Genomic DNA, 144,179 nt, shown 5'->3' with positions numbered 1-144,179 from the left:
TTATCAATGGTGGCTTGCCAATTCAAACTGAAGAAATAAAATTGGAAGAAAAAAATTACCACCCCAGCACTCCGCACAGAAGATTAACAGCGAAGCTGAAGCGTGCAGCTCCGGTGTGTATCCCTGGGTTAATCCCGACGGTTCATTAAAGTATTTATCAATTATTGGTTATGTCCTTGTGTTTCTTAATCAGGTTACACACACGTTCGGCTGCGACGGAGAGAATGACGTCTGCGAGGGTATGCCCGCAGCCCACCGTTGTCGCTTGCGTTCGATGTTCCGAGTTTGCTCGGCGGCGTGGTTAGCAGAATTAGCCCGCCATTGCCGCTTGCGATTCTTTGAAATTAAATTGCTTAAAAATTTAATCTGGCCGTTACGTAAGACAATGAATGGCTCATATCCCCTTAAGCGATGGCTCATACCCCCGTAACCGCAGCCACCCCATTACGACTACAGAGGAGAAGTGAAATTCTACGTTGGAATGATGAGTGGCAACGCAGCCAGCTGTGGAAGAAGACGACGACGAATGCGGGAGCACTGGCACGAGCGCGTGCCGAGCGCGAGCGCTTACAAGGGAAGGCTGGGCAGGCTGCACCTAACACAAAAATTTAGGAGCTCCTGGAACATCAATGAGCTCAGCCCTTCCTCTGCTTTCATCGAGATCACTGCATCTAAAAACAGAAGCAAACAATAACGGTTTAAACTAGTTTTACAGTTAAATACAGACTAAACTAATTTTACAGGTAAATACTAAGTACGGTCGCTCTACACTGCAGTTTACAAGAACGTCAGTTTGGAACAGGCTTGATAGTAACCTAACCACTCTAAGGGCATTGCACACATTTCTTTACAAAAATAAGCCACTCACTTATTGACAATGCGTAGCACTGAGCAGGCTAGCACACATCCTCCCTTTTTCGTTTCCTCTGCTGACAATTTTTGATGATGTGAGAAAGAAAATTGTTAGAAAGTTTTATAACTTATTTGCGAAATATTTCTGTACTACTGTATTTTCTTTGTTTCTTTTCTTTTTTTTAGTTATTTCAGCTGCTTTTGTTTTATGTGATTTCTGAGTATAATATAGCAGCTGCTATAGAAGAGTTTTTTTTTCATTTATAAACAATCGGTAGGGACCCTTTAACAAATTAGTTAGGTCCCAAAAGTATGTACTTTGCAAGTGTATAGCCTATATATGTTAAATAAAACTTTCAGACTTCCAAACTAAAAAAAAAAAAAAAAAGGCGGACTCCAACTTCATAGCATAGCTGCATAAACCATCAATAATGTCGTGCTTTAAAGTTTGGCCGCGTTGAACAGAACGTTGAGCGAAAAGTGGAAATAAGGAGTACAATAAAAAAAAAATTCCCAGCCGTGCTGATGCAGGAAAAAAAAAAACATTTATACAAACAACCGAGCAAACGAACAAAGAAACAACCAGGCTCTTTATTTCAGCAGACTCTTTTTTTTTTCTTTTGTATTGGTAGACACGACATGAAAGAATGTACCCACGAACACTAAACGTGACAAGAAAGAACAGGCGCGTAAAACAACGTCCCGAGAGAGTGCTAGCAACGCAGCGTTCAGCGATGTGTGACGTTCAAGGGCAATGAGAGGCACTGGCACGATGGGAGGAGAGTGCGTTGGTGCACGCGCGAGTCGACAGGCACGGCCGACGGATCAATCAATGTCAGCGTTACTGGTTGGAAAAGAAGAGCTAGAGAAATGCGCGAAGAGAGAAGCCAGAAAAAAAAAAAAAAAGCGAGAGGGCATCTCCTCTGTGTTCGCTTTGTTCCTGTTAGGGACCCGCCCCTCCTTAATTAGGAGTGTGTCTGGCTTCTGTGCAGTGCGTCAACGCTGCTGCCCGTGCCGGCCGATTGAGGGCGCCGCGCTTCGCCACCGGGCTTACGACGTCGCGTTCAGAAAAGCTGTAGGCTTAGAAAACAATGGATTCAGGTGGTCAGGGATGGCCCGTGGGTTAAATAACATGTTGCAGAAGCTTCCATTGCAAACATTTCTGGGGAGAAAGAAAGAAAATAACAAAGAAGCTTTTACTCAGTTATAATTTTTGAATGAGAATAGCGTTCTTAATTTTGCCTACTTTTGATCTATCTATCTATCTATCTATCTATCTATCTATCTATCTATCTATCTATCTATCTATCTATCTATCTATCTATCTATCTATCTATCTATCTATCTATCTATCTATCTATCTATCTATCTATCTATCTATCTATCTATCTATCTATCTATCTATCTATCTATCTATCTACGCCGACCCAGTGACCGTTCGTGGTCGTTCGATCGTCGTCATTCCTGAGATGCCGCTCTCGTCATGCCATCTACCCCGCACCCATTGGCCTAAGTTATCTAATAGCTTGGCCCGCTAGGTATGGGCTCGCGGTGGTGATGCTGCAGTGGCAACGTCGTCATTCCAGCTTTGTCATGCGACGCTAGTCATGCCGTGATTGTCACGCCATCGTCGTCATACAGTCGTCATGCATTCCTTCTCACACAGCCACCGTAATGGTCGTTCAGTCGTCGTCATTCCCACTTCGTGATTAGACAGCTGTTGCTGTCATGCCTTCTACACCGACCCAGTGGTCCAAGTTGTCCAACTGCTTTGGATACTAGGTATTTGTTTGTGGTCGTGATGCCGTCCTGGTCGTTGCATAGTAGTCCCTTTAGCTTTGTCAACTAGCTCTCGTCATGCCGTCCTCATTACGTCATCGTCGTCATGCCGTTGTCGTCATTCTGCCTTCGTCGTTATTTCGACGTCAATCTATCGTTATCATACTGTCGTCATACAATCGTGTTTATACCGCCCTTGTCATGCAATCATCGTTGGACAGTCGCTATCATGCATTCATTGTCAGACCGTCGTCGTGCCGTCGTCATGCCATCGGAGTCATGTCATCGTCGTCACACCAGCTTCGTCATCTGACTTTTGTCATGCCATCGTGATGTCGCCAACATCGTCACACAGGTTTCATAGCACATTCATGGTTACGCCTTTGTCATCATATACTCGTCATCATCACATTCTCCGCATGCAGGAGTTGCGCCATCGCCGTCATTGCGTCATCGTCTCACAGTCGTTGTCATGCACCAGTTGTCACGTCGCAATGCAGTCGTGGTCATTACATCGTCGTCATTGTAACTTCGACACCAGACGCATGTCATGCTGTCGTCATGAGCCGTCTTGGTCACACAATCCTCGTCATGCCGCCATGCTCATGGGTGACCTTGGCGTAAGCTAGGGCCATAGCGAAATGGGACGAAATCAGAGTACGTTTCATATGGCCCAAGCAACGAAAGTCTCAAAATTACTACTACTTGTGTTAAATTAATGTCACTCAAAGAATACGATCAGTCGCTACATTTCTCGAATGCCATTCGCATTACCGTCGACATTCACCGTGAGATGAGTTCTGCCGTAGTTTTTTTTTTCACGTCTGAAAGGCTATATTTCTAAGGCAAATTACCACGGGCTAGGTTTGGAGAATTGTACGAGGCTTATCGTGCGAAAAAAAAAAAAATAACACGGAGATGCTCTGCAAAGTACCAGAAAAAAAAAATGAAAGCACAGGGGTCGCAGCCTGGGTTTCAAAAGAAACAGGCAAGAAACATCGTCTTCAGAAAAGTAAAAAGAAAGAAGAAAGAAAAGAAAGTTAAAAATTACATTGTTGAGAAATAAAAAAAAATATTTCTGGAGGGCAGACAGGAGCACCACACGAGCGAAACGAGAAAGACTGAATTGGGATTCATACTTCCTGACAATGTCCCCACTGCCACCATTCTCCTTGAAAATATAACACCTTGACATACATAAACCCACCCATACATCATTTATTCACGAGCTTTTCTTATGTCTCACGATCTCGAGGAGGGAACTTTCCCAGCCCTGCTAAGCGAAGAGGCATAGCATTGGTCCCTCGGTGGAAGGCGCATATATATCACCTGAAGCTGAAAAATGAAGTAAAAATTGCCCACTTCAAGGAGAGCTCACACACGTGCTTACATGGGCTGGGGACTCCATGGGTGCTACAATCTGCTCTCAAAATATCCTTGTTATTGACGGCATGGCGGTATACAGCAAGCTCTTGAAAATATACGTACTCGCCTTAGTATATCTTCATACGGTATGAAATTGCAATAGTCAATGAACAGGCCTGCGGCTGTGCACACCTCAACGGTGGGCTAGGTAAAAAAAAATCGCTTCGCATATTTATATCCAAAATCTCATGAATCATGTGAACTACTCAGAAATAATTTTGCTTATCAATAGTTGTTCCCTATGGACGCTGCTAACCAGGCAATATGTTGCTGTCAGAGCACAACGTATGTACGGTTTGTTTACGAAAGTTACTGTTATACAAAGGATAAAAGTTTCCTCATAATTTTCATCAGAACTCTGATATACAGAGTGTCCCAAATCATGCACCAAAACTTAAAAATATGCAAATGCCACTTAGCTGGACAGAACCAAGGTAATGTTGTCTGGCGTAGCTTGGAGATGCTCAGATTATTTTCAGCATGAAATGATTTTAGCTCCCGTTGTCGGTGACCTTCAAATGACCTTGAGCCAAAAGCCAGAGCCGTTATCCGGGAACTCATAAGAGAATATCCGGGCATCGTTGCGAGAACAAAACGAGATCATCCGGGCAACCAGTCAAAAGTTAAGAAAATGCGGTCTCTGGCCCCCAACCCTTTGTACAGGACCGCATTACATACGCTAGTTATTCCCAAAACAAGTTAGAAAAATATTGCTTCTGATTTCTTCCTAATGTTTGCTCACAATATCACTCAAGCTGTAACTTCTAGAACACTGAAGTTTTATTTGTCATTCCCAATAGCGACGTTCAAAAGGTAGATAGAGGGCACCATACACTTGATTGTCATCTTTTGGCCCTGAGACAGGGTGGCCTGTGCCCTTTTGAACGACAGTCGTCCTTGAGTCGTGAGCGGTCCGCGACATGAAGAAAAAAATGTGGTTGATCCCTCTTATATAGGAATCGGTATAGAACACGAAAGTGAAACGTGTCTTCACAGAAGTAGTGTAATGTTTATTGCACATTGATATATAATGTCTATTGGTGTTTTGTGGCTAAAGCGCCCTTAGGCGTTGATGCACCCACGCTGACGCCTGGTGGCACGTCTCCTCCATCACGACTACCAACGTCGATGACCATGAGCAACCGTCGTGCATATGGAAGCTGCACTACGCTGCACACGCTAGCACAACGCGAAAGACGAAGCATGTAACTGACACACTAATACAACGCGCAAGACAAAGCACGTAACTGAATCGTCACCGAGTCAAATCAGCGCGTACAGCGCGTCGTAATTGCAGCCTCCACGATCAACTTCAGAAACATTTTCAGAGCTAATTGCGGAGGCCACGCTCCGCTGTGCTGAGTACGGTGAACGCCACCTCGGTGGCGTTGGTAGTGCTTCTTGATGCCAGCGTCCCTTCGAATGCTGGTATCGAGGCGTCGTAGTGCTGAGACAACCGAAGCGTTCACTGTCGGTGCGCGTTAGTGTCATAATGCAGTACTTCTCTTTTCTGCTCGTAGGCGGCGGCACCGCCCCGAGCAAGAGCGCGGGTACACGGAGGAGTGTTAGATATATAAGGCGCGTCTGTGTAGCTCTCTGCAAATGCGTTTGTGGCGCAATGGGTTAAACGCTCGGCGATCTATCGTCGCGGACCGAGAGGTCGTGGGTTCGATTTCCAAATTTTGCATGTTTGTGGAACTTTTTCTTCTGGTTTCTTTCTTTGTATTATGTTCGTGTACATTGTAAGCTGACGTATTTCCGTGACGGAAATACGTCAGTGAAGTCTTGGTGGACCCCGGCATAAAACACTTTCGTGTTAAAAAAGACGGCAGATCCCACGCCCTGTGGGAATCGATGTTATGCGAAGCAGTGTGCGAGCATGACTCAGCAAAAATGACAATGACTCAGCGAAAAACGAATAACACTCAAAAATTACTGGAATGGGTTCGGACGTGGGCACTAAATGAAGGAAACACTGAAACATGACGGTAGAAGTCATAGTCATGAGCATGACTAAGCAAAAACGACAATGACTCAGAGAAGAAACATTATAACACCCCAAAACCACTGAAATGGGTTCTGACGGGGGTACTAAGCGAAGGAAACAATTAAGGATGATGGTAGAAGTCATAGTCATGAAATGATCGACTCAGCAAAAATGACAGTGACTCAGCGAAAAAAGATTAACACTAAAAAACCAATGCAAGGGGTTCGGAGGTGGTACTAAGTGAAGGAAAAGGCTTAAGTTTGATGGTCGAAGTCATAGTCATGAGCATGACTAAGGCTTTCGCCTTAAGGTATCTTAAGCGTAGCTAAAGGGACTCCTGAGGACTCATGACATGAATGTCATGACATGCGTGTAATGTAGGTCATGAAACAGCCACCTAGGTCTTGGCGCGCTCATGGCCGTTTCGTTAACTTGGTAAGCTCCTCGCACACTGCTTCGCATAACATCGATTCCCACAGGGCGTGGGATCTGCCGTCTTTTTTCTACTGCACTACGTTCAGGACCAACACATATTTTTAGACGCTACTATCTTTGGCATCGGCGTATATTTTTGCCAGTATAGCTAGATAGCTAGAGTACTAGATAGCCGGAAAGAAAACTGGTCTGAGTATGCGAATAATGCTATTCGCATTAAAAACAAGCACTTTTAAAGAAATGCTGTTAGTCTACAACGTAGTCCCTTTATTTCCTGACATACGTAGAGTGACATCAACGTCCACGAATAGCACAATATAATTTCGTCGGCGTAGGTCCCTCGAAAAAAGGAATATCTCAGGCAGACAGTGACAGTCCAGCACGCTGAACCTCAGGTTTGCAGAACAGGCCGGTGATAGAGGAGCGATCGAGAGGGCCTTCAGCAGACAAATGAATACCGAACACCAGCCGACATAAGCACCAGCCGACACCTGCACGGTACAACACATTCAAAAACAAAATCGATAGGATGAAGAAGATAGGGAAGCCGAGAGAAACAAAACCGTGCGTCCGGGCTGCACCGGCAGGTTAATCAAGATTCTTGATCCCTCCGCTTCGATGTGCCCCTCTCCCTTGTGTCTTTCAGAGACAGGAGGGGCGTGGTGGACAAACCGGCTGCGTCATCGGGTGGGCATCGCTGCGTTTTGTCTTTTGCTAGAGGAACCTTCTAGGGAGATTGGGTCATCCGCCCTCATGGGACATCACATGCTTGTGCCCTTGTTGCAGTTTTTTTTTCGTCAGCAGGGTTCCGTGTTATAGGCACATACAAAATATAATGCGACAAGGCGCGTGCCGGCTAGGCAAGCAAAAACAACGATCCCTGCTGTCATCACCGGAGAGATTGCAACCGTCTGTTGAAACTGCGATTGGACCGGGGAAAGACAAAAGGAGTGCATTGAAGGTGAGATGAGAACGGGCAGATGAAGAGCAAGAAGAAAGCTCCCTCCACTATCCTAACTACAAAGAAAAGAAAAAAGGGCGTCCATGATAAGAAAACAATGAACACCTTGCTATTGCTAATTTGAGCCCTCCGTCGAGTAGCGAAGGAGCGAGGGGCCATAAAATATAATGTACCACACGAACAAAGAAAGCGAAGCACTTGAGTAAACGAAATAATAATATTCATGAAAAAAATTGCCTGGTGTTATTGCAAGAGTTCATTGCTGTTTTCTTACATAATTACCACCTTGGAAGAGGAGTCTAATAATCACTGCGGAGAAAATTAAACCTGGAAGCGTGTCATGACATTAGAGTCACGCGGCTGTAAGAGGTAAAAAAAAATGGTGCAACGTGTTCAAACTTCTTACACAGAGAATATAGACTGCATTCCTTTGTTAATTCTGTTTTTTTTTCGTTTCTGAAGAATATTTCAGCGAACTTTTTATGCGCTGGTACTCATCAAATCTTCATGCAGGTTCTGCAGTGGTTCGATGTTACCATAACGTTATAACCGAGAGCGACTAAAAATGGCTCCATGGATGTGAAAGTTTCCTCGTATCTTGCGCTAGCACAACACGACGCACGCCTGAATGACGTGGATAGCGATATCAGCGAGTGGCTTTCTGTTTTTAGTTGGTCGTTCCTGAAAAAGAGATAAGAGATAAACGTGAACGCCTTCAGTTGCACTTTTGACAAGCAGTTTTCAGCTTGGCACCCGCTATTTGCAGCCGCAGTGTATGCAACTATGAATTCGACAAAATTAATCTCAATAATGCTAACGAGGAAAGGTGGTAATGCCGATCAACTACGAAATCAGAGGAAAAAAAAAAAGAGCAAATAACTTTCAGTTCAGAACTCCTTGGGTGCCCTGCACGCAATGATCCTGTCACGGTTCTTATATGTGAATACTTCACCCTTATACCCTGCTCCCTTATTCTTGGTAAGCGACTGCAGTTACCTATTTTCAATCGCTGCACTGACAAAACTACGATATGATTTTGAGGCACGGCGGAGTGAAGGACTCGGGATTAATTTTGACCAACTGGGGTTGCTTAACGTGCACCCAATGCACAGTACACGGGCGTTTAAAAGCGAAGCTTCCTATGTCTCACTGATTCGTTCGTGAGCGCCGAAAACGCACTGCAGGAAAGCCAACTTACACATTGGAACTACCTGCGCATCTGCGGACACAACAGAACAATGACTGCGCATCTGCGCTCACAATAAAACAACGGAGCGCGACATACGTATCATAGAACAATAGTTTACATTCGCAGTTGTACCGATAAGAACAACGGGAACTACCCAGACGAACTATATATCGACCGTTGCCGATACACGGGATCGGCCTTACGGGTACGATCGCGCTCGCGCTTCCGTTCGCATACGACAGCCTCTTCTGCCGTGCGCTGCACCCGCGGCCTACCCATGGTGACGGCCGGGAATGCATTGCGTGACCCGCGTTATGCAATGCAGATAGATATATTTAGTTCGTCTGGGTAGCGTGGCGTTGCAGTTCCCATTGTTCTTATCGATACAACTGCGAATGTAAACTGTAGTGCGTGTATCGGCAACGGCAGAGCCTCTGACCGTACCACAGTGATCATAAGGCAATACTGTGCAAGTGTAGAGTCGTCCGTGAAAATGTGAGTGTGTGCGTGTAATAAACGGCTACATGATCTAAAATAAAGACTATGCAACTTAACGAAATGTGTCTTCATTCAACTTCAACGTTCAAAAATACAATTCTAACAAGCAATCAAATCATGCATCGGGTCGCGAGCTTCCCTCTCGCTATACACTTGCCCCTCTCCTGAATTGACTATGCCGCGAACATCGCTGCGCACGGACCAAGCTCGACTTTAGCAGCTCCACTGTAAAGGATACAGATTACATCATTTTAGCTACCACTTCCTTTACCTGCACACTCACTTCTACGTGAGAGCTAATCAAAATCAGCTAAGAAGGACTTTAAAGTTGGACTCACTCGGTGCGTGGTCAATAACCTTCGCATCGCTCTGATGCGCACTGAGCCATAGAGAAACGTGAACAATAAATTGAACCTTCACTGGCGTTCCGCGCACGAAAGACGCTCAGCCATCCTTCGCAACTACATCTAGTTCTTCGCCGTGCGCAATCACGTCGAAGAGAACAGGCGTTGCAGGTATCGCCACGTATAAAATTTTACGGCGCGTTTCCGTGGCACGCGATGCTTCTCGCGAAGGCATCGTGCCCGAAGGAGCAGCAGCAATGCGGCGCGGGAGGGCTCATTTGCATCGGGCAGCGTGCCGTGCTGCGGACAAAGGCAGCAAAACTGTACCATCTGCATTCTCTCGGCGAACAAGGGGAATGCCAATAGAGGGTTGCACGCCACGTGTTACTGATGTCGTCTTAGCTGCCGAGGCGTGCGCTTAATGCTTCACCACAAAGTCGACCCAAGGGCTAATTTCGAATTATTCAAATGAGGACGTTGGACGAGTGCTCCGCCGCTTTCGCTATAGCGTTGTCGTGGCCTCCCCTCGTTTGCACGAGCTGCTCGGGAAGGCTTCTTTTTACGACTGAGCATAAACTCTTCCGAGGGAGCGGCGCCTGTGGCCAAGAACTATGCAATGTCTCATCGTAAGTTTTCATACCTCTATCTTTGTTCTCATTGCACCATGAAGCCCATCGCGCACCAATAGAAAGCTGGTGGGGTACACACAGGTATAGGTTCTTTCCGAAAGCGACATTGAAACTCGAAATTTTCTGCATGCCCGCGAATTCAAGCCCTTGGTAACCATACAATTAATTCCTGAGAAATGACGAGCCCCTCATGAAATATGACTTATTCTAAGAATGCAAAGTGAGGAGTTAAATAGATGTTAGAGAGCTGTCGACTTCAAACAGCCCCCGATGTATTATAGCGGGCGGGAATTGAATCTCAGAATAACAACCGTACCAAAATAAGATTTAGAAGAACTCCAACCAATTTTTCAGGTAAAATCATTTTTATAAGGTAGGAATGGCGAAACCTTCCTAAAAAGCTTGTTTTTGTTTTCGTTTCTTTTCTCTGCTTTGTTTTCTTCTTTCGTTTCTTCTTGAAGACTTCTTAACAACATTATATTACGGTGACCATGAATCAAAATGACTCATCCACGGTCAGCGTAGCATGTTCTAATTCTACCTGTTGATGCAGCACAGTACTAAAACCAAACAACACGAAGTGATTGACGGCAGTGGTATAATGAGCGCTTCGTTTCGCGTGTAAACATACTCAGACTAATAAAATCCTGAGCGTGTAAGGCACGAACATGAGGGCGTCGCACCACACCTTGAGTATTTTAGTAACTTTTGGCCTGTTCCTGTTAAAGGAAGACCCCGAAATTATTATCTTTAGTGCGTAAACGAACGTCTAACACGGCTGGTACAGGAAATGCAAGTGCAATAGCTCGGATGGACAACTGTGCACACGTATTCGAATTGCTATAATATTGGGGATAGCTATTACATACGGACTTTCGACGTGCGTTCACGCGGTCGGTGCCGCCGCCGTTGTGTTGTCCCAGTATCGACGCGCATGGAGCGTTATGAGGCAACACCACCTATAGATAGCACAAGGCCTGTTCACTCTGATCGATGACGTCATGCTACCTGGCCCGAAATTTCCATTGTCAAGCCTGGCATGACGAAAGCGGTAACATCGAAATCCCTGCTGCTTACTCGGGGGCATCCCCATTAGATTCTATGGCTGTTGGGCCAGGTATACATGACGTCATATGTCGGATCCAACAGGCCTTGTACTATCTAGGTGGCGTTGTATGAGATCTCCAGTGACGCTCAGTACGTTTCACTGCAAAAGCGATGAAGCCAACTGGACGCATGTTACGCTCCCGGCTCTGCCCGAATCAGCGCAGCGTTCTTGCATTCGCTGCTGGCATTAGCATTGTGCGCACATACATTACCGTTCCTACTTAGCAGCTGTGTGCATAGTACAGCATGGTGCATACGCTGGTCTGAGTAGAACGGGCAGTAAACGTCAAGCTAAATCTACCCAATCCTTTCTTTGGGTACTGAAAAAACACCGACGGTTTTCCGTTGGCCTCATCTCGTGCTCTGAAGTGCCTCGATACCACGCTTAACAGCGGGAGGCGGCGCTGATATCGAGGCACCTTATCGAGCACAGTCGAGGTGCTACGCCTGTGTTGTGACGGCGGCTATGTAACATACACGGTACCAGCCAGGGCGCTGCATCGTACATACCGCGTGATAGATATTATTGCGATAGCAATTATATGGACACTCCAAAGCGGATTTCTGCCGTTGGCGTCGCCGTCGTCATCGCCGTCGCCGTGAGGTTCCGTATGACGTCAACGGCGATGAAATCGTCGCCGCGCTCTGGACGCTGTATGTGCGAGTGAAAGGGCGCGAGAGACGCGCGCTTTCACAGGGAGCGAACGCACGTCGGAGAGCAAACGCGCGTTCTGCGCCGTGCTACCTGAAGGGCTGCCGAATTAAGCGTCTCTCTCCTCCTTACATAGAGAGCAAACACGACTTCTTCCGTCGCGCGCAAGGCTGTGGGGGGACGGGAGGGAGGGGAGGCGACGTTTAGCTGCGGCACCAAATGCGTATTTATATGAAAACGCCGAGCGCGTTCGGTGCGAACGCGGGCAAAACGCCGACGGCGTCGACAACAGTCCTGCGCGTTGCTGGTGCTGCTGCATGTCCAAGTTTATACAATTGATAAAACTACTATCCTTACTCCGTATAGCTCTCTACTAATTTGCTGTCGCAATTGATGCTTCGCCTTTCGGGTGAAACTGCGACAAGTTCTTATAGTATGTATATTATAATCATATATATATATATATAATGAAGAAAAGAGAGTATCCAGGTGGCCGAAATTAAATCGGAGCCCTCCACTACGGCGTGCCGCAAAATCAAAACTGGTTTCGGCACATAAAACCCCAAAAAAGAAGAAGATGATTACGTACGTTGGATTTGCACAGTATATTTTGCTAACGTTTCGGCTAGTGGACCAGCCTGTCTGGTTCACCAGCCGAAACGTTAGCAAAATATACTGTGCAAATCCAACGCACGTCATACTCTCGTTTGTTCATTGCGGTTTCGTTCACCGGGGCCGGCGTAATTTCCTTAGCTACAAGTATATATATATATATATATATATATATATATATATATATATATATATATATATATATATATATATATATAGATGAACGAGAAGCAAGAAACCGAGGGGCCCAATTTGTATTAATCATAAGAAGCCAACAACCAAACACACCAAAACAGCATAGGGGAAATTTGTAAGTTGCCCTATGTTGGTTTTTCGTGTCTTTGGTGGTGGTGGTCGGCTTCTTATATATATTGCGCAACTGGCGGTAGTTTGCATTGGACCACCACCAGTTGAACTTCGCTCCTCGAAGAGGCAGGACGTGTGTCGAGTGACCTTCTGAACAACACTTTGAAATGAAATGTTTGAAATCATAGATCCGGGACCTCAAAGTGGTGCGCCGTAATGCTAACGCCTTTACGTGTATTTCGCCGCTGAAAATCTTTTTTTTGTTTGTGAAACAAACCCATTAATTCACTATTTATCAATCGATCAATTAGTATGTTGAACATACTAAGGCTTCAGCATAGGAGCACTCCCTGCATTTTCCTTCAGCCGTTTTTACACGCACGAGACTTCGAGGCATCGCAAAGAAAGGTAGTTACATGAAAAAAATTTAAATAAATGCTGCTTAACGCGGTTTCCTAAACAATGTTTCTTTTGTGGCCTAGCCGTAAAAAACAAAGTGTTCTTTTCAAGCACAAGCCAAGACAAGCCCAAGCCAACAAGAAATATGGTACAAAGATTATAGCGCTACCCAAGTTTACTACAGCGCCCAAAGGACGTATTTATACTACGTAGCACAACGAGGAGAAGAGGGGCGAAGTATGACGGCCTCACATCGCCGTCGAAATTCCGCCACGCTTGCGGCGCTGCACAGCAGATGTCTTGTACTCTTGTTGGCCGCGCCTTCCAGCGTATGCAAATGCAGTCTCCCCGAATTAGGCAGAGCGAGACATTTATGAATGCCTCCTTCCGAGAGAAGCAGCTCGTTTGCATGAGCTTGCTCGCGGCGCCGTGTCCATGCATGAGAGCCCGAGGAGTACGGACTCGGTGCCATACTCCGCTCGCTGTTTATCTCTCTCTCTCTTTCTGTCTCTCCACTAGCTTGACCAAACGCGTCAGGACGTGGGACGATGCCCATCGAAGGTGTGGGCTGTCCGCGAAAAAATACGTTTTCCGCCACGTTACGACATCGTGGTTCCTTGTCCCATCTCCGAATGGGCAGAAACGGCTAGGAAGGTGACTGGCTATCCGTTCGACGAAAGGTCATCTTTGACGCTGGTAGCTAGTGACCCGATTCGCTGACTCCTAATGAACACCCCGCGACGCCTATGTGGCATTTTTTCGTCTATATGTAGGTAGGTTCGGGTTAAATTCCAGTTGCCGGATATGATTTGTGCATTGCGTCTACTGGTTTTCGCCTTTGATGATGATAGGTCGTCATACGTCACACACTTCCTCGCTTGCTAAACTCCTTTAATGTAAAAGACGTGCTTTTTAATTAATGTACTCTCACTGCTCTACGTGTCATTCACATGATCAAGTGAGTAATTGGACAGCTTCCTAATTTTATTGTCTTTTTCCTCAGGTGAACCCCACTCTCGTCATATTTATTCATTGTTCCTAAACAAGATTTGGTATATAATCATTGCCCACATAGTCACGACAATATTCTTGAATTTTTGTTTGTAATCGCCTGGCTCACACGTTTTTGTTCCTGGAGATTTTTCACTTTCGTCATATTTTACTCTTAGCACCTGCTGTCATTTAGATTTCTCTAGGCCATTAGGATTAGTCAAGTCGCTGTTTCTCACAAAATTGAACCTAATGCCAAGAATTCTGTATATTTCTTTTCGAAAGAAAGTTGTGACGGATTCATTTAATGATTCATTTATTGATGCGGTTGTAATGTGAGTTCCATGGATTGTGTATATTCATATGCATTGTACATGTAGCGTTCACTGTCCATGCAGTTTGCCGACAAATTTCTTCTACAGTGCACTTTAGTCATCGCGCTAATTGCGTATACCAAGGCGTACATAGGGCATACGAACATTTCAAGGCTGAACAGGTGTTCGCTTGACGGGCTGAGACAGCGGACTGAAACAGTGGAACTCCACTGAGTGGTATCGCTTCGTTTATATCACTTTATCTTAGTCAACTTTCGCGAACGCTGCAGGTTTTAATCACCAACAATTGTCCAGCTTTCAATGCCATCGCTTTGACAGCGTTTCTGTTAGCGAAAACGTCCCAAAGTAATATTACAGTTGTGTGCAGCTTGGGACTATCATTGCTTCCCCTCCGATAAGAAACAACATTGTTACTTACGAAAAGTGCACAAAAAAATGGAGTCGTTGAAGTGCTCCGATATTGTAACTTTGCACTGCGCTTAGTCAACTGCCAAGAAGTAAGCTGAATTGATAGTGGTGCAATTTAGCATTGTACACATTGCTAAAACAATGTTTCTAATTATTTTTTAGCGCAAATGCACAAATTACAACCACGTATCCTGGCAGTGACCATTACGATACGCCGAGGATTACGGTCTGCTGCTCTGTTACGCAATCTGTTACGTCATCTGATGACGTAACAGACGTAACGCAAGCTTTTGCCTCGCGGCTTTGTTTCTTGACCGCGTAAAGCTCTACCCCGGCAATGGCAGTCATTATCGCTAAAGCCAGATAAGCAAGACACCATCTTATCGGAAAATTTTTAAATCGAAATTTCCCGCAGCTGATGCTACGAAACATTCCGGGAGACACCAACGTAACAAAAATAAACTTTATATATATATATATATATATATATATATATATATATATATATATATATATATATATATATATATATAAATGGCTTTACAGTGGTTGTGCCACTTGCATTGACTTTACTACAGCCTGTAAGAATGCGATGGCAAACATCTATCACAGTCTTTTTTTCTCTGTGTGTGATAACGAATATACTGGGATAATAAGTTGCTGTCATTGTTGTCTTATATTCAGTGGGTGTAATCCTCTGGAACATTAGACCTGAGTTTGGCCTCTCTGAGCATCTTGTGGCGTTTGCGCCTAATATCGTGAGAAACGCGGCACAACCAACCACGAAAGGTAATGAGTATCCGCCTTACAAGGAAGTGCCTGGCACTGAGGACACGTTTCTGGTTTTCACACTTATTGTTTTCTATTTATTGATACTGCGATCTTTTAGAAGACGTTAGCAGGGTGGCCATATAATATACAAGTAAAGAGTCATTGGAAACAGCAAACATAATTCCAAAAGAAATCATAAATCAATTCATAAATAAATCATAAGTCAAGATTAAGGAACAGAAAGGCAAAAAAACATTAGAAACAAATGCAACACAAGAATATAATGTAGTACAAACGGGGTTAATGAATTAAATATAGCTATCAAACATTTGTAGTGATATTTGTGATACTGCATCATTAGTGAGATTATTCTAATCTGTAATCATTCTGGGGAAATAGGAATATTTATGGGAGTTAATTCTAACGTTTAATGGCGTTACTGTAATATCGTGCCATTGTCTTGGGTTATGTCCAGAGGAGTACGATATAATGTTGGATGTGTTAAAATTGTATTGACCTTTAAGTAATTAAAAAAAGAATTTTAAACGACACGTGCTGTTTCTCTGAGAGACTGGAAGCAAACCACATTGATTAAGTAAATGAGTGGTTGATGAACGGTCATATGAGTTATAAGTAAACCTTACTGCTTTCTTTTGAACTCTCTCTAATTTAGCAGTGTTTGTTTTAGTGAATGGATCCAGATTATGACGGGATGTTCTAAAATGGGACGAATAATGGTGTTATACGTGAGAAAACGTACACAGGAGGGGGGGGGGGGGGCGTGACCTTCAAAGGACGTCGAAGGAAACAGAGTTTGCGGAGGACGTTCGCTGCGACGTTATGCACATGTTCTGTCCCGGAGAGGTTTTTCACAGATACGAAGCCCTAGGTACTTGCAGCAGTTCACTTCAGAAAGGTACGCCGACCACGTACATATTTATACTGACGGATCGGCAACTCTCGTGTGTTCCTCTGGAGCCGTGGCATTCCCAGCGAAAGCCACCACCATCAGTTTCAAGACGTGTCACCCAACGACATCTACGGCTGCGGAACTTGCAGCTCTTCGCACTGCACTTCGTCTCGTCAGCCAAGAACAACCTCGAAGATGGTCAATACTAGGGACTCGAAGGCAGCACTGCAGTCTTTGCTATCAGCCCTGCGACGTGGACCACACGAACAACTGGTATTCGAGATTAGAGAACTAATCCATACCTTGACTGAGAAAGGACACCACGTGACATTTCAGTGGCTTCCAAGTCACTGCGGCGTCATAGGAAACGAACACGCCGATAACGCTGCTCGGTCGGCTCTTCAAGGCGACGAAGAGGAACCAATACCGTTATCAAGCACAGGTGCTGCTAGAAAACTTCGAATGCTCACCCGGGATATCACGTTCTCCCTATGGAACGCAGGAAGTTTTCAAAGCAACCGACTGCACAACTTAGACTCCTCTCTACGTCTTTGCATCCCAGTTGGACTCTGCCGTCGAGAAGCTACTTTACTTTTTCGAATACGGCTAGGAGTGGCTTTTACTAAGTCTTTTGCCTTCCGAATCGGATGGGCCGACGACGCCGCGTGCGATGATTGTGGTAGCGAGGAGACTCTTCATCACCTTCTCCGTGACTGTCCGCGCTACGCTTTACAGAAACGATCGCTGGTACACGCGATAGCGCGTTTTGACCAGACACCTCTAACAGAGGGACTTAATTAAAAATGCCGACTACACAAGCCATCGCAGCGGAGGGCGACGAGGGCACTGCTGCAGTTTTTAAGGGCAATAGACTTGGACAAGTGGCTATAGCCCGGACAGATGTGTTTATAGTGATGCAAGTGCAACTGTGCTGTGCCACCTGTGACCGATTGTGATTGTGTATCTGTGCTCTTTTCTTTCTCTATCTCTACTTTCCTGTCACTTTACCTCCCCCTTCTCTCTCTCCCCAGCGTAGGGTAGCAAACCGGATCTTCCCATCTGGTTAACCTCCCTGCCTTTCCCCTTTCTTCTGTTTCTCTCACTCCAGAAAGATCATTATGATTAGCAGTATAGTTAAATAGGAGAGGCTTCAGTTTCTGTGTTATGCGAATGAACACTGTTTTACCGTAATTAAGACACATTTGCCATTTGTCACACCAAGATATTATTTCTGCAAAATTGTTATTTCACCAGGCTTGATCGTCAGTAGTATTAACCTTTTCATACAACACACAATCGTGTCCGTACAATTTGATAGAAACCGAGATATCGGAGACAATGTAATCGATAAAAATTGAGAAAAGAAGCGGTTCAAGAACGGATCCCTGAGGAACGCCAGAATTAACAGAAATTGTAGAGGAAGAAGAATTATTTAATACCACCAACTGGCGACGGTTTTTGAGGTAAGTTCAAATCCATGCGAGTAGTTTGTCATTATAAAGAGAAAGCCGTATATGGCTAGGCGAAACGGAAAACCGTTCGCCACATGTTTCGTTAAAGGTCTCCATTGGCTGCGCCGTCAGTTACGTCGTTCTCTACGTCGCACCCAAGCGCCCACGTCATTGGCAGCGCCGTTAGTGACGTCGTTAGCGGACGCGTTCCCGCCATTGCCACGTTGACGCTGCTCTGCCGCTTCCTCGCCTCGCCGTTGAAGCATGCGTTCGATATCTCGAGTTAGCTCGGCGTCGTGGTTAGCAGCCTCCGCCCGCCATTGGTGCTTGCGCTCCACTAGAAACGCAAACATGAAACCAATAATTGAGAAATGCTTCAATACAGCGTCAGGATTAACCCACTGCTAAACACCGGGGCCGCACGTTTCAGCTTCGCTGGTACTGAGTGCTTGGGCGGTGATTTTTTATTACGTTACCTAGTTTATAAAGAAGTTTATTATGCAAATATTTGTCGAATGCTTTCGAAAAATTTTAAAATATAGCGTCAGGCTGTTTTCCTTCGTTTATTGCCGCTGTAAAATCATGTATGATATGGACTAGCTGAGTATTTGGGCTAGCTGAGCTGAGTTTGGACTAGCTGGGAATATCCTTGTCTAAAACAATGGTGTGCATTGATAGGAAAGTTATTTTGCTCAATAAAGTCGGCTATATGTTTATGAATAATATGTTCCAAGATTTAGCACGCTGTTGAGGTTAATGATATCGGATGGTCATCTTGAATAGATGTTCTGTCTCCAGTTTTATGAATTGGCTTGATTCTGGCCTTTGTCCAGTCATCCGGCAATGAGCCTTCACTTAATGACCTGCTGAACCGGATGCATAACTATTTGGAACGCCACTCTGAAAACGTTTCAGGAAAGCATTGGGAATATCATCTGGCATAGGAGATTTTTTAACGTCAATTTTCAACAGTAAATTAAGAACACCTGCCTTGGGAATCATAAAATCAGGAATTGAAGGCAAATTCGTGGTATAGTTAGGAAGGAAGCCATCGTCCTGCGCAAATACCGATTTGAAATAGTCATTAAAAGCAGTGCACACCAAAGCATCATCACGCTCACACTGCCGTCTACTGTAAATGTATCGTTTGATCATTGTCTGGGCGTTATTTGCTTCCAGAATTTCTCGGGGGATGTCTTAATGAAGGAGGGAAACTCCGCAGAATAGTGCCTTTCTTTGTCCCGGGCAATCAGCTGCTTTATATTTTTCTGATTGATCATCAATTCTTGTCCGAGAACAACTTTCTGCTCTTTATATTTTTTTCATTCTTTTTAGTTTTTGTTGTGAGAGTAACGTCTCTCGTGTGATCCACGGGTTACATCTTGCAGTCTTTTTAGAAAATTTCGGCACAAAGCGTTCAATGCACTCAAAAACAATGTTTTTGAAGTAGAGACAGAAGTCAGTCACATCGCCATATGAAGTTTTCGTATTGAAGGTCTAGCATATCAATAATTGATTGATCGTGAGCGCGAGATAAGATAAAGTTTGCAATAATTAAGGTTAGTATGCCAGTTTGGTGATCTGAAATCCCAGTCGTTACATTGCAATCTACTCTTTCTTTGATAGTACCATTTAGAAAAAAAAATAAATAAATCAAGAATTGAACCTGAGCTATTATGAACTCTAGTAAAGTCTTTAACTACGTGTAACAGGTCAAATGCAAGGAAAATACCAAGCATAGTTTGTGCAATAGCGTTAGTGGAATACGAGAAAGTAGTCCAATCTATGTTGGGTAGATTGAAATCGCCAGTCAAAATAAGCCTATCATTATGTATATATATATATATATATATATATATATATATATATATATATATATATATATATATTCACCAACTAGCCCGTCTTTCAGCATTAACGACCAATGTCGAAACCTGGACTGGTTGTAGGCATAGCAACCATGAGCCCTATATGCCGAAGGCAGCAACGACAATAGAAAACAAATATAGCAGCATTGTGTTTACGCATCTGGTGTGTTAAGTATCGCTGTCAGTAAACCTTCTTTTCGAACACAATTACTCGATGACTATGCCCACCTCCTGTTATGATTTCGTCGTATAAGCCACTTGTGTCACAACACGCACACGCACACACACACACACACACACACACACACACACACACACACACACACACACACACACACACACACACACACACACACACACACACACACACACACACACGCACACGCACACGCACACACACACACACACGCACGCACGCACGCACGCACGCACACACGCACACACACACGCACAAACACACGCACACACACACACACACACACACGAAAAACACACAAAACATTACATACCTACAGAAATCTAACCTCCCGAATCGTCACATTTTGCCGTGACAGAGCGCCAAGCATAAATGAACAGACTAAATACCGCGCAGAATAAATACCAACTCCAACGCGGGACCCTCGATTGCGTAATTAAGGCCTTTCCGGTTTCACCATGCACAAGGAATAGAAATTGACAATGAGCAGTATAACGTGGCAGCTTGAAAGCTAGAAAATATATCCGCATCTCAAAGTATTATATTTATGGAACTCTTCCCTGTCAGCACGAATTCGACGACGCCCGAGGAGGTAGGAGGGATTACGGTAATAATAGCTGACAGGTGATTCACATGCTGTACTGCTCCCGCCCGCCTAGTATGTCGAGGGCCGCCGTGCGCTCCTGTCATAATGTGAAAGTGTAGACTGCAAAGTAAGAAAGGATTGACAAAAAAAAAAAAAAAAAAATCGACCCTGCAACTTTGTTTATTTGTGCTGTTATATGGGGTCATTTCTTGCTTACTATGTGTAGTATGGTGAAAAGCTGAATACGGTGCTCATGGTTGGGTATAATCGTCTGGTTAGTGGTGGAAGCCTTTTGATAACGCTGTGGCAGTTGTATGCGCCTGTTCTAAACTGGGTGGAACATTAATGCATGCGGCCGACTTGGTATCAGGTTTAATTGCATGCTAAGGGTGAGTACAGACGAATATCTATGAGACCTGTGCGGTTGAAGGATAAAAACTTCTTCCACAAGCAATGACACCAGAGGGCTGGAAAAGAACTGTGATGTCGAAAAGAAGTGTCACATGAAGAGCACGTAAGAATGACCATGTGTTTCACGAAAAAAAAAAAGGCTGGGAGAAGGTGAGATAATTCGCAGAGAATCACCTTTACCTGTTTTTCTTTTTAACACGAAAGTGTTTTATGCCGGGGTCCACCAAGACTTCAGTGACGTATTTCCGTCACGGAAATACGTCATAGAACATAATACAAAGAAAGAAACCAGAAGAAAAAGTTCCACAAACATGCAAAATTTGGAAATCGAACCCACGACCTCTCGGTCCGCGACGATAGATCGCCGAGCGTTTAACCCATTGCGCCACAAACGCATTTGCAGAGAGCTACACAGACGCGCCTTATATATCTAACACTCCTCCGTGTACCCGCGCTCTTGCTCGGGGCGGTGCCGCCGCCTACGAGCAGAAAAGAGAAGTACTGCATTATGACACTAACGCGCACCGACAGTGAACGCTTCGGTGGTCTCAGCACTACGACGCCTCGATGCCAGCATTCGAAGGGACGCTGGCATCAAGAAGCACTACCAACGCCACCTAGGTGGCGTTCACCGTACTCAGCACAGCGGAGCGTGGCCTCCGCAATTAGCTCTGAAAATGTTTCTGAAGTTGATCGCGGAGGCTGCAATTACGACGCGCTGTACGCGCTGATTTGACTCGGTGACGATTCAGTTACGTGCTTTGTCTTGCGCGTTGTATTAGTGTGTCAGTTACGTGCTTCGTCTTTCGCGTTGTGCTAGCGTGTGCAGCGTAGTGCAGCTTCCATATGCACGACGGTTGCTCATGGTCATCGACGTTGGTAGTCGTGATGGAGGAGACGTGCCACCAGGCGTCAGCGTGCGTGCATCAACGCCTAAGGGCGCTTTAGCCACAAAACACCAATAGACATTATATATCAATGTGCAATAAACATTACACTACTTCTGTGAAGACACGTTTCACTTTCGTGTTCTATACCGATTCCTATATAAGAGGGATCAACCACATTTTTTTCTGTAGTTATCGTCCCATGTCCAAACGTGGAACCTGCTGCGCGCTCTCCTCGACGAAGGCCCCACCAAGAAGTAGCAGCAGCAACACATCCGTCGATTAGCACACAAATACGATGGCTCGGAGGAAGACCTACTCTGCGAACTATGCAACAAGCTCCGCGGTCCCTCCCAACTAGCGACAACCCCACCACTCAAAGAATATGAAGGCAGACCCAACACCGACTTGGACCGGCATTCACACCAGTAGAGCTCCAAGAAGCCATCTACAAGCTCACGAGAAACACGATTCCAGGCAAGGACAGGATAGTCAACAAGCACCTTCGACAGCTGCCCCAACAGGCCTTGACGGCTGTCCCCCGGTATTACAACCAGTGCTCGGACAAAGGAGAGCTGCCGGCCGCGTGGAAGCACTTGGAAGTGCTCATGATACCAAAGCCCAACAAGCCCACAGCGCTCGAGAACCTGAGACCAATCTCTCTCACTTCGTGCGTTGGTAAGCTGTTTGAGCATATGGTCCACGACCGGCTCACATCGCACCTCGAAGACAATGGGCACTATCCAGACACCATGTTCGGCTTCCGCCAGCTTCTTTCTACGCAAGACATCTTTCTTCTCCTAAAGGATGACTTCATTGACCACCTCAGCAAGAATAACAAGTCATGAGTCCTTGCCATCGACGTGAAGGGCGCATTTGACAATGTAAGCCACAAAGCAATACTACAAAACCTCGAGGAGACCGGCTGCGGTTCCAAGACCTACGGCTATGTCCGTAACTTCCTCACGGGCCGGACGGCCATGGTGGGGATATCCAACTTACGCAGTAAAGAATTCAAGCTGCCGAACAGGGGAACGCCGCAAGGCTCCGTCGTGTCACCCCTCCTATTCAACGTGGCATTCCTAAAGCTCCCCCGGCTTCTCGAAAACATCCCAGGCCTGCGTCACGCCTTCTACACAGAAGACATCACGCTCAGGACGCGAGGCACGAGCACCGGAGAGCAAGAACGTTGCCTTCAAGAAGCGGTTGATGTTATCGAACCTTGATAGCTGCGGCCTCCACTGCGCACTTGAGAAATCGGAGATACTCGTACTCAAGGCACGTACGAGGGGAAGACCTCCCACCTGCGAACCTCCAGACCCGTGCGTCACGCTCAATGGGATCCAAATATCGAAGGTTGCCTCGCTTCGAGTAGTCGGCTTGCACCTGCACCGAGACTGATCAGGAGTCGCCACTCTTCCACGGCTCCAACGCACAGTCTCCCAACTCACACGCCTCGTAAAGAGGGTAGCCAATGGACTCAGTGGCCTCAAGGAGCAAGACACCCTGAGAGTCGTTCAAGCTCTCCTGACCAGCAGAATAATGTACGCAACCCCATACCTGGCTCTCAAGAATTGCGAAGTAGACAAGCTCAATGTAATCATCCGCAAAGCTACGAAGCTCGCCATGGGTCTACCACCCGTGACATCTACCACCTGACTTCTCAAAATGGGTGCTCATAACACCTGGCAAGAGCTCGGGGAAGCCCAGTAGACCAACCAACTCGAGAGGCTAAAGCTCACGCCGACGGGCAGATCGGCCCTTGCGCGCCTCGGCTACGGAGAACGTTACATCTCCGACATGGACCGCAAGGTCAAGATACCGCCTTGCATAAGAGAATCACTGAGCATCGACAAACTACCGCGCAACATGCATACCGAGCATTATCGGGGACGCCGGCTCGCTCGAGTCGACGTCATCTGAAGACGGCACAAGCAAGCTCCAGATGCACGCTACGTAGATGCGTTGAAATACCCGGGCAAAACCGCTTACGCCTTGAGTGTGGTTGACTCGAGAGGCAAAGAACTGGCATCCGCCACCGTCAGGGTGCGGAACTCAGAGACCGCCGAAGAAGCGGCGATCGCCCTCGCCACCACCACGAGCACGAACGCGGTCGCAGTCTTCGCGGACTCCCAATCCGCAGTACACAATTACGCGAGAGGTCGAATATCGGTGGAAGCTGTCAAAATTCTGAAGAAAAGAAGCACTCCGCTCCCTTACACCTGTGTCACGTGAGTACCAGGGCTCGAGGGGCTCGAGGGAAACGAAGCAGTACACCCGCGGCCCGCGATCACGTCAACCGGGCCTCTCTCGCCGCCACGCGAGACCCCCGACCGCCTGGTGACGCAGCGGAAGCGGAGACAACACCCCCCACGTATAACGGCATCCTCCAATACTACCGACTGGGACGCAGGGTGTACCCGCCACCTCACCCAAAACTGACCAAAGAGGAAAGCACCGCATTCCGAAGACTGCAGAGCAACACGTACACCCATGGGATCCTCATGCATCGCATCCACCCGACACTACACACCTACAACTGCCTGATCTGCGTCGTGCCGGACACTGTGGCTCATTTACTACTCGAGTGCCTGTGGCGCCCCGAAGACGCCATTACCAAGCATACAACGACCGCAGACGTGAATCTCCTCGCCGAGACGTGGTAGGCCAAGATCTCCACCCCGGCCCTGGACGACCAACGACGTCTTGTCGCCAGAGCCTGGGATGCTATCGCGGCCAGAGGATTCCTGGAATGAGGGACCCTCCCACCTAGAGTGATCCACAGCTCAAACGCTCGGGAACACTGTCTCGAAAATTAAAGTTTATTTCGTCATCATCATCGCCCCATGCATGTCTCTACGAGGAAACGGAGATCTTGTGTTGCTCCTGTTGCTATTGACATGCGCAAGTTCGGAGCCAAAAGTTTTTCTCTCAACTTATGTTAGCGCTCGAAAGGGCCTTGTAACTTCTAATAAGTTGCCATGCCTTATGAGACGTGCCGAACTTCGGTAAAATGTTTGACACACAACTCTTTTGCAATTACGCAGGTGCCGGCAAAGAAGTGAAACGTCAGTTTCTGCATTCTTAATCAATATACGTAGACGTGCCTTGTTTCTCAGTAAATCTAAATCAGATCTGCCATCACAACTTCGATGAAGAGATGACAGCGAAGAACGACGTCTTTAATAAGAACACGCCGAGGAAATCAAGTGATAATACAACAGTAGCAGCAACAACAGCAGCAGCAGCTACCAAGTGATAATAACTGGCTTCACCCTTATAGCTAGCTAGCTATGCAACGATCTTGTGACATTTTCTTTTACTTTTTCCCGAAGGCAGCATCCATAAAGATTAACCCCGTAGACTATCAGCTATTTATCTATAGTCTCCGACGTACTTCCGCATGAGACGAGGACCGCGGTGCCTGCCGATAAAGCCATGCTCAACGGGCAAAGTGGTGTTATCGCCACTCTTAGGCGTACGCCTCCAAATGCACCACCCTCATTTTTATTTTTCGGATTTGTTTCTCGTTTGCCTGGCCCAGCAAACATCCGAATTGGTGAAAGAGGCAGTCAGCGTGGGGTGTAAGTTCTGCGATTCACCTTAGAACCAATATGCCTCGCAGAGTTATCTGAACCAGGCTTAAGAAATTGATCAATTTCTGTAGAGAGATAAAATAGCTCTTAAGCACTACTTGCGAGAGCATCTAAAGCGCCGCGAAACAGAATAGGTTGTTGATGCACATAAGACTGGAGCAATCTTATAGCGCCATGATGCTGAGTTAAGTAACTCTGGATTTGAATGAAATACAGAAGAATAATGAAAGAAAGCAACAAAGCCAATACTCAAAATAAATAATAAATATTTATAATAAAGCTTACTTTCAGACCTTTAAAACACACCTTCCGTTAACTTTCCTCCTAGTACAGAAATGATGAGCTTTCTGGTCTGGTGACTCACCGCTGCTGAAGCTGGAGGATATAAATCCTGCTGTAAATTTACGGCAGTTTGAGGTCAAATATTCGAGGTCACGAAAAAGATGCAGTAGAAATAATGGAGAGAGAGGGACAAAACTTTATTTTGATGGGGCACGGAGAGGGGTGGATAGTTTCATTTAAAACAAAGCTATTTACATCATGGAAAATTTACGCAAGGTTAAGTTGCAAATGGCCGGTCTAACTATATCTGAGCCGTTCTCCACCACAACAACGTGGCGCTCTCCCGCCCCCGTCTGCCGTACTTGTCAAGTAACCATTTACACTGATGATTCAGCGCCCTAACCTGCAGCTACCGACGTTCAATCAAAAAACCGGCCTGCGGCCAATGACGAATACATTCTACGCCTGGGTGAATACCGGGCCCACAAAGGGCAGTATCGCTCTCAAATTGGTTTGCAGGAAGGGTGTGGAGGGAATTCAGGAGGTGAGAGCATCGATACACATTTTTCTCCGCACCATTTTCAGGCTACGTGGGCTGTGTAGACTCAGGCCTCACAAAATATTTCACCGTCAAAACTATAAACCACTAATTTACTTTACTACACTCGTCTACATCCGCATAAACACATGCGTTAAGCTAAGTTCACTTGCTTAACATTTGTGGGCGCAGACGGATGAAATATCAGCCGGCCATGAAATAGTTCTTTCAACTGTAAAACACAGAACACATTCTTTCTGCGGTTTCTCCGTTTTGATAGCACTATGGGAGAGAGTATCTGAAAAGAAATATATGAATAAAAATTTGGATCTAGTGACCATCGAAGAGAGGTTGGCAGGGCGAAAGAGCCAAATTTCAGACGAATTCCCCGAAGCCAAGTGCGCGATGCTTTGCAGGAATATTAAAAGGCCACCACACAGAGCGTGTGTGGAAGAGACACGTAGAGCGTGGGAAGCATTGACGTCAGCGGTTTGAAACGATGCTTGTGGCGATGACGCTTGAGGGTGTACGTGGCAGCACAACTGTATGGCTCAGTGCGGTATTAGATTACGATAGACATAGACAAACAGAAGCAAACGTGAAGAATTTTCGTCGTTTATTTGCCCTCAGGTTACAAATGACAAATGGCTCTTTACGCCTCATTTTGATAAGGCTTAAAGTATATAACTTCATTCCTACTATACGCCACCTCTGGTATAGTTGGGGCAGACAATCAATATTATCAGATAAAAAAAATTGTCGCAGTTTCACCCGAAAGGCGAAGCATCAATCGCGATAGCAAATTACTAGAGAGCTAGACGTAGTAATGATGGTAGTTTTATTAGCTGTATAAACTTTAACATGCAACAGCACCAGCAACGCGCAGAACTGTTGTCGACGCCGTCGGCGTTTTATCCGCGTTCGCACCGAACGCGCGTGGCGTTGGTAACTGTTGCCGGTGCCTATGGGGTCGGCTCGGAGGTTTTCGACGAGATCAGAATGGGACACTCGTCGAGCAGCGTCGGAAATCTTACCTACCTTCTCACCTCGCAACGTTGTTATATAAATACGCATTTGGTGCCGCAGCTGAACGTCGCCTCCCCTCCCGTCCCGTCCCCCGACGGCATTTCGCGCCAGGGAAGAAGTCGCCTTTGCTCTCTATATATGGTGATTGCAACGGAGGAAAGAGACGCAACCCTTCAGGGAGTACGGCGCAGAACGCGCGTTTGCTCTCCGACGTGCGTTCGCTCCCCGTGAAAGCGCGCGTCCCTCGCGCCCTTTCACTCGCACATACAGCGTCCGGAGCGCGGCGACGATTTCATCGCCGTTGACGTCATACGGAACCTCACGGCAACGGCGGCGGCGACGACGACGCCGACGGCAGAAATCCGCTTTGGAGTGTCCATATAATTGCTATCGCAACAATATCTAGTTCAATTAAACGGGCTGTGCGACACCACTGGTCTGCTTTTATGTCCTCTTTTTATGCTCTCGGTGTCTGGTCGCTGGTACTATTACACAAAAATGTAGAATTTGTTTACTGTTAACAAATTTGGCTGCCTCACCCGAAGGTGTGATACTAAACGCTGGTCTGACATGTGGATACGACGCAGCACGCAACGCAACTACTGCAGCGTAGAAGCAACAGCGCCCTGACCACTATTAGCCGTCTCACAACGCTACCGCGATGAAGAGCAGACAGAGGGGACATCGTTGGTGTTAGTCAGTGCCCGGTGAAATATTAGATAACGTTAGCTTGACGATTACTGTCCGTTCCGTTCGAAGCAGTGCACATGCAAAGCAGTTCAGCAGGAACGCTAGTGTGCTTACAGTGGCGTGTGCACAACGCGCATGCCAGCAGTGGAAGGCAGAGCGCTGGCGCGTATATGTTTGTCTATTTTGAACATTTATTACTTTTAAGACAGGCTGGTAAGCATGGAACCCAGAGTTAGTTGACCAGCCTCGGCGACCGTATATCGACGGGTGGCACAGCATGTACTGAGACATTGACGAAGATTAAACCATAGGAGCTATAAATCTAGGGAAAACAAGGGGAATGCGGGAGATGGCGATTCAAGACGATGAGTAACACGAGAACGAGGTGAGAGCAGGAGCCAACGTTTCGACAAGTGGACTTGTCTTCTTCAAGGCCAACTCCGCCTTGAAGACAAGTCCACTTGTTGAAACGTTGGCTCCTGCTCTCACCTTGTTCTCGTGTTACTCAGCAGCTATAAAGTAACTTCAAACTCTCCATGAAAGCACTTATATTAGCACAGGAGTATTTCACTGGGCAAGAAACTGAATAATTCACTCTATGCCTTGCGGTTATATTAATAGCGAAGCTGTTTAAGCTGGAAGTAGTCCGGTTGTGTACGCCCGAAATGTGGGCCGATCCTGGAGGTAGTGCAGAAAGGGTCCACGCGCAATGGCACATACCCCTGTGAATTAGCGAAGCTGTTTAAGCTCGAGGATGGTCCGTCGAGTGTACGCCGAAAAACATCCACTTGGCGATGACGTCACCATGCGTCGCCTAGCAACGCTTCACCCCAGCTGCGCTGTCCGCGCAGAGCCTCGCCAAAGCTGCGCGAGCCGTGACGTCATTGTGGGCCGCATCTCTTAGCCTTAGCTTTTCAGAGCCATGACGTCACCGCGCCGTGTGGAGTGGTTGCCACAGCTGCGCAGAGGCGAAGCTAAGCCGTGACGTCACTGCGCCGACCCACGGGATATATAGCTCCGCGTCGACGCCGCGGCGACGCAAATGCTACACCGTCTCTGCGCCGAGCACATCGCGGCGAAGATGGGGCGGCTGAAAAAGAGCGTCACTCCCGAAGAAGAGGAAGCGCGGCGCGAACACCGCCGCACCGCTACTCGAGTGCGAGTGAGGTGACTTAGGTCCGATCCCGAGTTTCGTGCCGCCGAAGCGGTTGCGAAACGTCGGCGATTCACAGAAAATCTGGAGTTACGAGCCCGCGAAACCGAGCAAAAGCGTTTGAGCGTCTAGAAGCGTCCAGATACTTTAATGACTGAGTGTTCGTTGCTTCTTGGGCTCTCGATGATTTCGGGTTGATGTTGCGAAAAACTTGGCCGAGTCTCGCAGCATAACCTCGCAAAAACTTGACCAAACCGAGATAGAGCTAGGTAGCGTCACCAGCTTCGCTATTTATCCACTCTTCGCGCCACTAGTGTGAAGCTGCCCCTAATTTTTTTGTTTTGTTTTCAACTTAGAATTTCCCTTCTTAGCATCAATTTGAACTGTGCGCACCACTTTTTCCACTTTTCTTTTTCTAGAGCGTATTAAAGAATGCTCCATGTTAGCTGAGTTTTTCTACCAATCTTTTAGTGTGGTGCAATCTAGTTTACCTGTACGATAAAGTATGCCTAAATGTTGTAAAGTTGGCATTTTTGCAATAAGTATCGCATTGTGGCCATGCACGCTTCCCGTACAAAAATGACTGTTGATTTTCTATTGACGTATTGTTGGGGTATTGTTGAATCAACGGACTTTCAACAATGTCTCTAAAGTCTTTGAGTTCGCTCAACAGTTGCACAATGATATTACCATTGAGAGCTTCTCAATAAATAATTTATTGAGTAATTTGTGTTGATTTTCGTAGTTGTTTTTTTGTTGTGTAGCAGTTGAGTTTATCATATACTAATTAGGACTCGCATATGAAGGCGATATTTCAAAACTTTATTAAGAAGCAATCTTTGCCTCATTCTTGTCACTTTGCGGTAGGTAGGTAGGTTCTAGTTTGGGCTCGCTTTCGTAAAAAGAAAACAGTGTGTGACCGACTTTGGCACCGAACGTTGACCTTCGAGCGCAGCAGCCCGGTGCTCTAACCTTTAGGCCACGAGCGCACGCGTACGTCTCTCGTTCCGAAACCAGTCAGCGCTTTGATTGCTCGGCGCGCGCGCCCCATGTAACTTCCTCGTCTTCTTGCGACAGCTCGCGCTTTGAGGCGCCATGTTAGACTGTACTATGTCCGGGACCAGCCCGCTTTCGTAGCCGTTTACGCTACGTAGAAACTGCGACGTTGAACCATCTTCATGATCGCCCACGAGTGACTTGCTCGCCGGCGTACAAATGCCATCGTCGTTTTAACATACAACATATGGCATAGCCATAGGTGCGATCCAAAATGCGCACGTTTTAGGGAGCAAAAGAATGTGAAATTCACTTGCAAACACGGTGACTGCGTTCATGGGGAGTTCCCCAAAAGTAGACACGGCGGCAGCGCGGATGGTGGCGATAAGGCAGGCGCCGACAAGCGACGACGCTACCTTTGAGCATCGGACGCGCTGTGCGAGCCGTAGGATGCAAGCGCGCACAGGCTGTAAACATACACTTCAGAGGTCTTAGAATTTCCTGTGCCACACCCTGTGTCTCGAAAGCATAATACATTTTTTTATCCAACGGCCGTGGTACTAGATATCAAATAACCGAACGCGCTTTGAGAGCACAGCGCGTTGAAAGAGTTTCGGATTCAGCAACAGCCGCAACATTACGCAGCTAATCGCTGTCTCAGCGGCTGCTCCCGACACTCGCCTTGCAGAAGCATGCGATAAAATTCTTGCCATAGAATAAGCCTCACAAGCCTGCAGCTCTCCTTTGTTCAGTGGAACAAACGAACGCCAAAGAGAAATGAAAGAAATCAAACAGCAGTTACGCGCCCACGTTATACCCTACTTTTCACCGCGTCATCTGCAAAGATGCTGCAAACTACTTAAAAGAGTTATTGTTCGTAAAAATAAAGATATTAGTAATAACTTTTACTCATAGGTGGCGCAATAAACGCCAAATTAGTGTTTGAGCATGAGTGTTGGTGTGTGCGCGCGTGCGTGACTTTATTGTGAGCAGTCTTTTGCAACGGTATCCAGTGTGTCGTTAGTTTCGTAGTCGCAATATTGTTAATCGTATTATTATTTTTTACGCTACAAATTAGGTTTTCCTTCAAAATTTATTATATTTTCTATGAACAAAAATTATCAATCATTATTTATGGATTTTAGTGGTTATTTTTTGTAGGAACGATTTTATTAACTTAATACGATACTGAGGCTGTGGCCGCTTTTCGACTCTGTCACTCGTCTGTACTTGTGCGGTGGTTCGTGCCGCGCGCGCTTTGTTGGAAGCATTTTTCTTTTGTTTTTGGACATCATGACGCAAGTTTTAGTGAAATTGCTCTATGATGATAAGTGGGATGTTTATCCGTTGAAGACGTTTGCTGACGCAGCTACTGGTCTTCGGGTGATGTTCGAGCCTGGCAGTTTTGATGAGTTGCGCGGTAGAATTCATGATGGAAGGCAATGACAAAGCCGCAGCCTGACTTCTGCACACAGGTAAGTGATTTCGTTTTCTTGAGCACATAGCCGCGTTTTTTTTTTTTTTTTTTCACTTGGACGATCGTCAGATGTTAAGCACACCGTTCACTTTCTGCAGGCAAACCGCATGCCCTGGAGCGAAAGCGCGCGAAGCTAGCGCTTGCTGCCGCCGCTGCTTCGATTGGAATGTTCGTAATATTATCTACTAATTTGCTATCGCAATCGATGCTTCGCCTTTGTAGCGACACTGCGATATTAAAAAAATATTCTTAATCTGTAGTGGCTCATCGTATACCTTAAGGCTAGTGTGCACATTTTCTCGCGTAGTCGTTAACTGCGCCTCTATTTGCGTTGTGGCTAATGTCGCGGTGTGCTGCAAAATATATTTCGCCTTTTCGGTATGTGCGGAGAACAGCCTACCGATAATTCCTGCATCGGCGCGATGATTACACGGATACACATCGTAAATGAACAGAGGCGTGGTGGCGACGTCGGCAAAGCCGCCGACGGGCTTGCCTTATCACACATCGCCACCCCAACCGCAGTAAGCATATTTATCAAACGTGACGTGTTGCCGTTTAAAGCGTACTGCACGCTTTTCATAGGCGATAACTCAAGCGCGCCGCCGTTCTGTGATACCTCTTTGAGCTGGGCCGACTCGAATGTGCGGTGCTTGCAGAAACGAAAGGAACGCCAGACGGCTCATCGGCGTCTCAAGCTAAGCGCCGCACTCGAGCACCGTTAGCGCGGCGAGGAATGTCACGTTCATGAAGATAGCTCACTGCACAGACGCAAGCGTGCAATGCGCACAGGACGCGTACGCAACGCGCGGCACACAAATCGCGCGGAATGTTCTTAGCCATGCAGCAGCGGATACTAAGCTTCAAAGAAGCGGTGCCGGTTCTCACTAGCACGCTCGCGCGCGCATTGCTCTCGGCGAATTTTTAGGTCTGCCCTGCTGCTCCCGAAGATTCGGACTGCTGCTTGGTATCGGCTGTGTACTATAGCATGGTCTTTCGTGTTGTGAGAGAGCCGGGAATATATTTCACCGGTGTGAAACAAACATCGCTGTGCGTATCTTTGGTGACATTTACTGTAAAAATCCATTTCATCATTTTCGCGACGGCCCTCTTGAAAGAGACGCAAATTTTTAATTGCCAGTGTAGTGCGTACTAATATTTAGTGCGTGGTTATGTATATTGTGTGACAGATTTTTAATTTGCATTATCTAATTCTGTCTACATTCCCTTCTCTACAGGTTACACATGCACCTAAATGCCCAGGTGCTAACGTGTCGTTCGTCAAGAACAGCTTGGCGTCGTTTCTCGCAAGAGACATCCATTGATCTGCGGCTGATTCACCAGGAAGCTCGCATCTCTGTTGCCACTCTGCGTCAAGTGGGATTTTAACTATTTTTTATTCTGCCCTGTGGTGTACGCTGTGACGCTGTGAAGACTTACTTTCATGGACGCTGTGAAGGCTTACTTTCGATGTGTTCTGCCTTTTAGTTGTAAAGAATTGGCTACCTTGTGAGTGGAGGTAGTTCCTTTTTCTTGTGAGAATGTTTATCAGCCTAACCAAGTGGTACATGCGTACCACAGGAACACATACAAGCGCCGACTCAACTAGAAGGTTATTATTGAAGACAGGTTGTAAACACATTGGAACTTGACAAAGATAAGAAACCATGTATGCGTGGCCTTTGTGATTAAACAAAATTGTGTTTTTTGCTGTAAGGGGTAGAACGAACAACTGTTTCATCACAAAGACCAGAACACAAGAGAAATTATGGAAGCCTTATTTATTGATTGCAAAGAAGACAAATGCATAAGCTATCTGTTGCTCTTAATGGGAAAGAGTTGGGATTTTTAAAAGAGCTCTCCTTGTTTGGTGGTATCACTTATAGGACATCTCTCACTGTTCTTTTTTACCTGCATATTTATACTACAAAACACGTCTTTCGTTCCTCTTTTTGGTTGCACCGGGCTGTCTGCCACGCATGCATGGCCATTTCTTTGTCAAGTTGGCCAGTGTGCTTAATATCTTTGTCGTCACGAACAAACTTCTAGTTGAGTCAGCATTATTGTGTGTTCCTACCTTATTTCACCGTTCTCATCTTTGTTTGAGCTGTTTGTAAAGTATGTACACACACCAAATTACCAAAGTATCCGTAAAATTGAGATACATGAAGTTATTTGCACTATTCATTTCTGCAAGAATGGTATAGCTCCTCATCTCGTTTCTTCTTAACGTTCTTGTACAGTTTTTGTAATATATAGCTTGGAAAGACGTTTTCTGTCAGATTAAATATGCATGTATGTCACTTTCGATATTTTTTTTTCAACATGGGTAGTGCAGCTCCTTCCGTCTTTCAGTTACTGCTTTGTCACAACTTTTATATATTTTATACAGCGAAATGCTGGTGGAATTATATATATTTATGTGCGCAAGTGTGGTAAATGGCGTTTTGTACGTGCATTTATTTGCGTTTTTTACTAGCTCTCCAATCTGGCTGTACAGTTATTGGAACCTTTTCTCATGCTTTATAATGAGTCGTTCTAGGCTCTTTGATGATGCAGGTGACCGTTTATTTCACTGTTGGGAATTGCGTTAGCTGTGTGTCACTCCAGTTGTCTGTGTATTTTATGTCACTTCATTATATCATTGAAACTATTAGCCTTGCATTTGCTTTTTATTGACCGAGGTACTAGTTAGTTGCTGTGTAGGGTGAAAAAGGCCCAAAGAAATGATTTCATTAGCTTTGTTCAAGTCCAGAAAAAAATTCACTGATGAGCTCACTAAATTAGAAAATGCCACCAGGAAACTCTTCCGCACCCAAAAGTAACACAAGAAATTAAATACTGTTCATAATCGAGAGGGAAACAGCGCGAAAAAACTCGGCAAGAAGGGAGACACACACCAGCGCTTCTTGTCCCTTCTTGTCTTCTTGTGTTTTTTTGCGCTGTTTCCCTCTCGAGTATGCACCGACTAGCCCAAGCCTCTACTGTCTTGGAATACTGGGCAGTTCTTGACTTATGCCAGGGAGGTAAGCTGCTTTTACAGCACAAATGTTTTACGTCTGAAAAACACGATTCAGGTGTTTTGTATATATATACATGAAGTCATTTGTTTCCAGTTTACTTGTTATTTTGCCTACTCACAGGCAGCCGTAAACCCTTCTGTGAGTGTTTACTGGGTGTGTGAAGCATTTTGCTGTAAGGTATCCAGTGGTCTTCATTTTTGTATTTATGCATGCAAGCCAAGAGTTCATGTGTTCAAAGTTAGTTACAAGGGTATGCTTAAGGTCTGCCTTTGAGTCACTTCACTGTTGTTTTTACAAAATATTTTTTTTCTGCTGTAATTGTGAAATATAATTCTTTCTGCTGTAATAAACTTCAAGTTGAGTGAGCATTCGTGTGTATTCTTATCTTAATTCAGCGTTCGCATCTCTGTTTGAGCTGCTGTTTGTCAAGTCTGTACATACACCAAATTGAAAAAGTGCTCGTAAAATTGTGACACATAAGGCTATTTGCATTGTTTATTCCTGCAAGAAGGCTATAGGTTTCCATCTTCCGTTTGTTTTTAACATTGCTGTACATCTTTGTAGGTCAAGTTCAAGGAGTCCCTTAGGTAGCCAATAAGAGTGATAACTTTGTAATATTTATCAATTTCATCCATCATCATCGTAGTTTTAAACCCACTAAGTTCTACTTTTCAGTTCTCATGACCCTGCTTTGTGCTGTGCTGTACAGGCACAGGAAGCTGTTTTATGCTGTAAGTGCAGGTGGTGTTGTATATCTTCCAGAAAAAATTATTTCGAGTTTAACTAGGCATGTGTACGCTTTTGCTACATTTTTTCAGCATGTGTGCTATAGTTCTGCTCCCTTACACTTAATAGCACTGTAGGCACTAGCGTATGTCTTCCGGTTTCATACAGTTGTGCCTTATATACTGTAATAATGTGTCATGTGCACGTTATATTACATATTAGGGTACATGAAATATGTCAGTCGCTCCTTTGCTTCCGTTCGGATTAGGGAAAGTTATGTGAAGAGGCACCGGGGCATGCAAGTGCAAATAGCAAAGCAATTTCAAAATTAAGTGCACTAAAATGCCACAAGCCCAACAAAATATCAATGATATTTCAGTGGCAATTTTCGAAATATCAATGCCATCTCAACAGGCGCACAATGTACTTTTCAATGCTGTGTCAATAATCACTCAACAAATGGTCAACAGAACAATCACAACAGCATTTCAAGACTGCATCAATGGAAACCCAACAGAAATTCAACAGAAATTACACAATGATATGTCTAAGCACAATGTGCTTTCAATACTAACTCAACAACTATTCAACATTGACTTGCCCAATTGTGTTTCAATAAAACTTCAGTGGCCAATATTCAAGAGCCCTCAACACTTTGCTCAATGATATCCCAACAAACTCCCAATGAATGCTCAATACGATACTCAACATTGACCAATGATATTTCAATGCATTCTCAACAAAAATTTTTGTAAGGGATAGGATTCATGTTGAGAGTTAGACTGGATGTATTTACAATATTACACAAGTACGGTTAGTGTGGTCAAGATAGCTGACCAGCAACAACACGCAGCAGCCAGTGTCTCTCGATCTTCTTCGTTTCTTTCCTCCTATCCTTCCGTAACAATATGTACTGCCCCCCGAAACTAAAAAAAACGTCACTTTTTCCAACATCTTTAGCGAAGCGCTAAGAATCGCGGGTCGCGATCTGCTGATGGTAGTGGGCGATTTTAATGCTCCCTGTCTCATGTGGGGCTATCGCAAGGAAGAGCAGCGTGGTCGTAAGTTGGCGGGACTTATATCTACGCTGGGCATCACTTTTCTAACCGACCCGGTCCACCCAACACGTGTAGGGAATTCCGTCACTCGGGACACCTGCCCCGACCTTACCCTCACGAAACACATCCAACATGCAAACTGGATCAACACCGAGGACACCCTCGGTAGCGACCCCTGCATACGGAACACTGTCATATACACTCGACCGTTACATCGCCCCCTTGCCCAAGCCAAACTTCCCGACTGGAATGCTTTCCGCCAGGCCCTCCCCGTAACTTCTCTCTTGGAACAAGACTACTCCACTTGGGCACACGGACTCGTGCAAACACTCCGTTCACACGAAAAGCAGATACAGCTTACGGAACGTGCACCGGACGTGGATAACCACCTGGTGCACCTCTGGGAAGCTCGCCGCAGCCTAACCAAACGATGGCGACGACAGAAACACAATCGTAAACTCCGCGCTCGCATCTCTGACCTTACTCAGCAAGCAGCCGAGTACGCTGCCCAGCTCGCCGACACTAACTGGGTAGATAGATGTAACTGCGTAGCAAGACAGATGTCGAGCCGCAACACTTGGCGGCTCTTCAGGAGCCTCATAGACCCTACACAAACACGACCGGAAACCCAGACGCACCTCACTGGCGCACTACACAACTTTCAAGGAAACACGGAGAAGCTAGCGAACGCTTTGCGCTCACAATACATCAATCAGGATCGAGACCCGTGAGGGATGGATTATTCGTATGCAGGCTGCGATAATCCGGAAATAGATCAGCCTTTCCAGCTTCACGACCTTCGCGCGGCTCTTGCACAAATGCGCAGGGGGACGGCGCCCGGGAGAGATAAGGTAACAGTCAAACTATTGGCAAACCTTTCAGATCTGGCATACGGAACCCTACTCGAGTACATCAACGCGACTTCGACCGGGGACACTTCGTTGCCAGCCGATTGGAAGACATCATTGGTAACCTTTATCCCGAAGGCGGGGAAATCGGTAAACATAGACAACCTCCGGCACATCTCCCTCACTTCATGTGTAGGAAAACTCGTGGAAACGATGGTCCGTAAGCGCCTCTCGGAATATCTCGAGAGTACGAACACCTTCGCTGGCACAATGTTCGGCTTCCGACTTCAAAAGTCGGCACAAGACATCCTTTTACAGCTTCATCACGAGATCCTCGAACCCACAGAACGCCCACATAAGACAAGATAGTCCTGGCACTCGATCTCAAGGGTGCCTTTGATAATGTTAAGCACGCCGTCCTACTAAAGCATCTTAGCGAGACCAACTTCGGCGCTCGTACATTAAACTATGTCAAACATTTCTTAACGGACCGCTTGGCCTATATACGCCTTCAAGAGGCCGAGTACGGCCCGTTTGAGATGGGAACACGGGGCACACAACGAGGCGCTGTGTTGTCCCCGCTTCTCTTTAACATTGCCATGACACACCTCCCGGCACAGTTGGCGGGTGTCGATGGTGTTCAGCATGCGCTGTACGCCGACGACATCACCATCTGGGCCACTACGGGAAACATAGGAGATATGGAGGAATGCCTGCAAGCAGCGGCGAGCATAGTAGACCACTATGCTACGTACTGCGGCCTCCAATGCTCCCCGTCCAAGTCTCAATTTGTGCGTCTTCGACCTTCCCCGAAATGCAAAATCTCAGTTCAGTTTTCTCTCGCCAGTGGCCCCATCCAAGAAGTGGAGGAGATTCGAATACTCGGTCTTTTCATTAATCAACATCGCAAGGCACACACAACTCCTGCTAAACTCCGCAAGATCGGCGACCAGGTGGGCCGGATGGTTCGCCGCGTTTCCAACAAGCGAGGAGGGTTGCGAAGTAAGGATGCGGTGCGGCTCGCACATGCCTTCGTAACTAGTAGAGTACTGTACTCGACTCCATACCTACGCTTACGGATACATGACGAAGATTGCTTGGAGGTTGTACTCCGCAAAATGCTCAAGAGAGCCCTCGACCTCCCGATCTCCACTTCCAACGCGCGTCTTCTCGCGTTGGGGGTGGTGAACACCTATTGGGAACTTCGCAAGGCGCATCTCGTTAACCAATACACGCGTCTCGCCCAGACCGTGTCCGGTAGCCCCCTCTTGGACCGGTTGCATATTAAACATGACCACCATACTGTCACGTAGCAGTGACGCTGAAGGAAACAGTCGTAAAACTGTGTATGACGAAACTGATTATTTATTGGGCGAACCTGTGCCCACAAAAGCAAGCTACACTCAAAGCACAACGAAAGCGGCGAACACAGTCGGCGGTCGTCGAAAATCTCATCAGCGGCGAAGCGCGTCGGCTTTTATACCTGAGTCATCGAAGGTTCCAGATTAATCCCTGATGCCCGCGTGTCTTCCAGAAAGTTCTAGACAATTCGCGTCGGTCATACAATCAGATAACATAAGCGTCGGTGAAAACAGGCAACGGAAAGAAGCATCGATAACGTTCTATAAACTTCCGATACAGGCGCGTCCTGCGCCGAGCGATAACGTTTAACATTTGTTAGCCGGTGGAAAGCGGCCACCGGTGAAAGATAAACATGTATACGTGTCAATACCCTCCCCTTAAATAGCATCGGCTCGATGCTACAAACACGAAAGCGAAAACAAAACCATGCGTAATAAACAACAAACAAAAAAAAAACAATTACAAAGTAACGAAGTACCTAAGGTCGTCAGCGGGCGTAGAAAGGTTTAAGACGCACCACATGGATGACTTCAGGTCGTGCCCGGCGCCGCTGTGATTGCGAAATGCCGTCTGGCACGACCTCATAGTCCAGTGCGCCAATACGTCGGATTATCTTATATGGTCCGAAATAGCGACGCAACCGTTTCTCGCTAAGTCCTCGTCGGCGAATCGGAGTCCAGACCCAAACACGGTCGCCGGGCTGGTACTCGACGTAGCGTCGTCGAAGATTGTAGTGTCGGCTGTCGGTCCTCTGCTGGTTCTTGATGCGCAGGCGGGCGAGCTGTCGACCTTCTTCGGCACGCTGCAAATAAGTGGCAACGTCGATATTTTCTTCGTCAGCGACGTCTGGTAGCATGGCGTCAAGCGTCGTTGCCGCGTTCCTTCCGTAGACCAGGTTGAACGGCGCCATGTGCGTCGTTTCTTGCACGGCCGTGTTGTATGCGAAGGTCACGTAGGGAAGGATGGCATCCCACGTCTTGTGTTCGACGTCGACGTACATTGCCAACATGTCGGCGATGGTCTTATTTAGGCGCTCGGTGAGGCCACTCGTCTGCGGGTGGTAGGCGGTGGTGCGGCGATGGCTTGTCTGGCTGTACCGCAGGATGGCTTGAGTTAGTTCTGCCGTAAAGGCCGTGGCTCTGTCGGTAATGAGGACTTCTGGGGCACCGTGACGCAGGAGGATGTTCTCAACGAAGAATCGGGATACCTCGGCGGCACTGCCTTTGGGCAAGGCTTTTGTTTAGGCGTAGCGGGTGAGGTAGTCCGTAGCGACGACGATCCATTTATTCCCGGACGTCGACGTCGGAAAAGGCCCCAGTAAGTCCATCCCGATCTGCTGGAACGGTCGGCGAGGTGGCTCGATTGGCTGTAGAAGTCCGGCTGGCCTTGTCGGCGGTGTTTTGCGTCGCTTACAGTCTCGGCATGTCCTTACGTAATGGGCGACGTCGGCAGAGAGACGAGGCCAGTAGTATTTTTCTTGTATCCTCGCGAGAGTGCGTGAAAAACCGAGATGTCCAGCCGTTGGGTCGTCATGGAGAGCTTGCAGAACCTCTGTACGCAATGCTGAGGGTACCACGAGGAGGTAGTTGGCTCGGAGAGGCGACAAGTTCTTCTTTAGGAAGAACGTCGTTTTGCAAGAAAAACGACGCCAATCCTCGCCTGAACACCTTCGGCACCAATGACGGTCTTGCCTTCAGGTAGTCTACAAGGCTCCTTAGTTCCGGGTCGGCTCGTTGTTGTTCGGCGAATTCGTCGGTACTGATGGGTCCCAAGAAAGTGTCATCATCCTGGTCGTTTTGTGGCGGCGGTTCGGCGGGGGCGCGAGGCAAACAATCGGCGTCTTAGTGCTTTCGCCCGGACTTGTAAACGACGGTGATGTCGAATGCTTGAAGTCTCAGGCTCCAGCGTGCGAGGCGACCTGAAGGATCCTTCAAGTTAGCTAGCCAACACAAGGCGTGGTGGTCGCTCACAACTTTAAAGGGCCTGCCATAGAGGTAGGGGCGAAACTTTGATGTAGCCCAGATGATGGTGAGGCACTCCTTTTCTGTTGTGGAATAATTTGCTTCCGCCTTCGATAGCGACCGGCTAGCGTAACTTACAACCCTTTCTAGTCCGTCAGTCCTCTGCACAAGCACGGCGCCGAGTCCTACGCTGCTTGCGTCGGTGTGGACTTCCGTATCGGCGTTTTCGTCGAAATGCGCAAGTATTGGCGGCGATTGGCCGTGGATTGGCGGTGGAGGCAAGGTAGATATACATGGTAGCGAAGCTTCAATAGACGTCCATACGTTCAAAACATGGTTGCTTACCGGCGGTTCCATGGGGCTTAGCGCCATCTGTGTGAGGAGGGAACACTTCCGGCGGAAGAAAAAATAATTTGACGTCATATCCGTCAAAAACAGAAGTGACGTCGTTTTGTTCTCATAGGCGCGAAATTTGTTTTCGGAGGCCTGCCATTAGAGCTGTATATTCAAATGCCCCGCCATTCGACTTCATGGGCGTTCCGAGTTTTCAGCGCGAAAAGCGATGCCGGAAAAGATCAGCCGTACGGGTGTCGAAATCGCATCGCTGCACAGAACATACTTTCTTAGGAGGCCGACGAACACTTTGGGCGTAGATTGCGTTGAGTGCTCGTCCTTTCGTCGGACGCCAAGCCCGTCGGCCAGCGCTGTTGCGCGAAAACAACTAAGTAAACAAGTATCTGACGGTCGCTACTATTACTTTTGACTGCACAGGTTAAGAAACAATAAAACTACCCGCGTCACCTAATTCAGGCAAACGTCGACATGCAACACATGTGAGGGGGGCGTAGTGTAACAGGTGAACTTAACGAGCGCGCCTTTCCACGCACTCCAAGAGTTGCATGGCATTGCAAGTGATAGCGGCGTCAACGCCCACAGCTATCGATGGGCGCTCTCACGGTGGGCCCTGAAAAAAGGTATATATTGATAATGATCTAGTAAAATACAGTTGTATCTTTTTTCGCTGTATATTCTGTATATTCAAGCTGTATATTCAAATGCCCCGCTATTCGACTTGATGGGCGTTTCGAGCTTTCAGCGCGGAAAGCGATGCAGGGAAAGTTCAGCTGTACGGGTTTCGAAATCGCATCGCTGCACGTAACATACTTTCTCTGGAGGCCGACGAAAGCTTTGGGCGTAGAGTGCTCGTCCTCGCGTCGGACGCCAAGACCGTCAGCCAGCGCTGTCCCACGAAAACAACTGAAGTAAACAACTATCTGGTGGTCGCAACTCACTACTTTTGACTGAACAGTTTAAGAAACAATGAAACTACCCCCGTCACTAAATTCAGACAAACGTCGACAAGCAAAGCAACACAACATGTGACGGGGGCGTGAACTTTACGAGCGGGCCTTTCTGTCCACTTCATGAGCTGCATTGCATTGCAAGTGATAGCGGCGTCAACGCCCGCCGCTATCGGTGGGCGCTCTTACGGTGGGCGCCGAAAAAATGTATTTATTGATAATGATCAAGCAAAATAGAGTTGTTCTTTTTTCGCCATGCGTACAGAAAATTGATTAGGAATTTTATTTTCATTGAATGAATCTAACTGTCTCGCTTTAATTAAAAAACGCTTTTTTCTTTCCCAATGTTTGTTCCCTCCAAACATAGTCGCGCTTCAATCGCTGCTCCCATAACTACCCTTGCTGATATCGGTGACAATTCGTTCTGAACCGCTTTTCGCCCGAAGCTTCGCGACCATTTAGATCAACCTTGGTGGAGGTGCTGGGTACGCTAGTACTCAGCAACTCCACCAGATGTCACGTAGTAGTGACGCTGAAGGAAACAGTCGTAAAACTGTGTATGACGAAACTGATTATTTATTGGGCGAACCTGTGACCACAAAAGCAAGCTACACTCAAAGCACAACGAAAGCGGCGAACACAGTCAGCGGTTGTCGAAAATCTCATCAGCGGCGAAGCGCGTCGGCTTTTATACCTGAGTCATCGAAGGTTCCAGATTAATCCCTGATGCCCGCGTGTCTTCCAGAAAGTTCTAGACAATTCGCGTCGGTCATACAATCAGATAACATAAGCGTCGGTGAAAACAGGCAACGGAAAGAAGCATCGATAACGTTCTAGAAACTTCCGATACTGGCGCGTCTTGCGCCGAGCGATAACGTTTAACATTTGTTAGCCGGTGGAAAGCGGCCAGCGGTGAAAGATAAACATGTATACGTGTCAATACGATGGAAAGGGTTCGAGTGCCCGAACTGTGAAAACGCGCCCTCTACGTTCGACCCCTTCCAAATAAGATGAACAAGGAGGACCATTATGGCCGGCGTCAGGCGCGGACGGATACCCTGCACTGCCACTATGGCTCTAAGAAACACGTTTTCTACGTCGATATTGCAGGCCCCAACCACTCCAGGGGGGGGGGGGGGAGGGATGGTACACTGCTGCAATCATACACGAGGAAAGACAAGTGAACGGCCTCTAGTTCAAAGCACCCAGCTCAACGCACGCGGAGGAAGTGGCGATCGCCCTCGCAGCCTCCCATCCCGACTCTAAATTCATCCTCACAGACTCCCGCGGAGCCTGTCGTAACTTTCAATTCGGATGAATCACTAATCTCGCTGACAAAATTCTTCGCCGCAGTATTCGCGACTGCGATCCAACTCTTCGCTCAATCATATGGATCCCCGGCCACCAAGGCATGCCAGGTAACGAAGCCGCCCATGAGGCAGCCCGCGCACTCTCTTACCGGGCACCAGGCATCACTTGGGAGGACCTTGACCCAGATCACAGCCCTCTTCTTTCTTTTAAAGACATTACTGAGCACTATCGTGCCGAACACCGGCGTTACCCAGTTCCTATGAAGGGACTGGGTAATGCTGGCGAACGAACTCTCCTTAGGCTCTTTACAAACACCCTGCTGTGCCCGGCGGTTCTCAAGCACTTTGATTCTTCTTTTGACGGCCGCTGCTCAGTCTATGGGGCGGTGGCCGACACCTTCCACATGGTTTGGGCATGCCGGCAAAATCATTCTCTCCCCCCATCATCCCTTTCCCTACCCGAGAGGACTGGGAGGTGGCCTTGCTCGCCTGCCAGGAAATATCGGCTCAACAAGCCCTAGTTCGGCAGACCTGGGCAGCGGTCAAGACCAACGGGGTCCCGAAATGAGGGACTCCGCCCGGTATTGCGAGGGGTGCGACCCACTAGAGGCCTCTCCCTCCAGCACCTCTCTGTATATATAGCCCAATAAATTCTTTTCACCACCACCACCACCACCACAGCGTTCGTGGGCAGGCGACGCTCACCGCGCGTCTGCGCGTCGAGCTGCGTACGAGGGAACGCCGCGGGTGGTTGGTCGGCTGCGCCGGGGAAAGTGGGGGCGCCCCTGCCATGTTAGCCGCGGAAATGGCTGCGCTAGACAAGCGCGCAGATGACAAGAACTAAGTCCAGCTCGTGGATAGTCCTCAGTATAACAAAGGCGAAGGGTTAATCGGCGGAGACGACGTCGTTGACCGGACGAGCAGGCAGCGCGGACGATGGTCAGGCAAGCGGGCTCAGCGAAGTCTACCCACAGCTGCAGGCCGTGCGTTCGTTCCCCGTGAAAGCGCGCGTCCCTCGCGCCCTTTCACTCGCACATACAGCTTACGGCACGCGGCGACGATTTCATCGCCGTTGACGTCATATGGAACTTCACGGCGACGGCGACGCCGATGCCGACGTCAGAAATCCGCTTTGAAGTATCCATATAGTTGCTATCGCAATAATACAGGTTTGTTCGGGCGAAGAAAGGTTCTAATTTGAATTCGTGGTCTAGTCAAGAAAATATTCGATTGGACAGGTTTTTTTTGTTAGTAATTTTTTGTTATGAAACGGACCCTTTTGTTCTTCGAGTTTGTTCGAGATTCGAGTTTATAAGGTGCGCCTGGTGAGGGCTCCAGATTTGTGAAGCATAATCAAGTTTAGGGCGGACTAGTGTATTGTGAGCTAAAAGCTTATTAGGCAGAGTTGGCGAAATGCAAATTACTCCCAATGAATCTGAGCGTTTTTCAAGCGCTGCTAGTTATAATGTCTATTTATAACATCCATGATAAATCAGACGCTAAATGAACACCAAGGTACTCAAAGTTGAATACATGTTCGACTGGCTTGTTATTCAGTGTGTAGTGATATGTTTTTGCGCGCAACTTTGCAGTGAAAGAAAAAGCTTTTGTTTTGTTTACGTTGACTTTCATCTGCCATTCCTGGCACCATTAAATGACCGATTTAGATCGTACTGGAGGTTATTAACATCTTCAGTGTTAGTTACCTTTCTATATATCACGCAGTCATCCGCGAATAACCTTACGGTGAATGTCATGAGGTTAGCGGTATGAATAATGTAAATGCGAAATAGAATCGGTGGAGCACGGATCCCTGCGGAACTCCAGATTTCAGGTGTGCTAACGGGCAAATATTCTCGTGAACTACAACGGTTTGAAAGTGGTTAGTTAGGAACTCAGTTATCTTATCCAATTGATGACGTGAGTGTTTAAGTTAAGACTGACAAGATTTTTTATTAGCCGAGCGTGACGGACCTTGTCGAAAGGTTTTTGGAAATTCACAAAAACGGCATTAATCTGGCGCTTATCATGGACAGCAATATGAATGTCGGTAATTAACAGAAATATTATAATTGCCTTTCGCAAGATCGACCTTGCAGAAAGGGACGCTGGCTACAAAAAAAAAAAAGAAGTTATTTCCCCCAGTACTTCATGACTGCAGATGAAATGATGTGCTCGCGCAGTTTGCTGCCGATACTAGTGAGCGAGATTGAACTGTTGGGTTAGGCTACGCTCCTGCGGAAAATTTGAGCCAGCAGCAAAGTAGAAAAAACGAATAAGTAATAATGGGGCGTCACGTGCCAAAACCACGGTCTTATCATGAGGCACGTCGAAGTGGGGGACTCCGGAATAAATTAGACCACCGAGCACCTAAATCGAAGTGCACGGGTGTTTTTGCATTTCGCCCCCATCGAAATGGCGCCGCCGAGGCCGGGATTCAATCCCGCGACCTCGCGCTCAGTTGCCCACCGCCAAAAAATTTTGTTACTACTATATTAGCTATGCGTTTGTCCGGAAGCGGTGCCCATGTATAGTTACAGCCCCCCGTTGCCAGGCTGATGTCGATGGCGGAGAGGACCATAGGCGTATCTACCGGGGGGGCAGGGGGGGGACTTGCCCCCCCCCTCCCACTGTCAAAAGTAGGGGGGCAAAGTATGCCATTTGCCCCCCCCCCCCCACTTTTGAAAGCCTACACTTTCCAACAAAACACAGCTGAAGCAAAATTTAATTTCTTCTTTTCGGTGACGATAGCCGATTGCCAATCAATACAGTGTTTGTTTCGTGATGCTCCGCCAGTGCGCTTGACACCGTGTACCCTTTGGCTACATCATTGCGGTGCTGTTGTAGGCTTCTTTTTAAGTTCCCAGTTCCGCCTAATAGCACGCCTGGCAGTCTTGGCACGAATTTTTGTTGAACGATGCCAGGGTCTTTAAGGTGGTCTTTGACTCTGACGAGTTGCTGCATTATTTGCTAGTAGAGATGTGGCAGAGTCGCACTTCGTAACCTTTGATGTTTCAAATGACTAGGGGATGTTTCAAATGAGTACGTTAAACGCGCCTTTTCCAGTAAATTACGTATGCAAGTGGTCAATAGCGTTATTAGTGTGTTTTACGAGCGGTGTTAAACTTATACTGCTGCACTGGCATAATTACAACTGAGGTCTAATTTTGCGAACATAAGGGGAACAACACGCCAAGTTTATGTACGATGGTAAATGCGTGTTGATCAAACACAGTTGTGAAACATTGCAAGCAAGCATTTGAACATATCACACTACTGTTAGTGGAGCGATAGCTCCAGGTACAAACCCATAAAACGCCTGGTTCCGTAAATCTGACCTTCAAGCTCAGTCAAGATCAAACTGGGACTACCACTACCGGCGACTGCTGCATACGCCGCGTGGGCGCCCATGTCTTGAAAGCGATCTGCGATGTGAACAAAGTGCGCCGAGTGCTGGTAGCTTCGTATGCGCTGTGCTCTCGACGCTTAGTTCGCGTTGAAGCGAGACGCAGCATGAAGGTCAATTCGCTCGTTGCTGCTACCCCGCCGAGCAACGCCGAGCAAAGTCTTGCGGTGCAGTTGCACATGCGGTAGCTGCTGACGGCACAGAGCAGCGTCTGTGTCCTTATTGCTCAAAGCAAGAAAAACTGTGCTATCGTTCGACAAACTTGGTTTAACCGCGTTGAATCACGGCAAATCTTTAGCCATGTTTCCCAATGTCCCAAGAGAACTGTGCGTTTCATAAATTTTATACTTTGAAGGAATAAGCAGCATTTAAAATGCAATGTGTCGCGAAGTTGTAACGTTACTGGCTTATTTAGAAGCGTTACGAATAATTCTCCCACAACTCTCTTCTTTTTCTTGCTTGATATATTAGGCTCGCCTGGTGTTCTCACTGAACTAAAAAAGGCAGCTTCTTTATGTTTGGTAACTGTAAGAATCAGGTAATGGGTGATGTATAGGTAAAGCCTAAAATAGATAGGTAATGAAGAAATTCCCTATGAAAGTGCTCTAAAGCGTCATGAGCGTGTCTAACGAGCGGGGCAGAATTGAGACCGCTACCCTGGCACACAATGGTAAATGTTCTGGCCAAGTAACATGTGTGTTGATGAATGACTGGCTTTTTAAAATTTATCCCAACACGAAGAGCTCCAAAACATTACACGTGGGCATGGTTTCAAACGGAACAGTCATATACGGGTAACGTTTTCAAGCATGCGATATAATTAGAGGAAACTGAAACTTTTATTGCAACTGCTCGAAAGAAACAGCTTCGCTGGATATGGGGTAGTAATTCTTCAAGTTCGCACACATCTGCTGTCTTTTTTTCTTGTGAATTATCGCAAGTAATTTATGTGTATTTTGTTGCGTATGACCTCAACAATACTATTACGTTAACTAGCAATACATTCGTCCTGTAGACTTCAACACCAAGTAGAATTCTTTGTCTAGTTATTAAAATTGTTTGTAGAAAATGGGCTTTTTTATTGTGCGCCGTACTGCTGCTACAGTGCGGGATCAGGGACCTCTGTGAGGCCCTCATTGCCTTAGTATCTGCATCATCTTGAAGTTTTGTATAGTTCCAAGAAATAAATGCAAATTAAAATAATTTCTCGGGCCCTCATGGTTCACCATGTGTGATTGATAAATAGGCCATATAAAAATAACTAACAGACGCCTTTTCTGGGCTCTATCACATAATAAAATAGTTTTCTCGATATCATATATATATATATATATATATATACATATAGAGAGAGAGAGAGGGAGCAGGTGGTTTGCGGTTTGCCCCTTGCGCCCCGCCCCCACTCGAGAAATAGTTGGTACGCCACTGGAGAGGACCACCCGCGCCACGCACCGGATGAATGTTTCTGTTCCCGTCGCCTCCCCACCTCCGAGCTCTCCATAGCCTCTTGGAGTCTGTGGAGTCGAACGAGATCACTGCCCATCGCTAAGCGCTCGCCCCCAGCAGGCCATCGCCTTCATCACCGGCCGGTGATGAAGCTTTTTTTCAAATTGTGCAATTTTCAACCATCCTTAATAAAAATTGATGGCCTAAATGTAAATAACAACAATTTAAAATGTTTTGAATGTAACAAACGTAATCAAATTCAGTCCCGTGGTTGCCGAAAAACACGATTTCACTATTCACATGCATAGGAGCTCCTGAGCTAAATCGTTTTCTTAGGTATTGTGCGCGTCAGTCATCTTTGTATTTCCCAGCATAATTATGGAATATTGGGCCTGATCTCAAAATTTTGCTGACAACATTCTAGCTTTGTAAGCTTTGTACAATATACGCTGCACTTCTCTAGGAGTACCGCTATTTGCTGCATTTTTACAAGGACTGCCAGTGTTCTTTTTACACTTCAACATAGGCCAGAATGCTGTTTTATAAGTTTAGTGTGGTTTTGTGGAGCTGACGCATAAAATTGCAGTGCACATGTAGTTGTGCACATTCATATGAATCTACTTTCAGGCTTTAGTATCAAACCATTTAATGTGCACTGCTGGAAGAGCAGGTCCTTCTGCAGTTTTAATGCGAAGCTTTTTTGTCTCAGACAAGCCTGCTTTGTCAGATGTCCACTCCAGTCGAGTCTGCCACAAATTTTTTCCTGGTTCGTATCTTAGCACCACCAACTTGATCCGTGAAGCGCATTCGGAGTTACAGTTTGTGTGTTGCAAGTTCTAGGCTGAAGCATGTATGCAGACTGTTCTGAAGTGTGTATGTAGATGTATGATGCATGTATCTAGTCTGAAGTGCAATAAACATTTAAAATAGATCAGTTTGTAGTTGCAGTGGCATTTATTTTTGGCACTGCATTTACTGTAATTGTTAATGCTTACAGTACAGTTCTCTAGAACCTCGGCAAAGTACAAGCACGTTACAAACATCGACGTAGGTTTTATAGAAATTTGTCTTTTGGGTCTGTAAAGCAACTGCAGGGAGATGTTCTAAAGAAATTTGTCTTTAGCATCTTTAAAGGAACTCTGTAGAAACATTCTTTAGAAATTTGTCTTTACAATCTTAAAAGGAGCTCCATAGAAATGTTCTAAAGAAATTTGTCTTTAGGATCTTGAAAGGAACTCCGTAGGAAAGTTCTTTAGAATTGTGTCTTTAAGATCTTAAGAGAAACTCGGTTGGGATGTTCTATAGAATTGTGTCTTCAGAGTTCCTATAAGAATGCGGTGGCCAAATAACTGTTGGAACTGTATAGGAAAATTCTATAAGCAGTAAAAATAAACACAATAGAATTCTATCGAAGAAGTTCAAAGGACTGTCTAAAAAACACATTAAAAATTTCTGTAAGGGCCTCTATGATCTGATGAGACTACTGCTGCTTCTCCTTCTCTTCCCTTCCTCACATCTTTATCTCCTACTTCCCCTTCCCCTGACGCTGCGCCGTGCTCCCTATTGGGTAGCTGAAATAGGCGTCATTTTCATTAATAAATCACTACTGCTAGCTATGCGTTTGGTTGAGCTTCCTGCCGCCAGGTGGATGTACCGTGCAAGCAGTTCCCGTTTGCGCCTCCGTTCATCACGTAAAAATAAACGTAAATCGTTCATCGTACTTGCGCTTACCCGTATACTGGACATGCTAAACTGTATTGTGGTTGTAATCCTTCGGCGTGAAGTGACGGCCGCAAACGCCTAGATGCTGGCGCCGTTTGGATATACAGTCCGATGCGCTGCGGCCACTTCGCTCGTCTACTGCCTTGCAGCGGGGCACGATGTCGCCGATCGCTACGTTTGCTTGCCCACAACGCAACAAGGGCGAACCATATGGTGCTCGCGAAAAGAAAGAACGAGACAAATTGTGACCACGCAGCTCTCATCAACACGGAGCACTTTGTAACACAAGCAGACGACACATGCTGTGGGCCGGAAGTGCTTTTTGTGTAGTGATACATGTCCTTGTGCATTTTCTTTCTGTTACTTTCTTTTTATAAAAACAAATAACTAACATCTAAAATATTACGAACAAATTTTTTTCCGCATCATGTTGGAAAAATTATCGATTACCTGCCATGGGGAGCCAATCAGATAGCTAGCCCTACTGACGTGAGATGGTCAAATCGCGTCACTGGCTCAGGGCGGCTGAAAACTCAGCCAATTGGCGTGCTGCGAGCGAACAAACTGCCGCGAAGATCCTGTTGTGCGTGGTGCCCAAATTGGAGCTACTCTTGAGCCGCTCCACCAGCTTACGCTGGGACTGTACTGCGTGTGCCACGCAGGCCTGTGCCATTTTTTTTACATCATTCATCAGATATTTCTGATGCTGGCGACTTTAGGTGTTGTGCACATGACGAAAGAGCGACGCACCCGCAGCGGTGGATTAGCGGCTATGGTGTTCAGCTGCTAACCAGGAAGTTACGGAATCAAATCCCGGCCGCCGCGGCCACATTTCGATGTGGGCGAATTGCAAAAACCCCCGTGCCCGTGCATTCGGGCACGGGCGGTTAAAATAATTCCGGAGTCCCCCACTACTGCGTGCCTCAGAATCAGATCGGGGTTTCTGCACGCAAAACTCAAGAACATATTTAATTAAGTGTATTAAAGGGCGTGGTGCGTGGTGTAATACGCGCAAGCGGCTTAACGGAACACGTGCTCTGTGGAAATAAACACACTGAAATGGAATTCACACATAGCAAACGTTTGCGCGTCCTCCTTCCGCAAAGTCTGTTTTCTCAGACATCAATTAAAACAAGCACCAGGCGAGGCAAAACAGTTGGCATATTCGTCGCGTATTCGACCCAAGCTTGAATACGCTGCTATTATTTGGGATCCGCACACGAGACTTAACATCGATGCACTCGAGAGGATCCAGCGGAAAGCTATACGCTTTATTTATTCAAAGCATCGGCAGGCAGACTCACTGACCACCTTAATGCGTCAACATGACATTCAGACATTGCAGCTTCGGCGCAAGATTCAGAGATTAATGTTTATTTTTCAGCTGAAGCACAGGAAAGTAGCTTTAAATCCAGATGACTATATATCACCCCTCTTCCTCTGAGAAACAAGGCCTCACGATGCTGAGTCCCTTGGCCCTTTGTGCGCCAGAACTAAAGCGTTCAAATGTGGTTGCTTCTTTCACGCACGGTAAATTAGCAGAATGTTCTTCGATCTACATGGCTACACAGCACAGGGATAATCGAGAAAATGGTTTCATAGGGCGTAGTGGTACACCTTTTTTTCTGCTTTGTTGGTGCCATGTTACCTTATGCATATGCGTCCTCATTCGCTCATTTGTCATTGGGGTGTTCTTGCCTTGCTTTTGGTGCAGTATTAATTGCATTTTATACTAGCCTCATTCTATAGCCTAACCTAACAAATGGGTGCTTGAAAGTTTCTGGTGTTCTGCTGTGTTGCTATTTATTGTAGAGCTTATAGGTGTGTATAAGCAGCCTCTTTTAGTTTCTGTTTTTGTTATCAATCTTTCTACGCTATTTGTTGCTGCTGTTGTTACAGTACTTGGTGTTTTTGCATTGATCCAGCTGTATTGTATGCAGACTTGCATTACTTGAATGTATCTATATCTACTCCTGCTAGGGCCTCCTGACGGCCTGCAGTTTTCTCTAAAGGAAAATAAATAAAATAAATAAAATACCATACACCGAATGACACGTGACCTATCTCGTGAATAAAATTGATGGCATGCGCAAGAATTACAGCTCCATTTAATATCAGATGGATGGGTTGCTAATAGTTTTGTCACCATAGATGGCCATCCGTTGTGGTTCAAAGATTAGCCTGGTTAACTAGTGCATGGTTTCGCCTAGAATCCCATAACAACACGTTCATTTTCTTAATTTTTGTGCGCAAACAAAGAGGGAGGAAGAAAAGGAGAACACAAGGACGAGCGCTGTGTTCTCCTTTTCTTCGGCCCTGTTTGTTTGAGCAGAAAAACTTTAAGAAAATGAATCTTTTCCAACCAAGTCCACTCGCAGTTATGCTTTATAACACTTTCGTTGAAGAAGGGTTGACATTCCATTTTATGTAATGCCGTGCAAGGAGGATAATCGTGCTGTTCTAATTTAGTTTAGTGTTACATTCACGTAGCCTATTCTTAAGCCATCTACCGGTTTAACCAATTCATCTATGTCCACATGTAAATGGCATGCGGCGAATGACACCAGTCTTTCCCTCGACGTACCTTTCTGTGTGTTCATTTTCGCAGCTTGTTTTCCTTGTAAGATCTGGTTTGATCTTCCTTAAAAGACTGCTTACATTGTTTGGTGCTGAGAATGCAATACAATGGTGTCACCATGTTTTTGAATTTTCTTGGGTTGGTGCAACAGCCGATCATTACAGGGCATCACTATTCACCGCTTCTTTGCCGTATACGAGGCCTTAACGCCCGTGATCCTTCTTTTTATGCGCACGTGGCCCATGTGCCAGCGAAAAAGCTGCGCTGCGCGCTTTTGAATGGGAACGACAAGTTTTCAAAGGATAAAATGCCACTTCGCTCTGCCATCTGCTAGCCCCTAGGTTAGCTCAGATGCGGTGGTTGAACGCGATTAAACGAAGTTTGTCGAGCGACAGCTCGTTTTTCCTTGCTTTGGGAAAGAACGAGACCATTGGTTAGCAGAGACTTAACTTTTTGTAGCAGCAACTACCGCATCTAAAATTGCACCACAAGACAGCACACAAACGCTGCTCGGCGCCGTCGGCGCGAACGCCCTGTGAATGGATGGATGGATGAATTCTAAGAGCGTCCCCTTTAAAACGGGGCGGTGCGTTGCGTCACCAAGATCTTGTTATTTCTTAAACTGTGGTGGAGACGAACTACGCGCGATTAGTAAGAAAAGCACGAATCCAAACTAGCGCAAGGGGATCAATGACAAGCATGCTTAGTTTGTTAAATCATAGCGAGTGTATAACTTTGCGAAACGTTTCTTGTTTCTTATTTTTTATTCGATTATTATTTTCAGCAACCGGAACAACTAAATGTCTGACCATTACGCTGCCAAATTTTTGGGGGATTGGAGCGGTAAGTGATAGGCATCATTTGATATAATTATTTGAGCCCTATGCAGACCTGACATCTTCAGCAAAGATTTTTTGCAGAAAACGTGTGAAGAATTACAAGAATAAATCACTGTCTAAATTAAAAATAGTTTGTAAACGTAAAGGGTTGAAAGCGGTGAAAAACCACCTTGCGTGAGCGTCGCCCCTGATCACACGGTCGGGACAAATGTTATTGAAATAAAGTCATCCTGGTTTTATGAAGTTTCAATTTTTTTATTTGGGTTGCTTCATTTATAAACTGTATTCGTAATATGAAGGTAATAAAATGGATAGCATGTTGCGTAACTATTCAAGCATGATTCTCCCCAAATATACCACATGAAATCATGGCCTCCCACGACAGATTTCAAAGGCAGCTTTAGCGATGGGATCCGGTAAGTAGGCGGAAGCGAAGAACTGCTTTGCCCCGGTAACCACTACACCCAATTCGGTGAGATTTCTTGCATTTAAAGAACTAATAATGAAGTGATTGTAGGAAGACGATTTTTCAAGCGAAGCTTGTATTGGCTCACAAGTTTCGGTGACGTTGTAGTTACGCAAAAACTCACGTGTGGCACATACCCACTTGGATATGCGGGTATGAGCCAGGGACAAGAAAGATAGAAGAACCTACAGACAAAGAACTTTATAGAAAGAAAGAAATGAAGGAAGGAAGGAAGGAAGAAAGAGCAGTGCGGAGAAAGCTGCACCGACCGGCACCAGGACACGGGAAGCGTGCGACCAATTAGGGTCGTTTGGCGTGTCGCGGGGAGGGAAAGGAAAGAAAAAAATCACACCATATCCACGGGGTGAATGATGATGAGTGGGCGAAGCTCCGGAGGGAATCATCGGATCTCCCGCTTAAGGGGACGTTAGCACAAATGCGTTAGAGACGTGCAGTACTCTCTAGTAAGGGGGAGCGGCCACAGCGTCTTACGCAGCCATTTACACATGCCGGAACGTGCACCGCGTTTGCCGACGCCATCACATGACTGCTGAGAGAGTATACCCCCCGTATTCATAAACGCTCCTCGACTTGAACTTGACTTGCCACCGCCTTGGGCAGCGCGTTCGAAACGCGTTGAAGGTAAGGCGGAGAGGCCACAGCGTCTTACACCAGCTTCTTACACGGGCCGTAACGCGCTAGCACAAACGCGTTAGAAACGCGGCCTTTCGTTAATATTGGGTATTTATGGCCATCGTGGTGCTTGTGTCTATGTGTGCTTCGTGGCGTAGTCCATTCTGCTCCCGGTCACTGACGCGTGCGGACGCAGGATGGTTGGCTCCGAGCGAGCTGCGACAGCGGTCGTCAACGGCCGTGGTAGCCCGTCGTTTTCCGTGCCCAAGGACTACAGGATTATTTTGCCCAACGTTTCATCAGGTGAAGCTATGAAGCGTGCAGTCATGCTGCACTGCGACATCTCAGGTCGTCCATATCGCATCGAAGACTTTCGAAAGCCCTTACAAGACGCCGGCGTCATCAAGGACGTTGCTGTAATAGGTGCCTACCAGATGTCCCACGTCTGGCTCGTTAACCTGCGGACGGATGAAGCGAAAAAGAAGCTTATAGAAGCAGGAAGGTTGGTCGTAAAGGATCGTCTTTGCATCGTCATCGACCCCAACAGGCAAGAGGTGCGTCTGAAGTTGCATTGGGTGGCTTTGGATGTCACGAGCGATAACATTCGGAGGGCATTCAGTGAATACGGCGAAGTGAAGGAAGTGACCAATGACAGGTGGAAAGGGGAGGGCTTCGAATGTGCTGACTCTCTGACAAAGTTTGTGCGATTGTTTTTGAAAGAGGGTATCGCACTGGACAACATTCCGCACCAGATGCGCCTGGGCAGCGGTACAGTGCTCATTGTGGCGCCAGGACGAGCCCCTCTTTGCCTTCGTTGCAAGCACACGGGTCATATACGGCGTGATTGCAGGGTACCAAAGTGCGCCGAATGTCATGCGTTTGGCCATGGACAGGAGGCATGTACTCGCAGCTACGCCAAAGCCGTGGGCAGATCTACGGTTGTAGACCAAAGCGAGCTTGTCATGGACGAGGAAGAGGCAGAGCAAGCTGCGGCACCTGCGACAGCCTACAAGAGCGGAACCGATCAGGGAGCTGACAAGGAAGTCCGCGTCTCGGGGCTGCAGACGCCGGCCACGATGGTGTCCAGCGTTGGTGAGCACCAAGAGACCGCTAAAACGAACGCGGTTGGCGTTGGTCCGGTGCTCCAGGATGAGGGCCCCACGGGAGAGTCCTCGGACGCGACCAGCGTCTCTCAAACGCAGCAGGCAGCAAGCATAAAGCCAGCGGTCGACGAAAGTGCTTTGGGAAATATGGACGCGGAGACAACCCCGGCAAAGCGTCGCCATGACGACGTGAGTGCGGTGTCGCAGGAGGAGCGTCTGAGACAGGTCGAAGCTTCGCTGGAAGCGAATGGGGTGAAGAAGAAACCTCGCAGTGCCGTTCGGACGCGCGCGTCGTCCCTGACAAGGGGCGGCAAGGAGGTGAACTCTTAGACGCCTCTATGGCGACTGCACAAAGCGTCGAGATGGGAAATGAGGGCGTCTTGCCGGCGGTCTCGTCCGGCAGGAAAATTGTGTCGTTGGAAAGGTCCCTGCGCGTAGGAACAATTAATGTACGAGGATTAGCGACTAAAAGAAGGCAAAATCAGTTCTATCGTATTGCGATGGAACAAGAATTGGACATAATCGCAGTGCAGGAAACTAAAGTTCAAGGCGAGGACCAGACCGACGGCTTGTTACGCCCGTTCTCGGCGCATTATAGTGTGTGCGTCAGTCATGCGGTGGGGACATCAGGAGGGTGTGTATTATTGGTGCGTAGTTGCTTAGGTATTGTTATACAGTCTGTTATAAGCTGTCCATCGGGCCGCTTTGTAGTTTGTGACTTTGTTTTTGCCGGCAATGAATGGCGCGTGTTTTGTTTGTATGCTCCAACTGACGTTGCACAGCGGCTAAATTATTTCGGCCGCATTAGTGAGTATTGTAACACTGATCGTATACTGATCCTTCTCGGCGATTTTAATTGTGTATGCTCAGCACGAGACAAAACGAGTACTACGCCGCACCGTGAGACTAGCATGATAAAGTTAATGGATATCATCAACGATTTCGCTCTGGAAGATGTGGGAGAATGTATTACCAGTGGGCATAATGTCCAATTCACGCATTTTCAAGGTTCTAGTCACGCACGCTTAGATCGTGCATATGTGTCGCTGGATATTGTGCCTCTGTGTAAGGATTATTGCGTAACACCCCTCTCCTTCACTGACCATTGCCTTGTGATGTTTAGCATTTGCAGCAAAAAAGAAAGACAAGGAAAATTTAACTGCGATTCATGGAAAATTAATAATAAACTATTTGATGATGATGTTTTCAAAGCTTTAGTACATGAGGGCATACAAGAACTGTACCGTGACAGTAATTCAGAAGCTGGGCCGAAATGGGAAATATTTAAGCAAAAAATTAAAATGAGAGCTGTAGAAAGAAGCAGCATACTTAAACATGAAGAACGTATTCACGAGAGACTGTTACGTTCAAACTTGCGAACTCTTGTCAAAGAAGAGTGTCTAACGCCTGGAACCTTTAAGGGAGATATCCGTGCGGTGAAAGAAAAATTGGAGTTGTTAGACATGGAAAGATTTCGGGGTGCAATTATAAGAGCGAGAGCAGAGAAAACGGTAATGGCCGAAAGGCCTACAAAGCGAGCACTTGGGACGGAAAAAAGTTACGCGCAACGTAATACAATTGCAGAAATAACATACAATGGTGCCTTGACAAGTGCTAAAGACGAGATTGAGAAAGCCTTTTACGAGTATTACAGTGCTCTGTTTTCTTTAGGTACGGTAGATATCGACCACTTCAAAAGTGAATTTTTGGCGTTCATGCCACAATTAGATGACGAAACAAAGGATAGATTGCAGCTTTCAATCTCGGTAGGAGAGGTAGAGAAAGCAATCGAAGACCTAAATCCCGGGAAGTCCCCTGGCCCTGACGGGCTAAGTGCGGCTTTGTATAAGACCTTCACGCGAGAAATATCTCCGATATTGGGGCGCTTATTCAATGAGGCCTTTGAGTTTAAATCTCTGCCTCCTTCATTTCTCACTTCCCATACCATTTTTATTCCGAAAACGAACGATTCTCTCAAACTTCGGCAGGTATCAGCCTATCGTCCTATCAGTCTGACAAATGTTGATTACAAAATTTTTATGAAAATAGTGGCTAGAAGGTTGCAAAGCGTAATAAAAGAAATAGTGGGCCCGCATCAAACATGTGGAATAAAGGGCAGAAGCATCTTTACCAACATTCACAAAGCGCGGTGTGTATTAGAGTGTTGTGACGTCATGAAGGGTGCAGTTGCGATGCTCCAGATTGATTTTGAGAAGGCCTTTGACCGCGTGCCACATGACTTACTTATAACTGTCTTAGAACATGCAAATGTTGGCACAGTAATAACTGAAGCTGTTCGTATGGCGTACAGTGGTTGTAGTACCAGGCTCCTTGTTAACAAAGAAGTTGGAAATCTCATCCAAGTGCGTCGCTCAGTTCGCCAAGGTTGTCCTATTTCCCCTCTCCTTTTTTGCATGTTTATTGAAAGCTTTTGCCTAAGTATTATAAACCGCAGTACAATTAGTGGCTTCAGGCTACATGCATCTGAAGTACGCGTTCTGGCCTATGCAGACGATATAGGTGTTTTTTGTTCAAATCTCGAAAGTATAGCGGAGGTTATTACCATTGTAAAACGTTTTTGTCAGGTAAGCGGCAGTGCAGTCAATTGGGGAAAATGTATTGGTTTTTGGCATGGCGATTGGGATCTCACGCCACAGTTTTTCCTAAATGTGCAGTGGGTAACAACCCCGGTGAAGTATTTAGGCGTACCCTTAGAAAATTACACCGACAGTGATCCCTATTGGAGGAGACAGACAGAAGAAATCCGAGAAAAAGCCGCGAAATGGAAGGGCAGAGATTTATCAATCTTTGCTCGTGCAACGGTTTGCAATTTGTTTTTCATTAGTAAATTGTGGTATGTGTTACAAGTGCTCTACTGTTCTCGAGTGAATGTGCAGCGACTTCATCGAGTTTTTGCCGTGTTTATATGGGGATCGACATGGGAACGAACAAGTCGGACGAACCTTTTTCGGCGTGTTCGTGATGGGGGCTTAAGCTTATCGCATTTATTTCTGAGACAGCTTGTAAATCGTTTTTTGTACCTTCGAGATGTTCAGGATCCTTTCCTGCGCACAGTTTGCCAAGTACGACTGGTCAGTGCTTTGCCCAACTTTGTCATCTCTTCCAATAAAATGGAAGGTCGACTACAGGGTTACCTTAAAGAGGTTGTTGAGTCGTGCCGCTTCCTGGAGGCCCGTTTCTCGATTGAATATTTAAGCGCAGTGTCTCGTAAAAAATTGTATAATGATTTATGTGATATTGTTCTCCCAATTCCATTGTATCGGACTCAATTCTCGGGCGGAAAGTGGCGCAAGGTGCTGAAACGTGTAAAAAGCATGCCTGTGCGTCCTGGGGTGAAAACCTTCTTCTTTAAATTACATGCAGGCGTTTTGCCAGTTAAGACTTGGCTTTCTGATAAGGGATTCTTCGTTCCATGGGGTGACCACTGTTTCTTGTGCCGGAAACCTGAAACTATTGAACACGTGTTCCTGGAATGTTGGGATGGCGTGTTCTTCTGGGATGTCCTGCAAAGGACCTTAAAGAAGGATTTCCCTTTGGATGCACAGGGAATAAGGTACCTAATGGTTGATAACGAGGATGGTTTTCCATATGATATTACAATGTTAATGGCTCTGCATAGTATTTGGACGTCACGCATGGCTGTTCGCCATGCAGACGTTGATGCTCGCCCTGCAATAGAGTACTTTCGCGAGTCTCTAATTTCATTTCTCGAAATGGAAAAAGTGAAAAAGTGTGTACCCGATTGGGTGCCCCGTATGGAAGGCTTGTTACACATGAAACAGTTCTAAAATTATGATTTTGTCACTACGTGGTTGACTGTTGTACCAATGCAATAAAGAAAAAAAAAAGCTTCGTGGCGTAGTGGGCTAACGCCGCGCGCTCGGAAGCGAGGGGTCCCTGGTTCGATTCCGCGCTACGGACACAACTTCGGAATTTTTTTCTCATTTTTCTCAGACTGGTTACACACTACTACTACGACGAGGGACGAACAGGTGCCGCCTTAAGGAGCTTCGGCCCTAAAAGGGGGTTGGCGGGCCCTCTGTTGGGCTTCCATCGCCACAGATCAGTTTCTGGGAGTGAATGGGAAGGCACGTGGTGCGTTCCACCGAGGAGCAGGCTACGTTTGAGCAACGGCGACGCGAACTCGCTCGGGAAAGGGCTCATCGTCGATGTGCCGATTTTAGCCTGAGGGCTTCCGAAGCCCAGGCGAAACGTCGGCGTCGTCTTTCCCTCCAGGAACCCGCAACGGTGGTGCACGCCTCGGCAACGCTAGCGCCAACTTCCCCGGTGCGACGGCCAGGTTTCAACGCCAGTTTCTTAACCGGAAGTTTGGAGCCAGCTGCAGTGCGTGGGACCGGTTGTGGTTGGAGCACGACGTGGTACTCGTCAGCACAATTCGTTTCGAGGAATACCGAAGTAACACACGACAGGCTTCTCTTACCCGCATTTCTTCGACAGGGGAGGCGCTGCAGATTTTAGCGCGATAGCGTTAAGGGCCCCGTGGCGCAGAAAATCTGGTGTTGGTGTCCGCTTCAACGTAAGCATCGGCATCGGGCGAAAGAATTCATCCTGAACCACCCTGACCTCACAGGCCCTCCGCATGGCGCAAAGGGTTAGTGAACAAAAGTTGAATTTCTCAAAGTAAAATTCGTCAGAAGAATTGTAAAGACTTAACTACAACCTACAGACATGATAACTTGGGATTGATGTTTGAATATACGATTAAAAAGCCTTATAAGCAGCCAGGGTCGCTTGCGTGCCATCGCGTTCCACTCTTGAAGGCGAAGCTTAAGCTTCCTCCAATGCGGATGGCGCGTGTCTCAAGCAAGCTACGCTCAACCAACAATTTTATTGCGATAACAATTATATGGACACTCCAAGCGCATTCGTCGCCGTCACCGTGAGGTGCCGTGTAAAGTCCAACGGCGATAAACTCGTCGCCGCGCGCCGTATGCTGTAGGTGCGAGTGCGAGAAGCGCTCTTTTACGGAGAGGGAATGCACGGCGGAGAGCAAACACGACGTCTCCGGTCGTGCGAAAGGCCGTGGGGCGACGGGAGGGAGAAAGCGGAGGTGACGTTTAGCTGCGGCACTAAATGCGTACCTTGCGACCGGGCGCAAGGGGAACTGACCACTCAATCTCTCACGTGAAAGGAAGAAAGCGGCAAGGCGGTGCGGTAGGGATGTTGCGCGGCTTCTACTCTGCCAAGAACTGCATGCTTGTACGTTGCGCAGCTGAGGGCTGTCGCACGCACCGTATCTTGAAAGCGATCTCCACACGGCTCTGACCTTTGCATGCGCCGTGCTTTCGCCGCTCAGTTTACGTTGAAGCGATAGACCTAACGAACATTCGCTCACTGCTCCTGCCGCGCTTGCTCACGCCAGCGTTTTGACAGTGCTTTTCTGCGGTCATCGAGTGTAACCTAGTCATGTTTGCTTGAGCTCGCTAACACCGTGCCTGTTAATTCAGCTGGCAGGCTGATGTGTCCATGCTTATGTAGCCCATAAAGCTACTATCCTTACGTCGTATATTCTACTAGTAAAGTTGCCATCGCAATGGCCGACCTCTCTACATTTTCCAATCATTAAACTACTTCTTCTTGGTATCGCAATTGGTGCTTCGCCTTTCGGGAGAAACTGCGACTTCTTTAAAACAAAAACAGAAAACAGATGAGACTGAACATTAGTGACACGTCTGTCATGTTGCGAAAGGCCGCGGACACAAATGTTTTCGAAAGCCTTTCGTGCATTGGCAGCGGTATATTTCACCGCTAAGTGGACACGAAGATTTCGTATTACGCATTCCGAGCGCGTTTGGCAATTTTTCTTTCATTGTGTGCCCTAAATTTAAGTAGTATAAATGTGAAAAATGTTTTTCAACATGGAGAGATTTAAAAAAGCTCATTTATTAAGTTTAGAACTCCGTAAATAAGCAATAAAAAAGCAATATGACAAGTTCGTCAATTGCACCTAGCAATACCTCTAAAGTTGAAGAAAAAAATGTAATATACAGTGCTCTTACATATACCACTAATTATAAGTAGGATTTTGGTAAAACCTCGTAAGCTGTAAATTATGGTCGTGCGATTGAAGCTGGACTACATCTCGCTGCGCAAAGCATGAATTGATGAAAATTATGCGTCCAATACGTTACCAGTGGAGACATTTTAAAAAGTACATACAATGTTATTGGAATAGGGAAATGTGAACTCACGCCCTCTTTTATTTTATCCCCGAATAATCATTAGTACAAAAAATGTCACAGTTTCGCCCTAAGGGCGAAGCAATGAATGCGATAGCAACACAGCAATGTCATACGATGTAAGGTGAGCGGCTTTGGTAGCAATATAAGTTGTAGTAAACATGAGCTGATTAAGTAAGCAGGTGTGCTGCGGCGTAAGTAGACCGACATGAAGAGAGACTCGATGACCACGAGAAGGCGCGTGTGAAACGGTGGTGTTGATGAGAAGCGCTTCCCGTGGGCAGCGCGTGCGAAGGGACACACCTGTAGCGCTGCACTGCCGATCCAGGCAGCATTACATGTGTAGCGTGCGTTGGAAAATGTGGCCCGACCATTACTAACTGAATGAAGAAGCGTGGTGTGAGCGCGCACAAACGAACATGAATAGATCACACTGAATGACTGCAGACAACGACTGTCAAAACGCTGGCAGCAAGCCCATACGCCGCAGCGGGCGAAGCTACGTGCGGTCTATCGCTTCAACAGAAACGGAGCGGCGAATGCACAGTGCATAAAGGTCAGAGCCGTGTGGAGATAAGAGACGGTGCGGTCGAGCGACGAGCGCGGTTGTTGGCAGAGTAGAAGTGCGCCCCCCCCCCCCCGCGCTCCCTCCGGCGCTGGCTTCCTGCTTCCTTGCTTGCGCGTGGGAGATAGAGTGCGTTCGCTCACCGTGATAGCGCGCGTCCCCGCACGCTTCCGCTGGGGCATACGGCGCGCGGCGAAGATTTTATCTATACGGAACCTCACGGCGACGGCGACGGTGACGACGACGCCGACGGCAGAAATCCGGTTTAAGTGTCCATATAATTGCTATCGCAATAAAATATGCGACGTTTCTAAAATTTACTCGTGGCATTGCGTGCTGAGATATGCCGAGATTGCATCTTCGTATTTAACACTGCGATGTCGTCAAAGCAGTCCTATGCATAGCCATAAAAAGTAAAGGCAATATATAGAGTATAACCCTATAAGGTTTGATCAGACACGTTATTTTTATTGCGACAGCAATTATATGGACATTCCAAAGTGTATTTCTGCCGTCAGTGTCGTCGTCGCCATGAGGTTTCATATGACGTCAACGGCGATGAAATCGTCGCCGCGCTCTCGGACACTGTATGCGTGAGGCACGCGCGCTTTCACGGGGAGCCAACGCACGTAGGAGAGCAAACGCGCGTTCTGCGCCGTCCTCCCTGAAGGGCTGCAGAATTAAGCGTCTCTTTCCTCATTTACAATCACCATATATAGAGAGCAAACGTGACTTCTTCCGTCGCACGAATGGCCGTGGGGGACGGGAGGGAGGCAGGGGAGGCGACGTTTAGCTGCGGCACCAAATGCGTATGTATATATAAAAATGTTGCGAGGTGAGAAGGTGGGTAAGATTTCCGACGCTGCTCGACGAGTGTCCCGTTCGGATCTCATCGAAAACTCCTAGTGGCCCCTAGAGGCACCGGCAACAGTCACCAACGCCGCGCGCGTTCGGTGCGAACGCGGGCAAAACGTCGACGGCGTCGACGACAGTTCTGCGCGTTGCTGGTGCTGCTGCATGTCCCAATTAATACAGCTGATAAAACTACTATCCTTACTCCGTATAGCTCTCGACTAATTTGCTCTCACAATTGATGCTACGCCTTTCGGGTGAAACTGCGACAACGTTTTTTTAATTGCCTTTACACGAAATATATGTTTTAGCGAACTTTTCAGCACCATAGAGAAACTAAAGGTTGCTTGCCAGAATCTCTCTCTTCAGACACCACTTGAGGCGGTGTCCGTGCGAGCGATACTTTTAAACAAGTTGGTAACCATCTGTTCTATTTACATGCAGCCAGACTATAAACTCAGCAAGTTGCTTTGTTAGTGAAGGTTAAAATGTGGATTTTTAATTAATCAATGTAATGTGGATTTTATTTTAACACCGAAATAACACATGTGCGTTGGTACAAAGCACACATGCATATAATACTAAGTGCGAAATTTAGGTTAACACATTGCTCTGAATTCATGGAAAGCTGTCAAGTCTTACCAGTGTAATGCGTGCCGTTACACAATGAGGCTATATATACAGATGCGTGTATTCCGGTTAAATTTTGACGCGATGGTGTGGCGAATATTTCCACCTACGCTTCGTTTGTAGTGTTGTGGGCTCTGTATATGCAGTGTGAGATCACGCAATAGATGACTTGGCCAACAAGCCTCGAACGGCAAATGTTTTTTTTTTCACCATTAAGTTGGCCCCGCGAAATGTAGATTGCACTTCTGAGCCTCTACAAGCCGCCATTGCAGGACGTATGGGCTACTATAACCGCTTCGGTACCATGCGAACCTTTAGGTTCGCCCAATAAAGAGCTAGTATTGCGATGCGCAGTTTTTTGGCTACACCCCTAAAAATAGTCTGCGTCCATTATTGGGGCTTACCTTGTCCCAGAACGATAATCGTCATCTGCCTTGCTTGCATTCCTTTCTTGAAAACTTTGCACTCGCTACTTTCCTGTCGAGAATTACGCGCATGTAGTTCATGACCGGGAAGTACCGAGTGCACAGCGCTAAAAAGAAAGGAAGGGCGCGCAATAGAGTTGAAGATTAGGGTTGTGGGACAACGTAAGTTCCAAGCGGTGCAAGCAGTGCAAGCTCTTTATTAGAATGTACGGTGTTTTTCCCCGTCACTGCAACGTGACAATATCACCTTGTCATGCCTGAGCAGAATTTAGAAAAAACATTATGAGCCATTCCACTCTGTGAAGGTGGATAACCAGCGAAGGTGTTTAGCCCATGACACAAAGGTGACACAAAATTTCGAACAAAGTTACGAACATATTGTCCTTATTGGTGGTCATTGTGACGATAGGTACACACAAATACGTTCGCGTACCACCTCTGTTATTAAATCTGTCCGTCTGGTAGGACAATGAATGGCTCATACCCCCGTAAACGCCGCCTCCCCATTTTTACGACGCAAGTGCACTCAAACTCTACGCTGGAATGATGAGGGGCAACGGAGCCAGCTGTGTCAGGAGACGACTACGACAAACGCGTGATCAGTAGCACCGCGCGGGTGCCAATGAGCCAGTTCGCGGACGACGGATTGGCCCTAGCTATATACAGCTTCGCTGCAAAATACACAAACATCGCAGGTATAACAGGTGTAGGTCAAAGGCGGTTGCGCAAGAAAGGGAACTTTGGGTTAAGAAGTGTGATCGGCGGTGTTGGATTTCTGAGGTTGGATGCTTCCTTCGGAACGCTCGGTGATTCCCTGTGCCAGGCTGGTGTCCTCCTACGTTCTTCCGCCACGGATGACATTGCGGGCTCAAGAGCGCTGACGCTTGGTGACGAAAAATTGACGTGGTTTATTTCACGTTTTTGTCAGCATTAGTCCAAGAAGAAAAATGAATATGAAAAGAAACATGAGATGACAGTAAAACGTGCGTTGGCTTCAAAGGTCCAAGGAATTGCTTCTTTCACACCTGCGCCGGGCGGTTTTTATGCATATCTTTTCCCCCTTTCGCTCGACGAGGGAATTAAATGTTCCTCTCTCGGCCAATTGTAATTGCAGCACAGTCCGCAAAATTCCATCCATGGTGTGGTACCTCCTCGCCGAACTCCGTCTCTGGTGTCTCACCGAACTTCGACCCGCCATTGGTGTAATCGAGAGGCAATGTCAGTTGAAACTGGGATCGACGCGGTTACACGGAAACTGTCAGCGTTGACTCTTTGTGGCCTTGCCTGGCGCCACCGTTTCCACAAAATGCGGCGCTTGTGGTCGCCCAGAATGGGAGGCTCTTTTTATGCTCCCCGCAGGGGCGTCTGCGTTAGCAGGCGTTGGTGAGTTACGCCACCACGTACCCGAGCACACGAGGGTGGGACCCTCCCGCGTCTAATTGTGCGCGGTTTAGCCGTGTTCGGGCAAAAGAGGATCCTGGGGGTTGAGCTGATGCCGAGTGTTTGGACCTTTAAGGCCCCCCGGCGGCGGCAACACACCCCTTTGGCCTCGGCTTCACGTAGACGGCACCCCCGGACTGACCCACCCGGGGGAAATCGGTAGTTGCCTTTTCCTGTCTCTCTCTCCAATCTTCGTCTTTCTCTCTCGCCTTTTCATCTCTCCTGTCTTCTACTCTCTTCTATATTACTTCCGATCTTCTTGGCAGCGAGGGTTAACCCTGTGCGAGTAGCCAACCTAGGTTATTTCATATTCGGTTATAGTGGTGACGTACAGCTGGCGTCTGCGGGACCTGTGTTTACAGGCCCTGTAGCGTCCCCTTGTTGGGCTCCATGGTGAGTGGCTGGCGTTGCTGCCGAAAAATCCATATTCCTTATGGCTAGTTCCTTCCCATCACTCCCTGATCGCCGTCTGAAACGAGGGCACACCGAAGACGTGTTCCAGTTCATTGGACATCAAAAACTAAACTTTCCACGATTCCATGTAATTCATTCTGAAAAAGCTGGAAAACAAGTACGAACAATCTCCCCTTTTCTAGTCTCTAAATCCCTTACTGATGCTCTTGGGCCAGGTTATAAGGCATCGAGGATGGCCAGTGGTGATCTCCTCTTGGAGCTCCATGATCAGAAGCAATAAGAAAAGCTGCCTAATCTAGTGTCCTTTGGGGACACCCAAGTAACTGTAACCCCGCACCGCACCATGAACACTACCCGCGGCGTTGTCTCAGACGATGATTTGTTGGAACTGACTGAAGCTAAACACTTGGAGGGCTTCAGTGAACAGAATGTTATCAACGTTAAGCGAATTAAAATGAGGCGTGACGGAAAATAAATCCAAACTAAGCACCTGATACTTACTTTCAATTCAAGTGTTCTGCCCGAGTCCATCGAGGCCGGGTACATCAAACTTCGTGTAAGGCCATACATGCCAAATCCTCTGAGATGTTTTCAGTGCCAGCGATTTGGACACAGTCACATAACTGCCGAGGCCGGCAAACTTGTGCGAAATGCAGTGCTCATGAACACTCCTCCGAGTCTTGTGAAAGCTCTCTACATTGTGTTAACTGTGATGGGGAGCACGCCACCTACTCGCGGTCGTGCCCATCCTGGAAAAAAGAAAAGGAAATAGTAACTATTAAAGTAAAGGAAAACATAACTTTCAAGGAGGCACGCAGGCTGGTATTGCACCTGCCAAAAACCAGCTTTGCCGAAGTGGCGCGTCAGGGGGCAGCGCCACAACGGCCCCCGGCGGCTGTCTGGCACACGCGTAGTGGGCCGGCGGTGACGCCATCCGCCCCCTCGGCGGCTGCAGCTAGCGCTGCTCCGCCATCTCGGAGCAAGGGGCCAACGACCTCCGGGCTGGTGGCCTCCAAGGCCTCGCCCCTCGAGACGAGGCCTTCGCGTCAAACTAACCGCTCGCAAGAGCGCGTGTCCAGCGCCTCGCAAGAGGACATGGACACAACACCAAGCGTGAGGGCGCAGCCAGCGCCTAAGGAGCGGCGCGATTCCATCGACCGCTCCAAAAAAGAAAAATCTCGTGTCACGGCGCCTGGAAAGGGCCCGTGAGCTAATTTTGTATTCTTGAATGCACGGCACAAAAACACATTCAAAATGGAAACACAAATTTTACAGTGGAATGTGAGAGGACTTCTCCATAACCTCGACGATATTAGGGAACTCCTTAATAAATATAATCCAGAAGTGCTGTGTGTTCAGGAAACACATTTAAAACCCACACAAACAAACTTCCTCAGACAATATGCTATCTTCCATAAAGACCGTGACGTTGCTGTTGCCTCCTCCGGAGGTGTAGCAATAATTGTGGATAAATCTGTTGCTTGCCAGAATCTCTCTCTTCAGACACCACTTGAGGCGGTGTCCGTGCGAGCGATACTTTTAAACAAGTTGGTAACCATCTGTTCTATTTACATGCAGCCAGACTATAAACTCAGCAAAACGGAATTTTACACGCTAACTGACCAGCTTCCGGAACCATACATTATTGCCGGTGATTTTAATGCTCACAGCACTTTGTGGGGAGACTCCCGGTGTGACGCTAGGGGTCGGCTTATAGAGAACTTTCTAATAACCTCTGGTGCATGTCTGTTTAACAAAAAAGAGCCCACCTATTATAACATCCACCATAATTCATTTTCTTCCATAGATTTAGCGATTGGCTCTGATACCCTTTTTCCCTATATAGAATGGAATGTCGTTAAAAACCCATTCGGGAGCGACCACTTTCCTGTGACACAGACCTTGATAGAGGAGCGTGACAGTGCACCCCACGCCCCCCGTTGGAAAATAAAATCAGCTGACTGGAAAGGTTTTAAAGAGTCAACCTACTTATCACCAGATTTTATCAATGATTTTAGTATTGACGATGCTGTAGCGTATTTTACTGGTTTTATGCTCCACGCAGCTGAAAAATTCATTCCACAAACAAAAGGCCTCTCATGTAAAAGACGGTTTCCCTGGTGGAATGAGGAGTGCAGACTGGCACGACAGAAACAGAACAAAGCGTGGGGCGCACTGCGTCGCTCCCCGACTGTGGAAAATCGTAACGAATTTAAACTGGTAAAATCACAGGGAAGGCGCACGCGGTGACAGGCAAGGAGGGCTAGGTGGGAGAGGTTTCTCTCTAGCATAACATCCTATACCCAAGAAAGTAATATATGGATTGGCCTAAGAAAGCTAAAGGGACAGCAAATCCACCGATTACCTTTAGTTGACGATCATGGGAATACCTTGGAAGACCAGTCCAACGCTCTGGGCGAACACTTCAAGGGTGTATCAAGCTCCATTCATTACTCAAAATTGTTCGTTAAATATAAACAAGTAGCTGAACTTAAGTCACTGGATCGTAAATGCCTAAAGAATGAACAATACAACCATCCTTTTAATATAGCCGAGCTGAGAGCTGCCTTGAGCGTATGCAGCAGCTCTGCACCGGGAGCTGACAGAATCATGTATGACATGATTAAAAACCTAAACACTGACACACAGACAACACTTCTGGCACTCTTCAACTCTATCTGGGCTGCCGGATACCTGCCATCCTCATGGAAGGAAGCTATTCTTATTCCAATTTTGAAGCAGGGTAAAGACCCTTCCTCGGCGGCAAGTTACCGCCCGATAGCTCTCACAAGTTGCCTGTGTAAACTTTTTGAGAAAATGATTAATCGCCGACTTAAACATTTCCTTGAACTGAACAATATACTTGATCCCTATCAGTGTGGCTTCAGAGAAAAGCGGTCCATAACTGATCATCTTGTGCGCATTGAAGCACATATACGTGACGCATTTGTACATAAACAGTTTTTCTTGTCGATAGTCCTCGATATGGAAAAGGCGTACGACACAACTTGGTGTTACGGAATTTTGCGAGACTTGTCGGGAATGGGCATCCGTGGAAATATGCTAAACGTAATAGAAAGCTATTTGTCTAACCGTACCTTCCACGTGAAAATCGGCAACGTACTGTCACGTTAATTTATACAGGAAACTGGTGTACCCCAAGGAGGTGCGCTCAGCTGCACACTGTTTATCGTGAAGATGAACACGCTTTGTGCTTCATTACCGCCAGCTATTTTTTATTCCGTCTACGTAGACGACATACAAATTGGTTTCAAATCCTGCAACCTTACAGTGTGTGAGAGACAGGTACAACAGGCCTTGAACAAAGTATCCAAGTGGGCAGACGAAAACGGATTCAAAGTGAACCCCCACAAAAGCTCTTGTGTTCTCTTCACCAGGAAGAAAGGACTTGTTGCAGATCCCACTATCCAAATGTGTGGATAACAAATACCTGTGATCAAAGAGCACAAGTTCCTAGGCGTCATACTTGACTCTAAACTTACTTTCATTCCGCATATAAAATATCTCAAGGTGAAATGTCTAAAAGCAATGAACTTACTGAAAATTTTATCTCACACATTCTGGGGTAGCGACAGGAAGTGTTTAATGAATCTTTACAAGAGTCTCATATCATCACAATTGGACTACGGTAACGTGGTATATCACTCTGCCGCCCCTAGTGGACTGAAGATGCTGGATCCCGTGCACCATATAGGTATCCGCCTGGCCACTGGCGCTTTCAGAACAAGCCCCCATTGAAAGTTTATACGTCGAATCAAATGAGTGGTCACTCAATCTGCAGAGAACATACACCAGCCTCACATATTTCTTAAAGTCCACTCCAATCATCAGCATCCCTGTTTTAATACCGTTAACGATATGACCTGTGCTACACTTTTTCGTAATCGTCCCTCTGTAAGACAGCCTTTCTCACTGCGTGTCAGGGAGCTTAGCGAAGAAATGGATATCCCACTCCTCGAACATCACTTAATACCTTCAGCCAAGCTGTTACCGCCTTGGGAGTGGCAGGTAGTAGCATGTGATATATGATTTGTAGAGGTTACAAAGCACGCTTCAGAGGTCGAAATCCGAATGCATTTCCTAGAATTACAGTCCAAGTACCTATGCACCGAATTTTACAAAGACGCTTCTAAATCGCATGTCGGAGTATCTTATGCAGCTGTCGGTCCGTCCTTCTCGGAATCCGGAGTACTCCACCCCGAAACAAGCATCTTTACGGCTGAGGCCTATGCAATATTGTCAGCTGTAAAGCATATAAAGAAATCAAAACTTCAAAAACTATTATATTTACAGACTCCCAAAGCGTCCTAAAAGCCTTGAAGTCACCCTGTACTCAATGAGCTCTATTCTGTTCTTTGTAGAGCACACGCAACTAAACAGCATGTCATTATATGCTGGGTGCCAGGGCATAGAGGCATCGAGGGCAATGTTCTTGCTGACCAAATGGCCACATCAGTCACATCACCCGCTATGAACCCTACAGCTGCTGTTCCTGCAACAGATTTGAAACCTTTCTTGCGAAAGAAACTGCGAAGCCACTGGCAACGCTTGTGGGACGCCGAAGCAAATAATAAGCTCCACTTGATTAAGCCACAGTTACGGTTCTGGCCCTGTACAACTAAAACACGACCAACTGATGTCCTAATCTGTCGTCTCAGTATAGGACACACGTACGGTACTCACAATTTTCTATTGAATGGTGATGATCCTCCAACCTGTGGTAGATGTGGCGAGAGGCTCACCGTCCTCCACGTCCTCCTGGAGTGTCGGGAAGCCGAAAGCGAAAGCAACACTTTCCTCTACCATATCGTTAGTGTGTCCCTCTACATCCCGCTATGTTTCTTGGTAAAGAACCGCTCTTTAACACCAAAGCAGTCCTCGCATTCTTGAACGATGTTGGGCTACATGTTATTAGCCCAATAAGTTTTTAGCGCATTCTCTCTCCAGAGGTTGTCGCTGTGATAGTTTTTAACAGCACATGCCTCCAGGCCCTTGTGTTTCAAGGGCTCTGTTTAGGCACTTGTGCTTCTGGTGAAATCTTGCATCTGTAATATTTTGTACGTCGTATCATTCTTTCGTAATGTATTGTTCATGCGTATAGTACACATCATTAGTCATTGCCATAATCTTATTACGTATAGATTTTATGCACTTTACAGCGACTGTTTTTAGGCCCCTTGACAGCCATGCTACATCTAATGTTCATATAATTGACTATTCATATACCACTAACAAGCCATTACCATCGTCTTGGCGCTCTTTGGCCACATCTGGCCCTTGCGCCAATAAACCACAATAATAATCATCATCATCTTTGTATGCTTTTCAATAGTCTGCGCCGGGCGCCGTCGGTGCATGGGCGGGCGCTGGTGCATCGAGTAAAGCGCACAAAGCGGCCGTTGCCGTTTAGAGACGCACATGGCTGCTGACTCATTGCAGTTTGGGGTCCAGGAACTTGTCTCGTTCGTCAGCTCTGGGTAGTCGAACAGATGAAGACATGATACATAATCACTTGTCATTATCTTGAGGTGACTCAGGTTTTGTCGCCAACTCTTTGGCATCGAAAAGACGATGAAGCGTGAATGTCAAGGGATAGCTGCACACTCGCCGGTGAGGCACCCCTTTGTCCAGAAGGGGCACCAAGCACAACAGATCAAAGCAGCTGCGGTCATATCTAACAACGGCTGACTTATACATCGTACCGACGGCTCCTCACCTGTAAGCGAGCCGTTCATCGCACTTCTTAACCTAGAGTTCGCCTTCTTGCGCAAAAACCTTGGACTTACACGTGTTCTACTTGTCATGTTTGCGTATTTTTATTGTGCGCATGCGCGACAACATAATCAGGTAGAATCCTCGAGGCGAGGATATTTTACATGTCGCGACGAAACTTCGCAGAGAGTGGGTTGACTTAGTGACGATAATATTAACGCCAGTGTAGCGATAAATGTGAAATGTATAGAAAGTACCGAATTTTATTATCTTGACAGCGAGAGCAGACTCTACAACAGCTAAATGACTTTACGCGATTGTCAAGTACTTTACGTAGGCGGGAGATAAAAGCTATCGAATACTAAATTTAATGTTTGTTGGCAGGCACATCATAAATACTCCTGATTTCATACTTTCGAGTTCGGTATAAACAACCTGTGAATACATGTATTTAATTGTTATTTATTTAATAACTCATACTGTAAGCCTTTTATGGCTCATAGAGGAAGTGGGTACATATATTCTTACAGGAAGTTAGTACAAGTACATCGGTAGCACAGTGCAAAAAAGTAGTTTTTAAAGAAAATAAAGGACCATAAAAATCACAGTTATAAAAGAAAACGCTGAAAACGCGAACATGTCATGCAATAAGAGTTATGAAAATCAAGTCCGCATTGAAACCAATTCATCGATCAATCAGCGATTGGTAAGCTTGCTAAAACCTGCAGGCCACACCGTTGGCGCAGGGTAGCGTTTTCAGTTTCTGATGGTCTTCACATTTATTAGGCAGAACTAAGTGACCTGTGAAACATCTAAGAAAGGCTAGGCTAAATATTCCCTCTTGAAGCCTGGTTGTACCTTTATGGATTTCCTTTTCCCTTTTAGGGATGCTTTGGATGTATGCACACTACAACTTTACATGGACGTGATTGAAATGTTTGTTTCCTATACATAACGGGCATAATCAGAACGCTTTCAAATGTTGATGTTGACGATATGGAACTGTATGTTTTTGTATGTGTTTGTTCTAGTGCACAAAGTCATACAGCAACCTCTGCAAACCGGGAAGTGTAAGTTATACTGCTTTCTTGCATGAGTTAACCTCTTGTGTTAACCTGTACAAAATATTCATAGCTTTTTCATAACGGTTGCTGGTCGGATCGGTTGTTATAGCACTACTAGACAAGTATCCGCCGACTAAGGCGTGCTGGCAACCATGTCAGCTAAGGACATTATTTCAGGTTCTAAAGAAAGACAGGACACTAGCTTTCCGTTTGCTCCCCGTAACCTGAGTTAGACAAATAGCCCTTTGTCACACCACGTTTTAGCCATTCCTAACAAAAATGACCTACTTTCTTGGCCCTCATACCTCTACAATGCCACTGATCTTTGCAGCAGCCTTATTTGAGAAAGCCAATTCATGTAGTTGCAGCTATCAACGCGTTGTCAAAATTATCTCGTCTTATGGTGTCACTTTTTCAAACAGCTTCACGTAGCTGGGGATAGCTGGGGCTTTTGTTCTGCCTGCTTATACTGCACATGCATTATATCAGCCATTAGAGATGTGAAACCTATCCCTGGCGCTGACTGATTACATTTCACATGGTGTGTCCTCTCGGCACTCCAGAAAACATATGCTGAACAGAATTTAACAAAAATTTTATTTACAAGTTTGCCTCAGCGTCGGCAGCGAATGATCGCCGTCTACTTTGTCTGGGTCTAGGGACAATCGCACAAAAGAGTAAACTAAGCGCAAGATATCCACGGACAAGACTGAACAGCCCAAGAGATGAAGGGCGTTTGAACTCGTCAATCTTATCTGTCCCTTTCCGAGCTATTTTAGTTTTACTCCATATCATGGGACAACTAGCCCAACAACAAGAATTGCTAAGACGTAAGATAGAAAGTACTTACACAGACAGATCAGCCCACAAACTACGAACATTTGATTATGAATACTAGGTTCGACAGATCTCTCAGGCAGATGCTTCACCAAAAAGGACTGCATGCATTTATTTAAATATTATGCCAGAAAGCTAATTTTGCTATAAAAAATAATAAACTGGAAATATCTGCACACTCATTCTGCCAGATGGTGAAAAGTTGGTTGTATGAGGAGTATAAACCACCCGTGTCAGCGGCAATCGCATAGTTTTCAAAAACAGTATCGGGGTGAACATTTGTAAGTCTTCCAGGTTTTTGTAATCGCCCGTTGCAAGTAACATAATTTTAGTCCTTGAGCTGGAATATTATTGAGGCGGACATTTCTGGCACGTGAAATAGCTACACATATTGAACTAATTAAGAATCACTGACTTCCTAATGAATTACTTTGCGGCCTATATCGCCATTTACGAAGTTAAGCCGGTGAGTTTGCAAGTTGTATCTACTTGGAATGAATTTCCAGAATGACAACTGTTTGGGGATATGCGCTATCAAACACTCCGTAAAATGCACAGTTGATCCATTTACCTTTTTTAGCAAAACACGCTTTTATTCATTTTATGCAAAAGTACCTCGAGCACCCATTTATTTTGTCCCACTGTTTAGGAAATATTATCTAGAAACTGGTGTCATCCAAGAGATACATTTCATGGGGATATCTCTTGCAAACTCACCAGCTGTAATTCGTAAATAGGAATATGTGCCACACAGTAACATAATGGGAAGTTAATTAGGGAGTTTTATGTAATTATTTGGATATGTGTTTTGATTTCTCATGGTAGTAAGTCCACCTCATTCAATATTCCAGGTGAAGGACAAGAATTATGCTATCTTTCACTGAAGATTTTCGAAAATTCCGGTAAATTCAAACGTGATCACCCCGTATAAGGCCAGCAGTTGCACCGTCAAGGTTGTGTCAGTGTGCCCGCGACTAAAGTTTTGTTTACGACAGCATTCCTTTTCTGAATAGACTGAGGCAGCACTATTTAAAACATTGGATAGAACCAACCATGATTGCTGCCCAAAAATGCGTTTAGCATGTTTTGGAATGTGGTTACTCGTGACACTACGTTTTACGGTGTCCTACGGGTGTTGCTCCCCGTACCATCGTGCCTTACCCATACGCGGGAGCCAAGCCGTAATTGGAGCTCCGCTCCATCAAGGAACGGTTCCGAACTACGTTCTGAGACTGCCTGTGGTTGCACATGATGTCACCAGATACGCAGCTGATCAAACGACTGCGTCTGCGTCTTCGACCTGAGGCGCAGCCTCTCAACTACATTGCCTCAAAACACTAGCTGTGACGAGAAATAAATGCGATAACGCTCCCCTTACCACCTTGCCACCCAGCGGCACCACCACCGAGTTGTTTTTGCCGGTGTTTCTGATTGCACGATCTTCGGGAATGGCCCACGAAACGCAATAGACACTGAAAATAAATTGCTGTTATCCCCCCCCCCCCCACACACACACACACACTTAAAAAATAGGCTAAAGGCTCTAAAAGACCTACGCGAATGAACACATGGACCAACTTACATACGCACAGCCAGAATCTTAGTTTTCGCCATTTAAAGGATGTTTCGACAAAGGTGAGGACAGGCGTGTGTCATCCAAGTCACAGTCGTGTCATGCAATTCTCGTTGTTATGCTTTTGTAAGCCCCAGCGCATCGTAGGCCTGGGGTGTTAATGAAGTAAATATTTCTACAACGCATGACATTTTCCGTAGCGAAAGAGGGTGTAAAAGAAAAAGAAAGATATTTATTTTCGGCTTCTACCTTTACCCTTTATATAAGTTTGAGTCATGAACAAAGCGTTGTCAACAATTGGAAAAAATATATCTGTCAATTAAAGCTTTAATTCTTACTTTTACTCACATTTCGTATGCTATCAAGGGAATAACACGTGCATTTGGTCCTGCTGGCCATTGCACCAGACAGCGAGTCTACTGAATACAAAATAATAATACATTTTGTGACCTCAACACTGGCTGCATCGCTTAAGGACATTCGTGTTGAAATTCTACGTTAAGATTTAATGCTTCGATGTCAGTCCCTTTTCGTTTCCTTTTGCCTCATTGTAAACTACTAACGATTGAAGCGTGTGGGACACCTTAAATATTGCCTCAGCTTTGCTCTATGAAAAGCTTCAGGTTAGGTACTGCATTAAATGTAGAAAGCAAACTTGTTTAAAGCAACTAGTAAATCAACAGTAAGGAGGAGGCAGTTTGCAAAAATTTTGGCATAAAAGAAGCATGTTGCTGTGTTCTACAAGGACTCACAAAAGCTACCATTATTTACGCATTGAGAACTGTAGCTTAGAGTTAATTTGCAAGTTCAATTATCAATAAAGAATCTGGACAAGGCTGTAGGTGATCCTTCATATTTGTTGAAACACCAAAGACGTTTAAGCAAGGAATCGCTACTTGTATAAAGCCTGTATCATCCAGTTTCTGCCTACTTCACTACAGTTTCTAATAAAAAATCCGTCTACACGAAAAAATGATAGAGTGCGATAATTTATGAAATTCTCGTTTAAAATAAAATACGGAAAACGCCAATGAACCGCATAGAATGTACTTAATTGGTTGGAACGCGTTTGCGTGATATAGTCTGGAAGTTTCAAGCGAGTACTATATTTCTCTCTCAGGAGAAAGCACGAACATATTTATGACACTTTCGTTTTTCAATAGCTTGTCTTAGACTGCGTGTCAGCAGATAGTGTGTCAGCAAATTCAAATATTATTGTATTGATGCCTAAGCAAGTACTTGCTTTGTATCCCTGTCATTGTGCTTGGTGGCGGTGATCTATCAGTTAACCTTCATTATTGCTGTACTTCAAGGTTGGAATCACTGGGTTGGTTCAGCGAATTTTAGAGGTGAGCTCCGATTTAAGCCTGTGTAAACTATTTACTAGTTTTTGAACTCAATGTTGATTGTCTTGATCTTCCTATAACCCCGATTTCTTGTCTTCGTTGGTTAATGCCTATTTTTTCAGTGCTTCGTGAATGGAATGCTGAACTTTGACCTCCCAACGCAAATATACCTCTTCATAGAATTTCTCAAGGAACTCTTGCAGGAAACAGGTAAGCACATCGCCTCTAGTATGAGCAGTAAAAATGTAGAATCTCTTCGCTATGTTCTCGTTTGAGCCGCCATATTTGATGAGGTGATGGCGCGTCCGTTGCTTGCCTCAGCTGGCCTCCGGTTCTTCTGTTCTCAATGACAGCACACGACGTCAATGCGCCACAGCAAGCCGCAGTTTTGATGTTTCTCGTCAAACTTGACAGCGTAAGCTGTTATGGGCTCATTCCAATAGCCGTTCCGGTTCGCGATGGTCACCGCCGCCGCCGTTGGACGACCCAAGCCTCCGCCAGTATGGTGGCGCCATCTAGTTAAGGTGCCTGCAAACGCAGCGTGTGCAGGCGCAGACGACGAAATGCGATTCAGACGAGGCGCGCAATCCACGCTATCCCGATGTTAGATGTGTGCCACGTATTCTGGGTACCTCTCCGGTACACGTTATGGCGTCTCCTCGCAAGGTACGAACCGCTGCTGAAGAAGCGAATCGTAGAGCTATGTGCGCGGCTACAACCAGTCACCATCGGGCTCCGCAGACTGCTGTGCAGAGAGCATTACAAGCCGCAGCTCGCCGTCAACGCCGACGCCGGGCGGACAGTTCAGATCGTTCTCGTCAAAATCGAGGCGAAGACACTTTGTCGCGAAGACCCTGGTGTGCGTGGTGCCGAAATTGAAGCTACTCTTGTGCCGCTCCTCCAGCTTATGCTGTGACTGTGCTGCGTGTGCCGCGCAGGCCTGTGACTTTTTTCAAAAGAAACTGATTGATTAGTGCTGTCGTACCGCTGCTTTGAGCGGTTTTGCGATGCCACTATGCGAAGACGCGCTATTCGTCGGGATTCTTCGGCAAGGCAGTGTCTTGGCGATTGACTCTTCGGTATACAGGGTGTCCCAATATCATGCACCAATATTTAAAAGTATGAAAATACCATATAGCTGGATAGAACCAAGGTAATGTTGTTTGGCATTGCCTGCAGATACTCAGATGGTTTTTGCATTCAGACTAACTACATAATTAGTCCTAATTAGTTAATTAACTGCGAATGAACTGCGAATAGTGCGAATGGTTAAAGCGTGCCTCATTATCATATCATGGGTTTGGCTTCTAAAAATTTATAATTTATTTAATTAACATGCCGACCCGATATGAACGGCTCTGGCTAAAGCCGCGATCCAGTTATATGACCATTATACGCGAAAAGAGGTAATCTTACCTGTGCTCTATGTGTTCATATTCTTTAATGAGAAAATTTGGAAACAACACGAGCGCACATGCACAGGTATTGGCCTGTTACCCCTAAGCAGAAGATTTGTGAGTGAGCGATACAAATATGCGAAACTGAGTAGCAAAGATTCGATCAAGTGCTAAAATTGTTATCAAATATGTTGAAAAATACACCTTACGCTAATATACTTTCAGTCTGCCAGAAACACATGTCAGAATCACAAAACCATTCTCTTCTATTTCGCAGATCCTATTCCCGAGATTCTCGGAGGCATTTGCGAGACCCTTTCCTCTGTCACTGGCGTCATTGGAATTGACCTCGACTGCAATTTGCTGGAGCTAGATACTCAGGCTCTGTGTGAAGACAAGATCAAGCTAACAGTGCCCGCTACTCTCAACCTAACACAGGTGTCTCGTTTCTACCTTGCTTCTTTCCCTACTTTATTTTTGCCAGAACGCAATAGCAACCTACCAGGCGAGAATTTCTGACTTCGCTTTTTTTCCCACTTACGCCTAAGCTATACGGGTCCTTGCTTGCGTACCCAATTACAGAAATCTGAATGATTAAAAATATACATAGTGACAGCAATGTAAGTTGTGGGTTGAGTTGGCATAAGTTCCCGAGTACAAAAATACCAGTACAAAATTTTATGATGACAAGAAAGATGGCACAATGAGTCATCATTTACAACTTTTTTTATCACGAAAGGCAAACCAACGTCTTGATGAATGGGTAAATTTACAAATTTGCCATTCTCGCATGCACAGATGCGAGGTTCCATCTTTAGCACATGAGTAACTTAGTGCCCACAAATCGATTCACTTTGAACAGCCTTGGGTGAATGTAATCCCCACCAAGTAACACAAATAGACCCACCAGACAGGACGAGATGCCCAAAACTACCCGCCGTGGTGGCGTAGCAGCTTTGGTTTTGCGCTGATAAACCCGTAAAATTTGACCACGGTGGCCGCATATCGATGGGGGCGAAATCCAAATACACCCAATTACCGTGCAATAGGTGTAGTACATTAACAACCCCAGGTAGTTAAAAATGTTACGGAGTCCCCCACTACAACATGCGTCATAATCATATCGTGGTTCAGGCACGGAAAACCACAAAACTTTGCGCGATCTCGGTGCATAAGAACAAACTGGTTTATTGTCGGTGAAACGTTGGGCTTCCTCTTAAAGCGATCTCTCAAGAACTTCCTCTTAAGCGAAAATTTGCCCTAATTGTGGCTTGAGCGATGAAGGAGCTTTTCACAGCTCCATAAAAGCTCAAAGGGATGCGCAAATATGTAAAGGAAAAAGCCGGCAGATCCCACAGCATGTAGGAATCGATGTTATGCGATGCAGTTTGCGGGGAGCCTACCAAGTTAACGAAACGACCATGAGAGCATAAAGACTTAGGTGGCTGTTTCATCACCTACATGACACGCATGTCATGACATTAACGTTATGAGCCCAGAGGAGCCCCTTTCAAAAGATGAAGCGCCAACAGCGACAGCAAACTAAGAAGGAACAAAGACATGGCAAAGTGCTGCAGCTAGACAAGAGACCTCAAGGCGAAAGCCTTAATCATGCTCATGAGTATGACTTCGACTATCTATCTTTAGCCTTTTCCTTCACTTAGTACCACATCCGAACTTATTACATTGACTTTTGAGTGTTAATATTCTTTCGCTAAGTCAGTCATTTTTGCTGAGTCATGTTCATGACTATGGCTTCTACCACCATCCTTTAGTGTTTCCATCACTTAGTACCCACGTGCGAACCAACTTCAGTGTTTTTTGACTGTTCATTTTTTCCCTGGGTCTGTCATTTTTGCCGAGTCATGCTCATGACTATGACTTCTACCATCATCCTTTAGTGTTTTCTTCATTTAGTACCCACGTCCAAACCCATTTCAGTGTTTTTTGAGTGTTCATGTTTTTTCATGAGCCATTGTCATTTTTGCTGAGCCGTGCTCATGACTATGACATCTACCAACATCATTTGGTGTTCTTCACTTATTAACCCCGTGAGAACGGATTTCTCTGGTTTCTGAGTGTTATTCTTTTTTCGCTGAGTCATTGTCATTTCTGCTGAGTCATGCTCATGACTATCACTCTACCATCATCCTTTAGTGTTTGCTTCGCTTAGTACCCACGTCCGAACCCATTTCAGTGGTTCTTGAGTGTTAATGGTTTTCTTTACTGGGTCATAGTCATTTTGGGCGCCTGTTTCATAACCTACATGACAAGCATGTTATGAAAATCATGTCATGACCTATGATTTATGTCCGCCATACACTGTTGTCATACTATGTCAATTTCGGCACCTACCAAGTTAACGAAATGACCATGAGAGCACCAAGACTTAGGCAGCTTTTTCATGACCTACATGACACACATTTCATGATATTCATGTAATAACGTATCATTTATGTTCGTCATACACTCTTGTCGTACTATGTAAATTTTGGTAAATACCAAGTTAACGATACGACCACGAAAGCACCAAGACGTAGGCGGCTAGATAGATAGGAAGGAAGAAATAAGAGAAAGGCAGAAGGCAGGGAGGTTAACCAGGATAACGTCCGGTTGGCTACCCTACACCGGGGGAATGGGAAGAGGGAACACAAAGATGACAGGGAGAGAGAGGAGGGAAGGAAAGAAGAGAAATGAGCGGTTAGTTCGCTGACGCGTGTGTTAGTGCACTAATAGTCACAGACGTTGACACAAGCCCGTCGTCCTCAAGAAGCAGAAAAGTGCCTTCACCGCTTTATGGGCCGACGAGCGATGGGGGCGGTGTTCCATCAGCACCTGCACGGAAAGCGTCCGATCGTCCAGTTTTTTTAGCGCGTTAGCAAGATCTTGTCTTTCTTGAGCATATCGTGGACAGTGGCACAGCAGGTGGTCAATAGTTTCGTCGGTGCCGCAGACCTCGCATGCTGCACTGTCCGTCACTCCAATTAATGTAGAGTATGCCTTTGTAAAGGCAACTCCTAACCAAAGGTGACAGAGAAGCGAAGCTTCACGTCGAGGAAGTCTGAATGGAGGTCGGAGTTGCAGTGACGGGTTGAATTGATGCAGTCGTGTTAATCGTAAGTTTGGCGAGTTCCACTCGGTCAGTGAGAGACTGCGTGCCAGGTGTCGAAGCTGCCTTGCGGCGTCTGTCCTCGAAAGTGGAATTGGAACGCGGAGCTCTTCTTGGTGTGATGTGCGAGCAGCGTTGTCTGCGGAATCATTGCCACTGATTCCACAATGACCAGGTACCCATTGAAATACAACCTCGTGGCCTTTTTGTTGGACGTGATGGTGAAGTTTCACTGTTTCGTATGTCAACTGTTCATGACAGCCGCGTCGGAGAACTGACTGCACGCACTGTAATGCTGGTTTTGAGTCTGAAAACACAGCCCATTTTGTAGGTCTTTCAGAGTCAATGAATTCTAGTGCACGACGCAGAGCCGTTAGTTCTGCTGCCGTTGAGGTCGTGACATGCGATGTCTTGAACCGCAGTGTTATTCCTCGCGTTGGTATAACCACCGCACCACCAGAACTGGACGACGTAGTCGATCCATCGGTATAGATGTGCACGTGGTTGCTGTACTTTTCATGCAAGAGGAGTAGCTCAGTTGTTTTAGAGCAGGGGTCGATACATCTGATTTCTTCTGTAGTCCTGGAATCGTTATATGTACTTGTGGACGGCTCAAACACCACGGAGGAAGCACTGGCTTGGCCGCAGGTGCGTACCCTGAAGTAAACGATGCACGATGTGCACTGACAGTAGCGCTAAATGTCGAGCAGGTCCTTTCAGCAGTGAGGCTCGCCAGGTGGTGGGAAGGGGTCCTAGCATAGTGTCTGAGATGCGTACGCATTGTCTCAACGGCAATGTGCGTCGTGATTGGGTAATCCTGGGCAATGGCAATGGTTTCAGCCGTTGACGCACTGCGTGGTAGGCCAAGACATATCTTAAGGGCTTGGGCTTGAATGCTTTGAATCATGCGGAGGTTAGTCTTGCAGGTGTTGGATATTGCAGGCAGGCTGTACCGAAGGAATCCAACGAACAGCACCATGTACAGCTGTAACATACCGTGTATGGATACTCCCCAACTTTTTCCTGCAAGGAACCTGAACAGGTGACAGATAGCAGACAGCCGCTTTTTCACGTAATTCACGTGCGGAGTCCAAGACAGGTCTCTGTCAATTACGACTCCCAGGAACCTGTTACTTCTGCTGTATGGTATAGGTTGTCTGTTAATTGATATTCCGTAAGCAGACATTGGCTTCCTGGTGAATGCCACCATTGCGCACTTTCCACATGAAATTTCAAGTCCTTGTTGACGAAGGTAGCAAGATGTCATTGTGGCTGCCTTCTGAAGCCGAGCGCGAAGCTGAAGTCGTGTTACACCTGATGCCCAAATGCAGATGTCGTCCGCATAGATGGAAAGTTGTACGGTGCTTGGCAGGTTGTCAACTAATCCAATGAGGGTTAGATTGAAAAGCGTCGGGCTAAGCACTCCGCCTTGAGGCACTCCTCGGCTACCGTAATGCTCGGATGTCGGGCCATTTTCAGTGTGCACGTAGAATGATCTTCTCTGTAAGTAGCTGCGCACCCACATATGTATCTTACCACCAAGTCCTACTGCTTCTAACGCACCGAGGATGGCTTCATGGGTGACATTATCGTAAGCCCCTTTAACGTCTAGAAACAGAGCAGCAGATAGTCGTTTACAGGCCTTCTGGTGTTGCGCAAATGTTACCAAGTCAACAACGTTGTCTGTAGACGAACGGCCACGCCTGAATCCGGTCATAGCGTCTGGGTAGATTTCATAGTACTCTAAGTACCATTCCAGACGTGTTAAAATCATTCTTTCCATTGTTGTTCCAACGAAACTTGCAAGTGCGATAGGACGGTATGAGAAAATGTCCAAAGGCGACTTGCCAGCTTTGAGAAGTGGAATGAGGCGACTTGACTTCCATTCCTGCGGAACCGTACGCGTCTGCCAGGAGTCGTTGTATAGGAGCAAGAGTGCCTTCCGAGCTTGGTCTCCTAGGTTACACAGGGCACGGTACGTAATGCCGTCAGGTCCTGGCGCTGAAGAACGCCTGCACAAAGCCAGCGCAGCTTCTAGTTCTTCCATAGAAAACGGGCACTCCATGCGGGGATCGCGTGAGAACAGTGGGTGGTCGAGCGTCCCCGTTCCCGTTCCATCGGAATTTGCCTCGCCAGCAATCTTTCTGCAGAAAGATTCAGCGACATCAATCTCCCTACATTGTAGGTGTAGTGCCAGAGATTTAAACAGGTGGCGTTGACCAAAGGTTGTGCGAAGGCCACGAACAGTCCTCCATATAAGCGATAAAGGATTTCGCGGATCCAGGGACTCGCAAAAGGATACCCATTGTCGTGAAGCCAGCTTGTTCATGTGACGCTGTATTTTCTTTTGTGTTCGTCTAGCCAATCTCAAGTCATGAATGGACTTCGTGCGTCTATATTGACACGTACACATCTTTATCTTTCACCGGTGGCCGCTTTCAACATTGGCTGACAAATGTTAAACGTTATCGCTCGGCGCAGGACGCGCCTGCATTGGAAGCTTCTCGGACGTTATCAATGCTTCTATCCGTCGTCTGTGGTCACCGACGCCCATGTAATCTGATTGTATGAGCGACGCGAATTGTCTAGAACTTTCTGGAAGACACGCGGGCATCAGGGATTAATCTGGAACCTTCGATGACTCAGGTATAAAAGCCTACGCATTTCGCCGCTGATCAGATTTCGACGATCGCCGACTGTGTTCGCCGCTATCGTTGTGCTTCAAGTGTAACTTGCTTTTGTGGGCACAGGTTCGCCCAATAAAGAATCAGTTTCGTCATTCCCAGTTTTACGACTGTTTGCTTCATCGTCACTACTACGTGACATCTGGTGGAGGTGCTTTTATGTCCTTGTACCGGACCCCCCCGTCCAGCCGTGAGCCAAGCCCACACCGTCTAGAAGACGTCGACGCCTACCCCGACCAGCGAGCTAGTCGCAGGCTACTGAACCTGCCACCGGAGTACGAACCCCTACCTGAGAAGACCAAGAGGACAAAAGTCATGACCTCGGCAGCAGCTACCATGACAGCCCCTGTGCCAACATCTGCGGTCGTGATGCAACAATCCAGGGAGCCGCCGACTTTCCGCGGTTCGCCATGTGAAGACGCCGAAAGCTGGCTGGAGGCATACGACCGGGTCGCTACGTTCAACAAGTGGGACTGCGACGAAAAGCTGCGCCATGTTTACTTCTCTCTTGAAGATGGCGCCAGAACCTGGTTCGAGAATAGGGAACGTTCACTAACAACCTGGGACCTCTTCCGAGCCGCCTTCCTGGACACCTTCACGAGCGTCGTCCGTAAAGAAAGAGCTGCAGCCTTGCTGGAAAACCGTGTACAGCTCCCGAATGAGAGTATCGGTATGTACACTGAAGAAATGACTCGATTGTTCCGGCACGCCGATCCAGCTATGCCCGAAGACAAGAAAGTTCGCTTGCTCATGCGGGGAGTTAAGCAGGAGCTATTCGCCGGACTGGTACGGAATCCACCAACAACAGTCCAAGACTTTCTCTCGGAGGCTACGACGATCGAGAAAGCACTGGACATGCGCAACCGGCAATACAATCGCCGTTCGACGCCACACTACGCCGAAGTCCAAGGACTTTCCGACGACCTACGAGACACCATCAGGGCGATAGTACGCGAAGAGCTGCGGAAGTTACTACCGTCGTCGCAGCCTCAAGTTGCTTCCATCGCCGATATCGTGCGGGAGGAAATCCAGCAATCGCTAGGACTTCCCGAATCGCCGCAACCCCAGCCGGAAGCGATGACATACGCCGCCGTCGCCCGTCGTCAAGGCCCCCCTCCGCGCTCGCGCCAGGGTCCCGTAACGCCGCAATTCCGTCGCCCAGCGCCGCCGCCGCAGCCAGCACGCCCGCCCGTCGCCCAGCGCAGCTACCCGAGAAAAACGGACATTTGGCGCGCCCCCGACCACCGCCCGCTCTGCTATCACTGCGGGGAAGCCGGCCATGTCTACCGCCAATGCCCATACCGCGAGATGGGCCTACGAGGGTTCGCCGTCAACGCGCCACGTCCACAGCTTGGCGAGCGACCACGTGACATCGCCGACTACCTCGCCATAGCTCAGTGGCAACCACGACGACCCTCACGCTCGCCGTCACCAGGCCGCTACATCTCGCCACATCGCCGTCAGTACACCGGTCCCACTCGGGGCAGATCTCCCAGTCCTTACCCGGGAAACTAAAGGCAGCAACCGATGGAGGTGCGGTTGCTGCACGACGCAATACCGAAGATCCTCCGCCGCCGACGAAGAAGATTCGCGAATCACCACGACGAGGTATCAGCACACCGCCTGGCAAGAGCCCTAACGACAACACTTCGCCGCCGAAAGAAGACCTACCGACGCGACGTAGCAGCAGCGGAGCAAGCCGACGCAGCCGTGATCCGACGCCACGACTTAACCGCAACGCCAGTCGACGGTCTACCGACTTAGACGTGCTAATCGATGGTCATCACGTCACTGCTCTCGTCGACACTGGAGCCGACTATTCCGTCTTCAGTGGCCCGTTCGCCGCCAAGTTGAAGAAAGTGAAGACTGCCTGGCAAGGACCCGATATCCGTACAGCGGGAGGCCACCTAATAACGCCGGTTGGAATCTGCACAGCATGAGTCACTGTGAACAACCGCACTTACCCGGCGAGCTTCGTAATCCTGCAGCACTGCTCCAGGGATGTCATCCTAGGCATGGACTTTCTAAACCAACACGGTGCAGTCATCGACTTAAGGTCCAAGTCAGTAACGCTTTCAACGCACAACGCGATACCACCAGGATACAGACATCAGTTACCATGCCTTGAATGTGCTAGAAGAACAAGTCACCGTTCCGCCTCGCTCCAGCGTAATGATTTCCGTCGGTACCGAAGTGCCTGCAGACATGGAGGGCGTCATCGAGGGCGATCATCACTTACTGCTCGACCGTGAAATTTGCGTCGCTAGAGGCATAGCTGAGCTACGTGCAGGGAAAGCAAGGGTGATGCTCACGAACTTCAGCCCCGAATACAAGCACATTAACAAAGGCACCACGGTCGCCTACATAGACGAAATAGTACAAGCCAGCAGTGCTTTCGCCTTCACGGATTCCAGTGCACCTGCAACGACGACTATAGTACCTGAACCAACTTTCGGCGTCAATCAGAACCTTCCCAATCATAAGAAAGAACAGCTAAAAGCTCTGCTCCTGCAATACAAGGACTGCTTCTCGTCGTCGTCAAAAGTTCGACAAACCCCTGTCGCCAAGCACCGCATTATAACCGACGAATAAGTCCGCCCACCCCGTCTAGAGCCCGTACCGAGTTTCGGCGCGCGAACGCGAGGCCATAAGGCGACAAGTCGACGAAATGCTACGCGACGACATCATCCAGCCGTCCAAGAGTCCGTGGGCGTCCCCCGTGGTGTTAGTGAAGAAGAAGGATGGAACCCTACGTTTCTGCGTCGATTATCGTCGGCTCAACAAGATCACAAAGAAGGACGTATACCCCCTCCCACGGATTGACGACGCCTTGGATCGACTCTACAACGCAAAGTATTTTTCATCAATGGACCTCAAAACCAGCTACTGGCAAATCGAAGTCGACGAGAGGGACCGGGAGAAGACTACCTTTATAACACCAGACGGACTGTTCGAGTTCAAGGTCATGCCGTTTGGTCTTTGCTCGGCACCTGCGACTTTCCAACGCGTCATGGATACAGTACTGGCAGGCTTGAAGTGGCAGACTTGCCTCGTGTATTTGGACGACGTCGTTGTGTTTGCCTCAAGCTTCGAAGAACACCTGCGGCGCCTTGAAACAGTTCTTCAAGCTATCAAGACCTCCGGACTCACGTTGAAGCCAGAAAAGTGCCGCTTCGCATACGAGGAGCTCTTGTTTTTGGGCCATGTCATCAACAAGTCTGGAGTGTGCCCTGACCCACAGAAAACGGCGGCCATCACTGACTTTCCTCCGCCCGCCGACAAGAAGGCAGTGCGTAGATTTCTTGGCCTGTGCGCCTATTACAGGCGCTTCGTCAAGGATTTTTCACGGATCGCCGAGCCACTGACGTACCTCACGAAGGCCGACGTCGAGTTCAAGTGGGAGACGCCGCAAATCGAAGCATTTGAAGAACTGCAGCGACGCCTACAATCGCCGCCCATCCTTGCGCATTTCGACGAAAACGCCGATACCGAAGTCCACACCGACGCAAGCAGCGTAGGACTCGGCGCCGTGCTTGTGCAGAGGACTGACGGACTAGAAAGGGTTGTAAGTTACGCTAGCCGGTCGCTATCGAAGGCGGAATCAAATTATTCCACAACAGAAAAGGAGTGCCTCGCCATCATCTGGGCTACATCAAAGTTTCGCCCCTACCTCTATGGCAGGCCCTTCAAAGTTGTGAGCGACCACCACGCCTTGTGTTGGCTAGCTAACTTGAAGGATCCTTCAGGTCGCCTCGCACGATGGAGTCTGAGACTTCAAGCATTCGACATCACCGTCGTTTACAAGTCCGGGCGAAAGCACTCTGACGCCGACTGCTTGTCTCGCGCCCCCGTCGAACCGCCGCCACAGGATGACCAGGATGACGACACTTTCTTGGGACCCATCAGTACCGACGAATTCGCCGAACAACAGCGAGCCGACCCGGAACTAAGGAACCTTGTAGATTACCTGGAAGGCAAGACCGTCACTGTGCCGAAGGTGTTCAGGCGAGGATTGGCGTCGTTTTTCTTGCAAAACGACATTCTCCTAAAGAAGAACTTCTCGCCTCTCCGAGCCAACTACCTCCTCGTGGTACCCTCAGCATTGCGTCCAGAGGTTCTGCAAGCTCTCCATGACGACCCAACGGCTGGACACCTCGGTTTTTCCCGCACGCTCGCGAGGATACAAGAAAAATACTACTGGCCTCGCCTCTCTGCCGACGTCGCCCATTACGTAAGGACATGCCGAGACTGTCAGCGACGCAAAACACCGCCGACAAGGCCAGCCGGACTTCTACAGCCGATCGAGCCACCTCGCCGACCGTTCCAGCAGATTGGGATGGACTTACTGGGGCCTTTTCCGACGTCGACGTCCGGGAATAAATGGATCGTCGTAGCTACGGACTACCTCACCCGCTACGCCGAAACAAAAGCCTTGCCCAAAGGCAGTGCTGCCGAGGTAGCCCGATTCTTCGTTGAGAACATCCTCCTGCGTCACGGTGCCCCAGAAGTCCTCATCACCGACAGAGGTACTGCCTTTACGGCAGAACTAACTCAAGCCATCCTGCGATACAGCCACACAAGCCATCGCCGGACCACCGCCTACCACCCGCAGACGAATGGCCTCACCGAGCGCCTAAATAAGACCATCGCCGACATGCTGGCAATGTACGTCGACGTCGAACACAAGACGTGGGATGCCATCCTTCCGTACGTGACCTTCGCATACAACACGGCCGTGCAAGAAACGACGCACATGGCGCCGTTCAACCTGGTCTACGGAAGGTACCCGGCAACGACGCTTGACGCCATGCTACCGGACGTCACCGACGAAGAAAATCTCGACGTTGCCACCTATTTGCAGCGTGCCGAAGAAGGTCGACAGCTCGCCCGACTGCGCATCAAGAACCAGCAGAGGACCGATAGCCGACACTACAACCTTCGACGACGCTACGTCGAGTACCAGCCCGGTGACCGTGTTTGGGTCTGGACTCCGATACGCCGACGAGGACTTAGCGAGAAGCTGTTACGTCGCTATTTCGGACCATATAAGATCACCCGACGTATTGGCGCACTGGACTATGAGGTCGTGCCAGACGGCATTTCGCAATCACAGCGGCGACGGGCACGACCTGAAGTCATCCACGTGGTGCGTCTTAAGCCTTTCTACGCCCGCTGACAAACTTAGGTACTTTGTTACTTTGTTATTGTTTTTTGTTATTTTGTTTATTACGCATGGTTTTGTTTTCGCTTTCGTGTTTGTTTGTAGCATCGGGACGATGCTTTTTAAGGGGAGGGTATTGACACGTACACATCTTTATCTTTCACCTGTGGCCGCTTTCAACATTGGCTGACAAATGTTAAACGTTATCGCTCGGCGCAGGACGCGCCTGCATTGGAAGCTTCTCGGACGTTATCAATGCTTCTATCCGTCGTCTGTGGTCACCGACGCCCATGTAATCTGATTGTATGAGCGACGCGAATTGTCTAGAACTTTCTGGAAGACACGCGGGCATCAGGGATTAATCTGGAACCTTCGATGACTCAGGTATAAAAGCCTACGCATTTCGCCGCTGATCAGATTTCGACGATCGCCGACTGTGTTCGCCGCTATCGTTGTGCTTCAAGTGTAACTTGCTTTTGTGGGCACAGGTTCGCCCAATAAAGAATCAGTTTCGTCATTCCCAGTTTTACGACTGTTTGCTTCATCGTCACTACTACGTGACAATATCTTCGTTCCGCACGACGGCGAATTGCTCAAAGTTTCTCGAGTTCGATGTCGAAATTGGTGCGGGCAGAACTCTTCAAAGACGAATGCGTGGTTGTTTCTATGGCATCCTTTATCGCGCCCTCTAGGTTGCAGGAGGTACCGTCACGACAGCAGTCTTCCATGATTATTTTGTATTTAGGCCAATCGGTGCACTGGACGGCTCTGGGGGACCTGGAGCTAGTCAGACCTTCGATCTTCAAATAAGTTGGGATGTGGTCGCTACCTCGCGTTTCTAAATCCGAAAACCAGTGCACTCTTCTCGAAAACGAACGTGAAACGAAGGTAAGGTCCAAGCAGCTACTATACACTGATCCACGCAGATAAGTGGGGCTTCCATCATTTGACAGGCAAAGTTTGCGTTCAGAGGCAAAGGACACCAATGTTCTGCCTCTAGAGTTCACTTTGGAGCTTCCCCATAGGTAATGGTGGGCATTAAAGTCGCCAATGATCACCCACGGCTGTGGAGTCGATGTCAAAATTCCCTGTAAGCGCTCACAATCCAGGCGACTTGTTGGAGATAAGTAGGCACCAAGAATTGTAAACGTGAGCTTTTTCTTCTTCACTGTCAAGCAAACATATTGATTCACTTCGTCAGGAGGCACTGGGTGATGCACATAAGTCAAGTCACGGCGTATAAACACAACAATCTTGCTGCACTCTCCGTGGGTAGAGGACATAAAGCACTCATACCCGGACAGTCTGATGGGAGCTGACAAGTTTGGCTCGCATATCACGATAATGGGGAATTGGTGCGTAAAGACAAACTGTCTAAAGTAAGCCATGCGTGACTTAAGGCCTCTTGCGTTCCACTGAAAGACAGATGCATTCTTGACCTCCTCTTGAAACGACGCCATCTCTCGGGCTGTGGTTTTACCCTAGAGCCGCAAGTACCGGACTCAAGGTGTCCAGCACCTGCAGTGCGCTCTGCGCCGACGGCGTTTTCATGCTGCTCAGTAGAATGCGCATGGCGTCCATAAGTGACTTCAACATCGCTATGACTTGGCGATCCTCAGTTGTCGTCGCATCAGCGGTTTGTGAGGTCATCGAGGGCGGCGCGATTTGATGTGACTTCGAGGCAGGTTGTGCTCGTGGAAGTGTAGGCCACTCTTCAGGAGGAGCGAGTGTTGCCCCTTTCTTCGTTGTCGTAGTGTCCGTCTTTGTGGAAGTCGGCGTTGGTATGGTAGCCGCTTTGCTGGAAGATGGTGTATCTCTATCGGTAGATGCAACTCTTCGTGATGTTCTTCGGTGGCGATGTCGTCGTCGCCGCCTCAGAGTAGCGGCAGCCTCTCTGTGTGTAGAATGGTCCCGTACCATACGTTTGAGTACTGCTCGCTCGTTCCTCACCCGCGGGCAATCCTTGGATGAGGCCTCATGGTTACCATGGCAGTTAGGGCACTTTAACACAGTTGCGCGGCAGGCTTCTTCCGAATGAGATTCAGCGCACCGTGGGCACACGAGATTGTTCCTACAGACACCTTTTACGTGTCCCTTCTTGCAGCATTTGTAGCATTGCAGGGGCTTCGGTACGTAGGGCCGGACTGGATGGCGGACGTGGCCAACTTTGACGTGTGAGGGAAGGCTGTCTCCCTCAAACTCAAGCTTCAGGCAACGTGTGTTGCCAAGTCTTGCGATGTGCGTGATAAGAGTGCCTTCTGTAGTTGGCTTTATTAATATAGGCAAGTCGTCCGTTGGTATAGAAATATCGACATCATAAATGACGCCGACAGTGCTATTGCAGCCTGTAGGAATCATGGATCGCACTTTCACTTTGTCGATCTCCGTTACGTGCCGCAGGCTTTGCAGCGCACTACGGTGTAGAACGTCTACTGCGAGTACATTCTTCCGTGCGTTTATTCTCACGTCTTTGATCTCATTTGGTGCGATTCCCTCAAGAAACGCAGAAAGGACTTGCCTGTTTAGGAGTCGCAGATTGGACACAGGGTCCACGGGCATGAAGAGCATCGTGTACGGCCAGCGCTGTGGTGTTGTTTTCACGGTGGAGACACTTGCCGATGATGACCTCCGTAGCAGTCTTCGTTTTGTAGTTCGGCTCATGACAAGCGTGAAATCGTCGTCCGACGAGTCGACGCTGTCCGAGTACGAGTACAACTCGGTTGCCTCGCTGTCCGTGTCACTTGACGCGTTTCCACGTTTCCTGGACGCGACCCGACGTGATGGTTGGGCGCCAGGAAGGTCCTCGACGGCTTCTTCATCCATTACCGCAACAAGGGAGCGGCAGCTCCCCGATTTTGCAGAGAAACAGAACGAGACAAGGGTACAAGCGTTCTATGAAATACACACTTCGTCGTCGTCCCGCTAGATAGATAGATGATAGATAGATAGATACTGTCAAAGTGACAAATGTTTGCCAACAAATACTTGGCATTTAAAATATCTGGTCTATGGGCTGCAGTAAATTGAACATGTGTGACTAGGCTAAGAACACTACAAAAAGATATGGAAAGCTTGGAAGTATAAGAACACATTACCCGCCGTGGTGGCTAAGTGGATATGGTGTTGTGCTGCGAAGCACGAGGTCCCGGTATTAAATCGTGGCCGTGGGGGCCGTAATAAACGGGGGAGAAATGCAAATATGCTTGTGTCCAGCGGGCAAAAAAGCAGGCAGGAAGTGCGCCGTCTGTCGCCGCGCGCGAGGCACCCAGCATTGCGAGGCATCGGGGTGAGGAGAGGTGGGGAGCGGGGGGCTGGCATTCTACTCTGGCTGCAACGGCTGCGCGCGATCTCGGCGTCGAGAGCGATCTCCGTTGGGGGCAGCCTACGTGCGTCGGCGGCTCGTAGCTTTGTGCGTGCTGTGTTTTCGGTGCTCAGTTTGCATTGAAGCGATAGACTCAGCGCGAAGGTCGCTTCGCCCGCTCTGCGGCCGCGTTTCTTCACGCCAGCGTTTTCAAAGCGAGTGTCCGCGGTCATCGACTGTGATTTATTCATGTTTGCTGTGAGCACTGACACTATGCTTGTTATTTAGTTATAAATACAAGTCGATACGACCGATAAAAGTACTGTTCCTATGACTCTCTCCTAATCTGCTGTCACAATCGTTGCTTCACCTATGGCTCTCTGCTAATCTCTAATCGCAATCGGTGCTTCGCCTTTCGGGCGAAACTGCAATTTTTTTTGTTGTTTAGGTGACCTTTTTTGCCAGCTCTATGTCCGTGCCGTGAGAGCAATAAAATAGGCGCTTACGCATGTGTCAGCATTTTTACCTATCCTTAGAGCTTCAAAAATTTTCCAGCGGTATTGTTGTTCAGCTGAGCTGGCGACAGCCGCACTTATTTCTAAATGTGGTGCGCAGGAACACATTTCGCATTTCGCATCGAGGTTGCTAGACACAACCAGCTGTTACGTTTGTATATCTTCTTTAATTTTTGTCATAGAGGCAGTGCCCCGTTTGTCCGATGTACGTTTTGCCACATGAAAGTGGGAATATATATACAACACGTTTGGAACACTCACGAACCTGTTTCCGCGCTTCACGTGCTCGTTGTGATATTAAATGCGAAGCATTTCTTGGCGAACATTTGCCACTTTGACAGTATCTATCTATCTATCTAGCCGCCTACGTCTTGGTGGTCTCATGGTCGTATCGGTAACTTGGTATTTACCAAAATTGGCATACTATGATAAGGGTGTATGACGAAGATAAATGATAGTTCATGACATGAATATCATGACGTGTGTCATGTAGGTCATGAAACAGCTGCCTACGTCTTGGTGCTCTCATGGTCGTATCGTTAACTTGGTAGGTACCAAAATTGGCATAGTATGACAACAGTGTATGACAAACATAAACATAAACCGACCTTCCCTGGGGAGGGTCGGTTTTATCACTACTAAAAGTACATATTGCACTTATAAAGCAAAAAATAGCTTATTCTTCTCCTGTTCTGCATGGAATCTCCCGTTCATCTGGAGAGCACCTTCAACGATTAATAGCTAGGAGCCTTAGAGTATACTTAGGTGTTCCTCGAGCAACCTGCAGAGGCACGTCATCCTCCCTTCCCTATTATGAGGACGGTTGAAACCGGTCGACACTACTTGCGCATCTCTGTGCAGCACAAAAGACACCCACTAGCAATTACACTTACTGAGAGAGACAGTGCGAAGATCAATACTGTGATTAAGGTGCAAAAAAATCTACTACCACAAAACGAATTTTGGATCTCAGATATTTCCTACCCTCTGTGGCGACTTGTCCCCCTAAAAATTGAACTTTAGGTTGACGGAATTATTCGCAAACGAGACATGTTTATGCTAGCAGCCAAACAAACTAGCGCTATACCAGATATACTTTTGGTACCCTGGATATATTCAAGCGTATACAGACGGTTCTTGTCAAACAAATTTTTCTACAGCTGACTTTGTCATTCTAGAATGAAACCGAATACAGACGTTTAAACTGTCTCACACGACTTCATCAACTACAGCATAGCTTTTTGCGATATTGTCTTTGTTGCGACACATAAATTCAACGCAAAAAAGGAACCAATGGGTCGTCCTTTGTGACTCACAAAGCAGCTTTGTCGTCACCTCGTGGTGACATCAGCAATTCCCAAACCATGGCGTTAGTTTATGAGACACTAAAGGAACTCAGAAAGGCAAGTGAAACAACTCACAAAATAATGTTCCAATGGATACCTGGCCACTGCAATATCCCTGGGAATGTTGCAGCAGACAAGGCTACTATACAAGCACATATTAACAACGCCATATACGGCCTCTCTCTAACGCAAGGATAATTGCGAACATACTAAGACAGATCTCAGTCCGTGGTTGAAAAGTGACATGGTTTGATCAGAACTCGAAATCTTTAGATTTATTTCACATTCACCCTGCGCTTCAATTCAAAATCCCGTCCACATTGGATACAACCAGAGTCTTTTAAACACTCATTCACCGTCTGCGGCTCGGTACCGCGCACACAAAACATTTTCTACAAAAAATTTCAAGAGCTGATAGCCCGGAATGTACTTGTGGCCACGCGGATGAGGATGTGCAGCATTTTCTGTTAGAATGTTCGTGACACGAGACAGGCAGACAACGTTTAGCACGTGATTTAGGGACATTAGACCGCAGGCCCTTTAGCCTCAGGTAGATCTTAGGTCCTTGGCTAACATATTCGTTGCAAAGACGAGCGTTAATGGCCCACCAAAGATTTCTAGAAGCGAGCAATATTCTCGGAAGCTATTGAAAAGAGTGTTTATCTGTGATAACCTAATGACTTTTTATCTGAATTTGGTCTATTCAACACCAAGGTTCATGTCCCTTCATTTGAATCGAATCCATGCTATCTTATGTGCGGTGATTTTAATACAGTTACGTGACCGGACTTTATGTTTACTTTAGTGTAACTATGTGACTGAACTTTATGTGCCATTTTTCTGAGTTGACTTTCAGTTTTAGTGTGGCTTTACTGTACTTATGTGACTGGATTTTGTATTTACCTTAATGCCCCTTTGTGACTGAACTTTGTGTTATTGTGATTTGGAGTCGACATTTAATTTTAAAGCGTGTAGGATATTTTTTTCTTTCATATCTCTATGTGAAAAGCAGTAACCGGCGCCAATTAATAGCGTCAACATCTCCTAAATACCATATAATAAAAAAACGTAAATGATAGGCCATGACATGAATATCATGACATGCCTGCCATGTAGGTCGTAAAAGAGCCGCTTAAAATGATAATTTCCCAGTGAAAAAACATTAACACTCAAAAACAACAGAAATGGGTTCAGAAGTGAGTACTAAGTGAAGGCAACACTAAAAGATTACGTTAGAAGTCATAGTCATGAGCATGAATCAGCAAAAATGACAATGACTCAGCGAAAAGATATTAACACTCAGAAACCACTCAAACGCATTCTGACGCGGGTACTAAGTGAAGGAAACACTAAATGTTGGTAGAAGTCATAGTCATAGGCATGACTCAGCAAAAATGACAATGACTCAGCAAAAAATGATTACACTAAAAAATCACTCAAATGGGTTCTCACGTGGGTACTAAGTGAAGGAAACACTGAAGGATAATGGTAGAAGTCATAGTCATGAGCATGACTCAGCAAAAATGGCAATGGCTCAGCAAAAAATTGGCACTCAAGAACCATTGAAATAGGTTCTGACGTGGGTACTAAGCGAACGAAACAGTAAAGGATAACAGTAGAAGTCAGTCAGAAGCATGACTCTGCAAAAGTGACAGTGACTCAGCTAAAAAAGATTAACACTCAGAAACCACTGAAATTGGTTCTGACGTGGGTACTAAGTGAAGGAAACACTGAAGGATGGTGGTAGAAGCCATAGCCGTGACCATGGCTCAGCAAAATGACAATGAGTCAGCGAAAAAAGATTAACACTCAAAAACCAATGGAATGGGTTCGGATGTGGCACTAAGTGAAGGAAAAGGGTAAAGGTCAATGGTTGAAGTCATAGTCATGAGCATGGCTCAGGATTGCGTCTTAAGTTCTCCTAGGCATTCCTAAAGGGACTCCTGATGACACATCACGTGAATGTCATGACATGCGTGTCATGTAGGTCAGGAGAAGCCGCCTACGTCTTGGTGCTCTCATGGTCGTTTCGTTAATTTGGTAGGCTCCCCGCACACTGCTTTGCATAACATCAATTCCCACAGGGCGTGTGATCTGGTGGCTTTTTTTCTTTGACTTATCTTGGACTTGATTGAGCTTTTATTGAGCTGTGCAAATCACATTCAACGCTGAAGCTGCAATTACGCCTGAACGCACAATCTTGCCAAATTGCATCTTAAGCCGCAATTTTTCTTAGCTTCTGCGAAAGTTAGTGCCCGTACGGTAGAATGATTGACTTGTTAGTTTTATGCACTTACGTTTTTTTTCTCTTCATTTTCTTTTACTTCAATGCCAGCAGTTCTTCACTAATCTGCGTGATCATTCCTTTCGGGTAGTCACTTTTCCGAAGTCTATCGATCTAGGCTGGCAAACTATCTGCATTTTTGTGGTAGCATGTTTTCTTAATGGCTCTCTCAATGCACGTAAGAGCGATTCTTCTTTTGATTATGTAAGAGTGCCCCGAATTAAAGCATAGCAACCCTTTCTCACCTCGTACCCTGTATGATCAGCACGTGTGGTGCTTCTGCATTTAAATCTCAAAATTAATGAAAAACTGGAATGTCTCTCCTTCTGGATGTTAATAAGTTGATTTAGGTTTCAAATAATTTTGCGACACTTTCAGGAGTGACTGTGATGCCGGGTGTCTTATGAGCGCAAATAAAATAGCCATCTACATATTTGAAACAGGCTTTCTCGTCGGCTTCGTCAAGCGCGTTTATGATCGCGCGATTGCCTGCACTATCTATTATTCAGACAGCACAGGTGCTACACAGGATCCGATCGACCCACTTTCGTTTCCGAGAAACAGTTCTCCTTCATGCTCAATAAAAGTTGAAGTCCAAAAGGTTAAAGCAAAATTGGAGGACGCTTAAGCTTCGCCTATAAGAGTCCCGATAACGCGACAGCATTATCGGGACCCGTTCGCATCGCTTCGTTCGCATACGGCAAGTAGGCTTCATTCACTGCAACACTGAATGTGGGAAAGCCAGCTTACAAATACCAAGCTTATACCGATCTCCTTAAGGTCGGCTTCCCCTTTCAACTGAAATGCATTGCTGGAATAACAGTTTTCTAGGGCCAATGTAAGTGGTCTTATATGAAAATGTGAAGACCGTAGCACCTTTTTTATTATTTTATTATTACTTGCTATTAATTAAATTTATTAATTACTTGCTACGCGCGCAGGTCTAGTAGAAATGCTGGAAAAGGGGTTTGTGTTTGAGTTTCCTTGTAGCAGAATTAAGTTTTCTCGTACATTCAAATTACAATCCGACGGTGAATCCGACGCCGAATGGTAAAGTCGTACTTTACAATTTTTCTGGCGGATTTCACTGTGAGAAATTCAATTTTTGTTAAGCAAAACCTTGCACCACGTGGAGAGCCTGCGCGGTCGATGTGATTGCATGATTTTCTCCGCCACCCGCGATCACACGCTGGTTGCCGACGCCGTATTTTTTGCGACACGGGCCCTAAACGCTATCGCGTTAACACCACAACACCGCTATTGCACAGATCCTGTAATTGGGACACCCTAAACAGGACAATTGTGTGCTTTTACGTGCAAGCGTATGTGGCCCACAAGTTAAGTCGGTGATGTTTAGTGGGAAGCCGCGAAGGAAGGCGCCTGGAGGTGAAGAGAATCGCGCGCCGAGGAAAGTACGAAGGAGCGCGCTGAGCTCGCTAAAACCCCTCAATCTTCCCAAAGTAGGGCAATTCTTAGATCTTGCCGCCACCGCGCTCACCCAGTTGTTTCCATTTCGCCGTCTCCTGTCGCCCCAGCCTCCTCCGGTCCCTCATTGGCCAATCCGTGTCACGTGGTCGCACGCGTTGCGCTTTTGTACATTGTTTTCTCTCCAGCGTGCACGTGTCGCCATTTACGGCCCAGTGAAATGGAAGTGCTCTTTGCGCGATGGGAGTTTTTTGCGGATTTCCTCGGGTAGCGTGTGAGCCGTCGTCTGCTACGGCAGGGTCGGCATACGTAGCGCCACTGTTGAAGTCGCGCTGTCCACGCCCAGGAGTACCGTGGAACGGAGAAAGATGGATGTGGTTGGCGCTACTTTTAGACATTCAAGTGCTTTAGAGATGATGATGATGATGATGATGATTTATTGGCATCCCCTTTGAAACGGGGCGGCGACAAATAGTCACCTAGCCTGCTTGATTTAATCAGGTATACTATACATGTTCTTTATCTTGCATTTTTGTATACCTATCCTTATTTTTCTTTTTCAAAAATTTACCTTGTACCGCTGCCTATGATTTTAAGAGATCAGGTCGCATCCATCTTTTCCCTACTTTTTTTCCACCAGTACTCTAATCGTCTCTTGCTGATCTCTACGGCTGATCTGTTTATGTTTCCTTCCACTTTAAACCCAAGCGCTTCTGGGAGTTGCACGTTACCTACGGTTCTCGCTGGGTGGATCCCGTCGCATTCCATTAGGATGTGCTGAGTGGTCTCTGGATCTTTACTGCAGCATACACATGTCTCATCTAATTCCGAATATTTGTTCCGATATGTTTTCGTCCTTAGGCAACCGGCTCGAGCCTCAAATAGCAAGGCACTGCCCTTTGTGTTATCGTACAGAGTTTCCCTTCTAATTTCTTTCTTCTCATTCTTGTAAATCTCCATTGTCCTTTTCGTTTCCATTCTTTGCATCCAATTCACGGTCTCTATTTCTCTCACTTTCTTTCTGATGACCCCTGGTTGTCTATTTACAGTTTCTATTATCCTGTACTTGGTTGCCAACTTCCTTGACCTCTTCCTCCATTCTGTGTCCACGCTTTTCATGTAGAGATACTTGTGCACTTTAGCTGCCCATTTATTTTCATCCATGTTCCTGAGCCTTTCTTCAAAACTAATTTTGCTTTGTGCTTCTCTGACTTCAAAAGAGGCCCAACCCATGTCTCCATGCACTGCCTCATTTGTCGTATTACCGTGTGCTCCCAAAGCCAACCGGCCTACTGATCTTTGGTTAACTTCCAAACCCGCCAATATATCCGATTTTAAGCATATAATGGCATTTGCGAATGTTAGCGCTGGCACCATAACTCCTTTCCAGATTCCACGCACCACCTCATACTTGTTGTGGCCCCACAGTGCTCTGTGTTTCATTAATGCTGCATTCCGCTTCCCCTTTATTTTCAGATTATCTTGGTGGTTGATTGAGTAATTCTTTCCTTCGTTTATGTGTACGCCGAGGTACTTATATTGCTTCACTATGGGTATTACTTGCTGTTGAATTGACACCACGAAGTTACTCGTGTGCTCATTAAAGATCATAATCCCTGATTTCTCTGTGCTAAACTTAAGGCCTAGATTTGTCGCTGCGTTCCCACAGATATTCGCAAGTATCTGTAAATCTTTTTTATTGTCCGCTAGTAGCACAATGTCGTCTGCGTACATCAGTCCAGGGATCTTCTGTTGCACCATTTGTCCATTACGCATGTAGGATAAATCAAAACCTAATTCGCTGTTTTCCAGTCGTCTTTCTATGCCCTTGACGTAAAGCGTGAACAACAATGGTGACAGAGGGCATCCTTGCTTCAATCCTTGGTGAATTCCCACCATTTCATTTCCTTTTCAGCTTTCCCATGCCACTTGTACTTGGTTGTCTCGATATATCTCCCTCAGCAGCTCCACGAAATCGTCATCTATGCCTTCGTATTGAAGAATATCCCACAACAATTCCCTGTCTACGTTGTCATAAGCTCCTTTAATATCTAGAAATGCTATCCATAAAGGTCTTTTCTGAGCTACTGAAATCTCTATGCACTGAGTTAGTACAAACATATTGTCTTCTAAGCGTCTGCCTGGCCTGAACCCATTCTGTAGTTCCCCCAATACACCGTTTTCCTCCACCCACTTCGACAGTTCTAATTTTATGGCTTGCATTGCCATTCTATATATCACCGACGTTACTGTAACTGGCCTGTACGAGCTCGTCTTATCCTTATCTCCTTTGCCTTTGTAGATAAGATTCATCTTGCTTTCAAGCCATCCAACGGGAATATTCTTTGTTCTAATCACTTGCTCTATGGCATTAGTCAGCAGTGCCTTGCTTTTTGGACCGAGGTTTTTGATTAGCTGTATTGGGATTTCATCGGGTCCTGCTGCCGTGTTGTTAGGGACATTTTCTGCTGCCTTTTTCCAATAAAAGCTTTCTATGCTGAATTTTGATCTCTCAGGCCTCTCTGTTGTTGCTGGATCTGTTGTCTGAACTACGCTTTTTCTCGTACCGAAGTTATGCCTGATAACGTCTGTGATGTACCGCAGCGCATCATCGCCTTCATAGATGTTACCGTCTTCATCCCTTATAGCCGTTTGCGAGTTTCTAGTTGGAGCTCCGAGTGCTTTTATATGGTTCCAGAATCTTTTTGGGGCGCCTTTGTCTCTTTTGTGAATGTTATGCACCCAACGTTCACTTGCGCATTTAATTTTCTCTTGCACGAGCTCACTCGCAACCCTTTTCTTTTCTCGGTACGTATTCCATCTAAGGAGCACCTCTTCTTCTTGTAATCCCAACTTTTTGGCTTCTCGATGAACCCTAGATGCCTCTTTACGCTCTTCTATAGCTTGTTTAATTTCCTTGTTCCACCACTTACGTGGTTTCCTCTTTCCAATCCAACAATTGTATTGCCGTGTCCGCCTTATTTCATGCTGCATAACCTCCACCAGTTCCTTATATTCCCAGACTGCTGTAGGAAAAGCCTCAATTTTCTTCTCTATGTTGTTTGCGATCTCTGTTATTTGCTCGTCATTCATTTTTAAAAACTCTGAGGCTATTGGTTCATGTTCTGCGCTGGTATCTCTCCCAAACTTTAATGCTAAACGTCTATGATCGCTTCCCAGGCTATTTTTTCCATTTTCGTCTATTATCATTTGGTCCAGTTGTTCGTAGGCCATTTCTGAGACTAAGGCGTAGTCGATACATGACTGCCTGTTTCCGCATTGCCACGTTACCTGTCCATGACACTTATTCTCCCTGTTAACTACTATAAGGTTCTGTTCATCACACAAATCCAGCACTAGAGAGCCGTTGTAATCAGTATATCCGTCTAAATCGTCCATGTGCGCGTTCATATCTCCCACTAATATCACCTGGCCCGAGTTACTGAACTCATTAATATCGCTTCTAATGCAATCGACCAATTCCTTATTTTTTTCCCTGCTATGACTACCTGTCCACAGGTAAGCTACTCCCAGCCACGTCTTTTTACCTTGCCATGTACCACTAATCCATAAATGCTCTTTACATGTCTCGTTTACCCTTCGCCACTTCAGACCTCGCCTAATTAGTACGCCTACGCCTCCGCCTTTCCTTGACCCGGTCATTCTGTTGCACCCTTCCCATACAAAGTTGTCAATAACAGGCGGCTGCTCCAAATCTCGTAGATGCGTTTCGGTCAAGGCGTACACACTAATCGCTTCATCATTCAGTTGCGTTTGAATTTCCAGCCATTTTTCCTGCTTACGACCACCCTGCATGTTAATGTAGCAAATTTTACCTTCTCTATTCTTATCCTTTCTGCGTCTTTTCCTGACTCCTGGTCGCCTAGGCGCGCTGAGTTCGCAGCAAAGCAGCGCCACCTAGAGGAAGCAACTCTGGCCGTTGCGACGGGTGCTGTGCGTAATGGACGTACGGGGTTCGTCTTGTGATCGCGACGCATGCTGTATGTGCGAGTGAAAGCGTGGGACGGTGAGCCCACAATGGCGGCTCAAGCTTGTGCGCGCACGGGCGGAAAGCGGGGAGGAAGTGCGCCGTCTGCCCACCAGGGGGGGGGGGCGGCTTCCTACTTGTTCTACAGCTGCTGCTTATGGGGTGGCCGCCCATGCCCTATCATGAAAGCGATCTGCGATGCGGATCGACAGCCTAGCCATTGAGGCGCACCGCGAACCGATAGCTTCGTGTGTGCTATAGCACCCATAAGCTTGCACGTCACCCGCATTCACAAAGTGATACGTCACTGTAACTTTTTTGGGCTTATTTCTAAGTTACTTACATACAAGTGGTACTTGTCGAGCTCGCATTTCACTCTTCTGGGAAGTTTTCGAACATTGTATTAAATGGAATAACGGATAATTTCATAAGAATTTGGTAGGAATGCATAAAAATGTCACATTAAAATACTTTGCTTGGAGAAGAGCAAATATAGCCCTGCAAATAGTACAGCATGAAGACCCAAGAGCGTTGAAATAGCTACCTCAAGCTTAAAAGTGAATGTTTATGAATTTTGCTCTGAGATGCTCTGTTGTCACGGTTCTCCATTCCCTATTTATCCATCTTTATTATTCGATCTGCTTTACTTATCTTAAATATCTACCCACTCACCTGACAATATACGACTTTTTGTGACCGTGCTCTGGTGTCCTTGTCGTGTGTTAGCAATATTTTAGTGTTTGTTGGTGCTTCTCAACCTCGACATGTAATTCGTTCTGCGATGTCTGATTCCCATCCCCTGCAGTGTTTCGGACAAGTGCCATTTACGTGCATCAGGGGCCAAGTTCTGACGGTGAGACTTGTCAGTCAGCTTTTCATAAACCACGGCATTTCTATGAAGCCAGAATTGCTCAATAACAACAGCAAATATTTCTCTTTTCCTGCAGGAGCCGTTGTTGAAGGGATTTACTGAATTGCTTGCGGTAAGTTGCTGCTGTCTTACGTTGGTGGAAGCCATTTCGTGTATTTAAATGTTTAATATCACCCATTGCTAATTTCTCATAGATATAGTGTCCTGCGATTGCACGTTCTGCGAAACTGGATTCTTTTTTCTCAATGGGAATTGACGTACGCAATATTGCACGATTCCGCAGACTGCCCCTTTCTATCTCGCACCTTTGCACCTTTGCCTTCCTGAAGTCCAAGTTCAGGAGAGGCCTAATTTAGTGGGTAATAGTGGCAACAGTTGAAATTTACAAGTGGTAGAACTAGCACCGTGACGCTATTTTTCATAGGTATCACGCAGTTAAGTAAAGATTACTCGTTTTCCTTAGGTTGTTATTACAGCTTATATTTCGCATATTAAAATAAACATAAGGCTACTGAGTCTCCTGTGACTCACTGCGGATAACCATAGGAGGAAATGATAACAAAGTCTGTGCAGCAGGGCCACGATGGATTCGATAAAACACAAGGAGAACGTGTTTAAAGATAGAACCAAAATTTATTCGCAGCTGCGTTCAGTGTATACGCCAATGCGAACTTAAGCATGTTTGCTTACGTTGCAGTGATACGTGGCACACTTCGAGGATGAAGGCATCGAATGTATTGGCATCTTGAAATAAACGCGACCTGTGGGCCCAGCGTATAATCCACAGTTACCAACTGTGAGATAATGAGAGTAATTAAGGTGCTAAATTAGTAAAGTCTTATTATTATGAAATCAAATTTGCGTTTCTACAACAGTGAGGACCGACTCTTCCTGTGAGTCAGCATATCAGTATGCTTTGCACAATCAGTAGGAAGCGATTTAATAGGACTCGGAAATAAAAGAACTCAGACGCATGATGCATATGAGACGCACTATTATTCGAAATACTTTCACGCCACCTAGTATACTTCATGTTTACTTTGGGAAAGTTCGTTGAGAGCATACACTACTTAACTGCGTGACCACTGCTAGAAAGCTTGTCAACTGCTGATGCGAATACAGCTGCATCTGTTGGTCAAACGATGATAGTATTATTTAGACGTTCGATTTGGATTCTATACTTTCGACTGCCAAGCATTTCATATAGCATTATGCTGTGCTGAATCTACAGCTGAAGCAGATGCTTTTCATTTAAAAAAAATCCAAATAAAGGCTCCGTTTATGCACAACTAACGTTCAGAAGTGTTTCCATGGAGGCTAGTTTGCTTGTCCAGGATGTATAGTGATATTTTACTATAAAAAAGCCCAGAGAACGACAGCTGAAACAAGCGAATTTTGTTTTTATTAATTCGGCTTGTAATGCTACTACATTGTTGTTGAGTGCATTCTCAACTATATACTTACTATTCTGTATTTCCCTACCCCTAGTGTATCGTTTATTTCAGTTCTACCCTCCAGAACGATCAACTTCTTTCAGTTTTATTTCACTTCGAGCGAGGACCTGCGATATTTTAGTTTAGTACATGAGGCACTATTCCCTTCCGCAATAAGGTTGCTGATACCACGTCAAAGCTTTTTAAAAGCTTTCATGTTTTAAACATGTCATCTTGGTAAAAGATGACATGCGTTTTAGTGGTTTCCCCATGTGGAGCAAGTATTTCCACCGAGTGTTTATGCTAATTTCTTTAAAACACATGCGAGCACTGCAGATAGTCAAGAAGCAGTCATATTTTTCACGTGATGAACAAGTTATAACAGAACATTTCCTGGATTGAGGATCGATGCTTGGGGGCCGAGCTCAGAAGCCGCACTATCCATGGGCTCCGTAAGTTTTCCATGATTGTGAGCGAAAAGTCAAGACTCTAAACCGTACTTCGACGAAGAGAGACGTCGGAACATCACTGCCTTCGGAGAACAAGAAGTTTTTGGCAGGCGGGCTCCTCTCTGGCCCACAGTAGCAACGTTCGTTAGCCGCCACGCCAGCGGCCCAGCTAACCCTTACCTGGCACACGATGACACCGACCCGCTGCGCCGGCGGGTCTCTCACACCCTGGCCTGAGTGGAGACTGGGCCCCGCTCCGCCATGGGCCAACACCGGCAGAGGACATGGACGTCGTCGGAGTGGAGGGAGAGACAATCTCCCCTGAAGAATACGAGGATCCAGGATGGATGGCGGCACACGCCCGCCGAAAATCTAGGACTAAGGAACACTCGCGTTTCGGCGACAGCTTAAAGAACGCCGACGATACGCATCGGCTGGCAACGAGACGCGACAGCTGGCGCAAGCACGGAACGCCGGCTCCACGACAGCCGCTGCTGCCGGAGGAAGACTACAAGGTAGTCATTCGTCCCAGAGGAGGATTTGACACGATGCAGAGCTCTGCGATGATAAAAGACGGCGTTCTGCGTGCAGCAGGAATAACTATAAAAGACGCGGAAGAAGATATTTTTCGAGTGAACTCAAAGCAAAACACTTTCATCATGAGCACACCGAAGCTGGAAAACGCGAAGCGTTACAGTCAACTAAAAGAGATCCGGATTGGAATAGGCGTCTCTGGAGCAGCCGCGTATATCACGGCACCTGACTACACTTGCAAAGGTGTTATAAGGGGAATCCCGGACTACGATGCACCAGAAGACATAGAGGAAAGTCTTGTAAATCGAAGTAATCCGACAATTCTCCATGCGAGACGCATGGGCCGAACGGACTCTGTAGTGATAGTGTTCGAAGGCACTTACGTGCCGCAGTACGTGTACTATAGAGGCGCGAAATACCGCTGTGTGTTGTACCGAAAGAAACACGAGCTGTGCACTACATGCGGTCGCCTAGGACACCGAGCGGACGTCTGCCCGGCACCCAATACCAAGCACTGTAGAGGCTGCAGAATGCTGAATCCCACCGAGGACCACCAATGTGATCCGAGATGCTCTTTGTGTGGAAAGGGACACCTTACAGGGGACAAGCAGTGCCGCGAGTGGTTCAAAACACCGTATTTACTAAAAAAAGGTACTGGGAGCGTGTGCAGCACCAACAACAAGGGACCAAGCAACCGAGGGACGACTCCACGCCCACCAAATCGGACCACCAAGGGAACCGCTCAAGCCATGAAACCCTTCGTACAAGTCAAGACAACGCGACGCCGACGAGGGAAATTAGAAGGAGAAGCCGTTCCAGCTCCTTCCCAAGACTCCCCCCCCCCCCCGGAAGGGAAACACAGAGGACATCGCCAGTCACGGTCTCCATCAAGAACCCGGTCCCGGTCCCCATCGAGGACGAGGAGGCAGGCGTCACCACAAAAGGCGACCAGCAGCACCAGAGGAACGCCAGCAGACGAAGGTGTAAAGGTGAGCTGGGCAGATACGGTCTCCTCTGCTCCGAGGGACGGGAATAGATCCGCTCTAAAAAAAATCTCTGATATTAGGAAAGCGCTCGAGGGGGTCATTCGTGAAAACGCGGCACAGAGAGAGGAAATCCGGCGCCTCCGCATAGAAAATAAGGAACTTCGTCAAAACAAAGGGCAAAAGGCTAATCCCCCGACAACTTTGGGAGGCGAACCAGCAAAAATCACAACAGGTGCACCTCCAGCAAAGAGGAAAAATACTGAGGAATCTAGCACAGATGATATAACTGAGAGAATTGAAAAGATCGAGAGCATGATAACCAAACTGGCCAAATCCGTACAAAAACAGTATGTAGGCATACGAGTACCAATAGAAAATATGCAGCAGACTATCGAAGGAATCGATTCTCGGGTTACAATGCTTGAGAACATGAAAAAAAGTGGACGCACGACTGGAATAGGACCGATAAAAATCTACAAACCCTACGATAGGCCTGCGGGGACCAACGTCACTAGGGCCCCCGGGGAACTAGTTCCCAGTAAACATGGCCCCACGTAATCATTACAAAATTTGGCCGTGGAACTGCAGGGGGTACCGTCGGAAGCGGAGTAATCTACAGCAGTTAATAAATAACAAGGAGGCGCCAGACATCATTGCTCTGCAGGAAACGGGAGGACCAGCCAAACTGTCCGGATATAAAACGTATGGTACTTCGAGCAAGAAAACGCCCGTCTCAACCCTAGTGAACAGACATTTAGCGGTATTAACGCACGACACAGGGGTTTTAAACGTGGACCACGTCCCAATCGAGATAATCCCTAAACGACAACATCAGGGACGTTTATTCGTACTAAATGTTTATAGCAGCCCTAGAAGCAACAAGATGAGGTTTGGAGAGTTAATTACACAAACACTAAGTATTATGGCGTCTCTGTTGGCACGACGTTTATTCGGCCCGAGTACTCGGCAGCGAACCAGCAAAAGCACACACCCGATGATGATGATCACACATAACTGAAGATGAGGATCGCGCAACGTAGGATGATGATGATAATATACAGATGAAGAAGACGTGCGTAATAAACGCCCACACTAATTTCCCCCCCACGTGGAAGCGGCCATCCTGGCCGCAAGTCAAGGCGACGAAGACCGCCGCGTGAACGGTTTCATGCGGGAGACATGAACGACCTCGGTGCTGCGACAACGGCGGTCTGTGGCGGCGACAACAGGAGTCACGCGATAATTGACGGGTGATGTCTGCTCCAGGACGATGTAGGGCCCGATGAAACGCGGCTGGAACTTGTCGCACAAACCAGGCGTGCGAAGGGGCGTCAATAGAAGTATTTCATCACCAGGTCGGAAGGACACAACGCGATGGAGGGTGTCATAAATGATCTTCCGGTCGTGTTGCCTGGCCGCCGTGTTGACGCGAGCACGCTGGCGACACTGGGCGAGTCGTGAAAGGAATTCTTCGCGAGACGATGCAGATGGATTGACAGGAGCATCGAAGAAAGAAACGTCTAGAAGGGAAGTAGGCGACCGTCCGTAAACTAAGTAAAATGGCGAGTAGCCGGTGGTACGCTGAACGGCCGTGTTGTAGGCGAAAGTGACGAAAGGTAGAATTTTGTCCCAATTCTTGTGATCAGGCTGAATATATACGGCGATCATGTCGGCAAGCGTGCGATGAAATCGCTCTGTCAAGCCGTTAGTCTGTGGATGGTAACTCGACGCTGTTTTGTGGGTGGTACCAGAGGCGCGCAGGACTTCGTTTAAAAGTTGCGAGAGAAAGACCTTTCCACGGTCGCTGAGCAGTACTCGAGGAGCACCATGGCGCAGAATTATAGCTTGAAGGACGAAGTCGGCAACCTCCGAAGCTGAGCCAGTGATCACTGATGTTGTCTCAGCGTAGCGCGTCAGGTGGTCGATGGCGGTCACTATCCACCGATTTCCAGCTGCAGTAACAGGAAGGGGCCCGTAAAGGTCGATACCAACAACCTCAAATGGTGCGTCAGGACACGGAATAGGCAGTAATTCGCCGGCAGGAGCAGAGGTTGGGAGTTTGCGACGCTGACACGGAGAACAGGAACCGACGTATCTCGCCACACTAGTAGAAAGGCCAGGCCAATAGTAACGGCTTCGAATGCGATCGTAGGTTTTGTGGAAACCGAGATGGCCAGCAGTCATGTCATCGTGGAATGCTCTGAGGACATGGGCTCGAAGAGAGCGTGGTAGAACGGGCACCCAGCGTTGACCGTCAAGGTGGTAAATGCGCCGATACAGCACGTGATTGTTCAGCTTGAATTGTGCGAGTTGGCGTCGAAGCCGCGCGTTAGGTGGGCGAGAAGCGCCAGAGAGGTGGTCTATCATACGCCGACAATATGGGTCAGCCCTTTGGCGAAATGCAAATGTTTGATCGTCGTCCGGAGAAAGGCGGTCTATGGTGGCTAGAGAGGAAACCGGCGCAGAAGTGACATCCGAAGAGCTGCTTTGCGACGCAGTTGCCGAGGTGTCAAGTGGGTGCGCAGGAAGCGGGCAACGAGAAAGAGCGTCAGCATCTTGGTGTTTTTTGCCTGACTTATGAATAATGTCAAAGTCATATTCTTGCAGGCGGAGAACCCAGCGACCCAGCCAATCGTCAGGCAGTGGTAATACTCGGAGACTTTAATGCTCCACACCAGTGCTGGGGGTACACAAACGACACCGCGAAAGGCAGGAATCTATGGCTGGAGGCGCAAAGGGCCCACCTTACCTTAGTAACGGACCCACAAACACCCACCAGAATAGGCAATAGCGTCAGCATCGACACTACGCCAGATATAACATTTATCAAAAACATGCCTGATGCCCATTGGACAAACACCCAGGAAAATCTTGGGAGTGACCATTACATTCTTGAGACAGTAATAAAGGCCGGCCCCCCGCAAAGGAAAGGAAAATCCTTCACCATAGTAGAGTGGGACCTTTTCCGACAAATACGGGCGGAGGAAACAAACGAAGATGGCGACACAATTGAGGATTTGGAGGTCTAGACACAGAAACTCCTCAATAGTGTAAAAAAAGCCACAAGGAATATAGCAGACGAGGCTGGGCTAGAACAAGCAGATGCAAAATTGCTACACTTATGGGAAGCACGGAAAAGCATAGCAAAACGATGGAAACAGAAACGGCTCAATAGAAATCTTAGGCGGAAAATGGTCGAACTAGACAGGGAAATCGAGAAACACACAAACAGATTGACGCGGCAAAACTGGGAAGCTACGTGTAACAGAATGCAGAGAGAAGTAAACTCGGCAAGAACATGGAATATCCTGCGGCACTTTATTGACCCTAAAAATGGCAAAAAAATTGCACAAGGGCACAACATCAATAAGCTAACCCACAAATATGCAGGTACAGAAACAGAATTACTGCAAGAAGTCCAGTTACTATACATGGGCGACATAGCTCAGACTCCCTTACCGCACTATAGTGAAGAGGAAAACCTTGAATCGGACATGCGTATTACGGAAGCAGAAGTTAGACAGGCGCAGCAGGATCTGCGCCCGAAATCCGCCCCGGGTCCGATGGTATCTGCAACAAAATGCTACGCAATCTCAATGATCCCTCTATAAACGCGATTACCCAATACTTGAACGACTGCTGGGAGAAGGGGGCTATACCTCAACTGTGGAAAACAGCTCATATAGTCATGATCCCTAAAGAAGGAAAAATGATAAAGTTAGAAAATCTAAGACCGATATCATTAATATCGTGTGCGGGAAAATTAATGGAACACATGATACTCAAGCGTCTAGTAATATACATGGATGACAATAACCTCTTCCCGCATACGATGATAGGTTTTCGATGTAAACTTTCCACACAAGATATCATGCTTCAAATCCAACACCAAATTATAGACACAGCCTCAAAAACAAGAGACAACAAAGCCATATTAGGCCTAGATCTTGCAAAAGCTTTTGACAACATTACGCATGAAGCTATTTTAGGAAACCTCCAGGGATTCGGAGTTGGGAAACGGGCCTACGAATACATGAGAGACTTCCTGTTAAACAGAAAGGCCCGAATTTTTTTATACATTCACACGAGATAGGACTAGGGAGCCGAGGTACACCACAGGGATCGGTTATCTCGCCACTACTCTTCAACGTGGCCATGATCGGCCTCCCGGAGAAGTTGAACACAGTGGAAGGGCTACATCATAGCTTATACGCTGATGATATCACGCTGTGGGTCACAGGGGGCAGCGACGGTTACATCGAGGCTACCCTCCAAGAAGCAATACGCAGAGTAGAGGACTATGTTGACAGTAGGGGCCCTAAGTGCTCACCACAGAAGTCGCAACTCTTGATTTACCACCCACAAAGAAACAGCCGTAATGACAACAGCACATCCCAAATACGACTAAGCGCGGGGGGCCAACAAATACCAGCAGTTGACAGTATTCGGGTACTAGGCATGCGGATACAAGCAAACAGGCGAAATAATGAAACGATAAAGGCTTTAGAGAGAGGGACGCAACCAACAATGCGCCTGATCGCAAGAATTGCAAACCGACACAGCGGGATAAAGGAAGCCAACCTAATTAAGTTAGTAAAGGCTTTTTCTATTAGCCGAATAGTATATGCGACTCCTTATCTGAACCTCCTCATGGCAGAAAAAGCAAAAATTGAAGCCTTGATAAGGAAAGTATATAAACAAGCGCTTGGAATACCAGTCAGTACACCTACGGAAAGACTACTTGCCTTAGGTGTACACAATACCCTAGAAGAATTAATAGAAGCGCACAAAACGGCCCAATACGAGAGACTAGCTCAGACTGCTACACGCAGGACGATACTTGATTGCCTCCATATAGGCTATGCAACACAACAGGGAATCAAGATGGATATACCGCGAGAAATACGCGGAAGGATAAAGGTTCTACGGATTCCCAGAAACATGCACCCGGAGAACGACGAGGGAAGGCGTGTGGACAGGGCAAAGGCCCTCAGAAATAAATACGAAAACATCAAGGACGTGGTCAACGTAGAAGCCGCAAAATAACCAAATGAGCAAAAAATGACTATCGTAATCACTGATAAAGAAGGCAAGATAACAGCAGGCGGCTCACTACGAACGCACAGCGTAGAAACGGCAGAGGAATCAGCCATCGCATTGGCGATAGCTTCCTCGTCAGCCAGACACATCATTAGTGACTCAAAAGCAGCGGTGAGAAATTTCTTAAGAGGGCGAGTATCGCCGGAGGCGATTAAGATATTAACCAATTTCAAAGACTACAGACACATACAAATTATTTGGACACCTGCGCATGCCTCCCTCCCTGGGAACGAGGCGGCTCATACATTGGCTCGAGAACTCACTAACCGAGCCAGAGAGCAGCCTCACCCAGAGATGAGAGAGGAGCGCATGGTTAGTTACGACGAAATCACCAAATAATATAGATGGGCCAGGGTTCGGTATCCCCCCGCCCACCCGACACTCACTAAGCCGCAGACGGTGGCCTGGCGCCTCCTTCAAACCAACACCTATCCGAATCCGGTGGCCTACAGCCAGTATTATCCAGATAAATATGAGGACAAATGTCGGTTATGTGAAGGACGGGCGGATCTGAGACACATCCTGTGGGCTTGCCCTCAGGTGACTCGACAGGGCCGCAAAATAGTTAATGAGGAGCAGTGGGAGGCCGTACTACTCAGTTCTGACCCGGAAGTACAACTCTGGGACGTCCAGCTGGCTGAAGACGCCGCCAGGGCCCAAGGGCTTCTGGCCGCCGTTTAGGCTAGAGTGCCTCGATGCCAGCGCCGCCGTTCAGGGTGGAGACAACCCCCCTGGGGCCGCCATATTGAACCACACGAGCTCAGACTCGGCTACGCTTGCGTTCATAAATAGTGTTACTCGCGGCGCACTTCCAAGTGATTTGCCTTGATGAGGATTTTTTTATCGGTATCGCATCTGCACATCTTTATAACCAATAGCCGTTAACTCGTCGAAGGTCGAAGACGTAAATGTATGGCGCCGGGAACATGCCCCCAGTTGCCTAATTCAATCACATTTAATATGCCGTGTGTATGTTTGAAGTACTCACATTTTTTTGCGCTTCGATGCTTGGTATATAAGGTTTGCGACCCCCTGTGTGTGGAAGTTTTTCTTTTTCGCTGTTCTATTTTGGTTTACACGTCACGCCTCCTTTACCGTAGCCAGCCACTCGCGCACGGCGGTTAGTTTCCCTTGCGTTGCGTGTGCTCTACGCGTTCGTTGCAATTATTTGACGATATCTACGCGCAATTTTGCTTTTTTTGTTTACAAAACTGTGTTCTGACAGGATTAAGCTGGTGTAAAAATAACTGTGATGTGAAAATAAGGTTTAGTTAGTGCTGTAGAGAAACATGTAACGTAACTTGTCTGTGTCAATATTGCGTAGTACACACAAGAAACCAAACGATGCACAAAATACATTTACTTAGTAATGTCTAGTACAGTCAATCATGAAAGAGATATGTACATGAAAAATTATATGTACTGTGTGGCGCCTGAAGGTTATGTTCAAAGACGAGATAAAAAATATTCGCAAGGTAGGCTCGACACACACAATTCTTTGTAGGGAGAGTTTTTTTTAATTTATCCATTACATGGGGGGAGGGGGGTTTCAGGTGAATACATCAACCTTATTACACACAATATAAATCGAAAACAAGAATACAAACAAGAAAACGCAACCGCGGGTAATATTAATCAAGATATCCAGCCAGAATACATCAGCTACCATCGAATATGTCGCATCAGCCAAACGCATCGATGGCGAGTACAGAACATTTTATAAATAACCATTACAACACTGATAACTACATTGAAAAAATAAACACTGCATACATATCGCGTACAAAAACCTTAAATGAAACTAAGACAGTCAAATACAGATTAGCAATGTTTTTCACTTCGAAAATATAGTCCATGATGATGTAGGGCTGTTGACTTTAACAAACGGCGCCCATCCTGTCGATTTCCCTCGTACTGGTCCTTTTCAAGGTATTTCTAAGTACAAGTAAAACAACAAAAGTGATTAGTGATATAAAAAGTTTCCTTGTAAATACAGAGAACCCATTACAGTGCTTAAAAATAAATTTTCGCAGAAGTAATGCTGTATTACCTCGCTTCACACGTTTCGAAGAAATACACAGGCTACAACAGACACCATGCCAGAAAGCGCCGAAACATTCTGGTCCCATGATGCCCCCTAACTCTACTACACCTGGGCATACCGTGCACAGGCATTTAAAGACCGTCACAGTACCCACTACGATCGGGAATGAGCACGAATGACCATCGGCTTACGAGCACCACGCTACAAATATATTCGTCTAAAAAATCTGCTATATAACGTAACAACCTGAGATCCGCAAAATATCTGCTGAGAAATCAGAGAAAATCACAATGCTTCACTTGCCACGTACACAACAGCCGCTCTCCCCAGAAGAAGCACTGCGTTATTTAGTCCCGGATAACCAGTATCGAAAAAAGAAACTGAGGAAAAAAAAAAAAGAAACAAGAGACACACACGATGTGTGCTTCTCGTGAAAAAGTAAAATAGGTGGTTTACATGACGATTTGTAGCTAATGCAAGACTATTTCGTGGCTAAGCATTTTCGTCAGTCCTTAAAATAAGGGTACTACTCGCATAGACTGCGCCGATCAAAACGGCAAAAGCCTATGCGACGCGCGCTCGCAAACCATAGGCTACTCAGACAGCATCGGTGCAGTGCTTAGTTCGTGAGCGAACGTAGGTACGTGAGCGAGGATCAGAGAATACTTTCTTATTTAAATGAAAAACACGGTGCGATAGTCTAAACGTTCTAAGACACTTACCTCGCAAATGTAGGAGCTATCCGTTGCCTTCCAGTGATACCGCTTTAGTTGGGCTTCCCATCTCTTCCGTCGCTCTGGGTCCCGGGGGAAGCGTAAACAACGAAGCCCTTTACGCGTCGATCCGGTGCACTTGGGAACACAACAGCCCGTCATGTCGACTCGATGCACTTGACAAGCTTATCATTCATGCGGCTGAACACTGTCCAGCAACTAGAAGCGTCATCTAAGCATCCGCGCGCACTGTGTCTCGAACTAAGCACCGGCACCAAGCAATCGCAACCGCTCGCTGTGATTCAAGATGGCGTCGCAGCGAGAAAGCGGCGGCGCGGGGGCGGTCAAAGGATGGCACCACCCTGAACGGTGGCGCTGTCATCGAGGCACCCTAGTTTAGGCGGGGGCCTAGTCCCCAAACCGCTGGACCCAATAAAGTTATTTCTGTCTCTCTCTCCCAGATTGAACTCCTGTTTTACGTCCACCCAGGATGTCCTCGGACTACTATTAGAGCGTACTTGAATGGGAGAGTGGGTCTGGTGGACGCCTTGGCAAGCGCCGACGGTTAAGCAAAAAACGTTGAAATTGTGGCGGCGCTGTCGTCGCCTTATTCTAACTCTCCGGCGAATAAACGTTGGCTCCGGCTGTTTCGGCTGTTTCGGCAGCGCTCATTGGCTGAGGCGAGCTCACGGGCTAAGTAGCTGTCGTCTGCTCGACGCACCATCGTTGTAGCATCGTTTGCGTTCTTCCCGCCGCTCTTTTTTTCATTTTATTTACAGTAAACCGGTAGGGAATAATACCACTATTACCGCCACCGAGTATCCGCTTGTCAAATGCCCCATGCAGCTGCGGTAGGGTATCCGACGCGATAAGCCTCCGGCCGGCGCGCGGGGCCGCTCATTCGGAAGAAAGCGACGGTGGCACCACCAACTTTTCAATAAAAGAAGCCTCAGCGGGGAGCCTGCGTTGGACCCACTCTCCTAATCTAGTACACTCTACTACTATATTGGCCATCGTACTCAACATGCAAACGAATTCTCTCTCTCTGATAGAGATTGCATGGTTCAGAAGTTTATTTCAAGCAAGGGAATAATGCGATGAAAAAGCACATTAGGCTTACCGAACTGCATTTTCTTGCAACCTGGGTGCGTAGCTTTTAAAATAAATTTATGCGTACGGCGAATAATATGTCAATTATGGCTGAGTCGTAGCTCGTTCATTTCTGTGTTTGGCCTAAAAGAATGCACTCCATTAAAATCTAGGAAATGTGCCTGGTGAGTAACTGGTTGCAAAAAAACTTAAATCATCGACTTAGAATGTTCTCTTTATTTTTAAACTTCTATAGAGTAATATAATTTGCTGAATTTTATCTACTAATTATTTCCATTATTTTATTGGACAATTTCCCTTTGGTAAACGTTCTGTATTGTATTATCATTTCCACAGGCTAATTCCGGTGACTAAATTCCGGTTACTAAATCCGGTGACTAAATTCCAGGACACTTTGCGAAACTCCTGCTTGAACAATATTGTGTGGCCAGATAGTTCAGACTAGTTTTTCAGCGGTACGTAACCAATGGTACGCAAACATATTTTAGTGCAATCAGCATTCTTCGCCTACTTCAGACATTGAGTGCATCTAACTATATAGCTTCTTTGCCAATACAAAAAGCGGCGCAAGCTCCCTACTAGCAAGGCAAACATGCTTCAATTTCAATTTCAATTTTATTTTCAACATCAGAAGACAATGATGTTGTGGGCAGTGGACAAAAAGCCGCAAAAATGGGCTTGAAAGCGTCCACTGACCATCACATTTGACGGACGACACTACAACAGTGCAACATACCAAAAAGAAGAAAACAACGTACATGTGACAATATTAAACAATCAAAGAAGTACATAAAAAATGAATTCATGACGCGGGTTCGTCCTTGGTTCAAATGTCATTTCGGCCACTGCATAGTCGTGATTCTCCCTTCATCAGCCGACTCTCGTCATGACAACGGTACGTGGTCTTGGGGCCGTTATCCTCCTTGAATCGTCGTCACTCCAGCTTTGTCATCCGACTTACCCATCTTACCTAATAGGTTGAATCGCTCAGTATGTGCTCGTGATCGTAATGCCGTATATATATATATATATATATATATATATATGTGTATATATACGTGTATATATGTGGGTATATATGCCTATATGTGTGTGTGTATGTGTGAATATATATGTGTTTATATCTTTAAGGTTATTTGATATGGTATATGCAGTGACCTATTGATGAAGTCTGTAGGATCAGTGCTGTAATAATGAAATTTTTTGTACAACTTCTTTTGTATGCTTATCATAGTTCAGTACCCATTTCTTTGTTGTCTAAAAATATTTAGGCGTTTCTACTTGCTGTATGCCATGTACAAGGGGGGCTCAGGTTTTCTTCAAGCGAATTTGTCGCTTTTTGCCTGGGGCATCCCGCATCATCCTGATGTAAACAAATAAACAAATCAAATCAAATTAAATGATTCTTTGACATCTCACTCTCGCTGTGCGGTCGTCATCAAGCCTCTTATAGCGACCCAGTGGCCAAAGTTGCGTACTAGCTCTGGTCACTAGGTGTATGCTCGTGGTCGTGATGTCATCGTGGTCATTGTGCCTTCATCATTCCAGCTTTGTCATCGGCTGTCGCCATGCCATCGTGATCACACCTCTTACGCCAACCTACTTGCCCAAGTTGTCTTCTAGCTCGAGTCCCTCATCGTTACGCCATCGCGATAGTTGTGGGATCATTCCAGCTTCGTAATCCGACTCTCGTGATACCGTCCTCATCATATCCGCTATGCCCATCCTCAGGTTATCCACTAGATATGCCTATTGGTATGTGCTCGTGGTCTTCATGCCGTCGTGATGGTTGCATGGTCGTCATCCAGCTTCGTCATCCCACTCTACGATACCGTTTTTATCCCGCCTCTTCTGTCGACCGAGTGACCCAAGTTGTCTAACAGGTTGTTCCGCGAGGTATGTGCACGTGGTTTTGGTGCCGTTGTCATCCTTGAATCGTCGTCACTCCAGCTTCGTCGTCCGACTTTCGTCCTGTCGCTGTCATTATGCCATCATCATCGTCATATAGGCGTCGTCATACATTAGTTTCGTATCGTTTTCGGGATGCCATTACGGTCATTCTATCGTCATCACGTTATCTTCATCATGTGTTTCCCGCCATGCCATCATCCCCATACAGTCATCCCTATACAGTCGAGCCGCCATCGTCGTCGCCCCATCGTCCTCATACCGCTGGCATGCCATCGCCGTCATTGCGTCGTCATCATAAAGGCGTCGTCAAGTATTCGCTGTCATATCATTGTCGTTATTCCGTCGCAGTCGTTCCATCGTTATTACGAATTTGTTAGTCGAGTCCAATAATTATTTCATCGTCCAGGCGACATCATCTTCCCATCGTCGTCCTGCCGTTGCCGTACCACCCTAGTAATTTCAGAAAGGTCATCCCAATTCGGCTGTGCCATAGTGGTCATACCGGCTCCGTCGTTGAATTGAAATTTTTCTGAGTGTTTCATTTTATACTAACCTTGGTGTTGTCATTGATTAGCAATTACGTCACCGTTGTTATACCATCGTCTTCATTGCGTCATCGTCATGCACTCTTCGTCAAGCACTCATTCTCATACCTCGTCGTCATGTCGCTGTGCTCGTGCCATCGTCATCATTTCAACTTGGTCTTCCGAATTTTGTCATACTGTCGTCGCTATCGTCGTGACCCACTTGTGATACAATCATCGTCACGGCATACTCGGCATCAATTTCTCTTGATGTCATGATTGTCACGAACACGGCATCGTAATCGTCGTCGTTATATAATCGTCGTCATGACGTCATGGGCGTGGCCGACCTTGGCAAGTGAGTGTCATAGCAAAGTGGGCCGATAGCGGAGACAGTGTATGTCGCATATAACCGAAGCAATATAAATGTCTGAACAACCACAAAAAGTCCTAAGTAAAGGTGTTTCAGCAATAGGGTGTGTAGCTCCATTACTGGAATGATAATCACACAAAAATCCAGAGTCATCTTGAGATGGACTCAGCTGGAATTGTTTCTTTGTCTTACTTTCGCCGCTGATGTGTTTTTTAAAAGGCTACACGTTCACTAATTTACACCTTTTAGGGTGTGTTGGTTTACAGTGTACGTTAAAAACTTTCCTTTGCAACATTTGTGTGTTCATGTTCGTAGTTGCGTCGCATCGCTTAACTTAGAGTGAAAAAAAAGAAACAACATACTCACAGCAGCCTCTGCTGTGAGTATTGTTTCTTTTTTCTTCGAGATGTGTAATGAGTAACACTCATTAATTCGAGATGTCTAATGAGTAACACTAATGGGATGTTGGGGATATACTAAAGATGTTCCAAGATGAACCTGAAAATAACCCAAGTGACACACCAAAAGAAGACCTATACAAATGCACCCCAGCTAGGCCTTTTCAAGCCCTCTCATGCATAAATACCTCATATGAGGGCAGCTAAACAAAAAATAATAAGGGGTACCCGATTGCAATTTTTGCGTCCATTCTAGCATGGTGTACTCAAGCTTGAAAGTTTATTTAACACAAGTAAACTAGACAATTCCAAAGTACACACTTTTGGGCCCCCAAAATTTGTTATAGGGTCCCTACCGATTGTTATGAAGGAAAAAAAACCCTTCTATGGCCGCTGCTATTTTACACTCAAACATCACATAAAACAAAAGCAGCTGAAATAACTAAAAATAAAGAAAATTAAAAAATAAAATACAGTAGTACAGAAATATTTGACACCAGTAATAATTTTTTCTAACAATTTTCTTCCTCACATCATCAAAAACTATCAGTAGAGTAAAAGAAAAAGCGAAGATGTGTGAAAGCATGCGCAGCGCTATGCATTGTCAATAAGAGAGTGCTTTAATTGTTTAAGAAATGTGAGCAATGTTCTTGGAGTTACTATTAAGCCTATTCCAAACTGAGGTGCTTGTAAACTGCAGTGTAGAGTGACCGTAATTAGTATTTGCCTTAGGTAATAAAAAACGAAAGCGCGATACGTTCTCAATAGTGCGAAGTGAGGGGCGAAGTGAGACTGTTGCCAAGGCTAGTTTTTCGTTGACTATTTCATTCATGACGGAGGCGATGTTGTATGTTGCCAAATCGTAAATGTTGAGGATGTTAAGGGTTTTAAATAAATCTTGACTCTTATTATGCACATTGTGGGGTGCTATAATGCGAAGAGCTCTTTTTTGATCTGTGAACACCGGTGACAAATGAGACAAATGAGGAAACAAGGAGCTTCAGGGAGTACTTCACAGGTGGCACTAAGTGTCCATCTGATGATTTGATTTGAAATGCCCGCGCAAAATGTTACGATACATTTCGGAAGCAGTTACCAATAGAACAAAATTTTTACTGGCAAGGACAATCTTTTGCCTGGTTTATTTACTTGTATTTATGGAGGTTAGTACTGCTTTGTATGTACAAAACTCTTCTTGGCCGCTTTTACGGAATCTGATGGCCGAAAAATGATCGCTATATCCACTAAGTGAATGATGACGAGTGGGCGAATCTCCGGAGGTAATCTGGTAAACCGTGAATCCTCTTTTTTCCCTCTTTCTTTCCCTCTCCCCCTTCCCCCAACGCCGAGTAGCTGGCTAGAGGAATTTACCTCAGGCCGACCTCTCTGCATTTCTCATTATTAAACTTCTCTCTCTCTCTCTCTCCGTAGATTTAGCCCACTCGATCATCATACAAAGATGTGACACAGAAACACGGCGGTGTGGTGTGATTATATATACAGCATATACACAATGTTTTGTTATTTACATATTGATACAGTATATACACAATGTTTGATTATTTACACATGGGGTAGATGTTGATTTTGTTCAAGAGCTCTACGGACCACAAGGAGGGGGTTCCCCTGATTCTGTTTTAGTCATATATGACGTTAAGCTCAGGAGAATGTTTCCCTTTGAGTATAACGGCATTGTGTTCCGTAAAGTACAAAGCCAAGGGATCGTGAATTGGATGTAGTCTAAAGTTCGAGAAGGCCATGTCTATACAAGTTCCCCTGATGGTGGTGGGCCGTTTGTATTCATATGAAATGCACCAGAGATCGTAGCGGTACATCATGTGTTGGACTAGCCAGTCGTCGTTCATGATGTCCACGTTAGTCTCCGGTGAGCACGAATGGGCTGTGTTTGTATTCAGTTTCATATTGCAGCATCGCCTTCTCGATGTACCGGACGATGTTTCCCTTGGACAGCGCATTGAGTGTCGACCGGCGAAAGAGAAAGGAAGCGCGCCAAGAGCGAGTGGAGCGAGCGCCGCCGCTCCATCTAGTGAGCGCCATTTAAATCAAACGAGAGCAGAGCTGCGCCTCTAGCGGGAGCGGCGAGTACTAGCGTGGCTACAACGGCGCGACGGGAGACAAGGCTCGACCCTAAGGAGCTTCGCCCGTAAAATGCCATAGTGGAGCAGTCCTCATTTGAGGACACTATGGAGCAGGCGTACCGCTGCGCAACGGCACTACGGCACTAATTTTTTGTAGTATTTCATAGATGGAGCTAGGTGTTATTGCAACTTTTATTTTTTTTGCGCGAATGGTTTTCGCGCCAACTGAATGCCGACTGAGTGATTGTTCAACTGGAATATTTGTTGCAAGAAAATAGGCAGACTTTTGCACCATGAGCGCAGCACGAGGGGGACTTTCGAGAGAAGAAATTGATGCCCTTTTGGATCTTTCATCTGACTCTGAAAATTCAGATGCTTCTTCAGATGACTGCGATTATCTTATTGTCGACTTGGATGCATCGAGCCGGTCAAGAGAGGAGAGCCCAGGGAACGCTTTGCTACACCGTTGGTCCCGCAAGTGTTACTACGGCGAGGCCAAGTGGCTCTACTAAAAACAGAACAATCGGCTTGGCCAACGAAGCCAATGACCATGCCCGCGAGCCACCAAAATTTCTCAGAGAACACATCATCATCATCGTCATCATCATCAGCCTATATTTTATGTCCACTGTTGGACGAAGGCCTCTCCCTGCGATCACCAATTACCCCTGTCTTGCGCTAGCGTATTCCAACTTGCGCCTGCAAATTTTCTAACTTCATCATCCCATCTGGTTTTCTGCCGACCTCGACTGCGCTTCCCTTCTCTTGGTATCCATTCTGTAACCCTAGTGGTCCACCGGTTATCCATCCTACGCAATACATGGCCTGCCCAACTCCATTTCTTCCGCTTATATCTTAGCAAACGTGAATATCTTAGCAAACATCTACAAGGATTCCACAGCTACTTTGGTTCTCCACAAGAAAAGTAGAAAGTTACCTATCAAGAAAGGGGTCAGGCAAGGAGACACAATCTCTCCAATGCTATTCACTGCATGCTTAGAAGAAGTATTCAAGCTCTTAGACTGGCAAGGCTTAGGAGTGAGGATCAACGGCGAATATATCAGCAACCTTTGGTTTGCAGATGACATCGTCCTATTCAGCAACAATGGAGACGAAGTACAACAAATGGTTGAGGACCTTAATCGAGAAAGTTTAAGAATTGGGTTGAAGATGAATATGCAGAAGACAAAGAAAATGTTAAATAGCCTGGCAAGGGGACAAGAATTCAGGATCGCCAGTCAGCCTCTAGAGTCTGTAAAGGAGTACGTTTATCTAGGTCAATTACTCACAGGGGACCCTGATCACGAGAAAGAAATTTACAGAAGAATAAAACTGGGTTGGAGTGCATACGGCAGGCATTACCAAATCCTGACTGGGAGCTTACCACTGTCGTTGAAAAGAAAAGTGTACAATCATTGCATTCTACCGGTGCTAACATATGGGGCAGAAACTTGGAGGTTAACAAAGAAGCTCGAGAACAAGTTAAGGACCGCACAAAGAGCGATGGAACGAAAAATCTTAGGACTAACGTTAAGAGACAGGAAGAGAGCGGTGTGGATCAGAGAACAAACGGGGATAGCCGATATTCTAGTTGACATTAAGCGGAGAACACAAGGTGAATGTTAATGGAGAATTTCCCACCGAGTATTTCCTGGCATTGTCTCCGGAATCATTGACGGAGCATATTGCGTTCCAAATGGACTTGCATGAAGCGCAAAAAGGCAAGGAAAACCTTCGTTTTCCTGAAGGCACGACGAAGCGGTACAACCGCAAAGATGCATCATTTAGGTGCCAAGGCCTTTCTCCATAGGGGTTTATAACAAGCACATGTGTGGAGTGAACCTGATGGACTCAATGGTGGCCCGTTACAGGAATGACTTTCAAAATCAAAGGGGCTACCCCAGGATGTTTTATCACCTCCTCAATGCAACTATGTGAATGCTTCGATTCTGTGAAAGTGGGACAAAGGATCACCTCGAGTTCCGCAGCCGGGTAGCCAAAGCTCTCGTCTATCGTGCCGAAGCAGCTCAAGAGTGCAAGCTTCGGGCACGTCCTAGCGAATCTCCTCTCCCAACAAAGAAGAGGGCTCTTTATGATGTGTGTGAGGAGAGAAGGTTTGATGGTGGTAGTCACTTTCCGAAGAGGACCGAGCAGAATTATGCTCAGCTATGCCGCAGTCCGTTTTGCCGCAGCAAGACAAGGTACCTTCGTCGTCGGTGCAATATGCCACAATGCCCAGGGTGCTTCGAATTTTTCCACACCTCCTAAGTGCTGCTGAGGCCACGTATCTTGCACACTGGTAGCAAAAGAGTGTCGCTGCGAGGAAAATATTCTTTGCTGTCAAGCTTGTAGTCTGACATATGTGTTCGGGTTTGTTCTGTTATTAAGACTGAACAAAGCCTTCAAGGATGATTATCTATTGCCTTTTTCGCTTCCTTTTACTATGCGTTGATAGTATAATATATCTTGCTGCTTTCCAAGTGATTTCTGAAGTGCACATGTGACCCATGTGACGCAAGTTTATAGCGTTACTGCATGAGGTCCTCACATGAGGACACGTCATATTACCTTTAATATTGATTTCTAAAAAGCGGAAAATTTTTACTTATTCTTTTTAGTGTGTTTATCCATATCTGAGCACAAAAATTTATATCACTCAAAAATCATTCATGCATGACAGGGCTAAATATTGGGATGTTATGCGGACGTCCAATACCAGCATTGCAATTGGCGTAGTGGAACATTTTCATGGGCGAGTTGGTTTATAATTGAGAAAGAAAAAAAAAAGTTCGGCAGCATGTTAGACTCCTGTAACACGTGAGGCGAAAGCCTGCTGCACACTTGGTAATGCACGCTCTCGCATCGTCGTGTGGCTGCTCTCGCAGTTAGGCTTCTTCGGCTCGTTTTCGACGCTTAGCTGCGACTTCGCGCGTTTGTATAGCGGTAGATTGCTTGGAATATATTTACTTGATTTGGTGAATTTCTTACTTTAACAAACAGTTCTTTTTTATTTTATTACAAAGACTGGGTCATGCAGCGGTGAAGCCTTTGAGTGCCTAAGGTAAAATGCCCTACATGCAAAATTCTACTAAACATATTTTCTCCACCTTGAAAAGTAAAAAGGAGCTCAAAAAGGCGTAGAAGGAGATGCAAAAAACGGAATGACATTCAGCCAACAAAGCTTTACGTTGTCTTCTTTCTCTTTCCAGTGCCTGACGCGCACCGTTTTGAACCTAGGCTTGGATGGGACGCTCGAAGAATTGGTCTGCTATATTGCAGAAGTTCCGGCAATATTGTTTGGGAACCAGATAAGTGGTCTGGGGAGCGTGACTGACGGCCTTGTCCTCGCTCTTCAACAAAGCTTCGGCGTTGATTGCAGCGTGTCGGACGAGAGAAAATAAATCATTTCAAGCATGAGCTTTTCCAGAACGTTTCTTTATCCACAACCTTCGTAGATAATCACATTAATTTTTTTGCACACTAAGAAGCACACAGCCCTTATCTCAACAGTTTCTAGCATGAGAAATGAGCTCAGAAACGAGCACGGTACCTGTCAGAAGAACTTTCTGTTACCGCTGGCAGACTGGCAAGCCTCGGTCGTTGGTTCTCTACACAGTTCAACGAAATCAATGGTTGCCCGTTGTGGAACAGGTCAAGCGGCCGCATAGCGTGAGTCATCGCTTTAGGCTGTTTATGTACTGGTACATACCCTTAAAATTTCTTAGCAAGACATACAAGGCTGCGAGCTTCTCCACGGTAATGGGGACAGCGCATTTTGGGCGTGCGTTTAATTCTAATTTACATGGCACTGTCAGTTTTACTGTGATGGCAATTTATACCGCACGCACACATTTCGTCTGTCCGTCATGCAACGTCACGAAAACTATAAAAACTCTCTATCTCTACATGACGTGTGCCCACACGTTGTGCACAATTAGGTCAAATAAAACAGCAAGAAATCACAGCATATCCACGAAGTGAATGATGATGAGTGGGCGAAGCACCGGGGGATCATTCGGGTGAACCACAGCTACGGACGAGAGATAAAGAGAGCGCGCATCGGGAACGAGAGAGAAAGAGAGCGCGCGTCGGGAACGAACACCCTTGTGTACCGCAGCGCCCCTACCTACGGACGAGAAAGAAAGAGAGAGCGCGTCGGTAACGAGAGAAAGAGAACGCGCGTCGGGAACGAACGCCCTTGTGCACCGCAGCGCACCTAGCTACGGACGAGAGAGAAAAACGCCGGAAAAGTTCTCCGGAAGCTGGCTTCCGGAACCGGAAGTGGAAACGGAAGCGGAAGTCGGCTTCCGGTTATACTATACATATACATATATATGTATATATACGTATACATACATACATAGCGGTCTCCATGCCAACCAGAGCTACGGACTTACGCCATCTAGTGAACACTTCATAAAACTACAGGTGGCTACATACGGAGGAAGGACAGACCCACGCCCTAAGGAGCTTCGCCCCTAAAACATTTTCCGATTCTGTGCTTTTATTGCGATAGCAATTATATGGACACTTCAACCGGATTTCTGCCGTCGGCGTCGCCGTCGCCGTCGCCGTCGCCGTCGCCGTCGCCGTCACCGTCGCCGTGAGGTTCCGTATAGATAAAATCTTCACCGCGCGCCGTATGCCCGAGTGCAAGCGTGCTGGGACGCGCGCTATCACGGAGAGCGAACGCACTCAATCCCCCACGCGCAAGCAACGAAGCGGGAAGCCAGCGCCGGAGGAAGCGGGGGGGGGGGGGGGGGAGGGGGGGCACTTCTACTGTGCCAACAAACGCGCTCGTCACTCGACCGCACGGTCTCTTATCTCTCCCACGCGCAAGCAAGGAAGAGGGAAGCCAGCGCCGGAGGAAGCGGGGGGGGGGGGGGGGGGGGGCGCACTTTTCTTCTGCCAACAACCGCGCTCGTCGGCTCGTCGCTCGCCGCACCGTCTCTTATCTCCACACGGCTCTGACCTTTAAGCGCCGTGCATTCGCGGCTCCGTTTCTGTTGAAGCGATAGACCGCACGTAAGTACCTTCGCCCGCAGCGGCGTATGCTTGCTGCCAGCGTTTTGGCAGTCGTTGTCTGCAGTCATTCAGTGTGATCTCTTCATGTTTGTTTGTGCGCGCTCACACCACGCTTGTTCATTGAGTTAGTAATAGTCGGGTCACATTTTCCAACGCACGCTACACATGTAATGCTGCCCGGATCGGCAGTGCAGCGCTACAGGTGTGTCCCTACGCACGCGCGCTGCCCAAGGGAAGCGCTTCTCATCAACACCACCGTGTCACACGCGCCTTCTCGTGGTCATCGAGTCTCTCTTCATGTCGGTCTACTTACGCCGCAGCACACCTGCTTACTTAATCAGCTCATGTTTACTACAATTCATATTGCTACCAAAGCCGCTCACCTTACTTCGTATGACATTGCTGTATTGCTATCGCATTCATTGCTTCGCCCTTAGGGCGAAACTGTGACATTTTTTTCCACTATTTGCCCTTCGCAATTCGTCAACATTTTTTGGGCCATGCCCCTTGCGCCTATCTGTCACGCGACCGCACAGAACCGCCAGAACTCAACACGTAAAAAGTGACATGTGCTAAATTTTTATTAAGAATTTTTTATTAAGGCCAAATCCTTATATGTCTCGTTTTTAGGGTGTGATGACAGGTTCGTTTTTTTTTTAAGATTCAAGGCGGTTCTCTGAGGCGGAGCCTCTGAGAACCCAATTGAGGACAAAGCCGTTCGTTGGAAAACACACACAAAGTTTAAATGAAACTAGAACAAAGAAAAAAAAACAAAATAAACACTCAAAGAGACATGACGACTGTGAGGGCTGGTCTCGACGGGGAGAACCAGAGACAAGATGACGAGATAAGTGGTGTCGGTCTCATCAAGGGTCGGGGTGTTGGACCGTTGACCGGGCGACCACAGCTACCGCGCTCTGGCGTGAAGAGAGAAGGCCGGTGGCTCGGGCAGACGGCAGCGGCGTTCAGGCCAGGCAGCTAGGCGTGGAACTCGGGCCCGTAGCCCGACTGCCCACGTTCTGTCCACAGGCACAGAAGCTCACCGGCCTCGGGCAGCAGTTGACGATCGGGCAGAGTGGCGACGCCAAGGAAAGCAGGCAGCTTGACAGCACGGACAGACGGCGGTGGCATTCTGGCCAAACAGCTGGCCGTGGAACTCAGGCCTGTAGCCCGACTGCTCACGTTTTGCCGACGGGCGCAGACGCTCGCCGGCCTCGGGCTGCAGTTCACGATCCGGTTCAGTGGCGACGCACAGGAATGGGTTGGCAGGAGGCCCCGGTCGGGTGAAGTCCTGGTGGCTCGGGTCTGGAACCCGACGGCCCGTCTTCAACCCGCGGTCCGGTGGCCCACCTTCTCCTTCCGTCGATTCCTGGAACTCCCCCCCCCCCTTCTGCCAGCGTGCCTCGCTTCCCTGCTGCTCTGCCCGATTTGTCGTTTGCTCATTGGCTGCTTGAAGCTCCGTGGTTTCTTCTGATTGGATTGTTTTTTTAATGACAAGCATTTCTCGGCGAACATTTGCTACTTTGACAGTCTATAGCCGCCTACGTCTAAGCCAATCTTGCCGCCTACGTCTTTGTGCTCTCACGCTCCTTTCGTTAACTTGGTGTGTACCAAAATTGGCATACTATGACAAGAGCATGTGACGAATATAAATGATATGTCATGACATGAATATCATGACATGGGCCGACAGGGGCAGAATGACATGCGTGTCATGTAAGTTGTGAAACAGCCGCCTACGTCATGGTGCTCTCATGGTCGTTTCGTTAAATTGGTAGGTACCCAAATTGGCATAATATGACAAGAGTGTATAAGGAACATAAGTGATAGGCCATGACATAAACGTCATGACATGCGTGTCACGTAGACCATGAAAATGACTCAGCGAAAAATATTAACACTCAAAAACCGCTCAAATGGGTTCGGACGTGGCTACTAAGTGAAGGAAATACTACAGGATGCTGCTAGAAGTCATAGTCATGGGCATGACTCAGCAAAAACGACAATGACTCAGCGAAAAAAAGATTAACACTGAAGGACACCGGAATGCGACCGGACGAGGGCACTAAGTGAAGGAAACAGTGCAGGATGCTGGTAAAGTCAGTCCTGAGCATGACTCAGCAAAATGACAATGACTCAGTGAAAAAAGTATAACACTCAAAAACCACTAAAATGAGTTCGGAAGTGGGTACTAAGCGAAGGAAACACTAAAGGATGATAGTAGATGTCATAGTCATGAGCACGAGCATGACAGCATAAATGACAATCACTCCGCAAAAAAAGCTTAACATTCAAAAGCAACTGAAATGGGTTCGGACGTGGGCACTAAGTGAAGGAAACACTGCAGTATGCTGGTAAAAATCATAGTCATGAGCATGACTCAGCAAAAATGAGAATAACTCCGCGAAAAAAGCCGGCAGATCCCACGCCCTGTGGGAATCGATGTTATGTGAAGCATTGTGCGGGGAGCCTACCTAGTTAACGAAACGAGCATGGGAGCACCAAGATGTAGGCGGCGCTTCAATGACCTACATGACACGTATGTAATGATATTCATGTCATGAGTTCCTTTAACAACACCTAACAGACCTTAGGGCGAAAGCTTTAGTCATGCTCGTGACTATGACTTCGACTTTCAACCTTTAGCCTTTTTCTTCTCTTAGTACGACATCCGAAGCCATTCCATTGGTTTTTGAGTGTTAATCATTTTCGGTCAGTGATTCTGATCTTTGCTGAGTCATGGTCATGAGTTTGACTTCTACCGTGCATCTGCGTGCTGCTGCTGACCGATGTGCAGCCGCGCGAGCTGGCGGGCTTGCTCAGCGCGCTTAGCAAATTCATCGGCGTCAGTCGTTAGGTGCGCGGCGTCTGGACACGGAAGCATAGCGTCCAGCATCGTCTGAACTTCGTAGCCGTAAAGGAGGCGAAATGGTGTGAACCGGCGGTATTATACTCGTACGCGAAGGTGACGTAAGGCAAGATACGATCCCATGCTTTGTGCTGGACGTCGATGTAAATAGAGATCATCTCTGTGATGGTCTTGTTTAATCGCTACATAAGTCCGTTGCACTGCGGATGGTAAGCAGTCGTCTTTCGAAGGCTGGTGTTGCTCAATTGAAAAATTTCGTCCATGAGCCGTGCTGTGAACGCCATCCCTCTGTCTGTGTTGACATTGGATGGGGCACCATGATGCGATACAATGTGAAACATAAAGAACTGCGCTACCTCAGAAGCCGTGGCTTGTGGGAGCGCCTGTCTCGGCATAGAGTGTTAAATAATAAGTTGCGACAATCACCCGCATGTTGCCGTCGGTTATTAGAGGCACGCCGCTGGATAAAAGAAAGGCCCAAAATGCCCAAGCTGACTTGGTCGAATGTCTGATGAGGTGGTTCAATGGGTTGCAATAACCCGGCGGGCTTCATGGGCGGTGACTTTCGTCACTGACATTCACGACATTCTTTAACGTACTGAGTGACACTTTCCGAAAGCCCCGGCCAGTAATACATCTTGCGCACTCTGGCAAGCGTTCCCGAGGTGCCTAAGTGGCCAGATGTGGGGTCTTCATGGGAAGCGAAAAGAATATCGTCCCGCAAGTCTTGAGGATCTACCAGGAGGTAGGCACGGTCGTTCGAACGGGCATTTTTCTTGTAAAGCACGTTGTCTCGTAGACAGAAGGACATCAATACGCGACCTAGATGGCGTGGTATGGTTGTTGGGCGGCCCTCTAAGCGATCGATGATAGGTCGAATGTCAGGGTGGTCACGCTGCCGTCTGATGCAGTCATGGCAGTCAGGAAGCCGTCATCGTCCTCTGAATCTCCACTGACAGATTCGGTGGGTGCACGCGATAGTGCGTCAGCGTCTTCGTGCTTGCGCCAGACTTGTAACCAAAAGTGACGTCAAATTACTGTATCCGCAAGCTCCACCGGGCCAGTCATCTGGAAGGATCGCGTATGTTGGCCAACCAACATAGCACATGGTGGTCTGTCCCCACTTTGAAGGGATGGCCGTAGGGATAAGGGCGAAACTTCATGATCGTCCACACAACCGCGAGACACTGTTTTTCTGTGGTAGAGTAGTTTTCCTCGGCACGGGACAGCGAGCAGCTAGCATAAGCTAGCACTCGTTCATAGCGGTCTTGACGTTGGACGAGTACTGCGCCAAGACCGATGTTACTGGAGTCACTATGCACCTCGGTGTTAGCCGCGTCGTCAAAATGTGTCAGGACGGGTGCTGACCGCATGCGCTGTCGTAGTTCAGCGAAGGCCGCCTGTTGCTCGTTCGTCCAGGTAAATGGTGTGTCAACCCTTGTAAGGCGAGTCAGGGGTTCAGCGATCTTCGAGTAGTTTTCAATGAAACGGCGATAATACGCACACAAGCCCAGGAAGCGCCGCACGGCCTTCTTGTCGGCAGGATGACAAATTTCTGCTACCGCGGCAAGCTTGTCGGGATCGGGTTGGACTCCTCTGGCGCTTACGACGTGTCCGAGGAACTTCATCTCTTCATAACCAATGTGTCAATTTCCTGGTTTAAGCGTAGATCAGCCGATCGGATCGCTTCTTGCACACTCCACAGGCGGTGAAGATGCTGCTCGAACGTTTCAAAAAATACGACCGACATCGAGATGCACAAGGCAAGTCTGCCACTTCAGTCCAGCGAGGACAGTATCCATCATTCGATGGAAAGTAGCTGGGGCTGAACACAATCCGAAAGGGAGCACTCGAAATTTCTAGAGGGCGTCGGGAATCCCAAAGGCAGTTTTTTCACGGTCTCGTTCGTCTACCTCGATCTGCCAGTACCCGCTTTTCAAATCAAGTGGTGAAAAACACTGGGCGGTGGCGCCGCTGCCTATCTAACGAGTCGTCGATACGTGGCAGAGGGTACACGTCCTTTTTGGTTACGTTGTTGAGCTTCCGGTAGTCAACGCAGATACGTAGCGTTCCGTCTTTCTTTTTGACAAGAACGACCGCATACGACCATGGGCTGTTGGAAGGTTCGATAACGCTGTCTTCAAACATCTCTACGACTTGCGCACGAATCGCTTCGCGTTCTTTTGCCGACACATGGTAGGGCTGCTGGCGTATCGGGCGTGCGTCATCGCATGTGATGATCCTGTGCCTTGTGATTGAAGTCTGCCGAACTTTAAACGAACTTGCGAAACATTCCCGGAATTCTAGCAAGTGCTCCCGCAGTGATGCCTGGTTGCCTTTCGATTGCTCTGAATTGATGTCGATGTTGCCCAATGACTTGTCAGCCATTCCCACAGCTTCAGAGGTAAAGAATTCAGCCACGTTCCTTATTTCGTCGGCAAACGCTATCGAAGTACCGCGAAAAGAGTGTCGATTCTCGTTACTGAAGTTGGTGACAAGCAACTCAGAATGGCCATCACTAAGCTGTAGCACACTTCTAGCAGCATAAACACCTTGGATGCGATAAGTTACTTTCAGCGACCACTTCAGCTTCGCGCATTCCACCGCACATCACTTCGACCTGGACACTGGTTCGCGGAAGAAGCGAAACACTTTCGGTGGAGACACGAAGGGCGTCATCTCGTCGATTGTGGTCGTACCCGTCGAGTGCTCGGTCTGTTGAGAAGGTGACTACACCTCCCCGTAGGTCAATAACAGCGCCGTACTCTTGTAGAAAATCAACCCCGAGAATGACGTCACGGGAGCATTCGCGTAGGACGATGCAGCTCGCCACGAATGTCGGTCCTCGAATCCGAACTCTTGTCGTGCAGGTTCCCAGTGGAGTAACGACGTGACCGCCAGCCGTAGAAATCTGAGCGATGTCAAAGCGAGCTAACCGCATAACCGTCGATCACCACCGGTATGTCGAGCGAAAGCCGGTTATTTCGTTCATCTGCAGTTGACGTCAGATCAGTGTCCTCGCTCGTTCGCGTCAATCGAAGGTCTTCAGCGTGTCGACCGCCAGCGGCCTCGCCCGCAAAGGTCACTGTGGTTAGTTTTCCCGGCGGACACTTGGCGATCGTGTGCCGTAATATCACTGGGGCGGTGGTGACAATCACCTTGATGACGGCTGAGCGTGACTGTCGCCCGGTAGACGGTGGGATGCGCTGTTGAGCCAGATAATCTTCTATCTCCCGAGGTCGTTGGCCAAGTCGGGGTGGCGGTGAGTAGGTGGAAAATCCCCGCAACCCGAGACATCGGTATGGGCACTGGCGGTACAAATGATCTGCCTCACCGCCGTGGAAGCACAGAGGCCGGCGGTCCGGTGTGCGCCAAACATCCGACTTCCGAGGGGTCATGTGTCGATCGGCGTAATGTATCGGTTGCTCCTGCGGATACACAGCGGGAGGAACGGCGGAGAGAAATGCTGGAGGCGTGAGTCGTTCTTTGATGTATAGTACCGGTTGGGCAGATGAAATTGTAACCGGATGAACCGCGTGAACAGCGGGAGTGGTGCAGGGAGTCTCAGGGCTTCTGCGTAGGTAGCACGGCGGTGTTCAGTCCGTGCAGGCGTGGTGTAAGCAAGGGGACAGGTAGACCGAAGCGCTTGGTGATGTTGATCCTTTACAACACTCTCAATAGAGCTCACCGCCGCTTGTGGCATGTCGAAAACCTTCTATATTTCTTCGCGCACGACAGTGCGGATGAGTTCTCGGTGGTGGTCATTGTTGCTTCTGGTGGCCGTGAAAATATCGGTGTTGGATGTCACGTTCACTTGCCGCTCGTAGAAATTTTATCGTTGCTGAAGCATCTTCTCCATACTTACAGCCTCAGATAAAAATTCGGCGACTGTCTTCGGAGGGCTCCGCACAAGACCAGCGAAGAGCGCTCCTTCACACCTCGCATCAGGTGACGTAACTTGTCATCGGTCATTCCTGAGTCTGCTCGTCTGAAGACGCGCGTCATAGCTTCGACGAACGTGGTAACTCTTTCGTTGGGAAGCTGAACGCAGACCTGGATTGCTTGTTCGGCTCGTCCGCAGTGATCAGCACTGGCGTAGGTATCTAGTAGGTGACAGCGGAACTCATGCCACGACGTCAGTTGCTCCTCACGGTTTTGGAACCATGTAAGCGCGCCGTCCTCCAGGCAAAAGTAGACACTTCTTAGTTGCGTCATCCCATTCGTTGTATACGGCCACGCGCTCGAAGTAGGCCATCCTGTCTTCGACGTCTTCGAATACCTTGCCATGGAACGACTTTGAAAACCGTGGATTCTGAAGTGTGTACCGGTTCGTCGTTGCGGCGATTTCCATAGCGGTTGCGGTGGACTGAAGCACTGCGGCATCTTCAGGAGGCAGTCCCCGGATCCTGCGGCTGGCCCGATGGACGGGACTGTCGATTGGCACTGGGCTAGTGGTTCCACTGCCAGAAGGGGTCTACGACATGGGTGAGGACTATCACGCACCTCCACCACTTTGTCACGTGCCTTGAGAGAGAACGGGTGACGTGACGTTTATTGAGGGTAGCAGGCTCCCGAAAACACGACACTGGTAGCTGGCTATCGAGCGGGTGGAGAAACACGCACACTTCTTTTTTTCTTGTCCGTGGACCCTGCCTGCCTCTAGCACTGTACCCACTACTGCTGGTGGCAATATTAAAAAAAATGTCGCAGTTTCGCCCGAAAGGCGAAGCATCAGTTCAAATTGGTAGAGAGCTATTCGGAGTAGGGATAGTACAGTAGTTTTATCGGCCGCATAAAGTTGGACACATTCGCTTTCTAACTGAATTGACAAGCGTGGTGTCATCGCGCACAAGAAAACATGAATAGATCACACTGAATGACCGCAGACAACGACTGTCAAAACGCTGGCAGCAAGCGCAGCCGCTGCAGCCAGCGGGCGAAGAAGCGTGCGGTCTATCGCTTCAACGGAAACTGAGCGGCATTTACAAAGGTCAGAGCCGTGTGGAGATAAGAGACAGTGCGGGCGACGGCCACCACAGCCAGTGCAAGCGTATTTGTTGGCAGAGTAGAAGCTGCTCCTCCCCTCCCTCCCGCGCTGCCTCCCCGCTTTTTTTTTTTTTGCTTTCGCGTGGGAGATTGCGTTGCCAGTTCCCCTTGCGCTGGGTTGCAAGATAAGCATTTGGTGCCGTAGCACAGCGTCTCCCCGCCTCCCTCCCCCCCCCCATTCCCCCCCCCCCCCGGCCTTTCGCGCGACAATCGCGTTTGCTTTCCGCCGTGCATTCGCTCTCCGTGATAGCGCGCGTCCCCCGCGCGCTTTTACTCGCGCATACGGCGCGCGGTGACGATTTTATCGCCCTTGGAATCTATACGGAACCTGACGGCGACGGCGACGCCGACGGCAGAAATCCCGCTGAAGTGTCCATATAATTGCTATCGCAATAAAATAACTCAATAAGATCATTACAAACCCCATAACATTATATATAATTTCATGAGGAATATAAATATTGATGAATCAAGATGATAGTCATTAAATCATTTATAATAATGAGCATGACAAAGCGGGAAAATGAGCAATAAAAAACCAAAGTGGCAAAGAATCGAGAATTCACGATGGTTAAGGGTGCATATATGGTTATGATGGTAGGCATAGTGATAGCAGAATACAGCAATGACTTAATAATGATCATGACGCCGCAAAAAATTACAATGGCTATTCGAAAAAAGGTTAACACCCAAAAATCACTGGAATGCGTTCGGATGTGGGCACTAATTAAAGGAAAACCCTAAACGATGATGGTAGAAGTCATAGTCATGAACATGACTCAGCAAAAATGATAATGACTCAGCGAAAAAAGAATAACACTCAAACAACAGTGGAAGGGTACGGAGGCGGGTACTAAGTGAAGGAAACGCTTAAAGATGGTGCTAGAAACCATAGTCATGACCGCGGTTATGACTCAATTTAATTAAGAGTGAATCAAGGGGTTATAGAGTGGATGAGTGACTTGCAAAATTTATACGTGAAATTTAAGGGTCCATGTGAGAGGGCCTCAGGAAAAGAAGTTACGAGTGACGGTTCGAGTTTGGTAAATCACGGGAAGAGTGACTTGCAAAAAAACCCGATAACTTGCAAAATTGACTGTAAGTTGCGGTTTCAGAGTGGTGATGAGTCAGCAAAAAAGAGTGCGTAGTCAGGGTCCGAGTTTGGTGAATAAAGGATGATTTGCAAAAATGACTGCACAATATGGGCTCAGAGTGACCATGACTCAGCAAAAAATTTGCTGAGTCATGGTCTGAGTTTGGTGAAATAAGGCTAACTTGCAAGAATGACTGAGCAAAATGTGTAAAAAATGTGAATAAGGAAAATAAAGGAAATATCAAAAGAAATTTCACAAAGCGTAAAATGTGCTCAATATGTCATTGAGGTAGCAGCGCTTGGGCTTTCGCCTTCACGTCGTCTTAGTTGTTATGTAAGGGACCTCTACTAACTTTTTAAATGACAGAAGACTGCCCCATATCTAAGGAAATATTCACACAGAAACTCCTAGGGGAGCCGTCTAAATATTTGTAAGCATTGTGCCACTTGCTCATCTCCACGCAGCCCGGTGTTATTATCAGTGTTATAAAACTTGATCCGGCCACTACGAGCGATAGCGCTGCGGCGACGCCAACTGGTGCAGAGATGAATTGGTGCGCACGGCGGCGCAAGGTGCACGGATAACGCAAGCAAAGTACTGCAGGTGGTGGCGCCAAGTGCGCTAATTACGTTCTGATGATTATAAGCCATTATCCTTCTTTAGCGCCTCATACATTCGCCTGCAACCATTATGAACCACGACCATATGTACTATGGCGGCGGCTGCATATGCCACGGCCGCGCGGACCGTATCTTGAAAGCGATCCGCGATGCCTACTGAGAGTGAAGGCTGCTGATAGCTTGGCGTGCTGCGTTCTCACCGCTTACTTATGGTATCTTGGACTGGCAGCATCCATCCCCCGAAGCAGAGTCTTGCAGATCCGGTGTTCCCCGAACTCAGAGGTAGAACTCAAGCGCGCAAGCCGAACGTGTGACTCGCTCTCGGAGAAGGAAATGGCAGATGCGAAACCACGTGACTACTTCTAACGTCCGATATTTCGCCTATCCAAAGCTAAACCGGCAGACGCGCCGGTGGGACGACCGTTCGTTGAGGCGCCAGCATGCTGTGGCCTAGGTTGCCTAGGATGAGGTGGACCGTCGCCAAGAAGGGCGACGCTGTGCTGTGATGACGTTGCTGGAAACGCTCTCATCTCGACGACTACTCCGACGACAGGGCGCGGAGCGCCTCAAAGCGCTCGAAGATAGAGGATAGCGATCGAAAAAAACCAGCCGAACGCAAGGCGCGCACCCTCTTTCAACCAGCCGAATACAAAGCAGCACGAGAGCGGTCTAGAGCGCTCCAATACAGCCAGCCGAAGATGCCATTAGTGTTGAAGAGAGACGTGCAGGCCCGTATGTTGAAAGCGATCCGCGATACGGATAGAGTGCGGCGTGTGCTGAGAGCTCCGTGAGCGCTGTGCTCTCGCCGCTTCGTTCGCGTTAAAGCGACAAGCAACACGAAGGTAAAGTCGCTCGCTGCTACGGGCTTGATCTTGAAAGCGATTGTCTTATATAACGGATGGATGGTTTTCTTTTTGGGTAAGCATAGAAACGCTTACACATTTATTAAAAAATGGGTGCCCATCGATCGTTCTGGCACTGGCTAGTCGGAGCGGCAGGCAGAATGAATTTATTTCAGTGTAACCAAATATTTCTTGGCAGTATAATTTTGCCGAGCCTATTGGGCACGTACACGACATCGCTCTCATTTTCTCTTCCTCTCTCCCGAGCACAGCGCGCGACATTCCGCGAAGTGGTTGCTAGGCAACGCAGTAGCAGGCGGCACACATTATGGCCGGCTTAAACAGCTCCGCTGTTAAAAAGAGTCGCAGTTTCGCCCGGAAGGCGAAGCATCAATTGCGATAGCAAATTGGTAGACAGCTTACTAGTAAGTAAAACTACTATCCTTACGAAGTAAGGATAGTAGTTTTATCGGCCGTACAAAGTCGTAAATATTCGTTTACAAACTAAATACACAACCACGGTGTCACACCCGCACAGGTAAACATGAACACATCTCGCACGCTGATCGCAGAAATTCGCCAAAACGCTGGAGTGAGAAAGCGTGCCAGCCGCAGCGGGTAAACTGACTTTCGTGCTATCTTTCGTCTCGATTCAACGTGAACGTCGAAAGCCCAGCGCCTACGAAGCTACCGGCACTCGGCACGGGCACTGTGTACCCCTCGCAGATCGCTTTGAAGATGAGAAAAGTAATTGTTGAAATGTTGTTGAAAAGTCATTGGTGAAGGTCAACAAATAGCATTGAAAGCACATTGACGCTTTGTTGAAACATTATTGAGGGAATTGTTGACAGGTGTTGATAATTGGCCCGCGATATTTTGTCGAAACATAATTGGGTCGTTTCAATTTGAGAAGTCATTGATGGAGTGTTCAAACCATGTTGAAGCCAATATTAAAAGCCCATTGAAGAAGGGTTGAAGATGTGTTGAATGTCATTATTGAAAGCCTGTTCAGATATTGTTGAAATATGTTGAATGACACTATTAATATATATAAATATTATTGGAGCAGTATTGAACATTAGTATTGAAACCACATTGAGATATTATTGAAGCATTGTTGAACATTATTATTGAAACTCCATTGAAGTATTATTGGATGAGTGTTAAATGCCAATATTGCTTGATGGAGACAAAATGCGCTACATATCAGAAACAGTACTTAAGAGGAAGAATGCAAACAACACACACGTGAAGTTCAAAATGTGTGCAAATGCAAGGACAAAAAGCATTTTTTAGATGAATTGTTTATTGAAGCCAAACATTTGATAACTGTACAGCCATGTGTGCCTCGAGATTAAAAATTCCTAACGCAATCTACAAACTGCCAGCAACTTGATACAATAACGAAATTGAATACTGAGAGATGTAAGGTTTGTGTGGCCCTAAAGTAAAACACATTTTTTAAAATTTAAATAAATAGAAAACAAATAATACAAGCAAACTAGCATTACAGTAAATACCATTTAAAATGTACTTGCTTTCTCTATTGGGTAGCCAGTAACATAATAATCATGGCACAATTTGCATGAGCCCACTGAGACTCTTAATTATTGGTTAAATACTGTGTGCCCATTTTACTAAACGTTATCTACCTCTGAAACGACATGGTAAGTGGAATAAGTTGTGCCATGGCAGCAGTTTATTGTGCTGCATTGCTTGTTGCACGATCCAGTTGCGTTTTCTACCATGATTACTAGGTTCCTGGGTATTCTATCCGAGATTTCTATCCGAGAGACCATGGCCATTAGTTACCTGCTGGAAGGCTTCAATGGAACTGGCACGAGGAAATTTTTTTTTCAATTTTTGAGTGCCACAAAACAAGTTACAATGAAATAATTTTCAAGAAGTCAGATTTCATGCGTACATGAAAGGAAGCACAAGAACTGTTGTTGCACTCTGAATTTAAGCAAACTTGTACCTCTTAATTCTTACTGTTTGGAAATAGCCAAATAAACCATTACTACAAACATATGTTAATATCTCGTTTTTCTTAAACAGAACCACTCTGACAATAGCGCAGATTCCACTTTCCAGTGTAAGTATGAAACTTAATTTTCTGTAAAATTTCTCACTGTGGCTACTTTTACTTTATCAAAGAAACTTCAAATGGTGTGCCGTCATGGAACAGTCTTGGCATGAAATACCCGAGATACCTATGAAATAAAATAGTCAAGAAACACTATCTTTCATAAAAATATAATAAAAATTTACGTAAGAATGTACTAAAATCACAACACAGTACTTGTGTCTGAACCATTCAACCTGGGCTTTTCAGGTGACTAGAAACATTATAATAACAAAAAAATGTTGAGGGCTACAAGTGCACAACACTTGAACTGTCCACAAACTTGGGCTCTTCTGGACACTTCAGGTCCCTTGCGAGAAGTGAGGCCGGAGTGTTCTTAATGTAGGCCATGTTTGTCCCAGGAAACTTGTGACAGGTAAAGCCTGTAAAAAAAGGGACAACAGCATGAGGTTTAAGATCACTGTTCCACATGCAAGAGTGCGACATACAGTACGCCCTGTTATAATGAAACTGTTTCATTTGTTTTGTTCATTCAAAGTTTGCATGAGTTCAATTCCAGAGAATGACCAGCTTTCAAAGTAGAGTGGCGCCGGAGACTCCAGTTAGTACTATACGCAGAAGACAAAGAGGGAAAGCCCACTGTGGCAGATTACCTTCCTGAATATCCTCGGTGTGAAAAATGTTAACTTTGCTCAGGGTACGGTACTTGCCTATAACAGCGTTGACCCTGATAAGGCCAAGAGCATCTTTTTGCCTATTGGTGGTGTCGTTTCCGAGAAGTGAGTGGCCCATGAGGTTCTCCTATGTGAACACATGGTGGATCAAGGCCCTTGCAAACTTGCCTGGTCCACCATGACAAGCTGTGCCAGGATCATCTGAATGAGCACTTCTCCAAGCTATGTGAAACGGCATGTTTAGGTAACTATTAGTGAGGTATTTTAAGGATTTTAAGCCCATTTACACAACAGCCACACCGCAAATAAATCACAGAAATACTGCCTGCTCCAGACCTAAAATGTCAACTAATGTGACTAATAAAAAAACTAAAACTCATGTCATAGCTTGTTATGCTGTTAGGTTGCCATGTGCTTCAGAAAAACAAGGATTCACCCAGTACAAAATAAAATAGTAAGTAAACCAAAGCATCGAAAACTTTAATGCAAGTAGCATTTTAGGGTACTTAACATACTTTCGGGTGTCTGTCTCTATTTTCCAGCCAATTTGTGTCACTTGGTGGTCAATGGTCTAATGGGTAGGGCTGCTGTGTTGAGGGAAGTGGGTGAATAACCAACTGATGGCTTGGATCTCTGGGTATGTGACTCAGGGTATGTGCCACTCTTCAATGAACCTCTTTCACGCCATCATGGGCAACTGCTGCTTGTGTTGGCAAGCAGCAGTAGCAGCTCAAACAGGAAGGAAACAGTCGACGTTAATGCAATTACCACTACACATCACATTCGCTTGCTGTGTCCCAGACCTACTCAGCTGAATGTGTATATAAGTCACAAAGGCAGGGTGTGCCAACTGCCCACCTCATCAAATAAATGAATCGACTCGCAAATCAAAGGCTGCGCAAAATCGCAGAGGAGATATTTACTAAATCTTAAGCAGAATACCTTGAGCACAGTTTTTTCAGAGATAATGAATACTACAGCCTAAAGGCTCACTAAAAGAAATGAAATAAATTCTGTGGTTTCACATGTCAAAACCACAGTCTGATTATGGGACACAGTGTAGTGGGGGAGTCCAGATTATTTGTGATCACCTGGGGTAGCATGGTACATGGGGGGATATGCAGATCACCTCCATCAAAACGAGGTGATTTCATCCTGCAACCTCATGCTTAGGAGCACAATTGCAAAGCCACTAAGCAACCATAACAAGTGAGCACTAAAGAAAAAAATAATGTACATGTATTTGTAAATGACCTTCCTGCTATACAAAAGTATTCTCTCATACCGCGACAAGATGCTGAGTAGACTGTAAAAGACGCAAGACGAAAGATTGGTGGTACTGCCACCTGAAAGTTCCCACACCTGCTAGCTGTGATGTCATAGATTTTGCTAGTGTCTGCTCGAGCTTAGGTAATTTTTTTACAAATATAGTTGTTCTTCATTGTATTCCAAAAGAGCGAAAGACTAAAATTAAAAAGCATCAAAAACTTTTACTGAACCAAAACGACCCAAGTTCATAAAACAACACTAAATCAATGTCAAAATGAGGTGGGTGAGGCACTGCGATATTGGGGCCATACGCATAAAAATAAACATTGAGCTTCATTTTCGCATTTAAGAACCAACCTACTGCCAAGAAATTAACAGAAATACAGATTTAATTGGATGTTTTTTCAGTTAATTTGATTTAGGGTGTATTTAGTGTCTCCTTAAACCAAAACAAGGAATACACTTAGCTCAATATAGGATAGCATGCATCACTGATTCTCATTAAGGTGGAATTGTCAGTATAGCAGAGGGCATGCACTCGCTGATCCAGAGGGGAGCCCTGCCACTTCTCCCCCACCCCCGAATTTCTAATAATTTTATGAGCAACGATTCGTTTTCTGCATTTTAAGAGACAATGACAAGGAGATTCATGCTGAGCTCGTTACGGTATGTAATAACCGACACTGCACACCATCCAGCTCGCCATCAACCTCTTTGGAATTTTGTCCCTTGTGGTTGTTGTGGTTTTGAACATTAACTGTTCAAAACCATAACAACCCAGTTTAATAATAAGAAATGAGAAGCAATGGGAGGCCGTGTTGCTCAGCTCGGACCCGGATGTCCAAGCGAGAGAAGTCCAAATGGCTGAAGACGCCGCCGCGGCTCAGGGGCTGCCGGCCGCCGTCTAAAGGGGGGACGGGGGAGGCTTCTAGTCACTACCCCCTCCTCTAACCACATTTTGGACAAAATAAATTTATTTCTCTCTCTCTCTCTCTCCCTTGAAATGCAGAATGCCTGGATCACTGCCCGTTCTTCAAACAACTTTCTCAGTCGATACTGCTGTTTTTGGTTTGCGGTGAATTACAGTACTACATTGCACATATTTTTATCCTGTTAAAACTGGAAAGACGTGCATTAATGTAGACGCCTATGTGTGCACCTGTTTCAAATTTATAGTACCTATAATATCAAGTTTCTAAACCCCCCCGCCCCCGTCGTATATTAGGCATATACTCTGAAAAGGCACATCATACATTTCATTTGTTCACAAGTGATACCGAAACATGCTAGTCCCGGTGCAGTTGCAAGGCCTCTGAGCTGAGAGATTAAAGTCATGGCTGCTACTGAAGGCACTATGCACCAACTGATCAATGGAGAAAATCTTTGCGGTTGCATCAGCAATGTTTTTCATCGGCTCCCGGCAATACATTCTAACGGCAACAGTGCATTCGATCATGGTGACGCTAGACGATGAATGGCCAAAGAATTCACCTTTCGCATTCCGGCTGTGGCGTCTCCAGGCTCATTTTGATTCTGAAAACAGATGTCAGTATTAAAATGTGACGCCACGATAACTCAAAAGCAACAATCAAAACATCTACATGGACGATTAGGCCGACATAAATGGATGGATATAAATGACTGATTGAAAACATTAAAGCATGGCTGCTCTTGCCACTGGAAGTGTGAGGTGGGCAAATTATTTTTAATTTCGCTCCTAAATTTTAAAATTATTTTTGCTCATCTACTGAAGTGTTGCGGCCACATCTTAAAGGTAGCTCGTTCATATCAAACCAGTGTTGCATTTTTTTACTCCCCTTCTAACTGCTGCTACTACAGTTTGCTTAGTCTCTAAGTATTCCACAGAACTGCTCCACCAACAAACCATTGTTCCAAGCTTATGTGAAAACGTCATTTAGTTCACAAGGATACGCTCCCCTTTCACTCTCTTTCCTCTTTAGTGTGTGAATTCAAAGCAAAAATAACTTATTGACATAGCTGTCTACTTCTACAGTCATAAAAAGCCTTGCTAATTTTTGACATTAGTCGATAACGCCTGCATGCCACTGGAAGCACAGTGGGACGACATGGCAAATATGTCCAAGCACCTCGTTCTTTTACTGATTTTCGAACTTAGTTAAATTAACCAGTTACTGAAGTGCAAAAGGCTGAAACTTCACACGATGACATTATTTTGAGTGTTTCTTCCCACTAAAGCAGAACGTAGAATCCATTAGAATCTGCCTTTTCCGTGAATATAGAGCGCCCACGCAAAGAGGTTTGCGCAAAGCACTGGATGGCGTCGATGGGAGATCATGGTTTAAAAAAAAGTTAACCGCTGGTGTACCGGCGGAAAGCAAACCACACATAACCTGATGATTTCACCGCATTCGCTGGCATCACCCCTTTTTTATGTCACCTATCACGTAGAATCACATATACACCCTTGCAATTCTTTATTATTATCGCGCGTGTCTACCGCACGGCGTGTCAGCGGACTCTCGGCACTCGATCCTGAAGCGAACAGCGCAGCAGAATACATTCGAACGGCAAAACGCCCCGCGCATATTTTTGCCCATCGCGACACGCCATGTAGTAGATGCACGTCAATGGACGGCGTTTCGCAAACGAAATATACTTGATTACAGTACAGTTCGGAGTATTTCACGTCGCATTGTTTCCACCAAAGCGGCAGAGCACGAGCGCTCATTAATAAGGCTTATTACAATCGGTGCGGGAACATCGTACCAAAAATCGTGGCGCGCACAACATGCCCTGTTTTATCTTGCTCCACATAGCTGCTTTACGTTGCCACAAGCGCGCTGTGAAGTTAAATCAGGACAAAACTTCATGTTCAATATCACAAATCTAGTGCTGCACAACCAATTCTCGCAACGGAAGGATAGTACTAGTAATTAAAACAAGCACAGAGGCGCGTGGAAGACACGCACGGGCTCTGTACACACTCTTGCTGATAGCGTCGCAATGAACGAGCAAGAGGAATCCGAAGCACCCACTCACCTTCGATGTGGCTGAGTCGCAGGCGTTCATGGTGATCTTCGAGGCAACGAGTAGCCCATAAAGAGCGAGCAACAAGTTGGAATATACCAAAGATGTCACAGCGAGGCAAAGGGCACAGAAAACGCAGCAAACTCATCACGCAACCCGCACAAATACGCCGCACGCACAAACTTCCGTAATGCGCCAAAGAGTCAACAGCGCAAGCGCGCATTCGCACAAAAACACGCATACAAATCCACGCTTTCATAGACACGAATTGGAATATTTATTAACAAATCTTGTAATATAATGGTATTTCTTACCAATTTCTGCGATTTGCAAGAGTATGAAATTTTTCTGCTTAGCTTCCTTGAGGAACTGATTTCTTTATCGCGGTAACGCAATGCGCCGGCCGGTGACGTACGGAGCGCGCGAGAAATAGTGCAAAATTCAAATGTCGCAAATGTAGCTCCCTGTGTGCGCGCATAGTAGTCATCGTTTGGATTAAAAAGAAACATTTATTTTAATACGTGAAGGAACCGGCGCGAAATGATCTATGGACCAGCAACGTACGCAATTTTCGCTGTTCGTGCTTGTTAGTTTGACATTTTGACAAACGGTAGACAACATGCCGTCCCATTGATTAAACATTTGTACCTGTGCTTCTGCGCTACGATTTGCCACCGACAAAGTGTAACAGCGTAAATTGTGCGTGGTGGATAAGCAGTTTCCCAGCTCACTGGCCAGCACCCCGTCTCTACGTGTTACAGAAAAGACCTAGGCTTTCTTGTAAAATATGGACACCATGTCGCAGAGATCACCCAAACTTGTTTCATTCTATTGTGCGCTAAGAGATAACAACAAAACGAAACGCACTCTTTAAAAAACATATGGATTTGTTATGCTTACATACTACTTTTCCCACCATCTTGCCCATATTTTACATGGAGGCAATGCCGTGGAAGTGGCACTGGCCACTTACAATAGAAGCCGATGGGAATCCAGGAGGTGTCGAATCATCGGTCGTTGGTCCCTGCTTGTAGGGACGTTTGTCTTGTGCTCCAATTTTGTGTCTATATATATATATAGGGTGTTCATTTTTAAATCTTACGCAATTTTTAGATATCGCCCGTGGCATGTAGCATAATTCTTATCATCGAGCTGGGTTAATCGATGAGGCTGACATTAGTAGCACGAGCAATCGAAACATAGATTCAACTAATTAACAAGAAGTCACTAATTAACTTCTTATTTTATTAGTTTACGACACG

At 46.8% G+C, this 144,179-nt stretch overlaps 1 protein-coding gene across 1 annotated transcript; it reads left to right on the top strand.

The window, feature by feature from the left end:
* The first annotated feature begins 53,276 nt into the window (after positions 1-53,276).
* On the top strand, positions 53,277-123,794 carry LOC119453926 (uncharacterized). Its single transcript, XM_037715962.2, has 8 exons — positions 53,277-53,330; positions 72,840-72,878; positions 76,596-76,631; positions 76,751-76,838; positions 78,303-78,463; positions 102,644-102,691; positions 102,786-102,821; positions 123,593-123,794. The coding sequence occupies exons 4-8, from the start codon at positions 76,766-76,768 to the stop codon at positions 123,782-123,784; spliced, it is 510 nt and encodes a 169-aa protein (XP_037571890.1). The 5' UTR covers positions 53,277-53,330; positions 72,840-72,878; positions 76,596-76,631; positions 76,751-76,765; the 3' UTR covers positions 123,785-123,794.
* The last annotated feature ends 20,385 nt before the right edge of the window (positions 123,795-144,179 follow it).

The sequence above is a fragment of the Dermacentor silvarum genome, chromosome 5, assembly GCF_013339745.2.
Source record: "Dermacentor silvarum isolate Dsil-2018 chromosome 5, BIME_Dsil_1.4, whole genome shotgun sequence".
NCBI lineage: Eukaryota > Metazoa > Arthropoda > Arachnida > Ixodida > Ixodidae > Dermacentor > Dermacentor silvarum.
Note: the sequence above shows the minus strand (reverse complement) of the source record. Positions and strands in the feature narration are given on the sequence as shown.

Bases quoted from the DNA above. Each gene is read 5' to 3' on its own strand.
- LOC119453926 (XM_037715962.2), top strand. From the start codon at position 76,766: ATGCTGAACTTTGACCTCCCAACGCAAATATACCTCTTCATAGAATTT. The intron at 78,464-102,643 runs GTGTCTCGTTTC...CATCCCCTGCAG, and splicing joins CTACTCTCAACCTAACACAG to TGTTTCGGACAAGTGCCATT. The intron at 102,822-123,592 runs GTAAGTTGCTGC...TTCTCTTTCCAG, and splicing joins GATTTACTGAATTGCTTGCG to TGCCTGACGCGCACCGTTTT.